We start from the raw sequence: 139,133 nt of genomic DNA, 5'->3' as shown, positions 1-139,133 counted from the left end.
ATTTAGTATGAGAGACCTGTTTTAATGGTGTGTTGTTTAGAATTATATCTGAAGGTAATGAATCTAAAGAGTTGCTAAATAGCATGTAATTTGTCTTTTGTAAATTAAGTGAAAGTTTGTTCGCATGTATCCATTGCGAGATACTTAATAACTCAGTATTAACTGTATCAACTAAAATATTTGGATCTTTATGTGAAAAGAAAATATTGGTATCATCAGCAAATAATATAAATGATAAGGAGTTTGATGATCTATAGAAGTCATTTATGTACAAAACAAAAAGAAGAGGGCCAAGTAAACTTCCTTGCGGTACACCGCAACTGGTGTTTCGTAGTTCAGATTCATATTCATTTAGAGATACATATTGTTTCCTATTTAGTAAATAACTCCTGAACCACTCCATCATTGTGGAGGTGCTGTGGCCGAGTGGTCTAAGGCGCCTGGCTATACATGGAAAGTCCGGGGTTCGATCCCCGGCCGCGGCACCTATGCACATGAGCAAGGCATTTAATCTACAATGCTCTTTTATCCTGCTTTCAAATAAATGGAAATGCTATATGCATTATAGGTGTGCACTTGTTTGTTTAAAAAAAAATTTAAAAAAAAATCATTCACTATATATTTTGTTTCATTGTTTGAATTATACCAGGGAGTTCCTGATTATACAATATTTAGACCATGCATCAACCATGTCATTTGTACAGATTCGACAATATTGAAAGTGTTAAAAGAAATGTTGAAACAATGGATTTTCCAGATGTCTAGGGAGGAATAAAACGTTGTTCACATGATAGTCAGAAGAAAATGAATATATATTTCACACTTAAAAAAAAAAATTGTATGTAATTTCAAAAATAGAACCTTCAAAGTCCTCGCTTCCAACATCGTAAGTCTTAACGCTACAGGCACGTCAACAGAAATGATACCAGACCGATCAAAGCTATAGTGCTATTTTGAATGACATCGATCTTTTTGGAGTCTGTTTGACTGGTGTGACTGCGACGAAAGATAAATCAATCAGAAAGTTAATCAGAGCATAAAGCAATGATCAGCTCTTTAACACATCATCGATCATGGCGATAGTAAATCGTATTACAGGTGTGAGGAGACTTGTCCTTAATACAGTGCATGCAATACTGTCCTGATTGTATGAAGGGGCACCAGAAATTTTCACTTAGGCATGTTAGGGGTGGGAGGTTCATGGTTAGATGCATGGATGAACTATAAAGAGTGTTACCACATTACTTAAAATTACAACAAAAGTTTGTAGGACATTTACCCCTTGGACGCTTAACATTATCGGGTAAACATCCGAAGGATCACCACCATGGCAATATGATGATAGCCCTTCGATGATAGCACTAAAGATTATTACCCAGATAAATAATCTGTTAGGATAACCTCCAAGGCAAAACCCCCGGTCAACTACCCCTCCACAACTGCCCATACGAAAAGTAACGCCAGTCCCGAGTAAGCGAAGCGAGCGAGGAAAAAATTTGACCTTTTAAAATGAAAATGTAATTTTGTTATAAATTTTGACAAAATAATCAGAAAATAACATGACATCTTACCCTATTCCTATCACACTCTTTCCTTTTCTCCTTCTTTTTCCTCTTTTTTTCTGAACAAGTGGCGTACCTAGGATTTTCCACAGGGGGGGGGGGGCAAAACCGTTCGCCAAAAAATTTGACAAGCAAAAAAAAAAGGTCTTCAATCACAAATGAAGGATTTCGTACCAGAAACAAATTTGACAAGCAAAAAAAAAAAAAAAAAGGTCTTCAATCTCAAATGAAGAATTTCGTACCAGAAAAAAAATTGACAAGCAAAAAAAAAAAAACAAGAGCTTCAAGGTCGTCAGGGGGGCAATAAAGGTCTTCAAGCTCGTCAGGGGGGGGCAAAAAAGATCTTTCAAGCTCGTCAGGGGGGCAGGGATACGTCCTTTGCATGGGTTGTGGCTCGTCAGGGGGGGTAGACTATCCCCTCTGCCCCCCCCCCCCCCCGTAGGTACGCTAGTGCCATGAACCAAGCCCCAAATCTGTTCTCCAATGACTAGCATCATCCGAGCAATTACACCCTCGGAAAATTATTCTTCATGTCAAGTATGCCTCGGACGATTAACCCCGGATAATATTTTACCCCCGGAGATGTACACAAAAATTTAAGGGGTATGTTAGGTTTGATTATAACTTCTTGACCTTAATGACACCCTAACTCAACTTTAGGACAGATATCGTATTTCGCAATTTGTTTTACTTCTGACACTTCTTTATAAGCTTCACGAAATATGAAAATTAATCAGATGAAATACACTCCCAATATTATTTTAAAGTTTTTATTTTTTCCATATATAGGGCCTACAAACTTCAGTTTATAGAAGTTAAATGACCTTTGACTTCACTTGGTCACATATATTTGTTACAGTGGTCGAGTCTATCTTAAATAAATTTCATTTAATTTTGGTCAATTACGTCACCTGAACTGAAATTTGAAAACAGGAACAACAATATTACGTAACCACCCCCCCCCCCCCTAAAAAAAAGAGACTTGTGCAATAACAAAGGTATTCTTGTTTTTGATATTTGGTAAAATTATGCCAATTATTAAAGATTGAATCTCGATTATGTAATGACCTGCGACAATGAATCATCGAATGCAAACATGGCAAATCAATGTAAACCATCCCTTTTACGTGCATACTGCAGATTTCACCCGTTTTCAGATGTCAAGATCGTATAAGGGTTTCACACATGAATATATTGATGATACAATCTTTCATTTTACCTAAGAAGGAATTAATATTTTGACTAATTAATCATTTTAGATTAATAAAACCTAATAAAGGTTGAAAACCTCGCGTCGCAGACATGATAAGGCATTGGTTCTCGCAGAAGGCATTTAGGAGGCTGGAAGATATAAATGCGCTTTTAATTTTCTCACCTTAGGTAGTGGAAATCCACCTGCCAAGCGCGTTAGATCATATAAAACTGTGAAATGCTTCTGTTGCAGACCTGAGAATCGTTTATATATCATCCGTTTATCCTGCATGAAGGAATATTGCTATTATTATGTGATTGAACTGCGAGGAGTATATAGCACAGTCAAGACAGTCGTCGAATCGTATACACCTTTAGTAAACGAAAGAGCCAACTTTCGAGGTTAAATTGGATCGAAGTTCATATCGTTATTTTGTATACGATATTTAAAAGCGGTGAGACTGTTGAACAGAATTTACACCTGCAAAACCGTGGTCAGCTTTTATGACCTTTCCTTTGAAAGTAAATTTGAATTCGCCCATTCGAAGTTGAGCATTTAAGTCACTTCAAGGATTATTGATTTTCATCCAGCATGTCCAGAGCATCTTTCATGAAATGATTCTTTTTGAGCTGCAATAAGGTACTGCTCTCTGAATTAATTAAGATGTAATTAAGTGTAACTCAGGGATCTAATCTAGGCCCATTATTATTTTTATTGTATATAAATTACTTGCCAAGTGTTAGCAGTATTTTATCATTTATTCTCTTTGCTGACGACACAACAATATTTTTTTCTGGTAATGATCCTTTTAATATGAATTTTATATTAAATACTGAAATAGCCAAAATTCAACGATGGTTTCTTGCCAATAAACTTTTTATTAATTTCGAAAAAAACAAATTATGTTATTTCTAAAACACACAATAAACATATTGATAACAGTGCAATACGAAGAACAATTGCCAATAAAGCAATAAAGCACGTTAATCAAGTAAAATTCTTAGGAGTAATTCTTGATGAAAATATGACATGGAAATATCATATAGATTACATTTGTAAAAAGATTTCTAGAGTAATTGGAGTATTGAACAGAGTCAAAAAAAGTTTTACCATTACGCATCCTTGTAAATATATTTAATACATTGATCTTGCCACATTTGAACTATTGTCTGATTATCTGGGGTGGCTGTGCATCATATTTATTCCAAAGGATATATGTGATTCAAAAACGTGCAATAAGGGTAATAACAAATTCCTTTTTTAGAGCTCATACACAGATTTTATTTTTTAAGCTAAAACTTTTAAAGCTAAATGAACTTTATGAATCGCAAATTATTTTATTTATGTACAAATATTTCAATTTAAATTCTACTTTTCCATCTTGTTTTAATACTTATTTTATATTTAATAGCAGTATAAATAATTATGTAACGAGAAATTCAAACAAATTATATATACCGTTCTTTCGTTATACGCTTTCTAAATCTACAATTCGTTCTAAAGGACCAAACTTGTGGAATAATTTACCCGATACTTTAAAATTATCTGTTACATTCTCATAATTGAAACGTAGATTGAAACAAAACCAACTGTCTACTTATAGTTAATAATTACAACTGCCTATCTAAGGGGGGTTGATTTCGATGTGTTCGTGTCTGTTTTGTTTGTTTGTTTTTTGGCCACTATTCTATTTGTGTTTTTAATCGTACCATAATGTAGTAATCAAGGGAGTCGGTTTTGACAGGTCAATGGCCTTTCTGACTTCCTACATCCGCTACATTTTATTTTCATTTCTTTTATATTTTGAAAAATTTTTATCGCTTATACTGTGATTTAAATTCTTTTACTCCTTTGTTGTTTTATACTTGTACATATGTTTTTAAAGGATGTCAAATAAATGAATTGAATTGAAATTGAATTTTATTTTTCGGATACTAGGAAAACCGGTACACCGAATTTCAGGATGACGGACTGTTTGCGATACACATGATGTATGGGTTAAGCCTATACCCAATGACTTCGACCTCACTAATCTCAAATGAACTTCGAGATCGTCATGAGGGAGACGCAAGCCATGCTGATGGGGCAGCCTACATCATTGAGATGCTACCTTTAATCAGTATCAATTTTCAAGTCATCGGTCTCAATCTCAAAGTAGATTGGGTTCTTTATTGTCTATAGCGTCGCGTGTCCATCTTCATAAGACAGGGGTAATCTACAGGCGGAGACCTGCCTTCTCAACGATGAATTCGAACCCTGGAAATAATGCACCATTCTTGATATCACTAATGAGGGAAGCACTTTATTCCTACTCTGTCACAGAAAAACGAGCAATTTAGATTAGGAAATAGGAAGAAGTAGTTCAGATCAGAACCCTACAGGCCTATTATTGCATGCACACAAAAATTATTATCGTGATATTAGAGTTTACGCCGCGTGAAATAATGCCCATCCAAATATCTGGTATCATATAATACATTGAAAAATAAAAACGATATGAAACTGTATGACCTCTCTCACTCTATATAGGTAAATCAAAATTTGGGGAATTCTTAACATCATTAGGGATTCCGATCGCTCATATTCTTCGGATCTAGCCCCCCCCCCCCCCTCCGAAGTTTCATGCAAAGCTAATTTTATTTTACAAATCAATTAAGCCTAGTGTCAATGTCCTATCATTAATCATGTTCACTTCAAAATAATACACGAGCCTTGTACTGGGGACATTGATCATCTTCTATACCATCGATTTTTGTTTTCTTGATCTATGTGATATCGTTGCATCAACGTCCTTACTAATAATGTACACCTGTCACCCAGCATTGCCCAGGGGTGGATCCAGGATGGCCTTTGGAGGCCGTAAGGTTAAAAGTTTTCTGCCAAGCAAGTGAAGTGAAAAAAAAAATGAAAATGAGAATACTAACCATGAACTTCAGACAGCACCGTCGTTGATTGATTCAAACACGATGCGTCCCTGATTCTGCTTACATTATTGAAACCTTGCAACGAATAAAAACATTTTTCAAGGATTTCTCGCCCTACTTGTACAAGTAGTTCTAATGAGAAAAAATAACATACCGCCTGGATCTAATGAACGTAAATACACATGTTTCCAATAAGATTTACCTCTTTTCTCATCAATAATGCACAATGTACATCTCTTAACAAAACCCGACGGTGATTCTGACACGAAGGTGAATTTCTGACACGAAAGTTTAAAGATTAATGTAATTCCTTGACCTTTGACCTTCCCTCGGCTCCAAGATCAAGTTTACAATGGTCACATTGATACCTGCAAACTATAGTATCAGTATATCCAATACCTTCTCTCACTTCAGTCGATTCTATCTACCGTGTAGGTCTGTAACGTATATCACTAATAAACATGGTGAATAAAACCCCCCAAAACAGTAGAATATAGTGCAAAAGGGAGACAGATAATTTGGAGTAACTCAGTAAAACGAGACGGACAAGACGGTTAGGTTTACACTAACTCATATTAGATCCTTATTTTTGAAGTAAGAAAAAATATCGAAAATAGACCACTTGTGTTAATTCTCGGCATCAGCAAAGTTATAAAATTATGCAAGCCATTCTTCTTTCCTGCGTAACTATAACGAGGATTTTTGTATTGACATTTGTTTTCCGAACCTTAAAGAGATGGTCCAGGCTGAAAGTATTTATAGTTTAATAAATAGAGTAGAATTCACTGAGCAAAATGCCGAAAATTTCATCGAAATCGGATAACAAATGATAAAGTTATTTAAGTTTAAAGTTTAGCAATATTTTGTGAAAACAGTCGTCATGAATATTCATGAGGTGGGCTGATGATGTCATATCTCCACTTTCCGTTTTCTTATGTTATTACATAAAATCTTATTTTTTTCATTATTTCATACTTGTGTGAATAATATGTCTCCCTTATAATTAAATAAGTTCCAGCAATAAATATCTAATGCACTTAATCAGTTGTCAATCCAATTTTTCTAGTTCTTAGAGGAACAAATTTGAATAAACCTAATTTCATGTAATAAGATGCAAAAGAACAAATGGGGATGTGACATCATCAGTCCGCCTAATAAATATTCATGACGACTGTTTTCACAAAATATTGCTAAAATTTAAAATTCTTTAAAATAACTTTGTTATTTGTTATCCGATTTTGATGAAATTTTCGGCATTTTGCTCAGTGAATTCTACTCTATTAAGCTATAAATACTTTCAGCCCGGACCATCCCTTTAATGATAACTTCCTAATTTTCCCATTTATTTCGAGTTCGTAATCATCACTTGGTCTTAGAGTTAAGATAATTATGTCACATTTTTAAGTGGAGCGTTGTGGCCCAGTGGATTAGTCTCCGGACTTTGAAACAGAAAGTCATGGGTTCGTATCCCAGCCATGGCGTAATTTCCTTCGGCAAGAAATGTATCCATATTGTGCCGCACTCGACCCAGGTGAGGTGAATGGGTACCCGGTAGGATTTATTCCTTGAATGCTTTAGCGCCTATTAATATGGCGGCTCAGCTACAGCCGGGGTAATAATATGATACCAAGTATCAAAGCGCAGTTGAGTATATACACATAGTAACTGCGCTATATAAATGGACATATTATTATTATTTATTTTATTATTTTATGTCCCTTTTCGATCGATTTATCCAGTTCACACCTTACACCTCGTGACCACTGTCGTGCGATCCTTTACGAAAGTCACGATTGGCCTTTCGTAACTGATCTCGAAAAAATTTGAACCATTCATATTTTGTCTAAGATGAATACGATTGCCGCGACTGATCTGATAAGACCTGATACGATCTGATAAGATCACTACGATTTCTCCACGATTAAGTACGTCGTTTAAATCGTGGCTCAAGTCGTGACAGTGGGAATTAGGTATCAGAACATCCCAGTATTCAGACTAGTGTGCAGACACAGATCCTGATTGAAATTCAATCAACAAGTGTCTTGAGATAAGTCTGGTCCAATGAAATGCAAGACTCATTATTATTCAAGTCAGCATTATTCATGTAGCCCTAAACTTCATGGTGACACGACATATGCTCCTGCGACATTTGCTCCTGTGTTAATATATCAGAGAGTATAGGGTTAGAGTTAGGATTGAAATAGAGTTTTAGGTTCTGAATAGTGTACAGAGGGTTCATTTTGTTTTGGAGGTTAGATTTTATTCTTGGCTTATCGTGCATATTTTCCTTCGGAGCAATTGTCGTCGGAGAAAATGTCATGAAACCAAATTCAGTCTATCCAATGTGATTTGAAAAACCGACAGCTTGCACATGCAAATTATGTTCAGACTGATAATTGTACTTATAACATTCTGCCTTGTAATAATAATGGTTTGTCACAGGTTTATCTTATGGGTTATTTTCATTATCACGATTTAAACGTGATTGAAATTGAATAATAATCACAAAATGACTGTAATTACCTTTATTTGCATGGAATCATATTTTATCTTGAAATTTGTCCCCCTCCATTGTGTGGTTTTTTTTTTTATTTGTGTGTTATTTGTATTATTTGTATTGAAGCCTCTCTAATACATCGTCACACCAGATAAACGACGCCAGGGGTACGTAACACAAAGCTTAGCGATGAATAGCAAATATGAAAGAACACTTCTGATTGGTTCCTGGTCAGTATTTTGAACTAGATGCGCGTGTACCATTGATCTTGATTGGTCCATTTACCGATCGATCGTTAATCTTTGAGTTACGGAGCCCTGATCAACCAAAGCAATTACGTCATTATCAATGACAATTTCTCGGTTGGTTTGCAGTCCGTTTCATTGTTGTAACTGCAAAATTAGTTACAAACCAGCTCTTCTGGCTGGTGATCAAAGTATCAATATAATAACAGTCATTGAAATGAAATCATGGTTAATTGGGTGGTCAATTAACAGATTACCGAGTTGCGACAACCACTTTGGGAAAGTGATTTTCTTTTGTAACTGATCTTCATTTATTTGTCTGGATTCTATATTTTCTGAAATAATTGATATAACCTTCGTTTACAATAATAATTTACTCATAATAGAACCAGTTCAAATGAACCTATTTTATATCATTCATATTTTGCGAAAGAGCGGCGCAATAATTGTCCATAATGTGATTACTGTATAGCAAGCCTTATAATCACTTACAAGTGGTTGCTATAGAGTAAATGGTGGTAATTAGATTTCAAGGCAATCTTTCATTATTGAAGTTCATGTCCTCCAAATATGTTGATGATGAAAATGTTTTATATGCGATCGATACAAAGGACAGCTAAGAAAAACTAACTTATTGAATTTAAGCTTGTGTGTAAAAGTGAAACTATAAAGTTTGAACTACCGTTTGCATTTCCTGCTTGTAAGACCTACACTTCAATAAGAGAAATGACGTACGGATGTGAAATGAAATGCAACATTTTTTTCATATTTTAATAATAATAATAATACATATGATTTATATAGCGTCTTTTCCATTTTGATTAAATGCTCAAGGCGCTTAGAAGAGGGCAAAACATAAAAGTAAAGAGAACTAAGAGAAGTACAAGAAAGGGTAAATTAAAAATGAGGAAAAATTACTGTCTTCAAACCTAGTACCTGCTGGTGAACAAATGCAATTTTAGGTTGCCCTTAAAATTTTAGGTTGCCCTTCTTTGTCAAGACATGATGACTATCTATTAGGAACATTCAAACCCATGCAATCTGGAATACTTAATGTACTCAGAGCGTGCAAAATATATCACCAATTGCATAATAATCATGATAATGGTATGCATTTATGAGGATTTGGTTAAATGTCACTGAATTAACGTCAAAGAAACTACCGCTACATACTACAAAAAATATTAAGATTTGTATTTATTATCCTTTTTATACTTTTTTATTAGAGACAAATATGCATAGGCGGCGGGGAAACGGTCGCCCACGACCCCCCCCCCCCCCTTCCCGGGTGTGGCAAACGCCCAAGAAATCGCCGCGTATCGTGATTCATTGTGAATCATTTTTAATTCCCTGATTACCAAAAGTTACAAGCAAAATCCGACGTCAGGCAGGATCGTAGGCCTAATCTAATGTCATGCAGGAGATTTAAAGATAAATACCAGTTGTGGTAACGATCTCAAAATGAGTTCGAACAGAATCCAATAAAATTACCACCAAACTGTATGTATAAATAACAAATATGTGCCAAATAAGCTCTGGAAGAAAATGCGTAATTGCTGAGAAATGGCGAAAATAAGCACGTAATTCCATAAAAATGTCAGGTATTTTTCGAAGCAATATTAATACACTGTCCTACATATGCTTTTCTGTGTTAGTGATCATCAGAATTATTCATTTTGAGCTAAGATTTCACCATTTTATAAAAATAAGTTTACATTAATCATGTTAATGTACCAGATCTAGATGTATGACAGTATCATGACAATTAACCTTGATTTTAAAGACTTTCTCATGAAATAATTGTTTGCTGCAAGTTCTGTCTTTTACCTTTAACGTTAGGCTCGTTAGCAGAAAATGTAACTGATAATCAAATTTATCCAAGATGACAGCTTACTTCCTCGTCGTAGTTGAAATGACGGAGACATGTGACAATTATTCAGTCAGAGCACTCCTCCCCAGAACAGACATGACAGAAATTAAAGTTATGAATGGGAATCCCCCTATATCCAAAGGCGGTGATTCAGGCTGGGAACATGTCCTCCTATTATTTATTATGGTTGTGTTCGCCCCCTATGATTTAAAAGCTTGACCTTTTTGGGGGGGGTTGGGGTGGTTATTTTCGGCTTTCAAATCAAGCCAATCACTAAGTAATGAAGTAGATATCCAATACTAAAAACTCCCTTTTTAATTTGAAAAAAATAATTTTTTTTGGTCATTAGTGTTTCGCGATTCCTTTCGATTTGATCGCTTCACTCACCTGAATAAAATATTTTCTCCAATTTAAACTCTCTACATGCATTTTTTAGGGGGGGGGTAAACTTTACAAGATGCGCTCCGCGCCCCCCCCCCTCCCCCCCCCCCCCCCCCTCATAGGCAAGCTCATATCAAAATGGAATGTCCCTGACGATAAGTTTAAGAATAAAAGGGAGAAAAGTGAAACAAACATATTGATAAAAAAACAATTGGAAAATTTTTGGAAAATGTCAGGAATTCAGGGTCATGAATTATTTAAATTCTGTCATGTTTGCATATAATAATGTTATGGAGTTATGTATGAATTGACTTTTTTCAAATTATTCATGAATAATGTCATTTAATATAGAAGAGTGGACGTTTGATAATTTCTGATGACATTTCGAATGCAGAGATGAAATTATTTCCTTTTAAACAAATTCTCACCTTATGGTATTCAGAGAAGATGACGTCTGGGGTGAGCTTAATTGTGACGTCACAAAATCACGTTCTCACGTTCTCGGGTGGTTTTTCGGCAAAAGTTTTTTTCTCTTTTTTTCTGCTTCTCCAAGCCAACTTGATGCGCCGGGTTGCCTTTTCCCTTGGCTATTACCCGATGTGTTTGGTGCTGACTGATCAAGGGTTTAGAAGATCAGCCATTATAGGGGTAATAATAACAGCCCCCAGTTTTCAACTTTCAAGATTCGAGACTTTTTATTCTACGTCCATATAAACAAAATATACAAATGGATGGACCTCAAAGGTGCATCAAGCATTACCCCCTAGCATGGCATATTGTCAGTCGCTGGTCTTGAACTTTGTATATACCGTAAATCTCCAGATACAAGACTTGGAAACAATTTGCCCAATACAATAACTATTACAACAGTACAATTATAATATATATCAATCTACACAGGTAAATGATGTTGAATAAAAAGCAAAATAGACTGAACAACCGATGTCTGGGTCATATTAAGTGTCTACAAATTAATTCCCTTTTTTTTCAACAGATTATTGTGTAATTTTGTCAGATATTTCAAACAAATATGGTAAGATTTTCATCATAGGGTAGGCCTTTGTATCATAGACTGCGAGTTTGAAGCTTCAAAATTGTTTGAACAGTAAAAAGGATGTTAACAATGTGATATTGATGTTGATGAACAGCTTTTTATTACTTTTTTGTTTTGGTTTATCTAACGTTACATCCAACCAGTCTGAAGATTCTATAAAATAGATGGTTTCACATGTAATGCGCAGTAAATGCGGCCAAGAAGCCCAGATAAGTGGAGGGGTTGGCTATTCTTCATGTTTGTTTATTTTTTTATCTTTTAGTAATGAGGTTTATCTATTAGCCTATTCATCATGTTGACATGTGTGAACGTGACCTGTAAGCTAGATGAAAAGTAGTTCGGAGACTGGACCATTTTCTCGAAGGAAGGGCAGAAAAAGATGATGACATATACCATGCAGTCGATAAATACTCGAGACTCGAGGGTATACCATCTTAAAAACTTTTTTCACAAGAAAGAGACGTATTAATAACGGAGGACGTCGCAAATCTTGATAATTACATCCATGCACCAATGCCCTTGGTTAGTATAGGCTATACCAAACAACTTTCGTGTAGGTCTATCAAACAAAAATAGCGACCGAAGAAAGCTTCGTATATGCCTATGTACATGCATAGTATAGAAAATGAATTTTTATCGCACTGGCGTATTTAGTTAGATCGTCAGGGATCGTTTCACTACTTAGGCCCATGCAAAAAAAAGGAGTACAATCCACCGGCGATTAATCATGTTAATGATTTTATTACGGATTCATTGCTGACTCTTCTAGGTCCTTTTTCAAAAAGACTTGTTATAACAACAAATGCAGGATTTCTATACCAAGTTTACTGTCAACCAATCAAATTGAATGATTTCAATAGCTCTAAACAGTTACTTCACACCTGTTATTATTATATCTGTAATGAACCTCATCCTTCCCCTCATTCTTCTTCCCCCTCCCACCTCCTCTCCTCCTCCTTCTAACTCCCCCCTTCCACTTTATCATATTTTCTATTCGTCATCTATAATTATGTACCACGTACCGATACGCTCTAATATTCTGAACTGTATCCACATGTTTACAAAACATAAACAATCTACTTTCGGCCATATCATCGGAAATCAATTTCCTCGTTGAAATAACAGAAACTCACCCAATGCCGATACACACTATAATTATAATAAAAGTATTAATCTTTGGTAAAGGGACTGTATTATCTGACATTCTAACATTATATTTATTGTGGTAATTGAATGATGTTTCAGCCATTAAAATTTCAGCTGTTAGAATTCAAATTTGACATCTCACCCCTCTCTCGGTAATTTTCTTTGATAGCTCTTTGACATTTTTTTTTCAAATTTTAGTAATAGTAGATTAGAACACTACAAAGATTATAGCTTTACTTCCGATCAATATTCTATGCTTGAGAAGGAGTTTTATATAAATAAGACAAATAATACGTAGACATTTTTCATAGTTCGATGTATAATCGGTAAACTTATCCAATAAAACACATTTTTAGTTTATATTCTTCACACCATATCTGTCTTAGGGCGCACACATTCATTGTAATAGTGATATCCATTTGGGGGGATTTTGCAAAATCTCAAAACTTTGTTATATGTTACATTACTACTTTTATGTAGCGTGGTAGAGCAGTTGGTTCTACGGGCGCAAGAAAAAGTCTATAACATCATATTGTCACAAGTCACTCATACCGCCTGTGTATTGTTTTCCATTATAAAAGTGTACACAAAGGTATCCATTATCTGATGAAGTGCCGATTTTGGTTTATTCAATAGAGATTAAAATGTTAATAATATCGGCTACTGCATAGTCCTCTTTCGTCGAGTAATTCACGTAATCTTTCACCTCGAATGTTCAATTGCATCACAGTTATGTAATGGTATATCTTTGTTGTAATATATTATCTTTACAACTTGTATAATTGTCCTTTCATCTATTTGCTTCATCTCCTTATTCATGTTATTCAAGTCATATTGTGTCGTTAAAATCACATACAATCATCCCCAATCATGTGCGATCTTCTGAGGATTCGGAGGATTTACGCGTTTAATAGAGCGATCGAAAGCTTCACATTTTTTTACAAGCATTCTACCTCCATGTTAAAATGTTGAAAGGGAGACTGCATGACCCTCATGTATAACATCGATCAACGATGCTGCTCTGAAATGATATATTAACAATTTGAGCACGACCGAGCACCTTGGTCATGGACGGAAGTGTTGTGGGTTCGATTCCTTGCCGAATCATCATATCTATTTATCCTTATCTTTTTTTTCTTTTTAGTCGTCAGTGTGCCAGTTTGTTCAGATTCAGTGTCTGATAAAAGTTGCAGGGAGTTGTTTGGAGCTGGAGGATGCATGATACATTCGTTCGTTCAGATTATTTGATCCCGTATGCCTTACTGTTTTATTTTTTAACTGTTTGTGTTATGTCAATTCTTTTAATTGCCCCCGCTGTTATTTTGTGCATTATCTTCTGTGATGTTTGTATTATCTTCTGTGATTTTTTTGCTATGTTTCTGTTCAGATACTATGTTATTTTGAGTAATGCTATTTGATTTTGTATATATACAGCTGTAATTAATCTTTTGCATTATTTCCTATGGTATTTTCCAGACTGTGTATGAATTTGAAGTGAATAAATAATAAAGATTACTACAAAGCCAAAACTACCAAAGATTTCCTCTGCTGCCTACTGCTCAGCTGCGCTCTGCATTTTACATCGGCATTTTACAAAAGGTAGAATGGAGAATTGTGTTATGCAGGGCCCGCTGAGTATATGTCTACATCTCTTAAGAAAAAGGATAAGATGGCGAGATCTCGGATCTCGTCATGTCTTCATCCCGTGGAAGAGATGATCAGATGAAAAGATCTTAGATCTCGTCATGTCTTCATCCCGCGGAAGAGATGATCAGATGACAAGATCTTAGATCTCGTCATGTCTACATCCCATGTGAGAGATGACCAGATGACAAGATCTTGGATTTCGTCATGTCTACATCTTTTGGAAGAAATTATCAGATGGCAAGATCTTGATCGGAGATCATGCCATCTGATCATCTCTCGCACAAGACGTAGACATGACGAGATCCAAGATCTTGCCATCTAATCATCTCTTCTAAAATATATAGACATGACGAGATCCGAGATCTCGTCATCTTATCCTTTTCCCTAAGAGATGTAGACATGATGAGATGATTTTATGAACATCTGGGAGGCACTTGAGAGACTACGAGCGGTAGTAGTGGCTACCTGGGTATGTTAGCAAGATGATCAAGCGTTCGACGTGATAATGGTTGAACGGCTGAATAAACCCATAATAATACGTGAAAGGGGCTTCTACAATAGCTCCATGGTTCTACTTTCTGGCACAGGAACAGTTTTAATGTTATATTTTGACTGCGTGACTTATCAACATAGACACACAGTGATTTACCAGAAACAGTGTAAAGGAATTGTGGAATTCATAAGTTTCCAGTGATATCATATCTACTTCATTAGAATAATGTAATGTCTTTTATACAAAAATATATATATACATCATAATTATACTTGTGAAATTTGGAATCCAGTTCAGATCCATTTATTTTTTTGCTATTACAGGTCCATGGTCTGAACACGAACCTATTAGCGTTTCACAAACGTTCAGCTTACAACATCCCTTGGGTAAAAAAGAATGAATGTAAAAATATCAAAATGTTTATTATAGGAGAATCCATACATCATCGCGGTTTGTGGTTATGGATTATAGGATATGTTTTACCTCATTTTGTGGAATCGAGCATTATGCTCCTGAAACGTCACCAACATACCAAACTGGAGGTAAAAAGCATCAATTACGCATTAATGCTACGATCTGTACAATAAGGATGTGGTTTCACTTAACTCAATCCATAATAAGCTTTTCGGTAATATTTTAGGCGATGTGATTCTGTAATATAGGGTTGAACCTAAATGAACGCATTTGCTCCAAAATTAAAAAAAAGATCTCTTTTTTTGGATCCAAAAAGTTTTTACTTTGTGTAAAGCAGAGTCTTAAAAAACCTAAGCATATACGAATTCCTTTAGAGTTACTTGTTCCAGACTCGATGCCCAGTGAATATCTGACAATATTTCAACTCGATGCCTAGTGAATATCTGACAATATTTCAATTCATAACGAATGGCATATAGGCCTATAACGAATAAAACTTCAAGAAAAATGGAGCCTCTAATAACATGGAATAAGTTGACAATAATTATGTGGACGGGGTAGACAATCCTCGAATTGAATGGAATTTTAAGAAAAACAGAAAAACATGTCAGCAACGGTTCCCCAACAAAATCATAAAAGGATGACACAGTTTTATTTTGTTTGTTTGCTTTCTTCCTCATGGGTAGATAGCCTTTCAGATGTTTAGCATGGTTAGCATATTATCGTATTATTGAGGGGTAGTCAAGACGAGAATTGAATGGGATTCCTTTATACCACAAATTCTACGAAATGTCTTCCCAAGGTGTCTTCCACTCGGAAAAGAACACTTTAGCGGATATATTCGTAAACTCGGAAGTCTTGATGTATCCTACTTATGCTTAAAATGTATTTACAAACAAGTAATTCAAACGCACTTCATGCAAAAAAAAATATGATATTGATTGACCATGAATCTTGTGGATATTACAATTCATGAAATTTACACTACATCACATAATGACGCAAGACTGTTCGCATCTGACGTTGCAATTTTTTTTAGATTTCAATATCATGTCTGTGTTCGCTGCAAGTGGATTTTTGCCAGGATTTCATTGAAATGTTTGTTTAACTTTCTGGACAAGGAGTTAAATTTAGGTATGGTTATTCTGACCCCTGTTGCATAAAAATTACTATTATGGTAACTTTGCAATTCAATGGTAACTACTATGGTAATGCTGATCAACAACCAATCAAAATCAAGGATTCCATAAAATTTACCACTGGAAGGCAAAGTTACCATAATGGTAACTTTTGTGCAACGGGGCCCAGGTCATGCATGTTATTTAACATCCATGCTTATGAAATAAACACGGGCGGCACTGGGATATATATTTTTTTATCAGGGCAAGACGACCTAAATATTATGACGTCATGTTTTTTTTTTCTCGATTGAATTACATTATATGGGTATTACAGAGCTACACGACTCAGATATCTCATTTGGATTCTCTTCTGTTCCCCTCTCTATATTCCTATCTACCTATTTTCTTCTTTTTTTCACTAATTGAATTTTTTTAGGGGCGATGACCTCCCAGCCCCCTTGTGGTGCTGCCACTGGTAATAAGTCAGATCAATACTAAAGCCAACATGTTGCACCGAATGTTGCTTCGTGCTTTCGTCGTCAGTGTGGGCATTTTTTTTTCATACTTCATGCTGGAGGAAACGAAGAGAGGGTTTATCCACCCAATCATGAGATTGGGTCGCTGAAATGTCAAAAAGTATTGACGTACCCAAACCTAATCTTTCGGAAAATAATCGTTTCGACGGCGAAAATAATCAGTTCGGATGATATCGTCAAGAGGACTTAGATGATAATCAGTATCTTTCCAAAAAAAATATGACGGATGGGGGTTTCCATGGTAGCAATCGAATCTTAATCAAGTTATATTGGTATATATGAATTTTATGGAAATTCGAGGAAAATGCTTTGCAGTGCCCTTTCATTCATATTTTCTGGCCCTCCCTTTCTTTTTCTCTGTCTGCATATATGTCCCTTCTGTCTCTGCCTACCTTTCTCTCGTTCTTTCAATCTCCCACTCCCTGCCCCCCCCCCCCCCTTATAATATTTCTCCCTCTTGTCCTCTCTTCCTATCTCCCTCTTTATTTTCCCTTCTTACACACACAAATATCGCAATTGAAACACCAGTTTGGAATCAAACCGATGCTGTTTTAATACTAATTGGTGTTGTATAAACATCTTTCTGGTGTTAGACCAAAACGAAACTGGTGTTGTTTAACACTTCTCTGGTGTGGACATATATAGATTCCGGGCTGGTGTTAAATCAACACCGGAGTTTTTGCAGTGTACAATTGAGGTCTTACTAAGCTCCGCTTATCCATGGAGGTACAACACACAGAATCTCAATGTTTTGTTTAATTTTACCCAATAATATGGGGATACCACCAACCTTGGATTATCGAATATAAATTAATGACAAATAAAACAAATAGATAGAGCCGTGTGATCTTCTTTTCGTATTTAGACCCTATGACCACAAACTATTGATGACTTGGAACCGACAGACTGATATAAATGTAATCCTTGTTAAGTCATACAAAGGCTATATATTTGTAGCTAGTCTGCTGGGCAAACCCTTCACTCGAGTTGAGGGTCTGAATAAGCAGCCTACTCATGCCTTGTGTACTGAAGGCCATCTCGCTCATTTGTATGTGCTAGTCTTTGCGTGGAGACACACTTGTTGATCAAAGTTTCAATCAGGGTCTGTGCCTGCAGACTAATATATAGCCTTGATGTGAAATAGGGCGAGACGAGGTAAAAGCAATGTATACTCTCTCTTTCTAAAGATAATTGGGGATTAAGTTCTTACTTTTTCCCTCGTATCATACATTTCCAATTTTTTCCCCCATTTCATTTTATAACTTGTGAAAAATAGGGGCGGTCACGACCTGTCCCACCACCCTCTAGCCCCGCCCCTGACAGCCTGATGGGTTAAATTCAATTTTGTATGCTGCATGTTTTCAAAATTTGAGTTATACAGTATGATCATGACTTTGTTGCAAAATATGTTATAAATAATGTCCAAACCCCATGTTTATACCCCTAAGATAGTTGATCTTATCCATCGCAGCGCCCCTCAAGTAGTCCCCCATCCCCCCACCCCCGTTAGAGGCAAAATGGCATCTCTATGAGAAAATCCTTTCCCACATATCAAGAATAAGTATCACTAAAGGTTTAGGATGAAAACTTTCATAAATATATTTCCCTACGATAACTCACCATTGCATCATATCCTATCATGTTCATGAAGTGAGATGCTTCAGCACCCTGGTAAATAAAGAACCACATGGTACCCTGATACTGGTCACCACCATCCAAGAGAAGAACATTGGTTACCCGATTCCTGATCTCCTTGACCTTGGTTGCCCGCCTAGCAACCCCTCCGAAGCACGCTCCGTCCTCAGCATCCTCCTGGCTACATTCGGAACCATACTTGTTGAACTGTTCGATCCGTGCATGGACATCGTTGGTGTGGAGGACCGTCAGTTGGTAGTCCGCCCCGCCGTGGGAAACCAAACAAATGATCAGAAGTAAGACGCTGGTTGACCAGGAAATGGTGAGGATATCCATGTTTATAAATCCAAGAGTGAGACTGGAAGCGGAGTTGGTGAGTACATCTACCCGTGAAGTCAGTAGCCGATTTGAGACAGATACGATCGCAAGCTTGATCAGATTAATAAGATGCGATGCACCTCGTGTAGTATTGACTTGTTGATGAGTAGCATAATATGACAGTGCAGTACTTATTTACTTCAGAGGTCCGTCAGTTCTTATATCACATGTAGAAACACACGGACTTTGATCAAGTAAGACAACAATCCATATCAGGATATAAAAGATAACAAAATGGGTAAACTATATACCTGTCGACTATGTCCCGGGCTTCTGAAATATTGGAAAATATCGTCTGCTAAATGCAAGACCCACGGCCACGTGAAGCCACGAAAGACGGCGCTCTCCATATCCGAACCATATCACGATTAGGCATCTGAGCGGTATCGCCTATTCATACATCCCATAAACTACTTTCTTCGTCTCTTTAACGGTCTTTATCTTATTTACTATTTATTTGTTCCGTTTCATAAAAGAGGCTTTAGATTAGAAATCAATGGGTTCATTCCAGTATGACTTGGGTCAATAAAATCGATGTGCGGGGAACGAAGAGAAAGGGTTTGTTGTCTGTTAGGCGTGGGTGCTTCCAAAAAGGGGTTCATTCAGACCATAAGCCTTTATATGAGCATTGATACCGGGTATTTGATAAGCCTGACCGATCGGTGAAAATCAGACATTTCGATCGAAACGCTTTCCAACGAGTTTAGAGAATAGCCGACCATAAACATAGCGGAGGCTTATCAATGAGTTGTAGAAAGGAGATTCAATATATTGATGTTGACCTTTTTTAATCCAGGGGAAGAAAAGCGAAGTGCAGCAAACCCGAAATACTAACTCCTCTACTGACTTACATAGTGCCTAATGCCTCTTTATCCTAAGTCTTTAGCGCTCTACAATAAATGCAACGTAATTACCCTGGCTTTAGCAGAGCTACTGTTACGCACTCAAGTAGTTCAAGGGATGAATTAACTTGGGGTTCTTCGTTGCTTTATGTGTATACTGATTTGAAAAAGAAGATTTTTAAGGTCAATTTTGTAGGAATCTATGAACGTGATGCGTACCTCACTAATGTGGCGCGAAATGCGAGCTAAAATGTTGGATTTTTTAATACATGCACACGTGGGTATCAATAGTGCATATTTCTATTTACTTGATGCAAGACAAATAAGCAATGTATATAAACATGCATTGGTCGAGGGTCCGTTCCAGGAATCGAACCCCTGACTTTCATGGCGTAGTCGGGTCCCTAGACCACTCGGCTACGGCGCCTGAAATTGTGAATATGAAACATTTCTGAAACATGTCTTTGTAAAAGAAAAAATGCGAGTTAAAGCGCACCTAAAATCCGTTTTCAGGCATCAATATTATCACAGCGACCGAGCAAGAATTTTCCCACCTAAATAATACGTGGAACTTTGCATTTTCAACCGACCATCTATTATAGCCGTGGATGGTTTCTGCGCCATACATATAGGATCCATGATATAAGTATGTGTCGGTCGGTATTCATGATGGGGATGACTGACACAAAATCATTCTTTGTAAGAGAGATAAGAGGGTGCTCGTAAGATCTAAAGAGCTGGTTTTTTTTTTTTTTTTTTTTAGTTTAGTCCTCAAGACTGAACTTTTAAAAGGGAATGAACTGATCACTATCTGATTGCATGTGTTTTGTAATAACTAGTCATAGAAATGTAAACTGAGTTCCACCAGAAGAAACTCATCAAACTTTTACAAGGGCACTGCAAAATTCCACTCAGTCAAAATGAACAATATTTTTTACACAGGCTAACTATTGTGGGTTGAAATGAATATCATGCTTGAAGGATTCGTAAGGGGAAAATTGTAGACTGGTAGAGGAATGTATAAAACTGGTTGTTTGGCGACATAACCATCGGGATAAAAGCTGGGAATACAGGAATTCCATCGAAATCTGCAAAGAGCTCAAATGTTGTAGGCCCTGTTTTCAAAAAGACATCGATCGAGACAACAATTCTCGGGAAGTAATTAGGCTTATGTTTTCTTTTTTTGTACGTAATAGCAAGGAATACTGAAAAGAATTGCATGAGAATGCCTGCCGGTTTCTACTCCATTGATGAGCATGGCTGCGTGACATTCACATTAAGATTTGCCAGCAGTTGCAGTAATAAAACTTACCATGCTGTGTCGAATATTACATAAGGCAAAGGAAACTGACAAAAGATCAAGGCAGATAGATAATTTATTTCGTTTTATTCATTTTATGCTGTAGGGTGGGCCTGTTTAGTTTATAATGTACTTTACAAAGGCGCCCTATACAGCTAAACGAGCCTCATACATGAACACTTAAAATATAAGGTAACATGAATAAACAACATTAAACTTGTATAACATATATTAGGGACCCCTATTTTTAAGTCCGGTTTGAGTAATGTCGTTCTGGTTTTTTTTAATAATAATGATAATAATGATAGCTGGATTTATAAAGCGCTTTTTGCCAGAGGATACAAAGCGCTGCTATTATTACCCCGGCTTTAGCTCGAGCTACCATCACCGGCGCTCAGTGCATGCAAAGAATTACTCCTGCCGGGTACCCATTCACCTCACCTGGGTTGAGTGCAGCACAGTGTGGATAAATTTCTTGCTGAAGGAAAACACGCCATGGCTACGATTCGAACCCACGACCCTCTGTTTTCGTGGGTTCAAAGCCTGAAATGTTCAAAATTTAATTTTCGTTATATGTTTGCAATCTTTGCTCGGATTTTCCTTCATATTAATATAATGATGAATAGAACTATTGAAGAAATTATTCCAAGTCAGTTTTGAATGAATTTTAGTGTCAAATGAATTGACAAAATTAACTTGTACCGTGAGAGAAACCTGTCACAATTGGCTATCCACAGTTAAACCACAATTTTAGACCAGAGTTTAATTAAAACCCAAGTTCAGAATACGGACCAGGGAGTGGAGCAATTGTAATCTAAACATTGCTCTAAATGGATATCAGTGAAACAATTATTCTGAATCAAGGTTTTAATGCTTTGCATCTTTTTTTTTGGGGGGGGCATGTTGGGGAGGGGTCTAAACAAGAATGCACAGGTCTGAACATTGTAACATTTACATTGTAAATGTTACAACTTCAGACCTGTGCATTTTATTTTACGTTGAGTGTCTTATACAAACTGAAATATACAAATTAATTTATTTTGTATGCTGTCATCCTGACATATTGATTCTGGGATCCTGTGGAGAGCAAAGGAGAAGACTCGACAGTTCGGGCAAGTTGATTGTCCGTGTTCCTGAGAACAAACACTCGAAGGGATGGTCCGGGCTGAAAATATACACAACAAAAAAGTAAGTCCCCCCTTAAACAAACATCAATAATTTCCGAACCAATGCAAGTTTTTAACATATTTTTACATGAGCGTGTAGGTAATTTTATAAGCTACCCTCTGAGTGAATGTTATGGATCTATTTTACGTCATGCTTCAATGATCACCGCCAGAAGGCAAAAATTTCATTTTTTTCAAAAGTCACAAGCCAAATATTATGACTTTGATTCCACTTCATTGGAACGAATTCCACATTCTCATCATGAAAAATAGTCAGAAGACTTGTAGAAGGTACTTTCTAAAAGACGATACAACTTATTTGGCTAAATTTCACGGTTGAATAAAAACAAGTCCAAATTTGCTATAGAAGGATTTTTTTACACATTTCTATCGATAAAAATGATAAAATATGATGACAATTATTTTTGGGAAGAGTATCTCCAACAATATTCATCATTTCACGGTTCAATGAACATTTATTGAAAACAAAAATACGATTTTCAAATACCATAGGCAAGTATTGATTAATTTTGGTAACTGAAAATGATCTTTTCTCAACTTTTTCGTGATGTTCATGACCAGTTAACATGCTTCAATGATTCAAACGCGTTTAATTAAATATTCACGCTTGAATGAACATGTGGAATGTGATTAGCTCTTTTTTACGTTATTGGAAAAATGCAATTGCTAACTATGGATATCTGTCACAAACCTCCATGCATAGTTCATTTGATTTGATTTTTAAGAAATTCCCGATGTCTAATGCATCAGTGAGCACACAATATTCGAAAATTATGCAAATGAGAAGAGAGTTCAAAGCCTTGGCCCCACTCTGTGCCGTATCAAATGGTTATTTTGGTGTGCGCGCCTTTTAGATAGTGTTACTCTGAAGCCATGTGCGAAGTTTCATGAAATAACTGTTGGCAGAAGTAACAAAAACCATCCATGAAACAAACCCTCATTTCACATTTGTTAAAATTTGAACTTCCTCTCTCATAGACATTGTGTACATTATGGGTGCATATGTTTAAGAATAAGAGACCCCTTATTCAATATGGTGGAACTTTTTTTCAAGGCTGTCTTTAGCAATGTCATTTGGCAGTAATGTTTATCAACCTGTGGGCAGAATTATGTGCAAATATGAATTCGATTTGTTTATTTATGGATCAGTGAGCACGCATCAAAGTGGGAAAAGGGGTATTTTCAATGTCACAGACTCATTCTAAAGGGTACTAAAGTAAATATTTGGGGCAAATTCGGTTTCAAATGTGACTTAATCGCTGTTGTTTTTATCATCCATCATTTCTATCACCACACACTTTTCGAAATTTTTGACATTTTCATGGTTGAGCGAGCACATTCGAAAACTTGGGAATGAATACTCTTTATACTGCATAAATGCAATGTTTTCCGAACAATTTCACAGGATCAGTTGAATTTATGGACAAATCGGTGGTGGATCCAGAATTTTAGAATGGGGGAGGGGCCTATAATCGGGGGAGCCACCAACATTTTCAAATTTTAACATGTTCTTACAAGTTGTAGAGGATACTACCATAAACCCCTATCGTCACAATACATTGTGCTCACTCAACCATAAACATACGATATCAAAATTGTGTGTGGAGTGGCTAAATGATGGATAGTAAAACAGTATTAACACCATAAAATTCACCTAAAAACAATTTTTGCCCAACTTTGTATTTACACAATCTGAAAAACGACTCTTGTGACTTTCAAAAATTGTCATTTTTAATTCAATCTTTAATAACTCATGCATGACACAACCGATCAATTTCATTTTTCCTCAGGAGTTGCTTAATGAGTGTAGAAAACCATCTACGAAATATCTTATCTCAAAATAATTCCATTCAAAAGTTACCGCAATTTGATTAAGGGGGACTTACTTTTTTGTTGTGTATATTTAGATCGAAATAAATAGAGTAATATTCACAAAGCAAAATATTGAAAATATCATCAAAATTGGATAACAAATACCGAAATTATTGGATTTTAAAGTTTTTTTTGAAAACAGTTACATGCACATCGTAATGAATATTCATTAGATGGGCTGGTGATGTCACATCCCCACCTTCCCTTTTCTTATGTCATTACATGAAATAATAAATGTTTCAACTTTTTCATGCATGTGTTAATGATGTGTCTCCATTATTATGAAATAAGTTGCGGCAATAAATAACTAATGCATTTAATCAGTTGTCAATCCAATTGTTTTAGTTCTTGATAGAATTTTTTTTAATAAACCTCATTTCATATATTAAAATACAAAAGAATAAGTGGGGATATGACATCATCAGCCCACCTAATGAATATTCATGCCTAGAACTGTTTCACCGGAATAATGCAAATCTTTAAAATTCAATAACTTTTTTATTTGTTGTCCGATTTGATCAAATTTTCAGCATTCTGCTCTGTGAATTTTACTCTTTTAATTGAGATATAAACAATCAGCCTTGACCTTCCTTTTAACTTGCCCGAACCGTCGTATCCGAGTCGCCCCTGCTCTACAACTTCACGCGCCAACTCATACAAGTCTACTCCAATCTCTTTTAACTACTCAAGTCTCTCACCTTTTTCTGGTTTAAGTTCAAGTTCGTCTTTATTTATCCATAATGGAAATTTGTTTTGTTCACACTTTCAAGTCAATAAACATCAAAATACCATATTAAACATATAAAACCATTATTACATTAATGAGAATTATATACAGTAAAAGTGAATACCCGTTTACATTAAGGGAAACAGAATATACATTAGAAAGCCTCCATTCGAAAAAAGATAAAAATACTTGAAATTCATTAGAAAAAAACGAGTACTAGTCTAGAAATGACTAGTAATCAATTATTCATTACAATCTGAAATTGTATTCCGATAAAAAAATTCATGTAATATTACTCCGACACCTTAATTCAGAGAGTTACTGCTAGTAATCAATATGTTTCAGTACCAAAAATTAAAAATTCCAGTCCAATAATAAATTGATTGATTGATTCTTTATTTCCATGCAAAAAATTAATCATACAACATAAAATATATTGACAATATTACACGGTAAATAACAATAAACGATCATTGCATGGGAGGGGACAGTCATAAGCACAAAGGCTTGAGAAGGACGCCCCTCATGAAAGACTACGGCCCTGAATAAAATCAATATAAGTCATATTTACAAATATTACAATAACAGCAGGGCCAAAAGGAAAACACATCAAGCATGTCAAGAATACTCTAATGATAATAACACACCAGCCGCGTATCGATTCATATTACTATGTTTAACATAGATAAGTCGTATAAATACAATAAAAAAATACAGTAAGCAGTATGATGAAATAATGATAGAACAATATCTCAACTCAAATAAGTGCTAATAATGGAATGCTTAAACTCAAACTTAAATTTGTTCAATGTAGGAGCGCCACGTATTGTTAAAGGTATATCATTCCAGGTATCTGGACCAGTATGTCTTATTGACCTATGGGCTAAGGCAGTTAGCAGGTTTGATAAATGTAAATTTGTTGAGGTTCTCGTAGGATAATTATGAATAAATGAATTCAAAAAGGAACATAAGGATCAAATTTTATTGGTAATTGGCGACAGTGAAACCTTAACATAAACAAAGCAATTTGAAATGTATGTATGTCATCAATTTTTAAAGTCTTGAAACGGTTTAAGAGGGGACCAGTATTTTCATAATAACCAGCGTCGGCACACAAACGAATAGCTTTCTTTTGAAGTAAAAGGATACGGTGATTTTTTTATTTGAATGAGCCCCATACAATATTGCAATAAGTTACATGTGGCAGTAAAATAGAATTATAAACTGAGAGTAATGCTTGGGGAGGTAAATAGTATTTAACTTTAAACATTATACCTATACATCTTGATACAGACGTCAATATTTTAGATACATGGTCATCCCATGTTAAAAACTGATCTAAAATGGCACCTAAAAATCTCACATTATTTTTTGTCTAATAGAAATCCCACTTACCTTTATTTCTTCTGTATAATGATCAGCTATTGTTTTGGAGTTCTTAAAGTTAACATAATATGTTTTTTTGCAAGTTTAAAGACAATTTATTACTTTGGAACCACGTGGATACTTTAGGCAATTCATTATTCAACATTTCAAAAAGCATTCTTTTATTCGATTATTACATTTATCATAAATGTGTGAAGTATTAATATATTAATTCAAAAAAAGTTACTGTACTTGCTCCAAAGAGGTTTAAAATACATGTGAATATTCAAATATTTCATTACAAACAATTTTACATTTCATTCCAATAATAAGTGCGTGTGGATAATTCAAAAAATTTACTGTATAGAGTACCGAAGTGTGACTTAACTGTCATGGCAACGAACCGGCTGGTTCTAAACAGAGTCGCAGTGGACGATCGTCTATGCACATTTTGCATTTGCAAAAATTACCATCATTCTGACAGTCTGAGGTTGCATGCGATAAAATTCCGTTAGCGGCCATTTTCTCCTATGAAAAACACACTCCGAGTCCATTTGTTTAGAACCAGGACGCCATTTCAACTGACGTCATCGCTTCGGTACTCTACAGAAATGACTAGTAATCAATATTTCAGTACGAAAAAATCAAAAATTTCATTCCAACAATAAATGCATGAAGACAATATTAATATATTAATTCCTATAAAAGTTGCTGCCTCCAAAAACGTTTAAATTTTTACATGTGTGTCATCAATATTTCATTACAATTTCATTCCAATAATAAATGCAAGAAGTATTAAGGACCATACCCTTTCTCAGAAAATAACACTTTTAATTCCGACGATTTACTTTCTTGCCTCTTCATTTTAGTTTATATGTCAGTCTAACATGTCTAATATGATTCCATTTGTCCTCTTCTTATATTAATAACATAGAACTTTGTCGAGGATAAAAATGTGTAAAATGACATCAGAAATTCTGCGTTGGTCCAGGAAAGTACAATTTGTAAAGTGTTTTCGGTCACGTTTATCACACAAATATACAGTGGTTTCACTTAATATCACCAATTGGTTTTGAATGTCTTAATCTTTTAGAACATCAGTATCTGCTCCTTTGAGTTCATTCGCTGCTTCCGTGATTATCTTCCAAGCAAACTCTACATGCTTGCTTTCAGTGAACGGACTGGATACAGCGAAACGTAGAATATATTTTTCCTTGAACACAGATCCTGTCAAGACAACTTTTCGTGTCATGTTAATCTGGTTCAGAAGATTTCGATTTGTTTCATTGTCAGATTTCTGTCGGGGAAAATATTTATTGCTATTTTACTCGGTCATAAAATCTTATAACAGTGACCAAACTTCAATGAGGAAAAATATTACCTCTAACATGTCAAAAGTGCTGATAACTGTTAATTTAATCCGACTCCAATTATCCATGGAAAATAAAACGACTGCTAAATTCAGTTGATCAAATACTTAAAACATTTCTTTGATACCTCTTGTATGTTATTATGAATATTGATGACATTCATGTTACGTCCACATTTCTGCAATAAGTACGTAAGCAGAATATAAAGCTTAACATAACATTTAACGGTGCCACGACATTTGCTCCTGCGACAATTGTTCTGGGCTTAATTTCGTCTAAGAGGTAGGCAGTAGCGTACCGTGACTCGGAGGAGACAAAGCATTGGGGGGGCAAAGCATTGTTCACAGACAATGCACTGCCCCCCCCCCCAATGCTTTGTCTCCTGCGGTTCACGGTACGCTACTGGAGGTAGGGTTAGGGTTTGGGTTGCAATAGGGTTTTAGGTTACGTTTAGGGTAGGTTTAGAGGGTTACACTTCGTAATTCCGAAGGTTCTTTATTCCGAAACACGCAAATTGCCTATACCTCGTTGTTCGTTAATCCGAAAACGTAAAAGGGTTCGTTAATCCGAACATTTGTGGCGTTATTCCGAAGGTTCGTTATTCCGAAGGTTCGATAATCCGAAAACGAAATAAGGTTCGATGTTCCGAAGGTTCGTTAATCCGAAAACGAAATAAGGTTCGTTGCTCCGAAGGTTCGTTAATCCGAAAACGAAATAAGGTTCGTTGTTCCGAAGGTTCGTTAGTCCGAAAACGAAATATGGTTAGTTTATCATTTTGTTTTCGGACTAACGAACCTTCGGAATTACGAACCTCACTTCGTTTTCGGACTAACGAACCTTCGGAATTACGAAACTCATTTCGTTTTCGGACTAACGAACCTTCGGAATTACGAACCTTCGGAAATGCGAACCTTCGGAATAACGAACCTTCGGAATATCCGAACCTTCGGAATAACGAAGCTTCGGAATTACGAATGTATGCGGGTTTGGAGTAGGGTATAGTTTTAAATCCAGGGGTGAAGTTGGCCATTCGATTAGTATTGGAATTTAAAGGGGAGCGTTTCATGAAAGGACTTGTCGGACGTTTTATCCTACAAGTCCCATTTTATCCGACAGTTACCATAGGAACAGTGCCTCTCAGCCAATCAAAATCATGGAAAGATGTCAGATCTGACAACTTGTCGGATGAAAATATTGATGAAACGCTCCCCAGAGCGAATGTCATGAAACTCACAACCATTACCAGGGGTGGTGCCATCGTGTTTTGACATGAACATTTTAAATCCAATCATACACTAATTTCGCGCATTCGGAAACCTCACCGCATTCAGCCCCTCTCGTTTTCATATCATTACAATTTGCTGGTGATGATAATGCTCTATACTTGGATTTTCCTTCATATTTCTATTGTCACTGATATATACCGTCAGCTGCAGTCAAACAAGCAAGTCCGCACCAAACCGACTGATAGTTGTGTCATTGGAAATAACGTAATAGATTTGGTCGGTCTGGAATCAGTAACACCGGTGTAACAGAGGCATAAACTCCCTGTAATAACTTCTCATAAGATGTAATTACTAACCTTTAATCTGAAGCACGCATGGCTGTATATCGCCTCTGCGCACAGCTCAAATCGGGCATCGGTGCTCACCAGGTGGGCAAACTCTTTAACGAGCCGAGATTGCTGTGGAGTGAAGTGAGATACATGATATTGACATCCGAAACGAGAAGAAACAATGGTTAAGTGATCAATAGACATGATAGATTAATGCCAACTTAACATAGAGAATTAAATTCAATTTATTTCTAACATCCTTTTAAAATACATATACAGAAGGATTTAAAAAATGTCAAAATACTATAAACAATAAGAAAAAAAGGTAGAAATGTAAAACAAATGTAAAAAAAAATGTCAAAATACTATAAACAATATGAAAAAAAAGGTAGAAATGTAAAAAAAATGTAGCGGATGTAGGGAGTCGGAAAGGCCGTTGACCTGTCAAAGCCGACTCACATTATTACTACATTATTGTACAATTAACAAGAATTGAATAATGAAACAAACGTTAGACACGAATAGCATATGAAATCGCCCCCCCCCCCCTATCCGTGGTCTAACCAAAATCCTCGATCGTTTGAAAACTATTTTCTGTTATGCATGCAAAAAATCAGGAGCCCTCATTAGCGACATTCATATCAGTGTGACAGTCATACCAATAAAACCGATGGTATGAAGTCAGGGCCCCTTCTCACAAAGAGTTACGATTGATCCGATCAACTTCAACTATATAGAAATCCATATATGTCATTATTTTTCTCCAGAAAATGTGGTCAATGTCCTTTGTAAGCAAAAAAAAAGCACCCTGAATTAAAAAAAAAGATAAACGTACTTTGACTTTACATCATATCTAGAAAATATTTTGAACAATTATGCATTGCAGATCTGGATTTCCATAGTTGAGGTTGATCTAATCAATCATAACTCTTTGTAAGACGGGGCCCTGGATACAGATTATGTAGTGTGCCTGCTGTGGCATCAGTCATGGTGTTGCAACCCCCCCCCCCCCCCCCCGCCTTCATATATGTAAAATGAAAAATATTTTGTTGAAAACTTGGTTTAGAAAAATCAGAACTCTCGTAACCTATCGCACCAATGGCTTTTTGAAACTTTGAAATTAATTACAAGTCTCGGATAGGTGCCAACTTACTCTTAATTCAGCAAAAGAAAATTGTGATAACATTTTCATGTCGAGATTGGGAGTCGACCCCAGACGTGAATCAGAGTTGGCGAACACTTCGTTAAGCACAGAGCTGCCGTAGAGGGTGTGAATACAATATTGTGAGAAATGGGATTGAATCACCAATTTCTACAATTTTCGGTGGATTGATGTCATTGAGAGTTATTAGAAACTTTTTTGTTTTTCATTAATAAATCATCTAAGAATAAGAAACTTTCAACCACCTTTTTAGAATAGGCCTATTTATTTTCTGTATAAAGGATTGGGTTTTTTTTTTAATTTCTGAATACCTTCCTGATGTGATCTTGTAGCCCTTGAACGCCAAACAGTCGAATAACAAACCAAAGTTTGAGTGAGCGAAACGGTCGAGTTAGATTGAAACTCCAGTGCTATAGGGAAAAAATAGTCGTCTGTGAATTAATGAAGTACTTAAATTATGAATTATGTTTAGTATGACAATTGTCAAAAACGGTATTTGTTATATTTACAAGGTTTTGAAAATTTCAATTCCCTCATCAACGTTGTTTAAATAATTTCTTTACTATTCATCGTTGTCCAGATCATTTTACTCATCATTACCATCATCATCATCATCATCATCATCATAGTTATCATCATCATAATCATAATAATAATCATCATCATCATCAATGTTTGTGGTTTTGTCATCAGCGTCGTCTTTTTCGTTGAAGCCTTCATCAATATCATCATCGTCGTCGTCGTCGTCGTCATCATTCGCGTCATTACCAGTATCATCAACCATCATCAATCATTTGGTCACCATTGTTGTCTTTGTCGTTCATATCGCCCTCATCTTTGTCATTGTCACAGTCGTCGTTGTCGCCTTCATCACCATCACCATCACCATCATCATCATCATCATCATTACGACCAATATCACTCTTACCCTGTAATCCACGTGAGGTTTTTCTAGATGATTATCAAGGTACGGAGGATCAATGGCCAGTGAGCTCTCAACAGTTGTTCTGTCTTTGACCCAAAGAACTGAACAGCTCATCGTTACTAACATTGTCTTATGCGGTCCACAGTTGAAAGAGTCTGCAAGCTGTTCCAAGTACAAAGAGAAAAGATAATCATTAAAAAAAGATTACTGGGAGCAATCTTTTACGAAGTGTTAAACAAAACTTTATCAAGATATATATAATTTTATCTCCTTAGCAAAATATCTTCATCACAATAATCAGACAATGTACCAGAGGATTCAGACTGTAGCCCTGAACTATTCTCACCGTCCTTAGCACTTCTTGTAATGACGAAAACTGCATAATAAGCATTATGTTATCATGTTGGGCTTTCATGTAATTTAGATGTAGGCCTATGCTCATATTTTATTGAATGGAATTCTGCAATTGGTATTCTGGCGGCAATAGATTTTTGTTTAATAACCATTTCCATTCTATTCATTGAGAAGAGTCAAACACTAAGTGAACATTAACATTTGTCTGCAAATATTGAGGTTTCAATAAGATTGAAAAGACCTAAAATGCCTAATTCACTCTTTTTTAATATAGTAAATCAAATCGAGTGGACATAATAACACATTCATTTTTAAAAAGAAATATATACTCTGATGATACTCCTACGCAGTAACCATTCGGCCCTTCCTAAATGAATGTTCCAATCATACGAATGTGCACGAAACGGATATTTTTATTTACATATTTTTTTTGTTTTATCACAGAGGCCAAATACTATGGTGGATTGAGCAGATATTACGATAAGCGTGATGTTATTAGGACTTTCACTATTATACGGATTTCCCGATTTCAGTTGTGCGATCATGTCAAAATCGGCCATGTTTTCGTGATTTATTTATTTTATTTATTTATTTATTCATGTTTTCTTCATAAAAAGCAGGGTAGTCCCAATCAAGCCAAAGGCCTGCTTTACAAGGGAGCCCTGCTATCTAAAATCTTTTCCAGAATAAGAGAAAGTTTAATACCTCAATCCCAGCCATCAGATGTCTGAATTCAGGACAAAGAAAGGCAGAGCCAGCAATGGCAGCATCTACATGGACCCATATTCCCTCGTCATTACCTGAAGAACAAATAAACACGGCATGATAACTAATCATTTAAAATACGAAAAAAGGGCTTGCCTGCCTGGCATAGCAGCATGATGATGATGGTGAATGGGGACACTGAGAACGTTTTATCAACATTTACCGTCCCACAACTTGACAGATCTGATCTGTCAGATCTTTCCTTGGTTTTGATTGGCCGAGATGCATAGATTTCTGACTATTGCTATGGTAACGGCCGGTTAAACTCCCAGGCAAAACCCTAGTTTATGAAGAATAAATGATGATAAGGCTGTCCTAAATGAATAACGAAATAATGATCTTGTGAAAGCACTCACATATAGGAGCCAATTCTGCTAGAGCATCGAAAGCCAAAGTTGTTGTCGACCCTAGGGTAACACCGAGCTAGTTTTGTCGGAATAAAAATTAGAGAAATATGGATCATGAAAAGTACGACAGTTGATGTGTTTATGAAATAACTGAGGCGCAGTGTTTTTAACGCCGAGTGTTATATTAGGGAGCGGGGCATCTGAACATAATGTTTGGCCGTTATATTGCATTAATCTCTGACAAAAACACTCAATTCGCCAGAATTTATAGAAAGACAGTCACAATTTCACTCAAATTGTCAAATTGTATACTATTTCCATCAGGATTCATATTCACCATTAATACTGGGATATTTTTAACCATAATTTAGTTTTAGTCTTTGCATTTTTTTCTTGTAATGTATTTGATTATGTATTGTGTATAAATATTTTTTTATAACATGTATTTACGTTGCAAAGGACCACATGGAGAAACAGCGGTATTATGTTAATACCGCTGCAATGGGCAATCCTCCATATTTTATATGACGATTTTTCTTTTTTAATCATGTATATATTTTGTTTTAAATGGAAATAAATACAAACAAACCATTACCACCACGACCCTATATAGCTATCCCTGTAGACAATCAAGTTTAAAAATAAGATGATTGTAAATATAAATTGGGATATCATTAATGAAATATCAACTTACAAAAATGGGTTTCCTTCCTAGTGATTTGACTTCAGCTATGCCATCAAGAAGAGCCTGAGCTCTGAGTGATCCTGTCTCGTCGGTTGGTAGGATGTGGGTTCGAATCCCAGCTACAAACCCAGAACGTTCGATACAAGAATGAGCCTAAAAAGGAGATTAAATAAACAAAAGATTATAGCTTTTAATCTAAACCTGTGGTTTTCTATCAATTTTGTTAACATGTTGCAGTTTTGAATGTGAATCTCCATGATATTTGGCGAGGTTTGATATCAAGCACGAGCGGTTTTTATTTCGAGTGTAGATCCCTGCACAAGATATGACTTATTACAACAAATCATGGTGGCTAATAAAAGAGAGGGAAAGACCATGAAAGAAGATAAAGGACAAAGAAAGAGAGTTGGAAAGACTGGGCTGGATATTTGAGTAGTAATACCCCTAATTTTCATTGTTTTTATTAAAAAATGAGCACTGCCCGTTGGATCATAATCTTTGATCGTTGTGGCGTATCGGTAGGACATGGCATATTTTAGGAAAATTATTAAAAGTGGCGAGGTAGCGAAATATTTGACCTTTGACATGTTTGATAATGAAAACCTAATTATAAAACAAATTTCGACATAATTTTCAACAAGTGATATAAACATTTCACCCTTTTCATTCAATTTTTGTTTTCTTTTTCTCTTTTTTTTTCTTTGTCGCAAAAACTTCGCCGCCCGATTTGGATAAATAATACACGAATGAGTTACGTGGTCACTCAATAAAGCAGCCAACTGCGATTTTGTACTACTTATACTTTACTTAACCCAAATTCTCTTTCTGTGTAGATGTATACTGTATGGATTAATAGATAAAGAATACATAAATGTGTTACCTGATCACTCATTAAAGCAACGAACTTAGACGAGACATCATATGGATCTAAATCTTTATCTGTCTGACGCAGTTTGTCAAGGACACGTCTCTTTGCAGCGACAAGCATCAAAATACAACTGCCACTCGCACTCTCCTTCATAAGAAAACAAAAAGGACGAATGGGACATTTTCAAAGGATTGTTTGAAAGAGTTCATTCAACATGAAATGTGCCCTTGAGGTGAAAATAGTTTTATCAATATAAGAATCATCATCGCCGTATGTTTATAAATTTAATATAAAATCTAGATCATCGTTGTTAGGTTACGTAATTACACACATGTGCCATCTAAGATCAAGTCTATTTCGACATCTTTTACATTCTGTATAATCATGACAATTGAAAACAAAAATCCTTCGTAGTATCCCTCAAAAAAGTAACCGTCATTTTCCAGGAATCTAGAGATCAATTTCATTTGCATGATATTTTGATTTTTACTAGCATTGTTTTTTCATAATCCTTGTCCACGCTGACTAGAATTGGGGTCATTCTTTCTACAATCTTGTCAATTTTGACTAGAATTATACTCCTGCTCGAGGGGAACATTCCGTCTGTTCAAATCTGACTAACATGTGTTTAGAGTGGGATACCATCTGACCATAGCAGAATATATATTCTTGTTCACATTCGTCAATGTAGTTTGTTGATATACTAGATAGAGTTCATCTATTTGAGGAGCGTTTCATCAACATTTTCATCTGAAAGGTTGTCAGATCTGACAACTTTCCTGGATTTGATTGGCTGAGAAGCACTGTTCCTATGGTAACTGTCGGATAAAACAGGACTTGTCGGATAACACGTCTGACAAGTCCTTCCATGAAACGCTCCTCTGGAGTCAGCTGAACACTATCCTCTTTTACCTGTATAACACCTCCGCCATTGCCTATGCCTGAACTGAATAGAAATTGATCAGGAAGTCCCAGGATTCTACCTAACCAATCTGTCATTCGCATCTCAAGCTCTGTTCCAGTTCCATTCACGTGCTGCATTGAATGAAGTCAAAGGATAACATTTTGTTTGACAAGTATTGAAGAAAACATTCTTTCTTGAATCACAGCAGGATACAACAACATTACAATGACAATTCAACATGTTCAGGGAGGAGTCAAACCATGCTTACATTATGACGATGCGGGATGGGAAGCATACAGTCATACTTTATCGTAAACGTTATGGGGATTTTTATTCATCAACATTTTGGTTTCACGTATTCATTCCACATTCACCTATCTGTATTTTTTACAAACCATAAGAAATTAGTATTTTTTAATTAGGATTTTTCAGCTCCCTCCAAAATTTCAGGAATAATGTACGATATTTAGAAACCCATGTATATTCATATTTAAAAGTTTAAATAATTTATCTTCTATAATAACTTTAAATTAGTATCCGAAAAACATAACCTAAATAAAAGACCTGCCTCCAACCTACAACTCGATGCCCCAAAATGCAATAATGAATGCTAAAACTGATCATTCATTATCTCCTCAATATCAATATTCAATTCCTTGCCCCTTCATTTTAAAACTCTATCCACCCTCTCTAGTTTTAAAAAAGAACTCAAATCATATATTATGTTCAGCAAATGTTAAAATGTCAATGGTTCCTGTGTTACAAATATTTAAATGACTCCAACTTACCATCCCTTTCTATGTTCTAATATGTATGATTTATATAATGTTTTTACGTATGTTACGTTGTATATTTTTATCATTTGTATATACGTGTTTTGTCATTATGTTTTTAGGGCCCCTTTTGATACCAGCTTCTGCTGAAAGGGTACCCTATTGAAATATTGTTTAAATAAAAATGAAATAAAAAAAAATGCCAGCTTTTATTTAACCTCCATTACAATACAGTTTTTCACGTAATCTATTGAATATAATTTAATCGGAAATGGGTTATGTCTATTTGATTTTCAGCTAGTTTTTAACCTGTAAGATTTTCACGAGACCTTGAACCCCTCCTTGACAAATACGACGTGTTTACGAGCTATCATCTATAAATGATAGCTGACAACAATATTACATATAAAAACGTTAGAAGTTAAGATCATTGACCTGTCCGTGATAGCTTGATCTATTTGTATTAAAAAGATAAATGAAGGTGAAGATTTTACCCAAGTACATGTTGGCGAGGTCAAAGCAGCGATAAGTTGGGCTGCCGCCACACATGGAGCAGATGTTCCAATCTCCACATATCCATGATAATTAGGACTCGATAGGTGAGGCATCTATGATTTTAAAAAAAATCAAATTACAATCCAATGGATTTAATATAATTCCTGATCGACCGTAGTTAGGGGAAATCGAAAACCTTTGGTGATTTAAATAAATCTTTAGGATTACAATAACAGTGTTTCCAAAATTTGATCATTTCTTTGCTATAGCCTGGTTTTATTCAAAATCCATAACATTTGGAGTGTGAAAGTCATTGAAATTAGTATTTGTAAAAGAAGTGAAGAATCTCAACAGGTTAAAATCCACATAACCTTGTCTGTTCACATTAATTATCTGACTCATCGAAGGTTAGACATCTAAATAAACATAAACTGGTGTTTTGCAAGATAAAGCATTAGATATCACAAAAATATGCAAAATATGTATACTTAAGAATTATACACGATAATGAATATTATTATTGTTAAAATTAGTAAAATTTCATCCGTTTCACAATATAGGGCCAACATTTCTGGGGGTATACATTGTGGGTGAACTTTTTGATTTATAGATGTGGTATGTGTTTGGTTGCGTGAGGGTGTTTGCGTGCGTGTGTGTATGGGTGTGTGTGTCGGGTAGGTGTAGGTGTGGAGGCTCCGTGGCCGAGTCTGGGGGTTCGACCTCCGGCCACGATACCTATGCCCGTGGGAAAGGTATTTAATCGATAGTGCTGTTTTATCCTGCATTAAAATAAATGGAAATGCTACATGCATTCTCGGAAATTCGGTATGGACTTGTTTGAAAAAAATGTGAGGGCGCGCGGGTGTGTGGGGGCGGGTGCAAGACAGTATAGCTTTTGGGAGATTTACTGTAAAACAAACAACGAAAACTGTCAACGTTGGAGGAAGAATAGATGGACATGTTCCTCCTCGAAATTTTGACAAGCCACAAAATTCACGTAAGTTTTTCAAGTCAAATGATCGACAGTCTGCGATTTTATTATGTAGTCTTTCAGGGGAAGACCTTGCACCAACTGCGTGGTCCTGATGTGTGGGGTGTATAAAAGAGAGATAGAGCTCAGAAGGAAAAAAATCGATGAGAAACGTAAGATTCAGAAAGAGTAAATATTTTTAAAAAGAGAGAACGGGGTTGGTAGCATAAGCCAACTTACGTTTGGAATGATCATCTTCCTGACATCATCCAATAGATCTTGCCATTTATCAGGATGTTGAGGAGCTTCCAGGGGAAGTTGATCAAGAAGATGGCCTGGTTCGGTGGATCCTGCTGGTGACAGATCCTCTAAACTATGCCAAAACTCACCAATCAATTCAGTCACACCGCTCGTAAGTTCCTTCATCTCCTCAACATGGTCCTTGGCAGCCATGGTTGCAGCAGATGGATCGAGATATAAGGTAAGGTCCGTCAAAGATTAACGATGTAGGATTAAAAGGAGAGGCTTAAATTTTGCCAACCCTTCATCATCCTGAACCCAATGTACATTTAAATTGGCGTCCAGGCAGCTCACCGGTTTGCACGTTTGTTTTCCATGATTATGTTTACGTTGTCATATCGTATCAAGGTCAATGACAAACATCAGAACAAGCTTTTGGCATGGAGTTCCCGACCTTGTCCTTGATATTTTCAATATGGTTCCATAGTAGTTCAACTTGTTATTCAGTTTGTTTGCGTGGGTTGATTAATGAAATTACATAGAATTCAAAGATTCATATAGGACCTTATCATGGCCTCTTTATCTACACAGCTACAGAATCATAAAAGAACCAGAACAAACATTCAACAATACCATATTCAGCGTTAAACCTTAACGTAGGACAAATATATCTATTCATAAATGGATGGTGGTATTTTGGCTGAAAAATTATTTTATAAAAACGTAAACAGGTCTACATTGGTAACGACTTCTCATGACCAAAGTCAAGAGGCACCACTTTCCCTTTACCCTTTCTCTCCATCACTCAAAATATTTATTTTTTTTGTATAATGTACTGTCGGTCTCTTATTGAAGCTTACAGATGTTACCCAGAAGTTTAGACAAGCTTCTATGTATACATTCCTTAGGGAAATGACCAGATGCAAACATCCTTTAAAAGGGTTGATGAGATACCTATATCTTTAGATCTCATCATGTCTTCATCTTTTAAAAGAGATGATCATATCTACATCATGTGAAAGAGATGATCAGATGGCCAGATCTTCGATCTCGTCATGTCTACATCTTTTCAGCTGACAAGATGTAAACAGGACGAGATCCTAGATCATGTAATCTGACCATAATTCGACATGACGAGATTGGAGATCTTGTCATCAAATAATCTTTTCTATGGGATGTAGACCAGAAGCGTTATGTGCCACAAATTTTGAATGGCCAGCCATGGTGTAGCAAAAAAAATCTCAAAAGTTCTGAGGGAGCGAAGTGAGCGAGCAAAATATGATGATTTTAAGTACAAAAATCCGACCTGTGGATAGATTTTGAAAAACTATTCAGAATATTATATATTTACCTTCTTCTTTTCTATTTTTTTTTTTTGGGGGGGGGCCTTTAGCTACCCCCCCCCCCCCAGAATCTGTACGATAGTGATGTAGACATGACGAGATGAATATCTGGGTGGCACTTTTAATCTTCCTTTGTCTCTCACTCGCACAAAAGTATGATCGTTGAGAGTGGTAAATTCCGATTCTTGCTTTCGTTGCAAGATTGCCCTCTATTGTTGATTTCTTTTTATCCGCTCGTTGTGGAGGGTGTGATTTTTAAAACTTATTTGGCACTTAATGATTTAGATGTAGCAGTCACCAGCTAACCTGGGTTAGGGGACGTTATGAGGGTTTTCCTGAACATGACATATAGGGTGACGGTTTCCATTACCTTTTAGGGCGCCTATTCCAAAAAAAAAGATATAGATAAAATATCCCAACTCATGAAACGCATTCGAAATTAGAAGATATAAGTAAGTGAGGAATTCCAATTATTTGATAATCGATCCAAACTTCCCTTTTCTATAATTGGTATTTCGGAAACTTGGTTATCCAGTGAGTCTAACCTTCCATTTGCACTGGACGGCTACGAATTTATCGTTAATAACAGACAAAACAGGTCTGGTGGAGGGGTTGACTTTTACGTGTCTCAAAATGACGATTATACACTGTAAACAAATGAAGTGCTAATTTAGCTCTTCCAGTGCTTGTATAGTGACTGCACCACTAGTGCCGATTTTCTAGTTCAAATTTAAACTAGAAAATCAGCACTCGAAGTGCAGTCACTATACAAGCGCTGTAAGTGCTAAAGTAGCACTTCATTTTTTACAGTGTATTATTCAAAATGAATTTATCACATCAAAAGAAAATGTAGAGTCTCTTTGTTTCTAGAATTTAATGAATGTCCATACCATTAAATTTACCATTTTATGCATGCTTAATTCATTTTCTCTTTTTTCAGCAATGAAGCCCTGCTCTTATCTTTATTTATTTATCTTTTTTTCGTATCCCTCGTATGTGTTTCCATTTTCTCTGTTCTGTCACCTATGTGTTTGTCTTCGTAGGCAATTCTACAATAATTATTTAGAGGGGTCTACACTCTACAAGCATTTACTTCTTAGATCTCTATGTTTATGATACTTTGCTTAAATATAATACGTTGTTTTACGTACAGAAAAAATATCGTGTATTGTACCTACCTCAATCTATATTGTTTGTACAAGTTTTATTTGCAATTATCATTCTAATTATATACAACCACTTTACTTTGTTCTGTTGAAAATGAAAAAAAAATGAATTTAAAAGATTTCATTGAATTATAATGCTTAACCCATATTTAACACCAATGATTTAATGTAAAATTGTATCTGATGTATATTACTCTGTATTATGTTTTGAATGGAAAAGGTTTAGTTTTTTGTTCATTAAAGTTGACACGAAAAAAACAAACACTTATTTTAACTGACATCCACTGGCGTAAATAAAAGGGAGTGGGTAACTATCCCTTCACTTTTCATCGGGTGACCTGAACGAACGCCCCCCCCCCCAACTCACACACACACACACACAACCCCTCCCCCTCTCACACACACAAATGTAAGCATGTCAACAGCCTTACCAATCCCATCCCACACACAAACACGCTCACGCACACACACACCCACCCCGATTCACCCTCACAAACATATATTTATACACTCAGTCAAGTTTTGCGCATCTTAAAAAAAAACATGTAAACAAAACAGCATTCACAATGCACACACATACACAACCTCCCACACACCCTTGCCTTGTTTTTATCTCTCTCTTATCAAACACACGCACACACACCCACGTGCACACAAATACACAACAACATGTATTTTCATTCCAATCCAGAAAATATTTGATATAGCGCTTTTTCTTATATTGTATTTTAAAAAATGTTGCAGACACATAATTTTGGCAATTAAAAACAATATACATGAAAGATAAACTCAAGCCTTCATTCTCTTTTCATTTAACTAATTTCAGATTAATTTTCGGATCTTATTTGTACAAGCGTTATTGCGTCCATTCATATTCCTGTATAATTTCATGAATATTCATGCTTATATAAATTTATATTTGCTCATGGAACGCAAGATATGGACATTTCTGGGAAAAGGTTAAATCGATCGGTTACACTTCGTAATTCCGAAGGTTCGTAATTCCGAAGGTTCTTTATTCCGAAGGTTCGTAATTCTGAAACACGTTAATTGCCTATACCTCGATGTTCGTTAATCCGAAAACGTAAAAGGGTTCGTTAATCCGAACATTTGTGGCATTATTCCGAAGGTTCGTTATTCCGAAGGTTCGATAATGCGAAAACGAAATAAGGTTCGATGTTCCGAAGGCTCGTTAATCCGAAAACGAAATAAGGTACGTTGTTCCGAAGGTTCGTTAATCCGAAAACGAAATAAGGTTCGTTGTTCCGAAGTTTCGTTAGTCCGAAAACGAAATAAGGTTCGTTAATCATTTCGTTTTCGGACTTACGAACCCTCGGAATTACGAACCTCATTTCGTTTTCGGATTAACGAACCTTCGGAATTACGAACCTCACTTCTTTTTCGGACTAACGAACCTTCGGAATTACGAACCTCATTTCGTTTTCGGACTAACGAACCTTCGGAATTACGAACCTTCGGAAATACGAACCTTCGGAAATACGAACCTTCGGAATATCCGAACCTTCGGAATAACGAAGCTTCGGAATTACGAATGTATGCGAAATCGATCATCGTTTTTATACACATAAGGCCCATATTTCCTATAATATTATCATTTCGCTACCTGATTGCACGAGCATTGAATTGATCTAAAAATGATTACAAAGATAATTGTAATTACAGGTTTATTCACTATAAGTGATCCTTTATTTTTCCATGATCAATGATACAAAATCAGATACATGTATCGTATTCTACTTGCTCTTTTGATTTCTGAATTGGTATGTTCTAACATGTTTAATGCCAAAGAAAGTAAATCAGATGAAGAACAGATTGTTAGTAATGTGTCTCATATGGGAATGCTAATGATGCTACAACAAGTACAAGTCGGTTGATGATGATTTATCCCCTTAATCTCATTCAAAGACTTTACTACTATTTTGGCATGTTTGGGGGAGGTGGCCAAATACTTTGTCCATCTGAAAATTGTTAAATCTTCATTAATGGCAATAATTAATCTAATTTACTAATTATCTTAAAACTCATAACTTAAAATTTTTCAGGATTCGAGGGAAACAAAGTAAATGTAACCCATGAATAGTCAATAAGTTGTATAAAACCTCTTAAGACATTGGTTCCAACAATTAAAAACAAAGAAAGTTCACGGAGTTCCTTTGTATGAATGTGATAATTTACCTGTAATCATGTTACCTTGCATTTTCATAAAGGCTTAAATCGTACTTCATACATTTCATTGTAATACTCTATTCCATCGGCTACGGCCCTCTGTATATCTTTAGTTGCAGAGGAGAGTGGAGGCTTCTCCTTCTTACTGAAATGAAAGCAAGAGCTGTTGATGGCTGTTCGATGGAAATACCTAAGACCAGTTGACAGCATCTTCGGCACTCCCCCAGGATTCTTCCAGGTTTTGATGATATCGGTGGAAGCATCCCATCTTAAAAGTTCATCTTGGAACTTAAAACCTCCAACCTCGCAGATCTTCTGTAGGTATGGCTTTGGGTTGGCCATCAAGTCTTCACAATCTACGATCAACGGGTCTGGGTCAAGGTTTTCTCGTACATACTTCCAGGCCGCATGGATGTTGAAGTAATTGCCACCGGAAGAGGAGTAGTAGGGATCATCGACGAGGAGATCAAAGTTTTCTTCTGTTTTGCCAACGTTGTGACCTGGTAAGGTGAGAGATGTTTGCAGGGTGGCTCTTCTATAGGAAGAGATCGCAAGTTGAGGATCTCGGATGATGAAGACATACCTGAAGCCGCTGTCGCGGGAAGGAAGGTATCGTTTCCGATGACCACAGAATGATCCGCCCATGTCTTTGACGACGACCTTGGAGCTTTCAAGATTGTCAAGGCACTTTTTCAGGTCCGAAAATCTGCCATTATGATGGGGGAAATTGTAAGAAAACATTTTCATGAGCAAACTGGCAAAGTGAAAACTTAAAAAGATACCCCTAACATGTTCAAACATACCGCTGGACAATTTTTTAGGAAGCTGCATTTTATTTGGATGATATCCCCATCATTTTTTGTTGTTTTTCTTTTCAAAATACCAACGTAGCTGACAATGGTTGTCGGTCTGACTTCTGAAAAAGGATTCTCATGAATGTTACTGCACGATAATTAACATTGAAGAGCTTAAAACGTATGAGATTCTAAACGGCCATTGATTATCCTTTTATATCGTTCATATTCTATGATATAAAGTATATTCATATAAAATAATCCCTAGGCCTATACAGTGCGTATCAAAAAAAGATTACACTTTGAAAAAGCCCTGGAAATTAAAAAAAAAACATGTGGGTAATTTTTACACATATAATCTTAGGTTTGGGTCTCATCTATCCAACGCAAGTAAAGGTTTTGACAGAATGTTACACTTGAGTGAGCACTGTCCATTTTTGTAAAGCTCGCAGAAATCTGTTTGCGCAGAAATGCTCGTTTTCACGCTGTGTGAAGGAGAAAATCAAATTTACCCTGCGAAACATTTATCATACATTTCCCTTGCACTTTTAGTCAACTGAAATAAAACAGATACATTCAAGCATTTTGTAACAAATTTGCCACCCAAATTGAAATTTCAACACTTAGTAAGCACAACCTTTACCCTTTTTGTGCCAGCTGGATCTGAGGACATAACTAAATCTGTACAAAAGTTTATATCAGACATCTTTTCACTAAGTTTTTATCATTTAAAGTGGGTTTACATTTCATTTTTATTTAATACTTGTTTCTCCACACCTTTTCCAAGCTTGACAATGATTAACAAAATGAAAATCATTAAGCCTAAGCCATTTCATGTAAATCACAGCTCAGTGTAAAGCAAATATCGTCACGATTGCCTCGATGTGTGGGGGAATGGGGTGGGGCGCAATGCACTCCTCAAAGGATTTTTGGCAAGGAAAAGTTTAAAAAGGTAAAAGATATCTTCAAATCAATTTTACTAGCTAAATTCAACACGTTCTTCATGATTAAGGTCTACTTTTATTCGCATAACTATTTCAAAGTTCTGCGCAAATCATTTTTCACTAACTTTTCAAAAGTAAGTGGTGCTCACTCAAGTGGAAATATTTTTCGACAGTTATATCGTCATTTGCTTAAATGGATCTGTACCGTGGAGGTGCCGTGGCCGAGTGGTCTAAGGCGCCTGGCTATACATGGAAAGTCCGGGGTTCGATCCCCGGCCGCGGCACCTACGCCCGTGAGCAAGGCATTTAATCTACAATGCTCTTTTATCCTGCTTTCAAATAAATGGAAATGCTATATGCATTATTGGTAAATAGGTGTGCACTTGTGGGTTTAAAAAAAAAAAAAAAAGTACCAATGTTAAAATGTGGAAAAATCTTCAGGATATTACAAATGTATAATTTTACAGGATTTTTTCTAAGTGTAAACTTTTTTTTGATACGCACTGTATACTTACGAATATTTCTGTCCTTCTACTAAGGGTAGATTATTAATTTCATGTATTATCTGAGCAGCGTGGTCAAACTCGGCTCGGTACTCTTCTTTCCAGTCCGTCGGTAGCTCTTTCCCCTTATCTGCCTTGTACAGTTGAAGAGCGATTCTCGCGATGACATACGGCTCGAACCACGCCTCGAGCCCGTCAATGAAGCTCAAACATTTTAGGAGTGATGTCGACCCGGACCTTGGAATGCAAATAAGGAAGAGGCGGGATCGCTTGGCATCTGCTGTCGATGTCGTCGTAGGATCCGGTTTCGACATGGCAGCCGACTTGATGATTTTGAGCGTGGTTTGCTACTGCCACTGGCAATATCCAAATACTATGAACAACACCTAAAAATCAGAACAGTGTAAACTTGTCCAACGACATAGTGATATATTCATGAATGTATAACTGCGTCGATTCTCCAGAGAGTGATGGTGATATCGAAAATATATCGAAAGAAGTATTCCAGGTGAATAAACCGTATGATATAGGCCCTACATGTAATTTCGAAAAAAATATATTGAGATTGTTGTTTGCTTAACGTGCTACAGACGTATCTGTGTGTAGCAGTCAATAATGCGTACGGTGCATGTCAGGTGCCGTGACCATTGTTATAACCCACTCTTAAAAACTATTGCGACACTTTGTGTTTGCATATATGAAATATCATCCCAGTTCAACGGATTTGAACTTTGTCTTCTCTTTTAAAGGGAAGTTAAAAGTTCACCCTCTTTTGATAGAAGTGACGAATAAGAAAATCTGAATGATTTTCTTTTTTGTCAAAATCGGACAAAAACTAAGAATATGACTTTGAAGTTTGCCATGATTGTTTTTAAACAATGATATAGGCATGCACATTACCCATTTTATGCAAGCATGTAAGCTGATGTTAGAGCCCCAATTTCTTCTTTTGTAGTTTATAAAATGATATCCCATTCGGGGTTTGACTTTGGTGTCTCTTTAATTGGTTGTTGGTGAGATTAAACTGGGATTCACCATTGTCTTTCTCTATACAAATGTCAGGAAGCAGAAAAATGAGTGATGGGGAATAAAAATATTTTAATTTCCCTCACTCATTTTTTTTCTGATCCCTGGCATTGGCACCCCTAAAGACTAGCCCCTCCTTGGATACTGTTCTGCGAATTATGATTGCTTTTTGAGAAATTTGGATTAAAATTACAATTTCAGTAATACTCAGTGACAACTTTTAACAAAATAACAAATATTTAAAGTTTATTCAATAATTCATTTTTGTCTTCATAAATTTATTTTCTTTTCAATACAAAACAAAGTCATTAAAGGGGAATCCAACCCAAATAAAAACTTGTTTTTATAAGGAAAAGAAAAATCAGACAAGGTGATAGGTGAAAGTTTGAACAATATTGGACAAACAACAAGAAAGTTATGAATTTTTAAAAGTTGTAAATATTTGTAATCACTATACCCATGGAGACTTCAAATTGGCCGCATGTGTGATGTCATAGTGATGTAAGGCAAGGACTCCTCTTCCATGTACTCCAATACATATTATGGCTAAAATGTCATTTTTCCCAAAAGTTTTATTTCAAATTATATTTTTCTTTCATGAGGACATAAAACAATATACTACCTGGGTTATATTTAGATTACTGCCCCAGGGGAATGGGTACTTATGAGAAAACCACAAATCCCTGATAATGTACATGTACATGGCCTATGGGAAAGTTGTCCTTGCCCCTTGTCATAATTTACTTACCCAGTTGCCAATTTGAAATTTACATAGTATTAGTGATCTCAATTTTAAAGCAGCTATAACTTTCTTATTGCTTGTCCGATTTCTTTTTTTTATTAAGTTGACAGACGTGTAGATGTTTCGGGAAGCTTCTGAGTACCATCGACTTGTCAAGATGGCGAAATACGTTGTCTCACCGATTCGATATGAAAAATTGTATGTCCACTAGGCCTAGTTGTCATAAGTCGGCTTGGCGAGATATTGTATCTCGCCATGTTGACAAAACAATTTTCATATGTCGACTTTGCGAGAGTTTACGTATCTCGCCAAGTGAAGTCGGCATACAACACTTTATAATATGACGACTTGGTGATATAACGTATCTCGCAATCTCGATGGCAATTTATAGGTTCCTCAGTTTCTATATGAGTATAAGCAAAATAAGATACGATTCAGATATCAATACAATGCACACGATATCCATAATGAATTGAATTTCGAAAGTACGTATCCTGCATGCAGGGTTTCAATGATTAGAAAGAAATTAACCATTCTTTATATACAAAATGGAAAGTAATAAATCATCGCTCATACAGCTCTGTGTATATGGGGGGGGGTTCCTGGCTCTGATAGATATTCGAGCAATACAGGTATACCCCTTGTGTGACTCTAATCCATCACACTTTTAATCATCGCATACCCTTCTTTTAACAAGGTAATACCCCTTTTAAAAATTGATGGTTTCTACATTTTCCATAAAAAAATATGTGGGTGATTTTTAAAAGGGGTCCATGGCATTTGCCCCGGCGACAATTTCTCTGATGGAAAGTCTACACGTCAGGCCAAACATAAAAGCTTACCTCCAAAAATATACCCTAACCATTATACACGTATTTACATCGTTCTGAACCAAAAACTTTATTACAATAACTCTGACCCCAACCCCCTTTGAGATATTAAGAGCAGAGCAAACGTCGCTGGAGAAAATGTCGTGTCACCTTTTAAAAGATCCCAAATGAAAATCACTGTGAAAACCCCTTCAAATCTACCCTGCTTTAAAAAACATGAAAAATGGCGCACATTCGAATCCCGTTGGAAAATTGCGTAGGAACCATCCAACTCTCCAAAGATGTACAATGATTAAATGGAAAATTAGAAAATATTGCATTCATATTAGATATATTATGTGTGAGAATTCATGTGTCATTACACAGACTGTGAAGAATATGACACCAATGAAAAATGTCTAAATTCGAACACTACAAAGAGAGGCTTGCTCCATAAAGGAATTACTTAAGAAAATTTTGACACGATATGTAACTGAGGGTCGAAACGTAATTATTCAAATAATTACCCCCATTTAATCAAGGCTTAAAACGAAGTTCGTACATCTCATTGTAATACTCTGTCCCATCGGCAACCGCCATCTGAATATCTTTCGTTGCAGAGGAGAGTGGTGGTTTCTCTTTCTTACTAAATTGAAAGCAAGAGCTGTTGATAGCTGTTCGATGGAAATACCCAAGACCAGTTGCCAGCATCTTCGGCACTCCCCCAGGATTCTTCCAGGTTTTGATGATATCGGTGGAAGCATCCCAGTTTAAGAGCCCATCGTGGAACTCCAACCCTCCAACCTCACAGATTTTCTGTAGGTATGGCTTTGGGTTGGCCATCAAATCCTCGCAATCTACTATCAACGGGTCTGGGTCGAGGTTCTCTCGTACATACTTCCAGGCCGCATGGATGTTGAAGTAGTTGCCACCGGCAGCGTAGTAGTACGGATCATCCACTCGAAGATCAAAGTCCTCTTCTGTTTTGCCAGAAGTGTACCCTGGCATGGTGAGAGATGTCTGTATGGTGGCTCTTCTGTAGGACGACAGAGCAAGTTGTGGATCTCGGATTATGAAGACGTACTTGTAGCCGCTATTACGAGAAGGGAGGTACTGCTTTCGAGAACCACAGAATGATCCGCCCATGTCTTTGACGACGACCTGGGCGCTCTTTAGATTCTCTAGACGTCGTTTCACCTCCGAAAACCTGCCAACAGAAATGATATAACGTGTTAGATTGACAAATAATTTGCTATTGGAATTTTATTTGACAGTAAAAGATAAAGATCTATAGTCAGGCTGTTATATATTAATCTCAGATTTATGGGGAAAAATTTCCATGCCAAGTGCGATTTGCTATTGATTGAGGTCACTACACAGTAATGACCATTACTTTAAACTGAGCATTTCATAAACAAACAGCTGATTTAACGTAAAGTAGCAAAATCACCCAAGTAAATAAAGGAGAACAGTTGAAAATGAAAATACACATGGTTATCATGAGCAAACAGAAAAAGGAATGACTGTTGAGTATTTGCCAAATCCCTGGCTGAGTCACTCACGCACCTCGGTCCAGACCAGAAAACGCGCCAAAATTTCATCCAGCACATGGCTTTGTCGACGTCTTATGGGAAAGGTGTTTCTTTTCGGCACAAATCATTCTGATTAATGGTTATAAATTCTGAAGTGGTTGAGGGTTGGTTGGTATGGCACATGTAAGAGAGCCACCCAATCTCATGTAGACCCTCTTGCATTAAACTATCGCGGTTTGTTGAATTATGATTTCCTCCATTTCCATTCATATATCTAAAGACTATAACGTTTCGAGTAGACCTAAGGACAACGACAGATACTGGAGGTCCTGAAATTCCAAAACGATCATTGATTCTATATCTTGAATTTGAAGTGGAAGAAATGTTGGCGGATAAGGCCATTTGCAAATATAGACTAAAATATACTCGGTCATTACATTTTTTTTCAAATATGTATACATGTAGAAAGCTTTTGACTCTTTGACTTTATGGACTTTATAAACCTAATTATTCCACAACCTATCCTTCCATCACCGGCTATCAGTTCCAGTGGCGTAGACAGGTTCGTACACCTGGGGGGGATGATTGGGCTGCCAACGCTAGTGAGGGCGCGAAGCGCCCGAGCGAGGGAGCGAAGCGACCGAGCGGGGGGAGGGTGTGGGAGGGGGGTGTCCCCCCTCCCACGGTAGGGAGCTTTTGCAATTTTGAACTTGAAATCGTGCAATCTGATGCATACTTAATGAGGTAAAATAACACACACAAGCGCGCACGCACACACACACACACGGGTGCGCGCACCACACACATACTACGCCTTGAATGGACAGACATACATCGACAAGATCTACACACCGTGGCATACGAATACAGAATGGACTGACACATAGTATTGCATATTGAACCACACTACGTATTTATTTATCTCTGTGAATTTTTCTGTTACACCTCTTCAGAAAAAAAAACCAATGTCAACTGTGTACACGCAGGTATAGTCTTTGTTGTCTTGATATGGGTATGTGGTTATGAATGAAAACAGCCTCTGTGGCCATTTGTGAATAGAACACATAAACAACAAACAAATAACAATATGTCTGTTCATTATAAAGCATAATGAATACGTACATACTATGCATTTTTTTACCTCAAAGAAACAGGCATAGTATCCATAGATGGATATTGGCTGGCGGCTCATTAACATACAGATACAAAAAACATAAACAGTATCACTATGATCCATGGAGTAACAATACTGCGAGATTGCGCGCACTGCAAAATATGCGCGATTAATCTTGTGGTTTCCAAACCACAAGATAACCACAAAATACTTGTAAGATTTTCTTTTTTTTACCGTCTGAATTGGCTTTCACCGTGTGAATGCGGCTAATAACAATAAACACAATTACAATAATGATGAGGATTATTATTATCATCATCATAATTATTATTATTATTATTATTATAATTGTTATCATTATTATTATTACTATAATTATCATCATTATGACTTATTAAGTAACCAAATATCATTCCCCAAAACCTGGGGGGGATGATTGTACATGCCATCCCCCCCACCTTGTGAGTTGGGGGGGATGCATCCCCCTCATCCCCCCCGTTGTCTACGCCCCTGATCAGTTCGATTAAGTTTTTAAAGGAAAGAATACTGAATGCTACTTACGCAAAATCCTTTCCTTCTACTAAAGGTAGTTTATTCATAGTATGTATTAACTGAGCAGCGTGGTCGAACTCGGCACGGTTCTCTTCTTTCCAATCAGTCGGTAGGTCCTTCCCAGCATGTGCCTTGTACTCTCGGATAGCGATCTTGGCGATGACATACGGCTCGAACCATGCCTCGAGCCCGTCAATGAAGCTCAAACATTTCAGGATTGATGTCGACCCAGACCTTTGAATGCAAATGAAGATGAGACGAGATCGTTTGGCATCCGCCATTACTTGACGACGTTCACCTTCAAGTTGTTCGGCAGTAAAAGCTAGGGCTCTTGGATCAGCGTCTTAATTTAGACAGGGAACTGAATACAGGAGATATTATCGTTCTGGCTGCTTTGCTATTGTACGTATGCTCTGCATGTGTTATCCAAACTTTACTGTTTGCTCAACGGAAACTATTGCCACTCTTAAAAATGTTGGGCAACATACGGTCCACACAACAATTGGTTAAAACTTTATCCAATTCTGGGTAGTTTTACACCAATACTGTGTAGTTTTCACCCAAAGCACACATTATTGGTGTAAAACTACCCAGAATTGGATAAAGTTTTAACCAATTGTTGTGTGGACCGTATGTTGCCCAACATTTTTAAGAGTGATGCGACAATGAATAATCGTAGTATACATGATAAATCATTGCCCATTTACATTGATCAGGGTCCCGTTTCATAAAGACTTGTTGAAGTAACAAATTTACCATCAGCCAATCAGATAGAAGGATTTCTGTAACTGCATTATTGCAAATTAACACGTTTTATGAAACGGGCCCTGATCAATCTAAACAATGGAAATTCTTCCATCTCATAAATCTTCATAATAGGAAGGACATTCTTCTGGAAACAAAGATGAGCATACTGATCTTTCAAGACCATTATTTATGCATTTACGACAATACATCATATTACAATACATTTTATGGACTGGCTATCCGAAGTTGTGACCGGTACTTTGGAGCTATTTCGACTCTTTGTAAAAGCATGGACCTTCAATAGGTCCATGGTTTTAAGGGAGACAGACAGGGAAGAAATACCTATCTAGGTGCTCAGAGTGAGATTGAGGCATAGCAAGAAATCATGAGGCCACTTCCCTTGCCCTTGTTCAGTTGTTTAATACGAATACATTAATACATCCAGAAATATAGGCCTGATCAATGTGTCAGAGAGCAAAAGTGAAGATCATCGGCATGTGTAGACATAATAGCTGCCCCAGTCCCAAATACAAATTCATTCATCTGACCATTTATACTGCGCTTGGCATACATGTTGAAAGGTCAAAGTCTACCTTCCATTAGAATATTCGATAAGTATTAGATTGGTGTATACCACTATCAAAAATGGCTGAAAATGGTTCGATTCCCCTACAACATAGAATATTTCTAGCTTGTGTTCCGCGCTCGATGTCGACATCGCTGCTGAAATGTCTGAGCGTGGTCGATGATGACCATGTTGTGTGGTTTGAACCTTACATATCGTCTAATTTTCCACTCATCGAGTATGAACGTTTGACGGGGAAGAAACTACCAGTCGACTACGAGGGGAACGAGAAAGAATACGAAAAAGCTGCAGTTTTTATCGAGAACCAGAATGTTGATATTGATGTTAATGATCTGTCTAATCTTCCAGGCCCGTCGTGTGATCCTAGAATGCTCTCGTAAGTCACAAGCTTTTCATTCACAAAATGTAAAAAGGAATATATTTCATAAAATGTGCTTCACACGGGCGAAAATTCCGGAGGGGTGGGGGGATACATCCCCCACTTTTCGGAGAGGGGGATGGCATGTACAATCGCCCCCCCCCCCCTTTCAAGATAGAAAAACTGTTTTAATCATCAAGTGGTTGATTCTACTGTTGCAGTCAAAGTGCGTAATTTTGCATTCTAAAAATACAAAATTTATCGTGCGGTCCCCCGCTCCCGCGCTCAACCTATTCTTACAAGAATTTGGCCGTGACAAATCCCTACACGTTTATATTCTTGCAAAGGTTATATCCACTGCACCAGCATGAGAGTTTAGTTATGATAGTCAATTTATGAATATGTGATTCCAATTACTTTCAATATTTAATTTTATCATAAACGAATTAAATCATCCTTTAATACACTTTCGTGAGTATGGGAGAGGGTCACCTGGTATCTTTGTGAGAGTGGGGAATTTGTACGAAAAATGTTTGGCCTACCGTATTCTTTTAAAGTATATACGATAAGTTAATGAAGACATTGATAAAATCAATGCCGTTAATGAAACATTCACCTTTACCATTTTATCCATTTATAGGGGACTTTAAATCACAGTAATTAACACAACAATGTAATTAATATTTCATAAATGAATTTTGCTCAAAATTTGGAATGTTGCATCATCTCCCAATATAATCTTAAAGATTATTCGAAAACTTTCATTTTTGTAATCATCATTGTGATTTTTCCACGTTTTGGGAAGTTTATATTGTGGCCTGTGATGGCCTATTACCATTTTATCCATTTATAGGGGACTTGACAGTAATTAACACAACAATGTAATAAATATTTCAAAAGTGAATTTTGCTCAAAATTTGGAATGTTGCATCATCTCCCAATATAATCTTAAAGATTATTCGAAATCTTTCATTTTCGTAATCATCATTGTGATTTTTCCACGTTTTGGGAAGTTTATATTGTGGCCTGTGATGGCCTATGATCATTTCATATGGCACCCTTATTCCTGATAATCATGATCCTATTTTTTTCCATTCTCATTTAACCTTTGACTCGTGAGCAAATGAGTTTTTATTGAAGAAAACGCGACTTTTTAATTCACTATTTGCCCTTTAAATACATTTCTTGTTCATATCCTAAAGTTTACGTTATTGATATCATCCTCTGTATTTAATGCATATTATTTTAAACGACTGAAGCAAATTTTTAAGGCTCGCTAACTAAGCTCACCGCCGCAATCCCATAATTACACTCCCTTGAAAGACGATTTGATTATCATTCTGTTTCTGTTTCTTCCAATATCGCTTCGCTCGCTCGTTTTGGATACTAACTGTAATCCAGTAGTTTACGTCACAACAAATCCATTACAATATAACCATCAGTGTGATAGTCCTTCTAACATGTCAAGCCAAAGATGGTAGTATCAATATGCACGCAGCAGTGGAAAACAATAAAAACAGGTTATCAACCAAAAAATAAGGACATTTCGTCTACGAAAAAATTTGACAAGCCAAAAAAAACTTCGGTTTAATGGCATTTTTACATTACAAATTTTAAAAGGGGGGTTACGGGGCTGCTTTGCCCCCCCCCCCCTCCTGGATCCGCCGGTGGCACTCAATTATTGGCAGTTATATACCCCTGTACATTATAGTCCGTGGTGTGATACACCACTTGCATAACTTGAAAGAGGTTTTGGGGCAACATTCTTTCTTCCACCGACTGAAAATTTTCTCGCTCGCTATGTTCATTCGCCACATTATCCAATAAACACACCTCATGAAAGACGATTTTGGTCATCATGTCTTCCAACTACTGAAAATTTGCTCGCAAGCTTCGCTCGCTCGCATTTTGATATTAGCTGTAGTTCAGTAGTTTATAACACAACATATTCATTATTATACAGTGCGTCCCAGAAAAGACGAAACCGAGATTTAGCGATGATTTATCATAACTTAATCACAAATAAAATAGACAAATGACCTATCAATGCAAAGCTTAGAATCTCCTCTTTCATCTGAAATTACTTAGATTATTTCTCCTTCACACATGAGTGAGCAAAAACAATTTGAAGAGGGGATACCGAAAAGTCATTTGGCGGGTTGTATCTGGCTTTCAAAAGGAAAACCACATTTTTAAAAAGTTCAATATCTGCTCTTTATTTTGATACCTCAATTACTGAAAATGGTCAAGAAATAACAAAGTTCTGGTTATTTTAAATAAGGCTTGAATTTCAATAATTTCATAAAATGAAGAGGTTTTACAGGCTTGCGTTCAAACTCACTCGACACTCCGTTTTGTTTACGATCAGCCATGCATTAAGTCTTTTGTTAACCATGCGATAGCTTCTGTGGGAAACCGGTGAAAACAGTTTATTTAAAGAAATTATGGAAATTCAAGCCTTATTTCAAATAACCAGAACTTTGTTATTTCTTGACCATTTTCTGTGATTGAGGTATCAAATTAAAGAGCAGATATTGAACTTTTAAGACATGCGATTTTCTTTTTGAAATTCAGATACCCCCCGCCAAATGAGTTTTTGGTATCCTTTCTTCAAATTGTTTTTGCTCACTCATGCGTGAATGAGGAATAATCTAAGTAATATCACATGAAAGAAGAGATTCTAAGCTTTACATTGGTAGGTCATTTGTCTATTGTATTTATGATTAAGTTATGATAAATCATCGCTAAATCTCGGTTTCGTTTTTTTCTGGGACGCACTGTATAGTCATTGGAAAAATCCTTCGAGGCCTTTAACTAAAAGATGAAAGGATCATGTACACGGTTATATACCCCCGTATACATAGGCTTAGCTGTAGGGGTGTCCCCCAAATGTTCAATTTTTCAGCTCAATATATTGCTTTCATACCCCCCCCCCCCCCCCCCCCACTGTTTGGTGCTTCAGCAAGGGTAAACGACCTTTTATTAAAATGTAAACTATGCTATACCCTTTAATTAGCCCATCAAACATTTCCCATTTCAAACCGTTTATGTAGAACGCTTGCTTTCACAATTTATCTGATGGCAGATTGACAGGCATTTATACTCAAAGGCTTCAGAGTTCTCGATCTTTCATTGTCCTATTTCTTGTTCAAAGGGATACGTTTTATAAAGAGACATGTTTTAAACGGTCTTAACAAAATCTTATAAACAAGATGAAAGTAGCGAATAATTAAAAGTTTTGTGGCGTACATGGGAGGATCTCCATAGCATTAGTGATTGCAATATTCAAATGCTCATAACTTTCTCATTATTTGTCTGACTTTTCTCAAGCTTTCTTTGTTCTTATTCTTTGATTTTTCTGTTTCGACACAAGCCTACTTGTTCCAAAGATTTCATTCCCCTTTAAGGTCATCTCATTTAAGGTCGGGAAACTTACATTTGCTACATAACGCCCAAAGGGTAAATGACATCTTTTTCAAAATTTTACTCATTTTTTTTCTCTCATTTATCATTCTATGAAAACGTAGGCCTATAGCAACATACTGTGGATTTTATATTTTCATTTCGGCCAGGGGAGGTAGGCCTACTGAAAGCCAGATATAAAGTACACGATAACTTGTACTCGTTTTGGTTTATTTTTTCAAACAATATTCCACACACTATATTCCTTTTTTTTCTTCAAACAATCGTGTATTTGCATTTCATTGTAGTATATCGAAAGGCAAACTGCACACTTATTCTTCGCCTTGACCTATAAACAAGATAAAAAGGAAGGATTTGTTTACGAAGCACTGGACTTTGGCCACGGAAAACAATGGAGGATGTTTAGAATTATATGTCATGTAGACAATAATTGTGACTCGTCTCTTACAGCACCATGATTTATTCCTTCTCCGCACATTGCTCTAAAAGAAACACTTTTTTTAATGTAAGTGTATTTCAAGTGTTACTTCCGAAATTTTACCCCCATCTGGAAACTTTTTTTGATGTCACCGTTTGTAATTCACTGCAATTTAAAGTTAATTTGCTTCTTTGATATATCTACACTAATATTTCAAATATATAGTATGAAAATACACTCATCTGCTGATGGAGGTTTTATGTGGTTTTAAACCGTAAAATTTGGCATAGTAAGATCAAGAATAAAACGCAAGAGGTGACATAGAATGATTAGTAAGCATGGTAAAAGATCGTGTTAAAGATCATGTTTTTTATTTTTGGATCATATTTGATATGCTTTCAACAGAGGAATTCAGTACGATACCCTATCATTATAGCCAGCCACAGTTCAAGCAAGCGTAATGGAGAGGCAGGTATACTATTAAAGAGAGAGGGGAATAGAGATACGTTAGAAAATTTTAGTAGAGGTGATAGGTCGATCATAAACTAGGAATGACAAAGAACTTGAGAGGAACTTGAGACTGCGCTTCAGTCATCGAAGGTCGGTCTGTTAGGTTCCAACATGGCTGAAAAAGGTTATGTTATTACACAGTCTCATGTGTTTCTGGCTGGCGTTCCACGTTCAGTTTCAACGACGCTCACGAAATGTCTGAGCGGGGTCGATGACGACCACGAAGTTTGGTTGGAATCGTATGTATCGTGCAGACATGCACAGGTCGAATATGAAACACGAACGGGAATGAAGCTACCAATTGAATATGAGGGCAACGAGAAAGAATTCGAGAAGGCCCTCGTTTTGATGGAAAACCAAGGAACTGATTTCAATGTCAATAATCTGTCGAAGTTTCGACAGCCTTCGAGCGACCCACGACAAATGTCGTAAGTCATAGCTTACTGTTGTGTTATACCCATCATTTTAACAGAATTTGATATGATTTGGTTTAAATCTACATTTCTGATGGAAATTTATCTTTTGTATCTTTGCAGATATCCAGAGGTCAAGAAATGTCTCGACAACGCATCCAGCCGTCTCGTCATCGTCAAAGACTTTGGCCTAGCCGTCGATGGTTTCTACCAATATCTCCCCTCAGTCGAGTCCGGATACAAATACGTCTTCCTGATACGTGATCCGCTTCTGGCTGCGATGTCCTACCGTCGAGCGGTGGTTGCCTTCAATAAGAAGCATGAGGGCCTGGTGGACGATACCACTTTCGACCTATCGGAGGACAAGTTCTATCCTGGAGGAGGAGAGGCGTTTCGCAGACAACACGCGTTTTGGCGCCATGTACAAGCGAATATTGATCCAAACCCACTCGTCATTGACTCAGACGATCTTGTCTCGCACCCTGCGGCGTGCGTGAAGAAAATCTGCGAGGTTACGGGATTGGAATACCGCGACGCGCTTCTCAAATGGGAACCTGCATCGTCGGGCAAGGATTGGATGAACTATGCTAATACGTCGATGGGTCAACTTATGAAGAGTGGACTTCTTTGCGACTTCCACACAAGAGCGATGCAAAGCACGGGATTTATAGCGACATCGAGAAAAAAGCCTGATTATTCAGAAGAGATGTATAACGGACAGAGAATCACGCCAGATGTACGCAGAGTTGTAGAGAAAGCATTGAAATACTATCAAGAAATGTATGAATGTAAATTTACACCAAATATCTGAACTATGAAGAGTGCATGATTGTTAAAAAGATGGTTTCACATCATCGCTTCAACAGCATCAGTAGGATGGGAGGGCCTCGAAAAAAATACGAGGGAAAAACTGCCACGATGTTTTGAGAATTCATGATACAAAAATTAATCTCTTTCAGTCACTAAAACAGCTCTCTCTCTCTCTCTCTCTCTCTCTCTTCCCTTCTTTTGACTTCTTACTCCTTCACCCTCTCTCCCCATTAATGCATTTACTGCTGGTGAATACATGATATTCAGGGGCGGATCCAGCCTTGGCCAATAGGGGGGGGCCGGAATTTTTTCAGCCACATTTTCCCCGATCGGCCGCTCGAACTTAATTTTTGTTAATTTTTTAATTTTATAAATAAATATATATATATTAATATATCATAAGCCTTATTTTAAAAGTGCGAGCAGAAATTTAACGGCAGCTTGTTAGCCATGAAGACGTTACATATTTCAACTATCAAATAATGCGAGCGCGAAGTGCGAGCTGAAATTTCTTACATTTTTACCTGAAGAATGGAAAAGGAAAAGATTAACTAAATAATTGAGCGCGGAACGCGAGCTGAAAAAATCGAGATTTAAACTCTAGATATTTTGTAAATCATGAAAAGGATGAGTAATTGGAAATCTTCCTACATTAATAATGCGAGCGCAAAGCGCGAGCAGAAAGAAAATTATTTATTTTTAATGTACGTTTTGATCTGCTAAAAAAAATATGTTAAGGCTGCTTTATAGCCATGAAGACGTTACATATTTTATCTATCAAATAATGCGAGCTGAAAATGTTGACATTTCTACCTGAAGAATGGAAATTCTAAGCACTGTTTGTAATCGTGAAAAGGATAAGTATATAACTAAACAATTGATGCGAGCGCGAAGAGCGAGCGAAAAAAATCTGGACACTCTATTCATGTTTTGTAAATCATGAAAAGGATGAGTAATTGGAAATTTCCCTACATTAATAATGCGAGCGCAAAGCGCGAGCAGACAATTTTTTATATTGTGGTCTGAAACTGGATAATGATTTAAATAGAGAACAATCTGCGGATCTGAATAAATGCGTGTTTCAGATTTCGACCTAGTATGTATTCTAAATACCTTTCTTATCATGAAAATCAATAAAGCGAGTGCAAAGTGCGAGCTAAAAATATATGATATTCCCATCTAAAAAGGGACAATTTAAGCTCTGTACTTCAAGCACTTTGTGGGAAAATTGTGAGGTGGATAAGGAACAGTTAAAAAAGAGCTATGTTTCATTAATATTACTTTGAGTTTTTATATAGGACCGGGACATTCTATAGGGACATTAGGTCATATGAAAATGATGACCATCGTCCTATTTCTCTTCCTAAGCATGAAAGCGCGAAATCTGTTGATATTATGGCCTGAAAACTGGACGTTTAAAGCACTTGTAATTATGATTAAAAGATGCATGATGAAATATCTTTCAACAATCAATGCGAGCGGAAATCACGAGCCGAAATTTTATATCCCAACATGAAAGATTTGTTTAAATTATTTTCCAAGTCCTCCCCTCATCTTATTTTATTCACTCGTCTTCCTCCTCTTATGTTTCCCTTTTTCTCCTATCTTTTCCCTTCTTTTTCTTTTTTTTTTCTTTCTTTCCCCTTTTTCTTTTTTTTTGCTCCGCCAAAAAGGGGGGGGGCCCGGGCCCCTCGGGCCCCCCCTGGATCCGCCTATGATATTTCTCCTCCCTTTTTATTTCTTTAATGCTCCACACAGTCCTTTCTTTTTTTAACATTCTCCTACTGTTCCACTATGGCTAAGCAGTCTCATGGTTATCTTATCTTTACACTTCTTCACCATTACTTCTACATGAAAAACACTGTTTATTCTTTGTTTCTTATGTTCCGAATATGTAAATGGGTTTTTCAAATTCCTGATGTATAGGGACTTTTTTAACTAGATATCAAGATCAAGCTTTCATCTAATTTAAGAGGGCCAGTAGGTTGCCAAGAGAATGAAAGATTTCACAATGGACTGTCTTCAAATTACCATAACAAATTAATGCTAGTGTCAAATTAATGAATATTAAATAGCTCTGAACAAAAACTGCACATTAGAAATGGCTTAAAATAGAGCACATTTATTTCCTCCAATAAACATTATTTTGGTATAATGCTCAACATTTTCTTAGAAGTTTACCATATATCCACGTATATTGCAACAATCATTCCTTATATCTTCTAGTCATTTATCAAAAACACATCTTTCATAAATAAGAATTGTTTCCTTTTTTTCTTTACTACTGTATATAATAAATAAGTTAGTGCATAAAATTGAACATGTTTGTCAATCACAATCGGGATGAAAAGGCAAAAGAATTTAATGAAAATTGAAAATGAAAACTTAGAAAATTATGTTCCTGAACTTTGCAACAAGTGTATAATTTGTTAAGCTTCTAGGTCAATGTGTCGCATACTATCAAGATGTAAAGTTCATACGAAATAAAACGTACCTTATATTTAAAAACTGTGATTATATTTCTATACTGTGTGCATAACCTGTTAAATTGAAATTAAGTTGTCATAGATCTATGCAAAATATCAGAATTTGATGTATGTCATAATGTCACCAAACATTAATTCAATGCACTGTCAAAAACTAAACAGAATGTTTGATTCCAAGAAATGGCCATTTTAAATGTCCTCTTAATCAATATATTCCTGAAAATGTTTTTTTTTTTTTCAGGCTACTATCCTTAGTGTGTGACCAAATAAGTGAGAGCTGGATTACACCATGCTATGTCTGAAATTAATATCAATACACATGTTTATTCCGTGTAAAGAGTTAATCGGTAAAACAAAACATTACCTAAATTCACAGTATGGTGTGGTGCCCCTGGTCTGTCCTTCGACTTTTTCTAAATCATTCCATTAAAGCAAATATTGTGACAAAAAAGCTTTTAATTGATCTATTATTGCTAAGAAAATAATTCAAAAACCCCATGTTTTAATTGTAAGAATGCAAAACATAAGGAGAACTTCATAAATATATATGTGTGTAAGCATACACCCAAACAACATGGATACAGGTGGTCAAAATATTGATTTGATACCCAATTACATGTGTAAGAGCATGCAGTTTCAAAGCACTCTATACTTTTCTGAAAGCATGGTATACTTTTTTTACACACCTTCCAAGAATAATAGCTTGAAATCAGCGGCAAGTTTCATTATCATTTGTGGACTGACATTTCGCCAGATCTGACAACTATGCTTCTTTCATATTGGCTTAGAAGCACAGATTGATTATCAGAACTTAGTACATTGCACAGCCTTTTGGTTTCCAACCATGAGGTCTTCTTGACTACATATTAAGTGCATTGGAGGAGATGTGACATTGTTGTGGAAAGCCACAATATATTGGGACACCTCAGGATTGGGGAAGTAGTCCAGTGGAGGAGTTGTATAAAACAAAGAATACATGTGTTTGCTTGTGCAATAAGGAGCTAAAATACCAAGGCAAAAATAATGAACTCGCTATTTGAATCACCACCTGGGTATACTGCTCTCTATCCTGTAGACTTCCATGCAGTATATCCATGTGCTCTTGCACATTGCTCATTATTTTGGCCTTGAATGCATGTACTAAAATGCAACTGTATGTTCAATTTTTTTTTTGATTCAATTAAGATTCCTTACTTAGTAAAGACCATGTCACATCGTTCCGTGCAAGCCTTGCGGGTGAGTTACGGGCAATCACCCGCAACAAAGTTTTGAGTATGTTCAAAACTTTTCTGCATGCAAATCAGACTTGCGTGTGCTTCTACAGGCAACTGCATCAGAGATGCGTGCGAGATATCATCGATTCGGGTGACCTGCGAGGGACCTACAGGTTGCAAAAGAAGTCACCCGCAAGTCTTGCACTGAACGATGTGACAGGGCCTTAACATACATGTGTATGTTACCATACACAAAAGGCAATCTCTTTGGTTAACTAAGAATTCACAAACAGAAACAAATGCCCCCCCCCCCATCAAAAAACTCTCTAAATGCTTGTGAAATCCTTAGAAATATGTGATCTATAATTTACCTGTCACCAACTTGTCATTGTGTACAAAGTCTATGAAAATAACAGGTTATCTTGCGTTTCTACAGGATCAGTTTCAAGCACCAGTCCCTTAATGCGATGAAATCTTCCTTTTAATGAGAATGACCCCTTTTGATTCACTCATTATTTCTATAGCAGCAGTTCTCATTATTCCAGTTCAAACTTCTTCCATGCCATTGCCTCTGCTTTGTGTAGTTTAATCTCCACCTTGCTTCCGAGCATGTTAACAACGCTACGGTTTGGATCAATCACCTGCAACATACCAGCAGAGGAGAAAATAATAAGACATTCCATCATTCCACTCCATCACAATTCTCATACATTTAATTGCTTCAGACACTTAAAGGCCACCGCACACCTTACGACTGTTCGCAATCCGATTTTGGAACAAATCGCATTTTGCTCATTTTCTGAAAATGTGAACGGAACATATCATTTTATTTGAGGTTAAAATTTATTAAAAGAAAACTAATATAACCATTTTGAAAGATTTGCAAGCTTTTATTTTGGAGTAAAGGCCAAATTAGTTTCAAATCGTAGCCAATTGTACGACTGCTGTGACGTCATTACGACTAGATATTAAATTCGCTTTTATTCTAAGAAGGATGATAGCATAGTCACAGATTTGAACATAGGTATTCGTACGATGATTTAGAACATTACACAGTAAGATGTTCCAAGTCTCAATATTAGCATCAAATTCTATTACATTTTATTCTGAAATCGGGTTGCAGACCAATCGTAAGGTGTGCGGTCGCCTTAAGACAGTCAGTCATCCAGGTTTTAAAACCAGTTTGGTCCCCGACTACGGGATTCACCCTGCACTCACAGACATCACCCTCACCCCTCCCTCCACTCTAAAGACAAACTAACTCAATATTGAGGCTGATCATATATTTCAAACTTGAAATCAAATGGGATTAAATCATGTAAATTCCATTACAACAGCCGAAATAGGTGATCGACTAAAATATACCACTTCATTGCCTCAGACAATGAAGAGAAATATTAAACAAACTCAAAATTGAAGCTAAGAATAGATTTCAAACATGAAATCAAATGAGATCAAATGTGAATTCCATTGCAACAAGTGAAATAGGATTTTGTTCAATTGAGATATTTTGTTGTTTAATTGTATCAAGTTCGCTTCAAAATGCATACACAATTTCATCATCTAAAACCTACAGATTTCATCAGATAAAAACAACATTCTTTATTAACGAAAACTTTCCTATATCTTTCATCCCTTCAGTAATTCCAAATCTTTGATTTACGTAACTGATTCCAGTTTGTTATCATCCAAAATGCTTAATCTAACAAAAATTACATATATACAGAAACACTTGTGAATGAATCATGTATCTCAACAGCACTATCTTGCTCTTCACAACTATACCTACAACTTGCTTCGAATTTGTCCAATCAGATCAAACTGATGCAGTGTTTACAATAATTTTCACAGGTTATATGGAAAGCTATCTTGACATGCAATTCAAATCACTATCAACTTTCAGAAAGAGTGCTTGCCAAGGAAAAAAATTCCACAGGGGCTCACTCCTCATTGCAATGAAAAAGCCTATCCACTGTTGCACATTTAGGCCGTAAGATGTGAAAGGTAGCCGCCCAAAATTTAAAGAAATTGATTTATTTCGGCCTGGTGCTTGTACTCACATACAGCAAATAAGTCAATGAAATGGCTACTTCCATTAATTTATACACTCGAAACCTGTCTTATAGTGACCATCCAAGGGAAACACAAAATAAGACCTTTATAGACAGGTGACTGCTATAGACATGTGCTAATACACAAACTCTACAATAGTGAAATCAGTTTCAGTGGTAATAGGCAAGTTGCTGCCAAAGAGAGGTGGTCGCTAGCACTGGTTTGACTGGGCGTTGTGGCATGCGCCTGTAATCCAAGCTATGCGGGGAAGTTACAAATTGATGCAGAGGTTCGAGCCCTGGTCACGTCTTTCGGATGGTGACGTTTAAGGTCGGTCCCAGACGTAAATAATCATATCTGATTGATACACGTCTGACAAAACTCAAATACACACACACTTGTAAGGATTGAATTTGAGGTTTACTATAGTGGAGAAATTTAAACTTAAAACAATACCAGAAGTTTTACTCTCAGGTAGATTTCTTTTCATCACCAGGTAAATGTTCTGCTGACATCTGTTTCATTTAAACCCGGTGATGGTTAAAACATTTAACAAAATATGATTGCATAAGACAGCCTCCTAGCATGACCGACTTGGGCCAAGAGAGTTCATACTCACCCCTTCTAGTTTGATGGTTTTCCTAAATGCACTCTTGCCTTGGTCAAATGATATATGTATATCTAAGGAGACTTGGTTAGCTTGTACAACCGTAGCACTTGGATCAGACTTCTTAGAATACACAGATAGGACAGCCATTTTACCCGTTTGATGCCAGTCATGCCTACAAAAGAATAAACATTATAAATCAGTTAACCACTAGATGGAATTAAAAAACATACATATTAAGTCATTAACAAAGTTTCAAGCTACCGCAAGAACAATAAATTATTTGGTTAAAAGTAAAATGGAATTCTTTGACCTTTCCCCAATTTTACATGTTTTACTCAGTTTTTAATAAATGACCAAAGTTTGAAATAGACTTTGAATAAACAATTACGTTCTGTATATACAATAATCTCAGTATGCCTAAACCTTTCATCCTTATGTTACGATATTATGACCCAAATTCTAATCAGATCAATTTTATTCCACTTTGTAGAAACACAAAATGTCCAAAAGTGATTTGACAAATGTTTCACAGATTGATAAAGAAAACACAATCACTGTGCATACATTTATCCTTGTAACCTCTGACCTTTTGCCAACTGATCCTAAAATCTTATCAGATCATTTCCATTCTAATATATAGACTTGTCAAAATTAATTATTTACACACTTCATATAACAATGCAAAATGAGAAGATGCACTGAGCTGAAACCTAAGATTTCTAACATAGCTATCATAAAACTATCATTTGTGGAGCGTTGTGGCCAAGTGGATTAATCTTCAGACTTGGAAACAGAGGGTCATGTGTTTGAATCCCAGCCATGGCATAATTTCCTTCGGCAAGAAATTTATCCACATTGTGCTGCACTGGACCCAGGTGAGGTAAATGGATACCTGGCAGGAATTTATTCCTTGAAATGCCACTGCGCTGTAAAAGTCTGCGGGGCTAAAGTCAGGGTAATAATAAAAGCGCAAAGGGACGCATTTGGCAGTGATATGCACTATATAAGCATGTTGGTCTTATTATTTATCATTAAAACATACTGAATTACATGTATATATCATATGAAAGAGAAAAATGTAGCTTTGCAAATTGTGATCAATAACGCATGAATGATTATGAATCATTCTAAATCATATGTGATAATGCATACATTCAGAACTTGCTGTGTTCACTGAAGTGTAGCATGCAATGCTTCAATGATCACAACTTATTTCATATTTTTCTGAGAGATGACATGATATGCATTTTGCAAAAGGACTTCAGTCGAATGGATATCTGATTGCTATTGCCTCATTGGCCCTTTTGTACATGGGTCCAAGTTTATCAATTTTTCATTTCCTGTTGATATGAATAAAACACATGAAAAATAAAGTATGGCTTTTTCCCAGAATAAGGATAGGCTGAGCAAGGCAATAAAAAATGCCAGTAAAGTGATAGGTTTGCCAATACCCCAGTTGGAAGACATAGCTTACAAAGCAGTCTTGGATAAGCTACATAGTATCATCAGAGACGATACCCATCCCCTCCATGACTTTGTAGTTTTTAATAGGTCTGGGCGGATCCGGTTACCAAGAATAAGGACTAGTAGGTTTAGATGTTCTTTCCTCACAAATGCAATGGTTCTGTACAATGCAGAGTTTAAACGATGAGCCCCCCCCCTTAAATTTATATCATGTGCAATATTGTTTTGTTAGTGGGCAATACCCTTCAAACTGAAACCGAAATACCGCCAAGTACTTACTCCAACATGTATTTTAATCCAATTGATTTCTTGTATTGTACTTAATTGTCATGCTATATTACTTTTATACGTTGCGGGGGCGGCTGTGCTGAGGCAATGCTGCTTGGTCCTGAGGGGGGACCGCCGGGCGTGGTGGTGGTTTCCAGCACTGGATGGGTGCCGTTTCGACATCATTGTTATCGATGACTTGTAGTGTGTAGTGTGGGTTGGTATGGTGTGTTGTGTTGTGGTGTGAGATGTTTCTGTGGTGTGGTGTGTTTTTGGTGTGGAGTTTTGGGGGTGTGTTTATCGGCATGGTGTGGTGTGGATGGGTTTTTTGTGTTTTTGTAGTGTGATGTGTTGTGATTGTTTCAATGTCGAACCGGGGCCCATGGATGTGTTGGACTGGCACCGTGCTCAAGGCATTTCCCCCCTCGGCACCAGGTAAAGTTTTCAGTGCAGCTGCCCTTGCAGGGTATCATATTGTTCTGGGTTAGTATTAGGTCTTTGTGTAATTTTTGCTTTGTATATTATTTAATGCCATTATTTTTGTAATTATTTATTATATGTTATATATTGTTCTTTGTATACCAACAGCCGGAATATGATTTTTGTGCCAATGTAATTTTTATTTTGAGCATGACAATAAATTTTGAATATCTGAATATCTGAATATCTGCATGTATTATACAATTAAAAATTGAAATGATTCTTAACCGACTGAAAACAGTATACAAATAGCGAATAGGCATGAGTGCGATGGTGCGAGATTTCGCATGAGGTGAAAGAAAGATGCTCTTTTCAACGAGGCATTAGCCGAATTGAATAGAGTATCTCTCTCTTTCATCAAATGCGAAATCTCGCACCATTGCACGAATAAATATATTCACTATTTGTGTTGTACAACGCCTCAGAGTTTAGCGAAAATGTGAAAAGACAAAGAGTTTTTCCCTGCAGTAATCTATGAAAACGGAGCAAAAATATTAAAAGCAAAAAGCAAAATCTCACAAGCACACATGACCTCGGGCAGCATTGAGCATATTGAGCGTATAGCCAGCAGGCTATACGCATATCACCATCATTTTTTACTGAGCACGGTACATGTACATTTTGGATGGTACGTCGTGTGTGCAACGGTGCAAATGTTTGACATTCAGTCACCCATTTGCTCGCATACAACAAGCTAAGTAGGCATTGCACAAAAACTTATAAGCCACAGTATAAATCATCTGAAGGTGATTCACAAAGAGTAAAGTGTGATTTATAGTCGAACTACTATATCTAGTTGCATAGTGTATAAAAGGCATCACTGACTTTGTCAAACAATGCTAAGAGGACATGTGATACTGTGTGTTGATTAATCAGATTGCGGGTTTAATAATATAATGTGCGTATCATCATTAAAGCATGACTCTAAGTCAAACATAACTCTTTTGTGAACCCCCCCCCCCCCCGATCTTCTTACCTGCATGCAACCAGCTTCTTCTCCTCACTCTCTGAACTCTTAAAAACATGGCAGCCTATAGTACATCCTTCCTGATTTAAAAAGTTGTTGAAGTCTGAAGTCTTCCTATTACAACACGACCAGTACTTCATTCTGTGTATGAAAGGAAGAGAGAATATGGACAGATGGGGAGGAAAATAGGAAGGGCACAAGAGGAATGAAAAGTAAGGCATGAAAAAATATGGAAATGAAGAGGAATAAAGTATGACTTTAATCTGCAATACATTCATACTGGTGTAATTGAATTAGGATTGACATTCTTTATTCACTTTATAACCTACATTATTTCCAGATATATCTCCAATTATAATTTTTTTAATCAATATTTTTAAAGATTATTTTACAGAAATAAGTTGTCTCTGATTCAGCCCGCTCTTCAAAAAGAGTACCTTCAACTTTTCTATTCTTTTCAAGGTCATGGTACAATAAAACAAGAATGTTTCTTTGTGGGTACAATCTCTCTGGGATAACAGAATAACCATTTTTCCATATATTTAAACAGATTTCATGATTTCCCAAATAGAAAATGCAATTTTCCAAAAGGAAAAGGCAATTATTCAGAGTTAATTCCTTGAAATAGAAACTTTGTTTCTTACCCTTCATGGAATATAGCTGCTCCAGGGTGATACCTGCATCGATCTGATAGACTGATCTCACCTTCATAAGGCTAGGATTAAAATAGGAATGTGGCAGAATTAATAATTGATGTAATTATAACTTTGCAATCTACCTTTTGTGGTGGTATATTACCCCAAGGAATTAATTCCAGTGTGATTTTAACTAAGCTCAGTAATTGCCAATTTGGAAGAAATACTGATGATCTGACCCCAATATAAGTGACCTCCCTGAAATTATTCATCTCCATTTTGAGCACCATATGAAAAAGTTTAATGTTCTCAAATCATTGTGTCTCAAATACATGTAGTTCATGATGTGAAGTGAAAACAGAGAAAAATGGAAGTCAGACAGAAAACAAATGTTAAAATTACATGAAACTGTAATGAAAATTCTTGTTTAAATGATTTTAAGTACAAGTGAACATTCAGCAATTCTGTGGAACGTATAATTTTGACATCTTTCATTTTTCATTCAAATTACATTCATCTTGTTATTCATTCATTTAACCACTAAATGATTCATTCATTAACTACTAGTAACTCATTTCATTCTTGCATTCATCTAATCAGTCCTTCCCATTTCTATGTTCTATACTGCTTCATCGATCTATTTTTATAAATCATATATTCTCTAATTTTGTTTATTCTACATGTAATTATCACCTTTTCTCAATTTACTTTAGGAGGGGCATTGATGTGATCACTTACCATCTGACAGCCCTTGTTCTTGCATACTGTTCCCTTCTTGATTTCTCCATCATCCTGAGTGGTGTCTGAAAGGAAAACATGGAGCAACATTGTTACAAATTTATATTCAAGTAAAAACTCATAAGGGAACCAGTTGAATTCACAATAAAAAGGCAGCATTTCATATTGCACATTAAATATCAAAGATAAAAGAGGAAGTGGCCTGTGTGTTCAAATCTAAAGAAGAGAAGCATTTCAAAAATTGGGTAATTGGAACAACTGAATCTCCTTACTGATTTCCTTCAGCAAGAGATAACTCTATATTGCTTCACTTGACACAGGTGAGGTCATTTGCTACCTTGAGGGAATAATTCTTTAATTATTAATGCACTACTCACAAGAATTAAGTGGCAGCTCAAGCTAAACCCATTATAATAAAAGTTGCGCTTTATATCCTCTGGAAAAAGCTCTATATAAATCCAGCTGTTATCAAATACATTGATCAAAATAAAACCAGGACAAGTTTTCTCCTACTTGATTATAATAAACAGCTGGAAAAAGGGAGCCAACATAAATCTCATACTCCTTACTAATTATGTTAAACTTCTTCACCACTCTCATCAGCTCAATTCAGTCATCAATTACATTTTCTCATCTCCAACACCTCTAGTTCTCTAAACTAACAGTCATTTGAACCGCTTGTGTGATAATGACAAATAGCAGTTTGAGCACTCTGCTTTATAAGATGCATTATTTTCATTTCTACCATCATTTACTTTCCAGGTTTTATTGAAAGCTGATCTGTACATTTTTATTTATCATCTCCAACACCTCAAGTTCTCTAAACTAATAGTCATTTGAAACGCTTGTGTGCCAGGATGGTAGTTGGGCTGCAGCCAGTGTGATGACAAATAGCAGTTTGAGCACTCTACTTTATAAGATGCATCATTTCCATTTCTACCACCATTTACTTTCCAGGTTTAAATTGAAAGTTGTATACTCTACATTTTTATCTATTACCACACGGATAAAATATAATTTATCAGGGAATCACATTGCCAACCAAATTTGATGAGATTTTTTGGTTAAAAGAGAAAAGCTCTCAGCTACGTTCTTAATAGTGCTATGCAAAATATATGCTACACGAAATACTTTTTGTGGAGCAAAGTGGAATACAATACCAGGGAAATTCTTCCCTGAATTATCATCAGACTTCATACATAGTTCAGATATTAATATGATGCAGAATACTCACCTTGCTGTGTTTGGGAATTTAATGACATTCTTTCAAGAGCTGCTTTTAATGATGGATCAACTGATAGAGGTAGTTTAATCATTGGCTCATCTATGCTGTAAGATAAGAGGTAAAATGGACAAAACTACATTAGTTTCTCCTAATAACATCAAATTCACCTCTAAATGTTTTTCTTGACTCTCTGTTGTGGTAACTTCTCTTTTGACAGGTGAGTGGAAATTTTCAATATAAATATGAACGCAAAATGAGGCTTTCTGTTAAATTACATTCAAAATCCTGAAAATTGTAAAATTCACAAAAGATGATAATGTATAGAAGACTTTCCACACATTTTGAAACGAAAAGTAGAGATGATATTGCCTAAAATACATGTAGGCAAAAAAAGCGTTTCCCATGATTATGTAGTAAGAATATCAACAATAGGATAGCCATATCAAAACCAAATATTGAATTTGTTGAAATTCAGATTCCTTTTTCCACACTCGAAAAAGATGGGGTTTATCCATACATGTATGCATATGAGTGGATACAGAGTATTTTGAAGTTCAATGGTGATATATGGCATAGAAGGGCATGTTTCATATAAAAGCTGTACATGCATATGATACACACAACTTTACATACACTGGAATAGGTTCTTGTGTGCTACATGTACATCAAAATAAAGTTTGATTGTGATCTCCCATTTATATGGGTGTTATTACAGACTATTTTGTCTTGCAACTTATTACTGAGTTTGAGCTTGGTAATTTGAGAATGGAGTTCTCATATATTGCCAAGAAAAAATGATTCCTAGTAACATACCTGGGTCTTTCTTCAGGATCAGCATTCTGAATTGGCCGACGTGGTGGGGGTTCTACTGCAACCTATAGAAACAAAAATACATGCATTCATTAAAATCCATCATGACAGGAAATATGTTTTTAAGATGAATTCATATCCACAAATACAGTAATACTAAATGAACAGAAAGTGAGTGTGACCTTGACTATAAATTACAAAAACTTACTTTTTCATCTTCTTCTAACTTTTCTCCTCCTACTCCTCCTTCTCCTTCCATTTCTCCTTCTTCTCCTCCTCGTTATCCACCTCCTCCTCCTCATTCTTTATCTACAAATTCACACAAAGTATCTTAATAATCAAATTGATTTGTGCTGCATAGTATAAACATGATTATAACATCACCTTCTCTTTCTCCTTCCTGTACAGCAATGGTCAATTGCTAAATAGCAGTAAAGATAACAGGAAGGATTACTCTACTCACTAACCTCCCCATCCCTACATTCCTTCTGGGCCCCATCTTATAAAGAGTTACGATTGATCCAATCAATCGTAACTCTATGGAAATCCATCAGTGTCATAATTTTTTCTAAAGGAAATTTGCAAAATGTCCTTCCTAAACAAAGGAGAACACACCAAATTGTCAAGAAATCAATTAATTTATGGATATACATTCATAACTAGAAAATCTTTTGAACAAACATGCATTTTATATGTTGACTTTGCAGGCTTTCCATAGTTGCGATTGATTGGATCAATCGCAACTCTTTGTAAGACGGACCCCAGATATTAATCTCAATTACTACTCACCTCAGGCACAACATCATCATCGTTGGTTGATTCTGGTTTGGGCTCTTCAACCGGTTTCATTGGATTGTGTTTTGACTTTGCACATCCCTGTACAAGAAAACAAAATCAATAATAAATCAACACATGGATGCCATCAACCAATTATAATGTCTGTTAAAGAAGCAACATTTCTGCACACAAAAAAACCCACACTACAAATACACGTGTTTTGATCAAAGTTAACTCTGCATACAAGTATTCCATAAACTATGGATGTCCGTGTAATTTTGTTATTCATTATTTGAACAATCAATGCTGTTTACATGTACATGTATATATGTCGTGTTACATGTACTTCATTCTTGGGAAATATTTCATAATTTGAAAGAAACATATAAGGACTTGGTGACTACTAATTAAAATATAAAGCACGATTTTCTTCAAAAAATGGCTTATGGATGAGGACAAGAATGTTTTCAATCAAATATTTGTCATTAAAAAAACGTAAAAAAAATTATAAACAATATTATTTTCATTAAAAAAAGCTCAAAATTGCAAGGAAGAAAAATCTCTTCACTCTCTTGTTCTCTAAAACAACCTTGATTTATCCCGTGCACAGATAATTTGCAATTCATGATCTAGAATGGAATGAGCTTTCAACATACCGGTATGTTGAGGAATTCAGTGAAATCAGTGGTTCTCTTCTTACAGCATGACCATCCTTTCAAGGCATCATGGAATACAGGAGCCCCAGGATGGTGAATACAACAACCTGGAAAAATTCAGACACAATTCCAAAAAAAAGTAAGTGTTAATTACAAATACAATAAAAAAAAGTGTTTATTACAAATACAATAACAATAAAGAAAATCAAGACACAACTCCAAGAAAAATAAGTGTTAATTACAAATAAAACTTGAAGGGTACTTGATCCAAACCTGTTTCTTCTTCTTCTCTTTCTCTTTTATGACAACCAGTCAAAGTCCATTATTTTCAGCACAGCTATTTTTTGTATATTTTCCAAAACAGTACGCAAGAAATGTCATGGTTCACATTTCTTTTCTTTCTCCTCACTTTTCATCACCCTCCTCCTTTTCTTTTCTTTGCATGTTCTTTTCTCCCTTTCCTTTTTATTTAATTTGCTTGCTTTTTCTTTCTTCTTCTTCTTCTTCTGGAAAAAGTACAGTCCACCGTCTGGTGTATTGTCGTACTGTGAATAAGAATGAGGTTAGTCCCTCTTGGAGTTAGTGTGAAGTTAAAATTCTACACAATACATATAAGACACAATTAAGACAACATTGAAAATAAAATCATGCATGTTTTGACTTGTGATCCAGCCACTGCTGATGTGACATTGAACAACTCCTTCCTTATTTTGTAAGATGGCAGCATAAATAAAGAATAAAGCTGAATTTCACCCCCTAGAAGCTGGCAAATGAAAAAATTCAGATTTCAAAAATCATCAAGTCAAAATATTTTTAATGCCATGTTCTTCAAGGTAAAGTCTCCAGTACCATCAGCTGACCTGCTGACAGGAAATTGTTTTTCCCAGTTTTGTTTCATCATGGTGACTGGTGATCCCTTATTCCCTTGACCTGGAAGGCAAAACAAACCTTGCGCAGGTATTGTGTCGTTCTTTTAACACTAACAGTTCTTGGAAATTAAGAGACATACAGATCAAAGTCTAATGTCAATAATCTGAAATTGGGATCAGAATTGATCTGAATCATTTTGTTTGTGCTGTACCACTCGCACGTATTGCGAGGTTAGTATTATTAGTATACTAACCTCGCACCATGAATGAACCGCGTTTGACAGTGGATTTCTAATTAGTGGGTTGCGCGTGCTGGGATCCCACTTCTGGTGTCCACAACACACGACTTCTGTGGCTTGATTTTTCTGTGCGCGACGGCATGTAACTAATGAATCCTTGGGTGGTGCTGTACATACATACAGACGACTACACAGCAGATCGATGCACTGCACCAAACAAATTGTCACCAAGGCTTACCAAAACTCGGGCAAAAGCCAAAACAGCACTTTTCATGCTTTCTGTCAGTAGACGCGCACGGCCAATATGGGAGACTCTCTCCAATAGGGGAGACAATCTCCCATATTGGAGACTCGCCAACAAAAGCATGATTTTTTCCACCCAAAATTTTGTCTCACTGAGAGTCTGAGGTCAGAAGCCCATATGTTTTGTGTGTGATTGACAACAAAAATCCTTATCAAAACAAAAGTAGATGGTGAATTTTTAAAGTAGACGGTGAAAAGGGGTAATTTTTCATGAGGAATCTGCTTATCACAGTTTTGTTTCCGCCAAGGTAGGCCTAATCCGGCTTTTGCAGCAAATGTAAACAAGGGAAATTGGACTTTGGTCTCCAAAACTATCTCCAAAACCCAAAAGCCTATTTTAGTCAGCTCAGCCTAAATTTCTCCAAACCATCCCGCCAATGCAATGCCCAAGCCAGAATCCCATACACGCCAAAAAACAACTCCAAGAAGTATCAGATAACAGACACTGCACAATCAATGATGTCCACGACCACTACACGGCACAGCACCACACTACACCGCCAACACCGGCTTCACTCAGTACCACCGGGCTAGGGGCCGCATAACAACGCTACCAAATACCGCTGACAAAGATTAACTCGCTTCTCATAATTGTTTTCTTCTCACCTTCACCGTCTTCCTCCAGCAAATAAACACGCCCACATCCCTTGTTGTAACACTGAAGCTTTTGTGTATTTACAGCAGACATTATGGTTATTTGTTTGCGATTGCTTTCACGAGAAATATTTGAAAATATATTGACAAAATCAAAATAAAACGAGAGTTTTGTTTGGAAACTTCTGGTAGCGACTGGTCTTTCATTCATTCAGCTTGAGCTTGTACCGGAAGTTGCAGGGGGATTGTCTCAATTACTAGTCCATTTGTAAATTCCTAGAATTGATTATTTATTATACTGAGTTGTTTTATGAGAAATATAACTAAAGGTCGATCATTCATAGATATATTGAGATATTATATATTTATTTTCCATAAAAAATACGATGATATAATATATTTTATTTGAAAATGTCACAGTGGAAATACATTAGTCTGATCTTTAAGACTAATCAATTCATTTACTGCCCTCTTGAGTTATAATTATTTTATTTCGCGGGAACTTTTGAGAAAATTCTGACACATTACCTGAAACTGTCCAAGATAAAAACAATGTAAGTATTCTTCTTTAAATGGCTGATTTCTAGTTTTTGTGCTGTGAATAATGATTGTCAGTTCATAGTTAATGTTTTCGATTGCAATTTGTTATTTATGAATTACTCTACCTGTCGTTTGTGTGGCTTTGATTGAGTGATGTTTTCGCTGTTTCACGAGACGAGATCGACCGATAGCGGCGCCCGGCTGCTAGCGCTGCCCTGCCACTGCTCTAGTCGACAGCTGGCAGGCGTCTGTTTCAAGGAGTTTTTTTAACATTTTTAATTCTGTTTTATTTCTCCTCGTTCACAGACGGCTCGCGATCGTGCAGCCGCCATTAGGGGGTAAACAATACAAAATCCCCCCGACCATGCCGACGACAGGGCTCATCGATTTTTGTCTTTATTTAAAGACGTAGACTTTATTTCATAAAAATATATAAAAGTTAGGCTTTAACTGTTAGTGTTAGGCCTAAATTTGGCTAAAAAGTAAAGAAATGGGCCAAAATAAATAAAGATTATTATTCCCTTTTGGCCTGAAATGCACAAAAACGGGGACAAAATAAGCTTAAAAGGGGAAAAACGGTGACTTCGTCTTCGGCTGTCGCTCGCGCAACTCCCACTTCCCTGGTTTATCCGAACTAAAATAGACTAAACTGTAACCATAGTCATATTGTCATTGAGCTTGAGTCCCTGACCCTGTACAGATCGAGTTAGAACTTCGGTCTCTGTAAAAAAAGTGTAATTGGTGAGTGGAGCCAACGGAGTTCAGCGGAACAACCAATAAAACAGAGACTGAAGCTTTGTTTTGGTCTAGTGAAGGCAAGAGCAGTGATATGATATGAGCCGCTTGCATGACATGCATAGCCATGATAGCGCGCGCAACAGATGTCAATTTTTTCCAATGAGGCAATCCAAATTTCTGTCTGTCTGCTGCAACTGATAGGTGGCGCACCAGATTGTGAATCCATCGCCGAAGAGGGGAAGTTCACCCCGACAAAAAGTTTAATTTTAGAAATAGAAAAAATATTTGGAGATGGTTTAAACATCTGTCTTGACTTGAACCTGGCCTAACTTAACTGTTACTGTTAGTCAGTGTTAGATCTAGCATTAAAGAAAATCCATTCAAAGAATTAAAAAAGTTATTAGATTTCGCTTTGGCCATGATATAATACGTTAGATCTAGATCTAAAGTTTATTTCTGACGACTGACTTTTGTACCATAAAATGACACAGTTTGTCACTTGGTTTTGAGAGATAATTTTTGTCCCCGATGGTTCGGATAGGTGGAGCGGAGGGTAGCGGTAGTGAAGTGTAGTGGAGCCTATACGAACCATCGCCTGAGGTAATGTGCATGTGAACAGCTTTCCTATAGAGGTCTAGATCTAGATGGATTATGGAAAAAAAATCAGTGAGTTGTCATTTTTTCAGAAAATTTAAAAGGGTTTTAGTCTAGGTCTAGCCTCTAACGTTGGGGTTTCTAGTCCTTGGGTCTAAGAACGTTAGACAAATGATTTGACAGACCCACCCACTTTTAAAAAGAAAATTAAAAAATTTGTCATCACGAACAATTAAAAAATGAAATTTATGCATTTTAATTATGGGGCAGCTGCTCGTTTATGAGATCCTAAATCAAAAAGTTCAAATTCTAAAAAAACTTCCTTAATCTTCATTGATTTTCATCAAACCTTCACCATTATTTCTTATCATTTTTTTCCTGCTATTTCCACAACAAAATTTTCATCAGGGTGAACTTCCCCTTTAAGTGCACAATATAGGTGACCATATTTACAAAACGAAACGATGTGTAGACTGTAGAAAAATACCCTAATAAATCCCATAATATGTCATGTAATATTGAGTTCAAGTGTGAAGTAGACCTAGTCCCAAGTTGCTTGTTTTAACTATATCTACTTCAACTACATGTAGATCCACACCTATGTCACAACACCAGGACCAGGTTATTTTTTTTAATCACTATAAAAATTCCTGAAACAGCACTAAATTGCTAGAATCTCTATTTTCACAAAAAAAACTAACCTATAAAATACAATTTTCTTGAAAAAGTAAGAGTGATTTTATTTCTGCAGTGAACATGAACAAGTAAATCAGATGCATCATTGCAAAGGTTTCACGATGTTCATTCATAAAATTTTCATTTAATATACAGATGAAGGTAGAAACTCCAGAGATTTCTTGGCATGGACGTGATCCTGTCTACAGTGCTGACTTTCAACCTGGGAAAAGGTCGTTACGCAGGATAGCGACGGCTAGCACAGACACAAATATTCTGGTAAATATACGACAAGCACAGATTGAAGCAGGCATGCCAGGTCTATTGCATAATTCAAGGGAGTATTTCATGAAAAGTTTTCCAGTGATGATCACTGACTAATTTGCTCTAAACCAATCACTTGCAAGGATTTGTAGCAGCATTTAACATCTGTTTGGGGAAATCACTGACAGAATTGCAAATGAAATGCTCCCTAGAGCTCTACACAGGAGGCTTTTGCTGTTTTTTAGGTAGATTTAGCAAAGCTAAATGTTATCATCTACTCTTTTCTTTTCTGTCACATGTTCCTGATATCATTTCAAAGTACAAATGTCACAGAAATTTTAATCCATCCTCTTGCAGATTGGAAGGAAAATGTCCAATATATATGCCATCTCCCCCCCCCCCCCCCCCCGTCTTAAGAAAGTATATCTGGGGAGCGTTTCATGAAAGGACTTGTCGGACGTTTTATCCGACAGTTACCATAGTAACAGTACCTCTCAGCCAATCAACATCAGAGAAAGATGTCAGATCTGACAACTTGTCTGATGAAAATGTTGATGAAACACTCCCCAGAATGCAAATTCTTTTCAATCCATTTTGATGTATAATTTGTGACTAGCTACATGTAACACAAATTCCATGGTAAATTGCTATTGCAACTTCAAACAATTACCGGTACATTTTGAAAATTTCAGATTCAATGTACAGGTAATAATAACTTAATAATAATAACTTAAACTTATATAGCGCTTTTCATGAAATCATATCAAAGCGCTTTACAATGTAGAACATACAAAATATATTAACAAAAGTGAAATTAGAAATCATATAACTAAGAGAGGAAAAAGGACACTGTAAATGGAGCTATGTTGAAAATGCTTTCTTCATGAGGTATGTCTTTAAATTAGAATGAAATGAAGTGATATTTGGGATACAACGGAGGGAAGCTGGAAGAGTGTTCCAAAGACGTGGGGCAGAGCTTGAAAAGGACCTATCACCAAAAAGTTTAGTTTTTGCTTTTTTGACTGTTAAGAAATTTTGATTTGCAGAGCGAAGGGATCTACTGGGAGTATATGCCTGGATTAATTCGGAGATATATTTTGGAGCATGTCCATGAAGAGATTTTAATGTTAGGAGTAGAATTTTGAATTGTATACGGAATTTAATGGGGAGCCAGTGCAATTGTTTAAGAGTAGGGGTTACATGGTCATGTTTTTTTGTGAGGGAAACTAGACGGGCTGCAGAGTTTTGAATTCTCTGCAGCTTAGAAATATCCTTTTCTGGAATTCCAAGGAGCAGGCTATTGCAACTGTCAAGAAGTGAGCTAATAAATGCATGAATGAGGACTTCAGTGGATGACTTTGAGAGATATTTTCGAATTTTACCAATTTTTCTTAGGGCGAAGGATGCTTTACGACAGATGCTGTTGACATGGGGACGCATTGAAAAGTTTTTATCAAACAAAACACCTAAGTTAGTAACCGTTTTAGAGGGATGTATATGAACATTTGCAATTTGAATTGGAGGTAGCTCAGGGGTATGTCTACGATGGGAAGAGATATGCAGAACTTCCATCTTGTTGTCATTAAGGAGTAGATAGTTCACAGTCATCCAGGAACGAATGGCACCAAGACAATCTTCCAGTTTCTGCAACATTCGGAGAGCTTGTCCAGACTTGAATGAGATATATAATTGTGTGTCATCAGCATATATCATAGACGAGAATCCATAGGAATGAATAAGATCTTCCAACGGTGTCGTGTAGCATGTAAAGAGTACAGGCCCGATAACCGAACCTTGCGGCACCCCCCATTTAAGTAGAGTTGGTTCAGATCGTGAGCCATCAATGATCACCTGTTGATATCGTCCAGTGATGTAAGAGTCAAACCACTTTGCTACAGTCCCAGAGACACCAAATCGTGTTTTCAGCCTGGAAAGAAGAACATCGTGATCAACTGTGTCGAAGGCTGATGTTAGGTCCAAAAGTATGAGAATAGCATCATCTCCGGTATCCAAAGCTTGTAGAATATCATCTTGAACACGAAGTAGCGCCGTTTCCACACTATGATCTTTTCGATATGCAGACTGTCGGGATGCGAGAAGGGAGTTTGCAGTAAGGTATTCAGTAAATTGATTTGAGACAACTCGTTCTATTACCTTACCCAAAAAAGGTAAATTTGAAATTGGTCTGTAGTTCCTTAAACTTTCTGCATCCAGTGACGGTCTCTTTAGGGTGGGAATGACCAAAGCAGATTTGAGCGCCGAAGGGAAGACTCCGCATTCTAGTGAATCGTTGGTAATGTCCGTGATGGCCGGTACCAGGAGCTCGAGACACTGGCTAAGAATTAGCGCTGGAAGAGGATCTAGGTCACATGATTTTATTTTATGTGACCTGATAATCTTTAGTACATCTGCTTGGGAAACTGGCGCAAACTTCTCAAGACGACGATCACAGGTTTCCCCCTCCACAACAACAGAAGAGGAAGAAAATGAAGATCTCAGTTGTTCAATTTTACTGTCAAAAAACTTTGAGAACTTCTGGGCAATCTCAGCACTTGACTGATGTGATGGCAATGATTTATCAGGCTTTTCAGCAATCATCTTGTCAATCACATGAAACAGTTGTTTGCTGTTGCTAGTGGATATAAGTTCTTGAAGATGCTGACGCTTAAAGTTATTGACAAGTTGGTAATATTCTCTCGTTGCTTCCTTCATGTCATCAGATACAACTGTTCTAGATGAACGCTTGGTCTTTCTCCATCTCCTTTCCCTTGCACGAAGGTCTTGTTTGGCCTTGTGGATTGCGTCGTTGTACCATGGAGCATAGGGACGCACTCTCACTTTCCTTTTCTTGATTGGTGCATGACGATCTAGATTAGAAGCAAGAGAGTCATTGAAAACATGTACCTTCTGGTCAATTTCCATTTCCTCTAGGTTTGTAACTGCTTCGAAGGACTCGATGATATCTAACTTGAATTGATCAATGTCAAGTTCACGTAACATACGGGCATGAATGACATTAGATGTTGGCGATGGTCTCACGAAGGGGAGTGAAAAGATGATTGCAGAATGATCTGATGGCAAAGTCTGGGTTACCACAATGTCCCTAATTGAGTGATCATTATCCCTCATAATTACCAAATCAAGAGTGTGTCCTTTAATATGAGTAGGTTGGGATATACGCTGACTCAAACCCGCTGATTCCAGTAGATCTTTAAAGTTCTTTGCGTCTGCATTTGTGTCACTGTCAACATGTATATTGAAATCACCCAAGATAACCACTTGATTCAGAAGCAAGTTGGCCGATTCAAGAAGTTTTGAGAACTCAATCAGAAAATGTCCAAATGATTGACCACGCAAGCACGATGGTGGTCTATAGATTACAAACAAAGAGAGACTTCTCTGGCTACTCATCTTTCTAGAGCTTGCAGTTACCTCAAGGCATTCAAATGTGTCAAACACATGTGGCTTCTTTTTAGTAGAAAAGGAATTTCGCAAAATTACACAGAGACCACCACCCCTCTTTCCTTTTCTGGGTAGTTTTAGTAGCTTGAAATCCTGAAGTGTATTCTGTATGCCTGCTATTGTAGGGGAGTCTCTCGTATCTGATATTTAGAAAATTTGTGTATCATACAAGTGCATACAGATTCAAGATCTGCCGATCCCTTTTACAACAAAATCAAAATTTATTGAGGCCTACTTTTTGATGGCATTAAAGTGGTCATTCACATTAATTCATACTTGACTCATAATAAATCTGTGCCTAGTTATAGGCTGTTGGATTGGTTGAGAAATGGTCTTTGACCAATGATTAAGACAAAAGATTTTAAACCATAACTGCCCTCTCTTTGGCTTTTGTAGAACTTTAGAATTTGATCAAATAAAATTGTATCATCTACAGAGATCATGAAAATTTTCTGCTCCAAGCTTATTCTAAAGAAAATGTGTTTATTCATGAGATATTTTTTTTATATTCATCTACAGGTATGGTACGTCAATGTTGATAATGATGGCAAGGCTCAACCCACATTCGCTGCTAGTCTCTCTCGTCATACCAAAGCTGTTAATGTGGTCAGGTTCTCACCTGATGGAGACATCTTAGCCTCAGGGGCAGATGGTAAGATGTTCAAGAAAGTCTGTGATCTCCACACAAGTGTGTAGTCTTGAATGTTAGATGCCTGTTTCCTCCTTATTTTCCCTTTGAGAGGTTTCCGTCCCAATTAAGAAAATTGTCATGTTCTATTTCCTACTCAAGCTCCTTTCTCTGCTCTATGAGCCACGTACATATCCCACTAACCCCCCCCCCCCTTTTTAAGACTACAATTCTCTCTCATTATATTTCTTTCTCTATTTTTTCTTCCTTTCATCTTTTTTCTCATCCACCCCCCCCCCCCCCCTCAAAAATTGTTTTGGGTGATGATTACTGAAATATACAAATTATGAAACTTTGTCAATTCATCTACTTTATCAGGAACTTGTTCAACTTTTTGTTTCATGGATATTATCTCAAATGTTTTCCTCTTCATTACGGCCTAGCATGGTGTCAAGGAAAGGACTGCACCAAAGAAAATTCCATGTTCAGAAATATCTATTTAACCTACGATAACATTTAATGATTGTATTCTCAATTTGTTTGTATCAGATGGGCTGGTAATCCTGTGGAAGCTTCAGGAGGTTGGTAACGTAGCACCGGTCTTTGGCAAGGAAGATGAAGACTGCAAGGAAACATGGGCTACAACCAAGACACTCAGGTGAGTCTACCCTCTCCTACCATGTCACACTACAGTAGACGGCAAGGGTTAAATTGATTGTTATGAATTATTTCAATGATTCAAAGTGACCATTAGCTTATAAATGAAGTTGGTACCTGAGATCTTGGTAGACACCGTTGATATTAATTCTTAGATTCTCCCTAACCCTAACTAACCATAGCTGACCCAAAGGCATATTGTCCCAACATAATTGTCATGAACCCTACATTTTAGGGGTCATGCATACAGACAAAGCCATTCCCAATTGACAAATTCTGAGTGTGAAACAATTACCTCAGTCAGATCCAATTAGAAAAAAGCCTTAAGATTTTGAAAATGTATAACAATCTATTATAATTCTCCATAGTTATAACCAAATGAAGGGATACATTTTTTTAAGACTAAAATATGAATTGAAACTTTTTCAACATATTTTCAGCCACAGAAAACACCGTTTTCCATGTAGGAAAATGATAATTCTGGATTCTAAGACTTTTTAATCAATTCTTAGTTGTATCCTGCTAATGAAACAGGGTTTGCTGCAGTAGTGTCTTTGCTTAGTTATTAATCTTAGATGCCTTACCAAAAGTTTATGCTGTTTCTTTAAGGTATTGTTTTATATGATACTGAGCATCTTTTGCTGTGTTTTGTCCATGTCGAAATGTGAAGTGCCTTGATTTGCCGCATTCAACTTGGGTGTAAACTTATTGATCAGTATGATTGAAAGTTCATATAAATGTTATGAATCAAGGTATGCAATTTGCATTAACTGTATACTAATAATGAAACCTGATTACAAAAAAAAACTTACATCCTCATCAAAATAACACTCATATCTGGTGTTCAATCAATTATCACATGATATACTTTTCCAGGGGTCATCTTGAGGATGTTTATGATATCTCCTGGTCATCCAATGGATCAAGAATGATCTCAGGGTCTGTGGATAACAGTGCTATCATCTGGGATATACAGAAAGGTAAGGACTTACTAGATGCAATCCATGATACACTTTGATATGATACAATACTTGGCACATTAAAATCTGTTGGATGGAATCTGTACACTAGCCTTAAATTTCACCAATTTATGGCAATGCCAATTCTGTTTATAAGGCACACTCATGTGTTTTCCCCCTAAAAGGGATATTTTAATGATTGTTTGTAAAAAATTAATGAAGAGGATTTGTATCTCCCTTACAGTGGTTGATAAAATACTTTAACAATTAAACCAGAAATCAGAATTAAATTAAATTATTAAAATCAGAATTGTTTGTAAGAATTAATAGAGAGTAAGGAATCATAACACAAACCCGCAGCTAGAGATGAAAAGTTATGATATTTGCATTTGAAAAAGGGAATATTTTAAGGACTGTTTGTTGGAATTCTTGAAGAGAATAAGTATATCACTAATCAAAAGTTGGCACGATTATTCATCCCTGGGTAAAGACATGCAAGATTAATTTTCTAAATGTGTAGAAAACTGCATATAGCATAGGAGGGGGTATTAATCACCTTCTTTGGTATGTTTTCTGTGCCTTTACTCCTTTGCCTTGTCTCTTCATTTTTATTATTTTCCTTTTCTTTATTCGCGCCCCGTTCCCCTGTTTTGCACCCCCTGAAAGTGGCATCCGAGGCACTTGCCTCCCTTTCATCCCCAGATACACCACTGCATGTAGTATTATATTAGTCACATTGGCATGCAAGATATAGCAGGTTCTAATCCTGCTGATTCTGAATTTTTTGTGACTAATTTTTTCAGACCAAACAGGCAACATTAGGTACTTGGTGTAAGGTAGAAATGTCTTTACATCAATTAAGTTGTTTCCTACTTATAAATTGTAGGGTTTCATTTATTAAATAGATGGAATGAATGTTTTTTAAACCATAAATTTATTCAAGGTATTCAAAAGTAAATCCCCGTGTCGACTGGAAGAGGATTGATCATATTTTCTCTCTCTAAATATATATTTTTTTTTTTTCAATATGAAATACAGTGATCATTTAGAATCTAAGTGATATATCTATCTTTCAGGTGAGAAGTTGTTTCTTCTAAAGGATCATAGAAGTTTTGTTCAAGGAGTAGCCTGGGATCCTAAGGATAGATTCTGTGCTACAATCAGCTGTGATAGGTATGTTTCATTCTTTGTAAAATGAAAAAAATATTTGACCTTTCTATCTGTGGTTAGCATGCAATTGCGTGACAAGATCCAGGGGAACAGATTTATAGCAATGCTTTGTTGCAAATACTTTAGTTGGTTTCATGTGGGGGTTATCAAATTAAAACATTAATGAGATTTATTGCCAAGTCTCTGGAAGAAATGAGCTGATCAGGAATTGATTTTGATCAGTTATTTTGGTTGGTAAAATTACAATAATAGCAAATTTAGTGCAACTGTTCAATATGTATAATAATGTGGCATAACTGGCATTACTCTCTCGATAAATCCACTCTAAGGACAAGCCCTTTGTTTATTTACTCATGAATCCAATCGTGATTAATTGAATTGACTAAATTCTCTTTAAATCACAGATCAATGAGAGTGTACAATCTACTCAACAATAGATGCATTCATCATGTCAACAAACTCACCATGGCTGCAGCGGGTAATAATGGAGAGGTTAGTTACCAAAGAAAACTTTTTCCAAATTTCTTTCAAATTTTAATTATTTCATTTCAAGGTAGTTTGATGACATTTACACTTACTTGGTGTGCATTATTTATTTATTTGTTTTTCTTTTTATAAACAAATTTTCTTTCTGTGAGACAGAAATAATTGAACAAATATCCGTACAGCTTGATTAAATACAAAGAACACTACTATACATTAAAAAAAATTGCAGTATTTCTTTAAAAAGGCATGGTAAATTGAGATTCCATGAACTATGTTCCTTTCTGTGGAGGTCCTTAGAGCTAAGACTAGATTGTCAGTGAATTATTGACAGAAAGAATCTGTATAATTCAGATGATACATATGATATTTTCATTATTATTTTCTTATCCCATAACTAATTGATAGGATATGACAAAACAGCATCGTACATGTATGTTCCATGATGACACAATGAAATCATTCTTTAGACCCCTAAACTTTAGTCCTTATATCTCATTGGTAGGGTATGACGAAGCAGTACCATATGTTTCTTGATAACACCATGAAATCATTCCTTTTACCCCTAACCTTTAGTCCTTATATCTCATTGACAGGGTATGACGAAGCAGTACCGTATGTTTCTTGATAACACCATGAAATCATTCCTTATACCCCTAACCTTTAGTCCTTATATATCTCATTGATAGGGTATGACAAAGCAGTACCGTATGTTTCTTGATAACACCATGAAATCATTCTTCAGACGCCTAACCTTTAGTCCTTATATACCTCATTGATAGGGTATGACGAAGCAGTACCGTATGTTTCTTGATAACACCATGAAATCATTCCTTATACCCCTAACCTTTAGTCCTTATATCTCATTGATAGGGTATGACAAAGCAGTACCGTATGTTTCTTGATAACACCATGAAATCATTCCTTATACCCCTAACCTTTAGTCCTTATATCTCATTGATAGGGTATGACAAAGCAGTACCGTATGTTTCTTGATAACACCATGAAATCATTCCTTATACCCCTAACCTTTAGTCCTTATATCTCATTGATAGGGTATGACAAAGCAGTACCGTATGTTTCTTGATAACACCATGAAATCATTCTTCAGACCCCTAACCTTTAGTCCTTATATGTCTCATTGATTGGGTATGACAAAGCAGTACCGTATGTTTCTTGATAACACCATGAAATCATTCTTTAGACCCCTAATCTTTAGTCCTTATATATCTCATTGATAGGGTATGACGAAGCAGTACCGTATGTTCCACGATGACACCATGAAATCATTCTTCAGACGGTTAAGCTTTAGTCCTGATGGTGAGCTTCTTATTGCTCCTGCTGGTATCCTGGAACTAGGGGACAGTGTCCTCAATACAACCTATGTATTCTCATCAGCATCCTTCTCAAAGTAAGTCCAAATGCAATTGCCATTGCAGAAAATCTCAATGTCAATTTGAATGATAATTAAAGCGGTTGTAGTTTGTCAGAATTTCTAAAGGTAATATTTTCTGTGTTATGAATTGATTATTCTGGAAGTTTTTGACTATACATGTAGCTTTTAGATACTAGTAGTTAAAAGAGCTTAGGCAGTTCGTTGTCAATGTGATTATGCAATATACATCTCAATATGCAGAAAAATACTACAAATCTAGCTCCCAGAAAGGTGGAAGTTCTAGATTTATAAGATGTGTTATTCAGGTATTGATATTGCTTTGTTAAATATTTCAAATTTTTTCCAGACCTGTTCTACACTTGCCATGCCCTACCAAGGCCACCATCGCTGTACGATGTTGCCCAGTATTGTTTGAACTCAGACAGGAATCAAGCGAGGCTGATTCTACCACAGCAACACTGGAAAAGAAAGCAGAGCAAAAAGATGGTAAAATATGCTATCAAAATTTCAAAATGATATCAACAGCTCCAACCTTTTTTAAATGGTTTAAAAAGGGTCCAGCACCATTCCATTTGATCTAGTGAGGCATTGCAAACATATACAGGATAATGTGATTCTTTCAAACAACTTCTTAATGATATTTAACATTTAAAGTCCACCTTCTGTCTAGTAACCTAATACACCCCAAGTTGCACTTATTCCCTTGGTTTATTATGATCACAGTATTCAAATGATTTTTTTCCTCTTGCAACATTGAGATGAACCTTAAATTTTGGTAATTTGAAAGAATGAGAAGGAAATAACTTGACATAGTTTTATATTAAAAGATATATATATTTGCAACAAATTTGTATTTCTTTTTCTCTTCCCTCCCTAGAACCAATGGAGACCGATGCTAACACTTCTCAGGAATCAAATGGAGACGGTCAAGAGAAATCGGATCCTAGTAAAGATGTTCAAGATAAATCATCTACCAAACCATCAGAGCCTGAGACAAAGGATCAATCTTCACAGTTATTTGAGTAAGAACCTCAGTACTTCATACTTGATTCTGTAGTTGTTAAAGCTTTTAAAAGGAGCAAATACACACAATTTTTATGTCTGACCGTCCATATGTGGGACCACCCTGAAATTATTTGTTTCTGTTTTCAAGTTTGCATGAAAATTTGTTAATCTCTTAATATCATAGCTTTAGCAGTTTGTGTTGTGGAGTAAAAAAGGTTGATTGTTGTATGGAAATACCCAGCAGCTTTCTTCAGCACTTGCATTGAATTGCAATATCTTAAAGGGCCCAGCCACTGACAAATCATGGGGAAATTGAATCAATACAAAATTTGCAAAAGGCCAGTTGACTTGCATAATATAATCCATCCGTCATGAGCGCCCGTCGGACTAATGCGATAAAAGTTCGGACAGCGCGAATCTGACCGAACTCGTGATGGTTATTTTCTTCGGATCATCGCAGTTCCAGTTTCCAACAATCCCAATTCCTAGACTCATAGCAGGTCTCTTGATTGCTAAACCAAAATACATAACCTCTGAGAAGTTACATGTTTCAAAGTGAAAACATGCAGTTTACTTCTGGTTGGTTAGTCTACTAACTATTGCTCTCCTACAGACCTCCCAGACATGCCAGCGTCTATTACATAACACCCCCAGGCATGCAGCCGAGTGAAAGACTTGAATCCCTTCTCTTTTCTGAGATAAGCCTTAATTTCCCCATGATTTGTCAATAAAAGGTCGCTTTAAATGCTTTTTAGAGAAAGCTCTTGAAGTAATATATTTGTGAAATGTGCATTTGCTGGTATTTGTTAATGATGTGTGTGTGGGTTTCAGCATTTATTGTTTTTGTGTGTGTTACATCATTTTAAATGTTTTTTTATGTAAATATTATGTCTTTATTACCCTGATACATGCAACCTAACATATTTCATTTATGATATTAATGTTTGATTTGTGATATTCTCATCAGCTTGCCTTATCGGATGGTGTTTGCCGTAGCAACGGAGGACTCTCTGCTCCTATATGATACCCAGCAAAGCATTCCATTTGGTCTCATCTCAAACATCCACTATCATCAGCTCAGTGATGTCACATGGTTAGTAATACATGGGACTGTAGTTTGTGTGTGCATTACATTTTCTTTTATTTTAATCCACAAAGAAAGTATTAAGTTTCAAGAAAAGTAATGAACACGGTTTTCTCGCCTTGAGCACATAATCAATGTGGATTTGGCGCTTTAGAAATACTCTGTATTATTATTATTATATATTTATGTAATAAAATCCAATCTTTGTTCTTTTTTTAAATTTGATTTGCTTTTTTCTCCTACCCTCATTTTTGCTGGGGCATTGGCTTTGTATGTAATTATGATCATGTAATGTTCCAATTGAATTGAATCTTTCATACGCTTTATATATCCTTTACAGGTCATCCGATGGCAGGATATTAGCTGTCTCATCAACAGACGGCTACTGCTCCTTTGTGACCTTTGAACCTGATGAACTTGGTGTTCCATACGTCTCTCAACCGGTCCCTACCCCTTCACCCGCTGCATCTGTTACTACAAAGGTTTCACCTTCACCTACTCCTGCACCTGCTGCTGCAGTATCTCAGGTCCAATCCAATCAGAATGCCGGGATTTCAAAATCACCCAATCAGAATGCAGGGATTTCAAAATCACCCAGCCAGAATGCAGGGATTTCAAAATTACCCAATCAGAATGCAGGGATTTCAAAATCACCCAATCAGAATACAGGGATTTCAAAATCACCCAACGTGGTCACAGAGATTTCAAAGTCACCAAACCAGACTGCAGGGATTTCAAAATCACCCAATCAGGCTGCAGGGATTTCTAAACCAGCAAATCAGCAACCGGTTTCTAATGGCACGTTGCCTAATCACCCAGCCTCTACGAGTGTCAAACCTGTAGGAATGAATGGAGCAAAGGAACCCAAGAGGATCACACCAGTAATGATATCAGGACCACCTGGGTAAGTCAAGAAAAAAGGAATTAGGGTTTTGGTTACCCACTCCTTTGAAAGAACAGTTTTTATCATAAATGTTTTGTGATGGAATATGAGGCTTTCACAAAAAAAACTCTCCCTCTCTCTGCACCCAAATGAAATGAAATCAATTTTTTCTAGTTTGGAAATCAGTATTTTAGTTTGATCTGTGTATAAGTGTATTACCAACTTCTACTATGATACCCTATTTACTAATTATGGATTGTTTTTTTCTTCTGCCATCTGATTTTATTGGAGTACTTTTTTTTCACATCCTAAAAATAATTTTTTATCCTTATAAGTAGAGTCTGTATTTCATAGAAATACTCAGCTTTCAATTTTTTCTGTTGGTATTTGTATTATTGCAGTAAGTATTTTCATACAATTTTAAAAAAATTTGTACTTTTTTTTTTTCTAGGTCAAAGCCACCACCAAGGAGAATCCAGTTGACTACATTGTCCTCCCCACCTTCCAACCAAACTGCAAATTCTTCATCCTCATCCTCCTCCTCTACAAATCAACCCTCAAAAGAAGATCATCCATCATCATCACCGTCGTCATCCAGCGTCAAGACAACACCCACACCTAGCAACCAGCAGAATGATGTTCCTTCTGTATCTGGTATAAACACTGTACCCGATGAAGACAGTGAAGCAGATGAAGACATCATTATACCCGACGACGATGAAGATGACGAAGATGATTACGATGATGATGAGGACAATGAAGACGTGGTTGATTTGACTGCAGAGAGTGATAGCGATGAAGCAGAAGAGATGGAAGTCAAGGAAGACATTCCTGTGAAGCAGGTCCAGATGCCTCCGAAGCCGATCGTCATGCCTCCAAAACCTGTGGCTCCTGCTCCAAGGAGGATAAACACCATCAAGCTCGTCTGACTGAAACAAAGCTAAGAATGTGTGGAGTGAACTCTTATTTCAGTGACTCCTGTGACGAAGCAGCTTGACTTGCAAGACTAGTCAAAGAGATAAAGGAGAGAACTGCAAGCCAAGAACTGCTTGTGTCGCTTTGGTTCTTTTGTCTCAAGCCTCTAAAGGATCATTGTGTTTCAGTGTGGATAATTTTGGCTTTGATCTGTTATCTTCTCAAAGATTTGAAAGATTTATAACACTTGCTTCGTGATCCATGCAACCATTTGATAAATCACTCTCATACACCTATGACGTAATTTGCTACAAGTATATGAAATCATGATTGGAAATGTGAATCTCTTCATATTGAAGTAGGTTTAAGAGTGCTTCTGTGCTTAAGAGTGCTTTTGTATACCATAGATAGAGGGACATCATCTATCTATCTTTGGATTTATTAACATAGCCTCAGTTTGATTGTACACGTAATGAAATGCAAAGGTCATTCTCCTTTGGAATAATTGATCATTTGTTTGAACTTGCACATCGTTTCAACATCAGGATGGTGTTTCCTGAAAGTCATCAGCACTGATAAAACTATCAGCTCTTACAATTTAAGTGAAATTGTTGGTTTTGATTAGTGGAAAAACACCGACCTCAAATTGTTCCTTTACTGTCAGGAGATTACAACTTGTCGGTGTTGAAAACTTCATGAAACGGTGTCCTTATGCATAAGAATATGGCAAGAAAAAAGGCATGACAACCTCATACCATGTAATCATGAATGTGTGGTCCAATATTAGCTAGCATTTTGCCAAAACAGCCTTAAAATGGCAATTATGCACAACAAAGGACTTGAATATTTATGACTCAAGGAAGGATTGAAATATTGGAAGCACATTTCATTTCTAAAATACTAAGAAATTCAAAATCATATCAGATCATATCAATAGCAGGGCCCGCTGGGAGAACAGTTTTCGGAACTGAAGTGGCTACCTTGGGTAAATATACCTTTATTATTATTATATTGTAGCTCATGATATGCCATTTTACTTCACATACAGTGTATGTAGAACTCTCATTGAAATGATTTAAAATATATTGAGTAGATGGTCTTTCTTTCTCGCTAGACTCTGTAGGATTGTTTCACATCCTCGTCCAATCTATCTGTGTGGACACTATGAAACTGGTTCCTGATTCATAAAGACTACATGTAGATGCACTCTGTTTGTCAGGTCTTCTAATTGGTTATTTTACAACCTCATGTTCTTATCTAATCTGACACAACCCACATTGTTTTGTACAGAGAGGGAGAAGAGGAGACATCCATATACAAGAAAACACAATGTAAATATGGTTTTTTTATATTTCAAACATATTTATTTCTAAAAAGGACAGTGTTGTCCTGTAGAGAATATTTACAAGTAAAAAAGGTTACATTCATTTGTTAATGTAGCAATGCTTACGGTACCTATGTACATTTACATGGTATTATAAAATTAGATGACATGAAATCATGAAAGATGTATAAAAAAAAGAGAGTTGATTGATGATTCAGATGTAGTAAATATTTAAATATTCTAATCTACATGTACAAACATTTGACATTTCAGTATAAAAATATGTAACGGAAAATACAGAATGATGTGTCTTACAAAACTAAATCTCGCAGAAATTTATATCATGTAGAGGTCGTCACAGATTTCCTACTGTACTAATAACTAAATGCATGTAAATTCAAAAGGCATTTATATTTCATACTCTAAATGGAATGGATTTTATTCAATACAAGAAATAATACCTAAATGTATTGAAGATCTGTAAAAGGTTCGGCCTTAACACAGCTTATGTAAATATCAGTGTTTAATAGATGAAATTAGAAAAGTAATAAATATGCCAAGTCTTTTCTAGAATTCAAGAATGTTCTCTGTGATTGTTTATCAGCATGGAATGATAACATTTGTAATTCTTAGGTACATTTTTTTTTCTTTGTGGATATCTCATCGATAAATGTTAACAATGGCTGCTATCATTAAAGGACAATCCATCCCAACAAAGAGTTGATTTGAATAAAAAGAAAACAATCCAAAAAGCAAAACACTGAAAATTTAATCAAAATCAGATTTATAATAAGAAAGTTATGACAGTTTCAAGTTTCGCTTAATTTCCCAAAACAGTTATATGCACATCCCGGTTGGTATGCAAATGAGGGAACTGATGACATCACTCACTATTTCTTTTGTATTTTATTATATGACATATGAAAAATTCAGATTTTCTCCTCATTGTCATGTGAAACAAAGTTTTATTTCTCCCTAAACATGTGGAATTACCATTGTTCAACATTAATGGTTTAGTAAAGTTGGTCCTTTTTGTGAAATCTGTAAAAATTGAAATATTGTATAATTTAAACAAATAACAATAAAAACAAAATAGTGAGTGAGGGACATCATCGATTCTCTCATTTGCATATGACTAAATTGTGAATATATAACTAATTTCTGAAAAATAAGCGAAACTTTAAAATGCCATAACTTTCCTATTTTACATACGATTTCGATGAAATTTTCAGCATTATTCTTGTCTCATTTTTCTCTATTGATTTAAATCAACGTTTTTCTGAGGTGGACTTGACCTTTAAAGGGAAATCCTACCTTGGAATGAGGTACTAGTATAATGTGACAGCATAAAAAAGTTGAAAAAAGGATTGTCGAAGTTTGAAAGGAATAAGAAAGTTATGGCTTTTTGCAGACTGAGATCATTAAAAAATTCATAAAAGATAAAATATCCTGAGGAAGTTTTGAAAATATGGCATTCCAGTATTTTTTTGTACTGGAGCAAATGGAGGAGTGTTATTATCTACTTTTGTTCAAACTTTCACCTCAACATTTCCGCTTCTCTTAATCTTAATTTGGGTCGGAATTCCCTTTAATTACTCAAGATTACATAACATATTCTGAAGTTGTAGTCAACATATATGGTAATTCTATGCTACGATACTGGGAAGCCAAATGTTAAAACTATTGTTTACTTTGTGAAGAATATTAAGGTAATTATTACCAGGAACACTTTCATAAATGCAAAGCAGAGACTCAAATTTGACACTTTAATAAATGATACCATGTCTTGGGTGGAGGCTAGACTTCTAACCCTACAATGTGTGTGCATGGTTGCATCTAGTCTCACTACTTCAGACTCTGCAATGTGAAATTTCATTTTTTTTTTAAATGACCTCAGCATACCACCCCTGGAGTTCCTAATAAAGGTTATGACTTTTGATTGTCAATCAGTGAACATTTAAAGAATTTCAATAAACAGGCAAAAGTGAGACTTCAAATTGGAACAAATATCCCTGAGAAATTTGCCCCATAATAAAAGGAATTAATATTAATAGGGCCAAACAGTATGTGAACTCAATAGCATAATAACAGACTTGTTTATAACAATTTAATGAATATAAAACATTGATTGCTTAACTAAATGATAATAAAGGCATTTTGCAGGGAACAGGAACTAGTATCATTTTGGTAACATAATTGGGCTTTCATCTAATTTGGCCAAAGCTGCAAAATAATTTATTTTTGAAAAATGTGCACAGAAGAGTAGATTTACGGAACAAAAAACTACAAAAATACTCTGATTCTTCTTATCAGAAAAATGTCACATATGCACTGACTTAACAAACTTTGAAACAAATACATGTACCTCGCACATGTTAATCACACACAACGACTAAGTTTTAAACTTTGTTACATATCCCACATAACGTTAACAAAACAAAAGAATGAAGCACTCTGCATTGAAGCGGCCATCTTGGATTGTCACACAATAGTGATTTCTTTTAATTCAGAAGGACGTTGCTAGGAGTTGAGGTGCTGGTTTCCAGTCATTGAGGCTGATAACAGAATCTACTTCAGTTTCATATTTCCTTCTCCTTTCCTTCATATTGAAAGGCTCACTGAAAAACAAAAAGAGGGTAAAATAATAATGATAAAATACAAAGGGAACACATATTTTAAGGACAAGTCCACCTCAACACAAAGTTGATTTGAATAAATAGAGAAAAATCCAATAAGCATAACGCTGAAAATTTCATCAAAATCGGATGTAAAATAAGAAAGTTATGACATTTCAAAGTTTTGCTTAATTTCACAAAACAGTTATATGCACATCCTGATCAGTATGCAAATGAGGAGACTGATGACATCGTCCACTCACTATTTCTTTTGTATTTTATTGTATGAAATATTCCTATTTTCTCCTCATTGTCAAGTGACACAATGATTAATTCCCCCTGAACATGTGGAATTAGCATTTTTTATACTATATGGTTTGGTCAAGTTGGTCCTTATGGTCAAATCTGTAAAAAAAATGAAATATTGTATAATTCAAACAATAATAAAACAAAAGAAATGGTGAGTGAGGGACATCATCGACTGTCTCATTTGCATGTCACTGAGTTGTGCATATCACTGTTTTGTGAAAAATAAGCGAAACTTAAAAATGTCATAACTTTCTTATTTTACTTCCAATTTTGATGAAATTTTCAGTGTTATGCTAGTTTGATTTATCTCTATTTGTTCAAATTAATATTTTTCTTGGGTGGACTTGACCTTTAAACATATCCGATGACAATTCTGATACACTGTCCTTTTCTCTTAAATTCTTACTTTACTTTTTTTTATAGGCAAGAGTCTAGATGTCTTTATCCATGTTTTTTTTCTATTTAATATGTCATAGAAAATTGTTTCATCCCCTTCCAGTTGTTGTTTTCATTTACATTTCACATAGTACAGTACAGGGTAAACTCAGTGTCTGTAAAGACTTCAATAGAGAGATTTGACAAGTGATATTCATACGCAGGTGATTGAAATGGTTGAAGCTACTTCCTGATTATTTATTTGATTCTATGACATTGTGAATTGAGGAAACAAAACTCACCAGTATTCTGTCGGTAGGTCCTGAAGCGGAACGAATGTGTCAGGTTTTAATTTGATAGTACCACTGGAAACAAAAGAAAGGTTGGTAAATAAGTTAACTCTTTTCACACCACAGTTAGTTAGCTCTGAGAGACTAATGTGTATCAATCGAAGCCAACAGGTACCCAACTAAAGTAAAATATATGTTTTTTGTTTTTTAAACTTTCTCAAGCATTGCATTGACTGAAGATGTTAGGACATTATCTTTGCACGTAACTTTTTTTATATCCAATCAGTAAATTTGTAAGATAAGTTCCTGAATGGCCCTTTTTAAGAAAAATACAAAGATTACTGAGGGCACTAAAAAAATCTAACCTATGATTTTCCAAAAGAGAATCAAGGAATTGAAAAAAGAATTTGTAAGATTGGAATGTCAGCATAATTCATATTATAAACCCTTTACAAATCTTCATCCTCAATCTACATCTATTGTTTCACAAGAACAATTTATTTCATTTAAATCAAACTAGCAACTGGGGCCGCGGAAACGGGGGAAGGGGCTGGGTAGGCTTCAGCCCCCCCCCCCCCCCTTTTTTTCAAAACCGTGTACAAAATGTAAAAACATGACCATCAGGGTCCCGTAACAAAGGTTCGCGATTAATCGTACGCTTGATTTCTACGATTGATTGTACATTGTAGCCAATGGAATCAATCGTAGAAAAATGTTCTACGATCATTGCTAAGCTTTGTTTTACAGGCCCCTGATCATGTTTGTTTTTTCTTGGTCAGCGCCTTCCCCCCCTTTCAAAACCATTCCGCGCCCTTTAGCAATATGTACATTCCGGCATTTAAAACAGTGAGGTTACATAGAATGATGTCAATCCTAATAGAGACTTACCCGAACGTTACGACTGGTCTGGTAGAACCATAATGATGGAAGTTTGGAGAATATTCTGGGGCCTGGTAGCTTTTATCACCACCAGAAGCAGCAGGAAACTCACCTCTTCTCTCCCATACTGAATTCACTGGAAGAAACAAACAAATAGAAACAAAGTGTGAATAAGATTGGAGAAGTCTCCCTAAAGACTCTTTGTTTTCAATGCACATTTTAAATCTTCTTATTTAAACTGAAAATGAATGGTGAATAGACAATATGTTTTACATATTTGAACAGTCGTAGATTGATAAAGCGCTATATAAATGCCAATTATTATTATTATTATTACATAAATGTATGTACGCAATGCAAACTTGTACACTAACCCAACATTAAATATATGTTATACATCTATATTCGCTATGAAGTATCAATTCTTTGAAAGGAAATGAAGAGTGATCTTTTTTTTTTAGCTGTGTTGATTGCAAGATCTTCAAATGAATACACTCTGATTATACTTTTTTTACATTTGAAATTACAAATGAATGACAAGGGAAATTCCCACTGCCTATGATCTTGCAAGAAGTGAAAAAAAGCATGAATGGGAGAAGAAAGAAGGCAACATAAATAAATAAAAAAAGTGATATGGGTTGAGTAACTCTATATGATAGATTATTCAATTAAGACAATTGATGTAACCTTTAATTTAACCCCCCCCCCCCCCCCTTCACCCTTCTCCCATCAAAATACCCTGGCACTGCCCCTCCTTGCAAAATGTGCTCATTTTTTTTAAAGATATATTAGAAATCTCTTATTTTTTTACTTCTCCCATTGAAGAAAAAAAATGACCATAGATTAAGCAAGGGATTGTTCTTGCCAACAATGCTTTAGATCATTTAGATCACTCCAACTGAATAGCTGTACTTAATTGAAGTCTTACATTTTCTATTCTTGCCTAGCATCATAGAATGAGTTATTTCTGCTGCTGATGTTGTACTGGCTAGGTGCTTTGCTTTATCGCTCTTCACAAACTTGCATCTCCTTCCTATATGATAGCCTTCAGGGTATGTCGTCCACTCTGTCGTTGTTGTCACAGAAGAATTTTTACCTGGAGGGAAGAGGAATAAGTAATACAGTAAACTTACACTTTCAAAATGTCTCAATGACAAAATGAGACTTGATAGAGAGGAACCTGAAAGAGTTGATACCAGTGAAAAAACTGAAACTAAATTGGACAATTGGAAGATTTTGTTCCCAAGTTGAATTACAGGGCACGTGATGGCTGGTTTGCTAAATTAAACAGCCAGAGAAATTAAGCTACATTTCTGTATAGTGCTTAAAAATTTCTATAAAATAATGAAGAGGTTAGGTGCTATTTGAAATGAGCAAACTGGCATCCATATACCATCAAATAATTAAAATTATAAAATATAAACACATTATTATGACTTAACCTCACCTAAAAGTGAAAAGGTAAATTAGAATCAGAAGTATAAATTGGATTTGCTAAATTAAACAGCCAGAGAAATTAAGCTACATTTCTGTATAGTGCTTAAAAATTTCTATAAAATAATGAAGAGGTTAGGTGCTATTTGAAATGAGCAAACTGGCATCCATATACCATCAAATAATTAAAATTATAAAATATAAACACATTATTATGACTTAACCTCACCTAAAAGTGAAAAGGTAAATTAGAATCAGAAGTATAAATTGGAACATCATACATCAAATTGCACAAAATTATGATATGGAATCATTTATACTCAAAAATCTACTTGACTATAAAAGTGTATGATTATTAATGACAAGTTTTTCGGGGTTTTTTTACCTGGAAAGCAGCGCAACTTTGGCAATGTAACTTCCTCTGGATACTCTCCTGTATAAGTCTTAGGAGGAGGAATAAATCTTGCTCTAGATGACCAATCAAGACCATGGCTGTTGGGTTTAAAAAGGGCAATAGTGATAAAACAATTGATTTACATATAGGTGAATGAAAATGTCTATAAAAAGCAAAAATATCTTAATAAATCTGATTTATGTGCACAAATAGATGATGAATTCCATAAATGCATATATATAAATGAATACATAAATGAATAGATAAATGAATGAGCCCATTTAAATTAGCTAAGTTATCAATCAATTGATGAAATAGTGTAAGCAATAGATGAAATATTGGTGTATTCATTTCACCAATTTTGGTTAGAAAAAAAAATGAAATGGTATTATCAAAGATAATTTGCTATTCAGATTTGAAAGGAAATGACACCTTATTTATTAAAAAAAAGGACAATGGGACTGATTATATATTGTGAAATTTCATTCTGTTTGATTGTTTGCTTTCCATTCTGGCTATTATTGGTAAAAAAAATTAAGGACTACTCCATGAGATGAATTAATTTCAGAATATCCCAGTCATGGGAGCTCATTCAGCTCAGACAATGCAGTTTACCTAAAAATAATGAGAATATTTTTTACTTACTCTGTATATTTGACCTCTTGTTTTGTTACATGTGGATGCCAATCAGGTTGATCTCCATAGCCTGGGTTTATATATCTTCTTCCTCTTCCTTCTTCCTCTTCATAACCTCTACGCTCATTGAAATGTCTTCTTTCTCTCTCTGCATGATGAAAGATTTAAAAAAAGTTGTATAACTGGAAGTATGAACTAAGTAATATGATCAGAAAATATATCAACTTGATACTGAAAAGTTGATAAAGGTATTTCATTGCAAATAATTATTGCTTTAGCCTTTTTCATATCTGTTTTTTTATGTTGACTGTCTCATTCTCAATTTTAAAGTCTTGACAAATAGAGTTTTTTTCTTTATCAAAATAATCATAAAACAAAAACCAAATTTCTACTCATCGAGGACGATAGAGAGGGGCTGAGAGAGCAACTTCACTAAAGAACAAAAAATGCTCAGTGGGCCTCGAGTCTCATTGACATTACATGTGCAACTGCTACAACTTATTTATATTTAGACTTGAATTCAAAACGGATCATTAAAGTACCATAAATATTCATAATAGGCGTATTTAGTGCAATCAAAATAAAATAAAATGACAAAATGTTCATCTTTTGCCAGGCAGCTGAAAATTCATGGGCCCCGGGAGCCATGGGGGCATGGCCATGGCCTGGGGCTCTGTGTCTGTGAGATAGAAAACAAAAGATCAAAGCTCTATCAATCATTATTCATAATGACTAGATTATACTGATAGATCTATGCTATTTAATCAGTTTAATTACAAAATTACATACCACGACGTCCGACTTTTCCAACTGCAGTTGTGACATGAACTGCCATGTCCAAGGCTGCTTCTTCAAGTTTCAGTAAAGCCAAGCACCCTCAAAATCTCATTAGCACAGTGGGCGTTAGGCTGACCTTGGCGTCCCACGAAAACCTAGGCCGGCAGGCCAGGCTCAAAGTCTGATCGTGAACCGCTGAAAGAAAAATCTCTTCCGGGCTTCAACCGAGTAAACTAATGACAATTTCACAAGTTTTCTCACAAAAATAGCAGGTTCCAATTTAGCATCCAATATTTTCCAATAGATAAAAGAATATTTGGATGATCCCTTTGATGATTCATGTGATATTTTGCCTAATGTAATGAAGGTAAAAATATTGTTTACTTCAGTCGCGAGAGCACGGGGTTGCGGTCAGTACCGGTACACGTAAAACCAATGAGCGTTTACTGTTGCTACGCGATCGCCAAACAACAGGGGTAAAAGACCTGTTGCTTGGGGAGCTCGCTCGCGAGTGAGAATGATTGATTGATTGGTATTAGAGGTCCATGGGGTGTTGATCCCCGATCCCCTCAAGGTTTTCTCTTATCGATTAGTAAGGTTAAGAGGTGGAACGGGCGTTTGGAAAGATTGAAGAAATTTGTGATTCTAGAAATTAAGCCCTGCCCCCCCCCCCCTGCCAAGTACCCGGCCCTGAGCTGACTTATATTTTTATGACATTTTGATGTGTTTTTAAACGATGATGATGATGATGATGTTTGTTTGACCAGTGATGAAAGAAACTTTAATAGGAACTAGTGTCCTTTTGGCCATCTTCTGGCCATCGGTAAATGGGTCTTTAATTAATCTTCTATTTGTATATTCTTGTAGGCCTATTCCTTTTGCCAGAACTTTATTAATATTATTTGGGATACAATATGTCCCAATTGAGTTTAAGACCATTCTAGGAACATACTGTCAACATAATGTTTAACAATTTCCCATAATTTTTATATAATTGGCTATATAGACCAATATTGAAAATTTTTACTTTAATACATAGCTACCGAATCACGTCAGTCTTCCACAGGGGCGGCGGAATGTATTTTCGTTTGGGGAGCAAAGCCAAAAAAAAAAGTTAAGGACTGCATATTGTGACTCATGAATATGATACATATCTCACCAATCGAATAATGTGAGCGCGAAGTGCGAGCTGAAAATTTGTGATATCCGACCTGAACACTGGGCATTCTAAGCATTTTCTTTCTTTTTTTAATCGGGAACAGAATGCTCGAGTACGTACCTGTCCTTACTGATCCCCCCCCCCCCCTCGCGCGCGTTGCGGCTGCATGCCCCTGGTCTTCCATGATACTTTTACTTCTATATTGACCCAACAAGGCCAACATTACACTAAATATATCTGAAAATGATTATCTAATGCATTGAATCAATTGTCAATCCATTTTTGTTTATTCCGTTCTTGGCCGGACAAAGAACAAGTGGGAATATGACAACATCAGTTTGCTCATTGAATGATCACGAAGACATGCATAGAACTGTTTCACCGAACTAATACAAATCATTAAAATTTCATAAGTGGCTTCAGTTGTTAGGCATATTCCTATACGGTCTGATTTTGATGGAATCTTGCAGTGTTCTGTCTGTCTGATTTTTCTTTATCTGTTCAATATCATTTTCAGCCTGGAGTACCCCTTGATATTTTTGTTTGCGTTCTCAAAGTATTTCTTATGATTTTGAGAGACCAGCCTTATACAGGCATCGCATTTTAGTTGGCCCCTTTCTTCATTTCTAATTCTATTATTTTTTAATGCCTATTTCGCCCGAACAACAACAAATGCATATACTTTTGAAAATGTTAAATTCTTTGTTTTAGAACTGAAGTTTTTTTGGGGGTAATTATTACTCATTTGTTATTGGGCTCGTTATTTTAGTTTATATTTGTCTGCAGGCGTAGCTATTTTGATTTGTATATATATTTTTGTATTAATGTTGAAAATGGATATAGAAATGAAAATAAACGATTAAGCCAATTAAATTAAACCAAACAGTATATAAGTACGAATAAAATTAGGAAGAATTCTATATATCTCTTATTTTAATCCCGCTCCCGTATTCAATTAATTAATTTGATATGTCTCTCCTTCCAATTCCACCTCCCTGATTCGATGAAACCGATTTCATTATTTACGACTGAAAACCATTGAGTCCAAAAACCACTTATACACACATAACATAGGGGATATGTTTTACCATGGAGCTAATATAGCTCTATGGTTTCACAGTACCGGTACAGTCGCAACTAGATTGGTACCGGTGAACTGAGACACAGAGCAGCGCGATCCAAACATTAACTATGGCCACTGACAGGAAGGCATCTTCTCTCAACCGTGTTTGGGTCATCATACACCGCAATGATTTGTCATGTGAGTATTTTTTTCAACTCTCAATGTTATGTAGTGATTTTGAATTCTGTTGATGAAGTTTTGGAAGTGATTTTTGGTGAGATAAATGATGTAAGACGAGCCCAATTACTGACAGACGTCTGCAGTGTTGAGTAACATAATGTGGCCAGCCCCACGCGTTCAGTTTGATGTTGGCTGATGTCATCACATATTGAGTCATGTTGCTGAATTATGACAGTGAAATGCAATGCATTCTAGATATGTTGTGACTGTAATTTGAATTTGGCAGGGGTGGGGAAAATATTGGAGAGCAGATAATGAAATAGATCTAAATGAGATTGAAAAGGGGAAGGGCTAAAAAAAAAGGCAAAACCCACACACTAAAAATCGCTGATTCGCAGACAAAATCCCTCTCTGATGATTTAATTATGGAAGGCATGTTATTGACTCTATTGGTAGAACTGAAGACGTTAAAGGTCAAGTAATGAAGGAGAATTAGACTTTGCTTTTGCCTCTTTTCTTTTACACACATGCATGAGTCGTGACCAAAATGTTCAGTTCTTATTATCAATTATGGTACTTTAGGTTCAAACTGTGTTTCAGTTTCCTCATTTTACTGACATGCAATTCTGCTGAAATGTTGATTTTCAGCTTAAGCCAAGTCAAGTTACTACATGTAGTAACTTCAATATTTCTTTTTCACGACTTTTATACCTTTTTTTTTAAATAGCTGAGATAGAAGACAAATCAAAATCTGTTCCACGGTGTGTGATTTTACCTCAAGAGAGCCCCACCCCAGAGATTCAAGATATCTTCAGGGTTAGTCTGGCATTACAAGATGAAAACTTGGTTATGAAGGTAAGAAAGGTCCATCAGGCTTCAGATTATTAATCTCTTGCAAATTAAGTTGCAAATTTGTCATTCCACATCTCTTCAAAATAGGGAAATCATGATGAAAATTTTTCTTTGAAGGTAATAATAGAAAGTTCAAAAGGTTTCAGATTATTAAAGTGAAAATATCTTTTCAAAATTCAACTTTAATTCATGCATTTGTTACGTGCCTCTATAATGTATAGTGCATCCTGGGGCTGCATTAAGATGTGATGGTTAGACAATCTCTCAAAATACATTTATTTTAGAGGTATAATTGAGACTGAGAACAATGGATGCAGATTTCATAAGTGATTACATTTTTATGTGTAATAGTGTGAAGCAAGTTATTGGGATTTACTTGGAAGCCTTTGCTTTGAGAGAAATTAATATTTTTAAGTGGTGCAGATTTCTCTCAGTCTATTAATTTCTATTAATGTTTGAGAGCCATTCCAGTCTTTAATTGTAATTTTATTCAACAATTTTGTTCATCCTAGTGCTATCAATCATCTACATTATTTATAATAATTTGATTGATGTTTTTTTCTTTACATATTTGTAACAATTTTGGTTCATTAACGTTAATCTCAATCAATAGATTTCAATTAATTATGAACATGAGAGCATATGAGCGGACTCTTGGTGTGCCTTTAATAGTTTTTATAACAAGGCAAATTCTTATATTTACAGCTTCGTAACAACCGTGGTTCTCTCATCCCAATTAATGGATTCATCACACCAAATTCAAAGTTTCAGTGAGTATCTTACTTTTCATGTTTGTAAATTCATGTGCACCAAAAGAATACTTTGGGTTTACATCAATACAGATTATTGGAATTGCAGTACACATAACATGTGAAAATCAAAATTATTTACATGTAATCAAATATGATCTCTAGCTGGACAGTAATGCACTGTGTTATACAATTTCATTTGATTTTTTTATGTTAACAGTTTTTAAATATTTTTCATTTATCTGGAATGTGTGTTGGCACTATATTTCTTTCTAACATTTTCTATTTTTAACACTTTCTCCAACAGACCATATGTCCTTGAAGTCACAAGACGTTACCAGAATGGTATGTATGAATCTGATCTGATTTTATCTCTTTTTTATCATAAGTTAAATCTATAATTCATATCATTAGTAAATCTATTATTCATTTGAAGTGGTAGTGTGGTACGGTATATATCTGTGTACAGATCGTTATTTTAGCCTATTAATACCTCGGTCACATTCGCTCTACGGCGACCGTAGGCGAGTTGAAAACAGCAGTTTTAATTTTGTTTGTACCAGCTACATATAGGTGGAATGATATAAAATTAATAAAACGTCTGTTTTCGACTCACCGTTCGGCAGCCGTAGAGCAAATGTGACCAAGGTATAAGCCTATTTTCATTTCAAACTGGATTGTCTACATGTATGTCATCATAGCAGAATTTTCAATTATTCTATATTAATATGGAATAATTTGCAGTATTAATGTTATTGTATCATGTCCATGACGAGTAATACAAACTTCTTCCATCACATTACTTTTGCTGACAGTAAATTGGAAATTTTATGTGAAAGAAATTCAAAAATTAAATTGGAAATAATTATTGAGAAAAAGTGAATATAAGTTTCAAAAGCCTACTTATCCTCTAATAAATTATTAATATGCATGGAATTTTATTCAGAACTCTGTGGGTAAGTAATGTATGTAACAGTGAAAACATGAATGTGTGTCAGCCTTCAATGAGTGAATGCCTAATAAATAGTAAATTTTGAACAATTTACTATTTCAACACATCAGTATAATTTCTGTATTGTTTTCCAAACAGTTAAGCCCATGAAGCGATCAGTGAAGATAAATGGTTACAATGATATTATCAAGCAAAGGTTGCAGCAGATTGTTAAGAGAGTGAGTATCAAGTCCAAGGGCATTCCATAACTTTTAGTTTCATTGCTTTTCTTTTAATAGAGTTTTAACCCTTTTTTGTATAGTACTTTTCATTAATTAATTAATATGGGATTTTCAAGAGTACCATCTATTCAGCAAGTATGCAGTGAAGCAATTATTTTTATTAAAGGTCAAGTCCACCCCAGCAAAATGTTGATTTGAATAAATAGAGAAAAATCAAACTAGCTTAACACTGAAAATTTCATCAAAATCGGATGTGAAATTAGAAAGTTATGGCATTTTAAAGTTTCCCTTAATTTTCACAAAACAGTGATATGCACAACTCAGTGACATGCAAATGACTCAGTCGATGATGTCCATCACTCACTATTTCTTTTGTTTTTTTATTGTTTGAATCATACAATATTTCATTTTTTACAGATTTGACCATAGGGACCGACTTGACTGAATCATATAGTATTAAACAATGCTAATTCCACATGTTCAGGGAGGAATTAATCACTTGATAATGAGGAGAAAATTCGAATATTTCATATAATAAAATACAAAAGAAATAGTGAGTGGATGATGTCATCAGTCTCCTCATTCGCATACCAACCAGGATGTGCATATAACTGTTTTGTGAAACTAAGCGAAACTTTAAATGTCATAACTTTCTTATTTTACATCCGATTTGATGAAATTTTCAATGTTATGCTCGTTGGATTTTTCTCTTTTTATTCAAATCAATTTTGTGTTGGGGTGGACTTGTCCTTTAATGATTCTTGGTTTAATCTGCATTGTCTAGATGTTCAACTGCACCCCTTACCTAGCCATGCTTTTCTAGTTGAACTACCATCAACTAAATGTATCAATATATTTCTTTTTACAGATTGACAAGTTAGAGCAGGCTGTCCCTGAAATGAAAACTAAAAGGGAAGCCACCATTGCAAAGGTAATCCAGACTTTTATATTATCCTTATTAATATCTTTGTCATAGACTCAACAGAGTCTTTTCTCACAGTCTATAATAAATCTCAATGAAAAACAAAATGTAGTCAGTTTAATTTGATAAAGATTTTTAAGCTAATTTTATTTCCAAGTGCAAACTTTGAATATCTAGACTAGGTGTCAAGAATCCCTTGACTTCCAATCCCATCTAATCTGGTAACAGCTATCATTCATTGTCTTGTGTAATATATGACCAAGGAAGATTCAATCCAATGTGCTTTTAGTTAGTGACCACCTGTTGTTTAGAAGACGAATGGTGTTTTTCCCATGAATAGTTCCCCCCCCCCCCCCATTGAAACATTCATTAGGGAACCTTTCATACGTTTACAAGCAACTTGCTCTTTTTTATGTGGTCCAAGCCATATTTTTAATGTTGTAATAATGTGTGCTATGATTGTTGTGTATATATTTGTTGTGGTGATTAAATTAAAATAAATTGAAATTAATGGACAGTATTTAATGTACAGGTGTACCCTATCTGGTTCAACATTAATGAATGACTTTTATTTTATTTTCATTTCTATTTATGTAGGGTATGACTGATTTGAATGTAAAGATGACATTCCTCAACACACGGATGCATGAAGCAGAGTCCACGAAATGGCAAGGCATGTTTAAAAAACATCCCCTTTGGTAGGATACAATTCAGTTCATTCTCATTTCTTCTTACGTTCTGCTATTTAGTCAAATTCTTCTAATCGAAAAATACGAATTTCTCAATTAGAGGGGGATAATTTATCCTGGTTGGTGTTTCATAAAGCTGTTCGTAAGTTAAGAACGACTGGTGATCCTTTCTTGTAGTAAAAATGATATACACCATAATGTTCATTGGCAATGGTTTAGCACGTAAGAAGGTTCACCAGTCGTTCTTAAAGTCGCTCTCAACTTACAAACAGCTTTATGAAACGGCTCCTGGCACATGCGAGGATGAGTGATTCAAGATCTCTTCCAACTTTGTGGATAAAAGCAATGTACTAATGTGACTAAAATAGTTCAGATGACCACAGTAGGAAATCTAGGGGGTCAAAGAGGCATGTGCCCTGGCCCAACTTTCAGCAAGGCACAAAAAGGGATATTGAGGGAAATAAAACTGCAGTGTTGCAATGAGCAAACAAAGAAGTTACATTCCCTGAAATTGGAAGGGGGTATGATTTCAAGACTTTACCCCGGAGTTAAATATTAAAAGGGGTTTGTTTTCAGTGCTTGCCTAGGGCAAAGTTTTATGAGATATGCCGCTGGGACTTGTAACACTTTCTCCTTTTATCATTAAATTTTCTATATTTCCTTGTTCTTAATAAGAACACATTTGAAATATTTCACATAATAACATCTCACTATTCATAAGCATTCCTTTGATAGGATAATCAATAACACAAATTGGAAGGGGGTATGCTTTCAAGACTTTACCCCGGAGTTAAATACTGAAAGAGGTTTGTTTTCAGTGCTTACCCAGGCTAGAAAGTTTTATGAGATATGCTGCTGGGACTGGTTACAAATTCTCCTTTATCATTAAATTCTCTATATTTCCTTGTTCTTAATAAGAACATATTTGAAAAATTTCACACAATAATATTTCAATATTCAAAAGCATTCCTTTGATAGGATAATCAATAACACAGATGAAAACAATCTTCATAAGATAATTGTATTATACTAGTATGATCACATTTTTTATTTGACATGTACAATCGTAGTTATGTAGTATATTCTACAATTATTTCCTTTTCATGCAGTGAATAATGATATATGCTACTTAAACTCAACATTCTGCATTTTTTATTACCTTGACATAAAATTTTATTTAAAGAAGTACTACAACTGTACTTGGATGCTAAATATAAATGTTGAGATTGCTAGTGAATGCATACAAAATATGCAAATGTAATTAGGGGCAGCCATACAATGTGTTTATATTCAATAGAAGTAAAGATAGTTAAGAAGCCATACAAGGTGCATACCTCGCCCTGTACCAAAAGTTTGATTGCTAATTGCAATGGCCAACTAAGATCATATTTGCAATTGCATACACATTTTTTTCAAAACACTGACCTGGATTCATTAATAGTACTTTCATATAAGAGTAGCCATGCTAAAGCCGGGGGTAATAGTACGCAGTCATGTATTTACTTTGTATCAATTGTCAAATGAAATATTTCTCTGAGGAAGAAGAATATTATGAACCCAATCCTAATCTCATCCAGTATATATTGATGAAGCACATGTGAAGAAACATGAGAGTATTGATACTGTCCCTCTTAAGGCAGACATTTTTCCTTTTTTGGTTTTCACAGATAAATTATTTCTACTGTAACAAATTTGTGCATGACTTATGTATATGGCTGTCCATGTGAATAATTATAACATGAATTATGAATTGTAGGAACATTTTGTTTAGTAGTATTTTATGGTGCGTTTTTTACAATCCACAGTGGAATGTTGGCATTGATATAATATGGAGAAAATCATTAAACTCATCATAAAATCATATTCAATTGTTGCAGTTGGGTTTTTAAAGATTATGCTGTGACATGTAATCAGAAATAGAAATGTTAAACTTATACTTGGAGAAAGTACTAGACCATTTTGCTGCTGGATCAGTATTAATAGATTACTAGATTGCAATTTTGTAGGTAACTTTATTACATCAATGTACAACTCATTATTTATGATCCTATTAACAGATATTATGTATTTAACTGTGTAATCAGTCTTTGTTTCGTAGATCACAGTCTGTTCAGAAAAAATAATATAAAATTTATATGATATTGTTATGAATGTTTATAGTTCTACTTTAGTTATCAATGGACCAACTGTTCAGATTCTTTTAATCAATTGTTGACATTGAAAATTTCTGATTTTTAAAATTCTAATTTATTCAAATTTATTATTGCTAGACACATTTATTTAAAATGAAACAGAATAGTATGATTATTAATTTTAAAAATTACTTGTATTTTAGATTATTGTGGTGATTGTATTCTGTGTGTTTTACAAGAAACGGTTTTTGTACCACATCTTTATATATGTAGCATGTTTAAAGTGTCATTGAGTATTACATACATGTAGTCACTATCTTGCCAGGTTAGAATTAATCAGGGTAATAGACTATCTGACTATCATCATTGATATGTGCCAAGCAGAATGGTGTATCATGGATGAGTATACTTCAGTTTTGTGTCTACCTTGGATGGAATTCAATTCAGTATCTCTTTAAAAGTACTTGGATGAATTAAATAATCCTTTGTCAAACAATAAACATGTCATTATGACCACAATTCTGAAGACCTATTTCTTATTTTTTCTGTTTCCATTTAGAAATCTTTGTAAAGCCAAATGACAATATGTTTTTTATTCCTTGATTCATGACAGACCTATAAAGAAAACATATAACATGTGTAGGCTACCACCCATCTGGCACATTACATAATCTGTATTATCCATGGTCATGTGACATGAAACACCATACCAGTTCCTTGTCACAGTTTTTCTCACATATGATCATAAATTATCTTAGATCTCAATTATCACTGTTTCAAGTCACTTTAAGAATGATGCACAAAATAGGCTAATACACAGCTTTGTAGGACACATGAGTTGTATTATGTTGGCAGATTTGTTCCAATTTTAGTGTAGTTTTGCTTGTACATGCAATATTGTGGGTTGTGTATTTTTATATACAGCTTGTCCATGCATTGTAAGTCCAAAGAGTGTTAATTATTTGAATAGAGTGTTTGTCTATCAGTTTATTGTTGTTTTCCTGAATTATTTTATTTGTTCCCTTTATTCAACTTTTTTTTTTTTCATGCCTTGACTATATGCCCCATTTTAGGATATATCATACCATGATTACACAGAAATAGATGCTTATATTGCTGTAGTCGTCATTTCATGAACTACATCAGTATGTCATCATTGGAATAATTAATTTGTTGGGGGATGTTTGGATCCCACAGGTCTGCCTGTGATTTTTTTATTCACAGGCAGATTTCATATCTGTTGCTGTGGTATATTTGGAGAAAAATGAATATCTTATATATTACATCATTCTGTATGTCATGATAAAAATTTGCATTCAGTGATATTGATAGTGAAATTCTGGGTTTGACTGTCACTACAGTATACAGTCAGTGATGACACAGTAATGACAAGCTCCTTGAAATGATGTTTATCATGAAAACAACTGTTTTAAGCTACTTTCAATTGTTGATCTGATTGGCTGAGATATGTTGTGGATTAGTGGGCTTTAAACCAAAGGTCCTGTGTTCAAATCCAAGCACAGCAATAATGGCCTTTGGCTAGTCATTTGTCTATGTTTGCCACTCTCCACCCAGGTGTAAATGAATATGTACCAGAAAAATGGCATGGATAACAATGTCTAAGCGTAATGTCAAACAGCATCCAAACACAGCAGATACAGGCACTGTACAAGTGTCCATTCTTGTTATTAAATTATTATTGTCATCTAAAGGCCTGGTCCCACTGGCCGACAGACACAAAACGTATTCATAACGGATACAGCGGACAAGCAAAATTTCAGGGTGGCTCCATCCGTCTTTATCCGCTCCAGACAATGGACAAAATGGGCGAACAATGAAATCACAGTGGACGGATGCTCGATGGATATAGAGCGTATGAAACACGTACGCAAAGAGTTCACAACGGATACATAACGTTTTCCAATGGATTGCAAAATTCTTTTCCGTTTTACATCCTCTCTGCATCCGTAAGTGCTGTGGGACCAAGCCTTAAACTAAAGTCATAAACAAGTAAAGTGTCATGAATCACTCACCAGAATACTTCTTTCTTGCAAAGAAGTAAAGAGTTATCATGGTTATACATGTACTTGCCCTCTTTAAGAAGAGTAGATATAAATACAATTACATGATATGTTTGTTATACATTTATATATTTATTGTAGAAAATACTTGTTGTTCACGATGTGAATAAACATAGTTATATGTTAGAACATGTGTCGTTTTGTAATAGTTTGTCGTCTCTCAGTTTTGTGTTTACTTGGACATTAAGTAAAATTGTGATGGAATTTTAAGGGAGTGTTTATAGAGTGGCTGAATGAGATTGTATTTGTATGATACATGTATATGATAATGCTGATATTGGTGGTGGTGGTGGTGGTGGCGTTGATGATGGTGGCGATAACTAAAATGATAGTAATGATAGAGATAATGATCAGGAAGAAGACAATAATGATAATGATGCCTCCTCAGTGATACACTTGTTCAGATATATCTGTAGATAATCATCAATATCATACATTCTAGAACACTATACATGTAATTGAATTGAATTGAATTTATTACCAAATATCACTGTCAGGTACAATTACATGGAATAGTACATCACATATAAACAAAACATTTGGTATTGGAGCTAGCAGAATAGCAAGATGCTAATCCAGGTTAGCCCCAAATTATGATACAATTTATAATAATTGCATGCAAATCTTATGACATTTTTTTATCTCTCATCTATTAAGAATTTGTATATCTTTTACGGTCAACTCAGCTTCGGTGTACTTCAAACATTGGAATTTTAATTTCCTGTCAGGTTGAGTACATCACAGCAATGTTTGGCATATTCTGGGTATGGCAGCGGCTTTCGACGAGGACTGGCCAGGTATTCCTTAATGCCAGACTGCTGGGAGAAATGGTCAATAAAGGCCTACAGAATACAGATAAAAATGAAAATCAGAGCGTTTTGATAAGAATGTCTAAAGCAGGGGATAATGCAGAAGTTTCAATATAAAAGAAAACATACCGTAATTAAAAAGTTTCTTTTGAAGCATCTATTGCAAGACATTCAAAATTAATTAAACATATTCAGTATAGCCTACATTTTATTTGAAGTGCACTGTAATTTGGAATTATAATTTGAAGTTATGTATTGTTATTTTTAAAATAATGATCTTTTAGGAAACAAAAGGCCCTACTCGGGGGTTTTATTTCCCCCCTAGCGGGGGAAAAACTTTTTTTTTTCTTGATTCAGTGATTTTTTATTTTGTTTTTTTTGGGGGGCGTGTTGGCAAGACAACTACAGCATTATCGAGGAAAAAAAAGCTTGCAAGCGAAAGGAGGGGGTTAATAGGGATCCAGGAGCGGAGGCCAACGAGCGTTACATCTTAAAGTAAAATTGTTTTATCCTCTAGGGGTGCCCCCGCCAGCCTCCGACCCATGCACCGCTACCTCGATCAGTATATGATTATCTGGGACCTGTTGCATAAACCTTTTAACATTAAAAACAATCTGGCAAAGAAGCAAAAACTCTGGCAAACAAAACTATGCCATTGACACTTAACACATTGAAAAACTATCTGGCAAACAAATTACCAGAGTTTTTCTTTCATGCAACAGGCCCCAGACTTGAAGAGTGTACTCACCGAGCATCGAGGAAAGTTCTCAAGATCTGGTTTAAGCTTTGGATCTTCGTGAAGATAGCAAAGAGCATCAAACAACGTGATATCAGCCATGGTCATTGAATCCCCAACCAGAAAGCCAGATGTACTTTCATCTAAAAGCTAATGATTGGAGTAAGTGACGAGATCGATAGAATTTATACATCTATGAGGGGAAAAAATCACCACTTCCGTTAAAACTCGTCTCGTCTCTTGTCTTTTCATTTGTGTTTAAGATAGACAGTCGATATCAAACTAAAAGTTGTCATTTGAAGAGATGAAACAATTAAATCACAGTTTCAAGGAGCGTCAAATTTAATAACTTTTTTAAAAAAAGATTAAATCTTTCATGAATAGGAAAAGATTATTGTCTTTAGTATTTTTAGTAACATTGGCTCTAAATATCCGTCTCAAATATGCTTGGGCCTTTTTCTCTCTCCTACGTGTATTTCTCTATCCCTCTATCCAGCTATGAAAGTCATGATACTTCCAAAATGAAACCCCTCCAATCCCCCTCTCTTCCTTTCCCAACCCCTCTCAGAGCCCCCTATCCCTCTCATTCTCTCACTCTCTTTTAAAGGACAAGTCCACCCCAACAAAAAGTTGGATTTGAATAAAAAGAGAAAAATAAAAAAAGCACAACACTGAAAATTTCATCAAAATCGGATGTAAAATAAGAAAGTTATGATATTTTTAAATTTTGCTTAATTTCACAAAATAGTTATATGTACATCCCGGTCGGTATGCAAATGAGGAAACTGATGACATCACTCACTCACTATTTCCTTTGTATTTTATTATATGAAATATGAAATATTCTAATTTTCTACCCATTGTCCTGTGAAACAAAGTTTTATTTCTCCCTGAACTACCATTGTTTAACATTTTATGGATCAGTCAAATTGGTCCTTATTGTCAAATCTGTAAAAATTGAAATATTGTATAATTCAAAAAATAAAAAACAAAAAAAATAGTGAGTTAGGGACATCATCGATTCTCTCATTTGCATGTGACTAAATTGTGCATATAACTATTTTGTGAAAAATAAGCGAAACTTTAAAATGTCATAACTTTCTTATTTTACATCCGATTTTGATGAAATTTTCAGCATTGTGCTTGCCTGATTTTTCTCTATTGATTCAAACCAACATTTTTCTGAGGTGGACTTGACCTTTAAGTACCTTTTCAAAGACTGGTAGATACCGTTCTCTGCACCCCTTGACGCCCTTCTCACGTGCTTCATCAGCGGCTTCCTTTGATGTTATTACCTCGATAAACGCTGGTGACATCAGGTTTGGGAATTCCATGTCTTTTGCCCCCATCGACAGCATGTCTACTCTGTAGCACAAATTTCGCCAAAAAAAACCAGAGCATTGATTATAGGGAATCATGTCTAAAATTTATAGACACATTCGATCTTCTCAACGAAAATTTATCAGTCATATAATATACATTTCTTCCACAAAATAGGATCATGGAATTGGATATGCGACGAAAGTTGCACAACAAAAATAATTTTGTATGTGTTCACAAAAAAAACTATAACGTAACGTCCGGGTGTCAAAATGTATATTACTCTAAATCAGACTTTTATAGAAATTTCAGTCTTTCGCTTATTTAATTTTGATAGTTTTTCATCCTAGCTTCAGGTTGGGGTACCCTTCAAATATCATTTGGCGATCCTTGTGCATATAGATGAGTAAAAAATAATAATAATCTGTGCATTTAGCAGACCTTAAGTCCTAAGACATTAAATATTTCTCACTTACTCTCTGAATGATGAAAATACATACTAACCGTGTTTTTTCTTCGTTTGTTTTTCCCTCTAAGTTTCCCTCCCTACATGCGTATCTGAGAATGGCTTCACCACCGATCAAGCACTGACCGTTTACCTCAAGCAGTGGAACCTGTTTGAACATCAACTTTCCATCTAAAAAAAAATGAAACAATACCATAGTGGCATAGTTCTCTTGAATTTACTTCGATCTGTGGTAACTTGCCATTTTTTTAACTACCATACTCTCATAGTAAATGCTTTTGTGATAGTTACTATAAATATGGATAAAATAAACCTCAATTTACTTCATTGCTTCTGTGCAGTTCAAAAGACTAGGTTCCTATGTAATACAAGGGATGATAATATCTTCTAATCAATTCAAAGTTTTCAATGATAAATTAAGTATATAATTGCAAAGTTTCCAAAATGTTTCAGTGCATGGTTTCTCTAGTAATTACTAACGAAACGAAAGTCACCATTTTAAATAATGAAACTGCATGTATCCAGAAATACAGACCCTTGCGACTTGCTTCTTGGTGGGTATATTCGATGTATATGTCATGTTCAACGAAAATAAAGAAGAGTTATGGGCCACTGAACTAGGGAGGGCGGGGTCTTCACCCTCACCCACCCCCACACACTTTTTTCAATAAACGCCGCGTGTACACGAAAAAAAAATACAATCTGGTTATTCTATTTCATGATTAGCCCCCCCCCCCCCCCCTCCATTTTTCTTCGTTTTGGTCTGTTTTGTATTATCAGCACTTTCTTGTCTACCTTGTATCAACTGCAATAACTGATCTCTCGATTCGAGGTAAACGTCTTCATACTGAAAATAAAATACATGCAGATCAAAAAGTGAAAACAATGATATGACATTTAAAGTGAGAGTATTAACAAATTGCATACAAACATCAAAATGGCGATGACTGCACCTTTAGTGTACTACTGGCAATTTTAAGTATTTTGATTTACTATAATTATAATATGTGGGGGAAATGGGACCTGATGCAACTATCCCTTTTCATTTTTTTTTAATTCAAAACGCTTCCAGTGCGCACTCCACCACAAGTGTCAGATGACAGATTTATTTATTGGCCTCTAGCCCTTTCGTCTGCCTTGATGATGAACGCACTCCCATAACAGTAAGGTACCACTCACTTCACTTTTTTTGCACTAACTTGCAAAAAGTGAAACCCATACCGTTGTCTTCTAGATAAATTTAGTCATGCATGACAACGGGGGTACGAAAGGTATCAGAGAGAAGCTTGGGGGTTTCTATTTTGGATTATGGTAGCCTCATTGAATTAGAAAAATAAGAACTTTACCCCCCTCCCCCCCCCCCCCCCCCCCCATCCTTGAATATTGCAGTTTTGAGATTGAAGGGAAAAGACTGACCAGTTTCGTATCCATTCAGAAATAAAACACCGACTTGGGGTGTCAAACAATGAATGTATAAAAACTCTGTAAATATCGCTTTGGTGATTGGTGTTTATCTTGAGTCCTAGTCCTGTCCCCATACTTACTTGGATTCCCGATGCTGAAAAAGCCAGTCGAATGGGTTCAGCTAACCCCCGACCTGCGAAATATGTTAGACGAGGTTTGCCTTCTGCCATCTTGAATTCTGAAAATGCCGGCCCTCTGGCCTCTGATCACTATATATCAATATTACAATCAGTCAGGGGACATGATGAAATTGTTAGACTTTGGAATTGTAAAGCATTACAGACGCATACTATTTGGCTTCGTTCTAGTGAATAAAATAGTCAATATTTATTTTAAAAGGTCAAGTCCACCCCAGAAAAATGATGATTTGAATGAATAGAGAAAAATCAAACTAGCAAAACGCTAAAAAAATCATCAAAATCGGATGTAAAATAAGAAAGTTATGACATTTAAAAGTTTCGCTTATTTTTCACAAAACAGTTATATACACATCTCAGTGATGATGTCCATCACTCACTATTTCTTTTGTTTTTTATTGTTTGAATTATAAAATATTTCATTTTTTTACAGATTTGACAATAAGAAACAACTTGACTGAACCATTAAGTATTAGAACAATGCTAATTCCACGTGTTCAGAGAGGAATTTATCTTTGTTTCACTTGACAATGAGGAGAAAATTTGAATATTTCATATAATGAAATACAACAGAAATAGTGAGTGGATGACGTCATCAGTCTTTCATTTGCATACCGACCAGGATGTGCATATAACTGTTTTGTGAAATTAAGCAAAACTTTCAAATGCCATAACTTTCTTATTTTACATCCGATTTTGATGAAATTTTCAGTGTTATGCTTGTTGGCTTGTTGGAATTTTCTCTTTTTATTCAAATCAACTAATGGTTGGGGTGGACTTGTCCTTTAACTGTCTTTTAATCCCTCTCCTCTCTTTCTCTCCCCACCCCTCTCTCATTTTTTCTCTTCCCTCTCTCTACTCCTCTTCCCCTTCCTTTCTCCTTCCCTTGCCACTCTCATATTTCCTTAATTTCTACATTTCGATGAGCCCCCCCCCCCCCCGTAATCATCATCTTTAAAGGGGAAGTTCGTCCTGAGGAAAAAAAATGTAAAATTAGCAGAAAAAAATAATAAAAAATATTGGTGAAGGTTTAAGGAAAATATGTTAAAGATTAAGAAAGTTATTAGAATTTTTCAGTTGTGGATTTGTGACGTCATAAACGAGCAGCTGCCCCATATATCATGTAATATAAAATACATTAATTTATTTTTTTTAATGGTTCGTGATGACCTATTTTTGTTTTCTATTCATGATCGGATGTGAAATAATTCGTCTTTTGATATACAAAAGGTACAGTAACATTTTTACTTTTTTGAGAAAATGACTTTTCATGGACTCTTTACCATTCGCTATGTAGGAATGCTGCTCGCATATGACATCACAAATCAAATAATTAAAATTCTAATAACTTTTTAATTCTTTTATGGATTTTTCTCAAAGCATTGGCAATATTTTTTATGATTTTTTCTGCTATTTTTACGATGAACTTTTTGTCAGAGTGAAATGTGTGTCAATTTGACTTTAAAATGTGTTCAGATTGTTTATATACACATCTAAACGATGACAAGCTTTCAATATGTTCAAACTGATTAACCCCCAGTCTAAGTATGTCTCATGAAAAATTGTTATCTTGATAAAAAATTGATTTTTCACTGTCTCTTTGTCTTTGGGCGTGTTGCATGAAATTGTATAGAAATATATATTTCTCTTTCCTTTGTGCATTCAGCAATGCAGAGCAGATATGGCACATTAAAATCACATTTACTTTCGTTAGTTACTTTTATCATTTTCACAAAAGGAAGACAGTGTCATTAGTATCATTGGGCATTAATTGAGCCAGATCTAACCCCCCCCCCAAAAAAAAAAAAAAAAAAAAAAAAATCTGATAAGACTTAGTAAAATTGTAAAGATTTGCATTATTTCACTTAAAAAGTGAAAGTAATGCAATTGTCCCTTTCTGTAACATTATTGATTCAACTTTGTGAGAAATCCACCTTTAAACCTATAATTTAACTATTTTACTGGGCAATAGATTATTCTGATTGTGTACAGGCTGCATAACTGATAAGGGGCCCCGTTTCATAAAGGACTTGCAACCGTTGTAACTTTGTCATTATGGCAACTACCATGGTAACAGGGCTCAGCAGCCAATCAGAATCAAGGTTGCCATGGTAGTTGCCATAATGGCAAAGTTACGACAGTTGTAAATCTTTATGAAACGGGCCCCTGATGATGTTTAATTTGATGCCAATGCTCCCACCTTCAAATACATTCCTTTGCGAAAGAAGGGAAATTGCCAATTCGTCTATTGCTAACTCGTCCACTCATCACATGGTCTACCTTCTTTTAGTCTAATGCCATTCCGTCCATCAACATTTCGTCTAACAACCATTTGGGCCAATAATCACTTATTCTAATCCCCAGTTCGTCCATGACCATTTCGTCTCATAACCAGTTGGTCTAATATCCATTTAATTTTCATTCATGTTGCACAATTAACACTTAGTCCAATTAGACCAAATAGTATATGGACTAAATTGGCCATTGAACCAACTGGTTATTAGACGAAATGGTGAGTGGAAAAAATGGCAATTAGACCATGTGGATAGTGGACGAACTGATGGTAGACCAAATGATAGTAAACGAGTTGGTAATTGGACGAATTGGCATTAGACCAAATGAAAATAAACCAAGAAAACCAGGGTCATTCAAAAAAGTAATTAACTCAACTCCCCCTATCAGTTGACCCCCAGCCTCTGACAAACCCATGCAAGAATGAATACAAATAGACAAGGCACACACTGCACCTGTTCTCCGTGCTCAGCAAATCCCAATCCCAAAATATAAAAGCACAGCACAAATAAGTGTTGTATGGATTTAACAAACTTGTTTGCATGTAAAACATCAGGAGCCACCAAGCATGAATGCAGTTATTGTCCTGACAAAAATGTCATAGAGACTGTGCAAGACTTTGATTGAGGCTATGGGTCAAAAGATGGTCATAACAAAGGATTGTAACATTTTTCTGAGAATTATCCTACACTGAAAATCCTTTAAAGGCCAACAAAATCAGACATTGATATTGACACGTTAAATTTTCATTGTATTTATTACATTCTCTATTCAAAGATACACAAATATATGGTCAAATTCCAGCAAAGTTCTTTGAAAATTCCACATTACATCAGAGTGGCAAAGTGTTTTCAATGGCATAAATACATCTCAAATAACACCCATAGTGATCAGCGAGGGATAATTAAAAAGAAGTTTGTATGTGAATACATACTCATGAGTTATACATGTATAGTATACATGGATCTTCTGGGTTTGAACAAGTATCTTTCCTGTAAGATATACATGGATCTCTTGGTTTAAACAAATATTTTTCTTATTGATAATAATCCATGTGACTTGGAACTGGGTGATTTAAAGAATAGGTTTCAAGTAAATTTATCATACCAAGGATGTACATATGACCACATCCAACAGGTCCCAATTTGCTCTGAGTTTCCCATTTATCCATGGAGTACAACTTCTGCCCCAAGCAAAGTCACCCCCACATTGTGTAACTGGAATACACACTTCATCACTATAAATTCTCTAATATTCATTTACAAGGGTTCAAAGGTCAAAGGTTATGCTGCTTCCTTGATGAGGTTTGTGAGGTTCCTGACCTTTGATGCGGTAGACATGTCAACGTACTTATCGCCGACCTCCACGATCATACCTCCGATCAGTGCTGGGTCAACCTGGGAACGAAAGAAAATAAAGATGAACAGACATGAAACATTGAAGTTCAGCAAGAGTGTTCAGCAGCATTAGTGTGAGGCATAATATGACTAGCTGCCCCAGTTCCAGAATCCATATAGTCCACAGTAGAATTGGATCAATGCTAGAATTCAATTTGAGAGTGTACTTGGTTTTTTTCACATATGTGTTATCTCACACATAAAGGTGTAATGTTGAGCTAAATTAAGGAACAATCTGAAAATGGGAAAAGACAATTTAGAAAAGATGACAGGATAAATACATTGAGACTGGGGTAATGTAAAAAAGTTCTACAAAGTGGAGTACAAATGAAAATTATGAATTAATCAAGCTACTCATTGTGGTACTACGACTAGAATGTAAACTCTATTCCTAAAGGTACATATGGTTGAATCTGCCTCAGCCAAACCTCTCGGGACTAAAAAATCTTGATTGAGGCAAAATTCAACTAAGGGACATGTAACACATTCTGAGCATAATCTGGTCAGAAAAACTGCTTTGACTTAGGCAATTGTAAGACTTATGGAAGGTCAACTTAATATAGAACTTACATTGAGGTTGAGCTGCAATGATTCACCCTTCTTGACAAAAGCCTTGAGAGCTTCTTGAACCTGCTTCTGTTGACTAGAATCCAAAGCCTGCAATGTATAGGGAAGATATATTTACAAATCATTTAACTCATTGAGCCTATGAAATATGATAGTGTTATGACTGAGTTGACTTGAATTTAAAGCGTTTAAGCCTGCAATGAATAGGGATGGTATATTCACAAATCGATTAACTTATTGAGCCTATGAAATACAGTGGGTGTTAGGGCTGTGTTGACTTGAATCAAAAGCGTTTAAGCCTGCATTGAATATAAGATATATTCACCAATCAATTAACTCATTGGGTCTATAAAATATCATAGTGGGTGACTTAAAAGACTAGAATGAAATGAGAATTAGGAGTGATACAGCAAACCAGTAGCCTTGTACAGCAACACCTCAGTCCTCAACTACTCAAACCTGGTCAGGTTCTTAAACCACAATGCAACATTCTGAGCAGAGTAGTCTTGTCATATAGACCCACTTGAATGATAACACACTAATTCACCACTCAATATATTCAAACACATACTTTTACCTTCAAAACAATGAAGTTCCCCCTTTAAAAAATCTCTGTATTATTAATGATCATCTTAATGTGTATATTCCAAGACTAGTTATCTGCTACTCAGAACATACTGCGCATGCTCAAGAACTTACCCCAAAATCACCAGGTTCGTATAGGTATGAATGCGTAACAGAATTACTGGTTATTTTGAGGCCTAAATAAGTTCTCGTAAATTTACGGGTATTTTGGTGATGGAATCAGAATAAGACCATCCGACACTTTGATTACTAACCTTTGCCGTAGTGACATTGCACACAATCTCTCCTCTGTGTGCAGCCATGATCTTTCTCCAAGCAACAAAGATAACCTTCACCTTGTTAAGACGTCCATTCTCTGCTAACATGCTGAAGAAGTTTACTGTGGAATCAGACATCTTCTCTCCCTTCAGTACATCAGATATTACACCTACAAAAGACAAACAAAAAACTATCTTTAGTTTCCCCGAAAAAAATCTTTAAGCACTAACTTCAACAAAGCAGATTCTGGATGAATCAACCTTCTCAATGTCGCAATTTTTCAGATCAGCTTGAGCAAAGAATGTGTTAGTTAAGTCTCCAAAGTTGAATTTGGCCTAAGTCACCATATTTCTGTAGTCACAAGAAATTTGACTACTTATGGCATTCTCACATTATCTTTACTCACATGTATCTTTACTTGAAATGCAAGTATTTTTCAGGGCTCTTTTTTAACATTTCTGGAAATTGCTCTGAACCTGTCTATTAATTGACCTTCTTTTCAAAGAGTTTCTCAATAAATCATGGTTGACTGAAACTATGTTAGTTTAGTTTTAAGTCACTTCAAGCTTAATATAACACAGACTTACTGATTTTAGCCTTCTTGTTGATTGTGGGGTTGGTCATGAAGTCTGACATAGCGGCACTCTTCTTCATTAGTGACTAAGAGTATCAAACAAACACAAAGGAATAGGTGTTAATGCTTACATTAATAAAGAGATTACATTTTAAATACATTTACATGTAGGTCATGTTAAACAAACCATACCCAGTATCCTACATAAGCTGGCTTTCAAATGGTTGAATAATTATCCAAGTCAAAGCATTCCCATCAGACCAATTAAAAAACAGTTAAAAGCTGTTGAAATTCTTCAATCGCATTGGCTGATAATAAACTGTGCATTTGTTATCAAATCTTTATGAAATGGGATCCAGAATATGCCCAATACATGTACATGTATGTAGTATTTAGAGTTGCACAAGTTAAACAAATTTCTGTGATCCAATCAAGTGTGATTCAACTTGGGCAGATTCACCTGTATTTTCATCCAATTCTTTTATTCATATACCAACAAACCACCCACTCATGTATATCAAAACATGTATCCCTTCCCCTCCCTTTCAAAAATAATTTAAAAATAAATAAACTCTAAATAAAGTAAATAATGAGATAAATCTGATTACATATTAGATAGATATGAAGTCACCTTCGCACATGTATGTGAAATTTTGATAGAATTGGGTTTTCATACATTACGAATAAAAAAAGAAATCTGTAAAGAAATAAGTTTGGAATGACATACCTCAACATTGCCTAAATCTTTATCTACTTGGTCGAGGGCTTTCTGTTTGCTCGCTGCCGAATAGAGAGCTGTAGCATAGCGACCACCAAAGCCATACACCTGGATGGGTGGCTGTAGGAGTAATGAAAGAAAATATCCATGTTGATGCAATCACACAGATTAATAATATATATCTAGGGGAATAATTTGACTTCTCAAATTTGATTGGCAATTCAGGCCGACTGGGAAGTAAATGTGTTTCAACAAAGTTCTGTATGTACAGTCCTATGTAACAACCTATCTGAATCTATCTGAAGTGTATCACAAACTATGTCATCATGAATTCTGATAATTTTTTTTTTAATAGAAGGAGAGATACCATAAGTCTCAATGAACTTACCTTCACCATTTGAGCACCCACTGATGAAGTGCTGAAATGACGAACCTGCAAAACATAAGAAGAGATACCACTATTATTGTATTTTGACAAAAATCAGTATTTTTACCGTGTAAGATAAATATGCAGACCTGCCAACCTCTGGGAATGAAAAACTGTATTCTGTGATTTAAAAAAAAATGTATTTTTCCCAAAAAAAGTGTATTTCATAATAAAATGCTTGGCGCACTCGCTCATCGCGGCGCTCAAGCTGCATGCAAGCTAAAATGCGCACTGCTCTTGCAGATGAAAAAAACAAACATTAAACATGTGTATATTTTCACCCTGGTTTTAACAAAATGATTGAAAAAAAAGTTACCTGAAATTTCATTGATCTAATAACCATATTTGTGTTCGTTTTATGAAATAGAGACATAGAGACATTATTTTTCTCAATAAATTACGATCTAGTAAAAAAAAAAATGTATTTTTCAAAGAAAAAACGTACTGCCGTATTTTGGTTGCAAAAACGTACTAAATACAGCTAAAACGTACTGGTTGGCAGGTCTGAGGAATCCATGCACCAAAACTGGACTTTGGATCAAACAATAATTTCTTAAACATTTCATAATTAATTAATTTGAAATTTCTTATATTCTAATAAATACATACAAATAGTATGCTGAAAACCTCATCATATATTTCAAAACACCAAATAATAGGATGTAGGTCTATGGATTTTTTAGATCCATGATCAATGTTATTTTGAGATTTAGAAAGAAATGGTGCATATGTCATGGATGACTGAGCTGTGCACTATTCAATATGATACAGTTAACTTTATTTTGAGCCCTGCGCATCAAATGGCAGAAAACTGAAGGGGAAATCATTTTCAAGTGTGTTCTATAATCCACAATCCTAAACTAGATCACCAGCGTCTGCAGGAATTTTGTTGGACACAACTATGACAACCAGTGGCAGTGCAAAAGCCTACCAGCACCCATCGATAATGTGAGTGCAAATTTGTTTGTACCAATGGCATAATCAAGGTGTGGAAAACCACTTCCCATCAGCAGATGGTAAAATTAAACTTGCAAAAATACAATAATCTGTCTGCATGTTTTGGCAATATGATTATTGATATCTAAATTTTTCTTTGTGAAATGATAAACCAAAAGTTAGTGAGCACTGAGCAGCAAGAAAAATTTGACGATGGTTGCACCATACTCCATAGTCATGTCATGCAATATCAATGGGCCAAATCACTCAGGCAGACAATCAAAACACAGCATGGTTCAATTGTCTGGCTGGTGATCGCCCAAAGGATTGCGCAATTGTTTTTTACACTTTTTCTTTCCTAATGTTTAAATGACAAAGTTGTTATCAAGAATTGATGATTGGTCATATTTTCAAGATATAATGGATCTTGGAGTGAAATGTAAACATACACTTTTTCTTTTTGTTTCATTCAAAAATTAAAGTTATGAAGAGGAAAATTAGACACAGCAAGCTCCATCGCATTTAGCAGTGGGCTCATCCAGTTATAAAAGCTAAGGGGCCATTCCACTACGCCGATCTTGCTAGGATTTGGCAACCTTAACCTGCGCATCGGATACATCGTACGATCACAGGGAAAATGGCTTCCAGGGAGGCAGGGAAAAATACTTTGCAAGAACAGAAGCAGGAGCTGAATTACGTCCATGTGCCACTAATGTGTCTGCAAAGACTAGGTCACACTCATCCCATTCGCACAACTGCCCAGCGTGCCATTTACGCACGCGCACTTCCCGCTTTCCCCACCATTCAAATTTGCGTTTTCTCATCGGGAAGATTGGCATGAAATTCAAAATTTCATGTATCATGCCGATGACGTTGAGATCGAGGTAGATCGTTCCAATCGCGATATTTGGAAAAGCGATAGGCATATTTTATTGACTTGAAATGTGACCGAGAGACTAGACTTACAATGTGTAGATTTTCGTTTACTAGATAAATATTTGCGAACAATTCGCTTGAAGTCGGCCAGTTTGAAACTGCATTAGGTTTAACGTGAATCGGCAAATATCAACAGAGGAAGCTGCAACGCAAAGCATGATTATATGATAGGATCAAAAAGGGGGCAGAGACCGCAGTGCGCATTTGCATGCGCTGAGCTAGCGAGCTTGCCCCTTTTTCGATCCCGTGATGCATTGCGGTTTTAATAATAGCGATTCTGTGTTAGCGCCGATCAATAAACTTTCATTCACATCTGGATTCTACCCCGTCGTTGGGCGCCGATATACTGATCAGATTTTTCTGCTCTGCGAGCCTGCCGTGTGCATGCAGCTTGCAAACAGTGCTGCACTCATCTGGCCATGCCACTGCACAGGCGCAGGCACAGCAACACTGCACTGGCACTGGAGACGGAGTCGGAGTTCCACTCGCCGCACACAGACAACCCATCACGCCTTACTGTTCATATGATACACACTCATTTGCATTGGGAAATACATCAATATCTACAAAAATTAATGCTTAATCGTTTACTTCCAAAATTAGCTCAAAAATTACATCAATAAATGTCGAAAATAATCGTATCTTACCAAAGGTAGACATCTCCTGGCGGCCATGATGAATATTTTACTGGACAGCGCATACGCGAAAGAGGGCAGTGCATTACATAAAAAAAAATGAGCTGATGATCGATTGAGCAGAGATTGCCATTTTTTTTTTTTTTGAATAGGCATACCGTATAATATCTATAACCCTGTGCAAAAAGGAATTTCGCAACCACTTGCGGATCCACAGCCGGCCCGTGCCGGCCCGTGCCTCCCCCCCCCCCCATTTGAGAGCCATAATCAAAATTTGATACCGCTTTACCCAAGTGTGCCCCCCCCCCCCCTCATTCGAAAGTGAGGCCCATTTTTTTTTGCTTTTTTTTTGCTTTTCAACTTTTCCGCGGACGAAATTACCTCCGATTTTAGGTGAAAACATTTTTTTTTTTTGCTCGTCAAATTTTCAGCGGAAAAATGTGCCCCCTCCCATTTTTTTTAGAAAATCCTGGATCCACCCAGCGGCGTAACAGGGGTCGGTGGCCAGGGGGGGCAAGAGCCAAAAATTTCCCGGTCATATCATGGTATGAACAGGCGTAATGGTGTTATGGGGCGACTAATTTGAGGCGGCCAGATATTGCGTATCGGGCAGAATTTATCTTTTAAAAAAAAGTTGCGAGCGAGCGAAGCGAGCGAGCAAAAATTTTGACCTTTTTAATTAAAAATCAAATTCTGTGATAAATTTTGACATGATATCCAGAAAATGATATATTTCACTCTTCTCTCTTTAGATTCTTTTTCTGTGGTCTGTACGCCACTGTGAACAGGATTCTTTGTGGCAGTTTCGTGAAGAGTAAAAAAAGAAGAAAAAAAAAACAGGGGCGCAGTATAGCGCATGTGCTAAAAAGCTGCTTTATATAAGTCCCGAGCGAGCGAAGCGAGCGAGAAAAAAATCACCTTTTCATGAGAATCTAACTTTGAGCTATTTTTTTGACATTATATTCAGTAAATAAAATCATATCCTATACACTTTTGCTTTTCTTTCCTCCTTTTTTGTTCTTGTTTGTAGAACTTTTTTGGGCCATGACCAAACCCTTCCATACGCGGCAGTGCTGTGCGGTTGGGGTCCGGGGAAGAGCCCCCGGAACTTCTTGATATCAAAGCCATTTAAACCTCGCAGATTGCCGCTATTTTAATCAAATCGCAGGCATATACAGAATATAGCTTTTACACAACACATTTATTCAACCCAGTTGCGTAATGAACCAAATATTTTGAGGGGGCAAAAACATAGCAATGTGGGAAAAATTTGTAAAAAAGTCGCCAGCGTGCAAAGCGAGCTGGAAAAAAAAATTGCCTGTTGAAATTAAATTCTAATTATGTGATAGATTTTTCCATTATATTAAGCAAATAACACATTTCATTGTTTCCATTCATTTCATTATACGTTGTCTCCTATAATTTCTTTTATTTTCTCTTGGGTGTGGAACCATGCAAGACCCCCCCCCCCCCGCCTGTATGCCAGTGATTGAACGTGATTGATTGGGGGGCGTTATAGAGTCATTTGAAGGTTATAAATGAAGAGCCCCTACTGCGTGGGGTCTGGGGCAAAGCCCCGGTAGCTTATTTGCATAAAATTTAGCAAGCTTATAGCACAATGTTGTATGCAGTCCATCTTTCTTCCCGCTCTTTAATTTCAATCATCGGCAGCCCGGTCGTGTTATTTTTTTTTCTTGTCCCTTTTCTTTGTTTTCCAATTTAGCTTTTGACTAATTACTCTCTACCTTCGTTTACCGCTATTGTTTGCCATTTTGTCATCTTTTAATTTATTTCCCACCGTGCTATTGCATTACATGGGCCTATTTCGGAATGATTTGTTCTTTCTCAAATTTTCTTCTTTCGTACAATTTCCCGCTTTCCGTCCTTTTCCATTTAAAAAAAGTTTTTTCTTCGTTTTCTTTTCACTTTCCCTTTCCCTTTCCTTTTCCTCCTTTCCTTTTCCCCTTTCCTTCCCCTTTCCCTTTCTTTCTCCCTCCTTTTTTTCTTTTTCCCATTTTTCTTTTATTTTCCCGGTGAAATCCGCCAGGGGGGGGCAACTTGCCCCCTGCCCCCCCCCCCGCCTGTTACGCCACTGGATCCACCCCTGTTCGCAATTAAACTCAGGGGACAGGGGCAGATTCAGGATTTTCCAAAGGGGGGGGGACATTTTCCCAAGGAAACTTAGACAAGCCAAAAGAAAATGTTTTCATTAAAAATGAAGGTCACGTGTGATATATTTGACAAGCAAAGAAAGGACCCTCCCTATAACATGTCTATAAAATACTTTGAATGAATGAATGAATAAATAAATAAATAAGTAAATAAATAAATAAATAAATAAATAAGTAAATAAATAAATGAATAAATAAATAAATAGATATATAAATAAATAAATAAATAATAAAATAGATAAACAAATGAAATATCTACAGTAATCAGACGGGTTGCAGGTGCAAATTGCGTGTCTGGAAATTTGCAATGGGCCGTCGCCCAACCGTCCTCCAAAAAATAAAAAAATAGATAAATAAATATATAGATAGATAGATAGATAGACAGGCAGACAGACAGACAGACAGACATATAGATAGATAGATAGATGGATGGATGAACGAACAAACAAACATGTAAATAAATAAATAAATGGAAAGTGAATATGACAGAAGAAAGAAAAGACTTATGGTTTCCTTGTTTCCCTTTCTTCTTTCTCACCTTATAATAATATAGGGTATTTATATTGCGCACATATCCACCTTGTTAGGTGCTCAAGGCGCTCCTATATTACCCGGCTAAGCTAGGCGTTCATAGCGCACACAGCTTTTTAAGGAATTACTTCCTACCGGTACCCATTTACCTCACCTGGGTTGAGTGATAGATCTGTGATAGATCGAAAGACAACATTAGGCATTCAGTTTTGTTTCTCAAAATTATCAGATTTGAACAGATACAGTAAAGTCAGATTCACAGACAGTTTTATCAAATTCGGCTGGCAAATAAGAAAGGTTAACAAATAACAAATTTTCAAAGGTTTGTCTTATGAAACAGTTTTGGGCCTAAATATGCAGTGCGGTAGCTGACGATCTCATCTCCCCGCTTATTCTTTTGTATTTTGTTATCTGGATATATTATTCAGCTTTTTCCTCCAAGAATGTTTGCCAATTTACCTTTGCATAATATGTTTCACAAAATATTGCTAAAATAAAAATTCAATAATTTTATTATTTTACAAAATATTTCAATAAATCTGCGGCGTAAGTTCTGTTGTCCATTAAAGCTTACACGCGTCTTTGTCCTTATTACAATGCCGGTTATCATGCATAGTCTACTGATGACAATACGCAGACCTTTGTCTGCCAAACTATATAGGCTAATATACAAAGTCATGTAAAGTTCTCCAGAAAGTTTCAGAAAAAACAGCTATAATTAACATCAAGCATGTAACGTCGGCCTATATAAAGAATATACTTTAAAATAACTACATAGTGATAGTAGCAAGAAATGTTTTCTCAATATGCCTATATTCCCGGGCATATTTGTTTTCGCGATCGGTTAATGGAGAAAGATTTTTTTTTTAATAGCAACATGGGCAGAGAGATGCTAAAAATGTGGGCACTACATACCACAGACAGTACAAAAGAAAGTGACAAAAGAAACTATCGATTTTTTTTTCGCACTAAAAAGGGTTCATCTGATTGACGCGATGAGGTCTGATGCATATAGCATAGCAAGTGAAAGCCATACCAAAATAGGTTTTCATGATTGTGAAAAAAGAACGACAGTTTTCTCATGTTGATTTTGTCGCTCGCTTCGTTCTTTCCCAGAATCAGCTATGGCTTAATAAACACAAGTAAACATACAATTGCAATACATTACTCCACTCAGCGCCCTCACATATTTATTTTAGTTGACCTTTTCTTAAATCAAAGTATCATGGGGCCCATGTGAGGGAGAAACGGCTCTGAAATCAAAGGAAAAGGGTGAACTATTTTCAAATTTTCTGATTATCAGGTCAAAATCTAGGTTTAAAAATGTTTTTGCTCGATCGCATTTTTTAAAGAATTTTTTCTCCATCTGCCACATCTGGCCCCTCAAAATGTTTGGCATATTACATCACTGATTGACTCCGAAATAGCGACCACTTTGTTTCATTGTTTTATTGAAAATGCAATTTTGATGTCAATATCATTACTTCTTTAATACTCGTACAAAATCAAATCGTCCATTTATGTTGGAATTGATTTGGCCGTATACCATTTCTCTTTTCCCCGATCTCCATATACCACGCACAAAATGGATGCATTTTATACCTCATCCAATAGATGAACACGTACCGGCACATCGCATGACCCCTCCCACTATTACTGTGTAGCATGTCGTAGAGGAAAGTGTAGGTTGCCCAGCAATACCACCATAAATATAAGCTGATTATTTACGACATTTTACTAATGGTGTCATATATCTTTCTGAAGTCGTGTGTGTCTTCTTTAAAATCAGACATCTTTGCTGCTGAATCAATCCGACTTGTCGTCTGCTCCAGAATACACACGAGTCTATTAACATTCAACAACATGGCTTCCGACCAAGGCAAAGACAACGGGGATGTGAAGGGAAAATTCAAACAGACAGAGACTACATTTAGGAATTGGGTGACTGGTAAGTGACAATACAATTGCTCATGTGCAACAAAATTTGCTATTTTGTAGCCAAATTAGGTTGCACAGACTGGTATAATATTGCACTGCTGCATGCTGTGTAAATACACGTTTACCGTGATGTTGAGTATAGTACGTCACTATATCATGCATGGGATTCGTTTTGCGGGATTCGTTGTAGCATGAATGTCATGAATTAAGAAATTATCACCACTGATCGCCTTTCTGTCTTTGTTAGATTAGCCAATGCTTACAGGTAGTATTTCCAACTATATTCACAACCATGATTACTGTACAGATCATAAAGACCATGGACCTACTACTGACAGTCATAGTAGGTCCATAAAAGACGAACTCTATAGATTGGGTCGGGACCGTCGGGTCAGTGCTGCGTTGGGTTCAAAATCGAGGAGGAGCTAGGATCCATGAAACATTGTGACAGTGTTAGCTAGATCCAGTTACGTATAGGGGCTCACAAGCCCCCCCCCCCCCTCCCCCCTCGGGCCATGTCCAATTTTTTCATCTAATCCCCAACTCATTCATCTTCTTTTTTTTCTTCTAAACTTGATTTTTGGGGTGGGGGCTATATATTTTCCGATTTTTTTTTCAACTATTATATTTATTTATATATCTAATTATTTTTTATGTTCTTATCTTATTTTTGGGGGGTATCATAAAACAAATCTAGAAATTTATCTTTGGTAGGCAAAGGGACGCCATACAGGTCCCTGAACCGAGCTATCATGATTAACATGAATTGTATTAATAGAAAAATTGAAAACGGCTACCATTATTGATTCAGTAGATAATGCTTGGTTTTATGAAATGAACAGCAAGAATACTGTTTGAGGGGTACTTATTGAATGGTGCATGATACCCCTCACTATCTATGCATCCCCTACCCTCTTTTGACTCTCCAATCACCCCCCCCCCCTGATCTCGATCTCTCTCTCCCTCCCTCTCCCCTTCTTTCTTCCCCTTCTCCTCCCCTCTCACCCCTTTTCCTCCCCCTCTCTCCCTCTTTGTGTCTGACTCCACCTGTGTGTGCGTATGTGTGTCTCTCTCCCCCTCCCTCTCTCTCTCTCTCTCTCCCTCTCTGCCCAATCCCCCCCCCACCTCGCCTTCTTCCTCTCCTTTTCTCGCTATAATCTAACATTTCCTCAAACCCTTTCTCCTATATGTCACTGCCTCATTCTCTTTGCTTCTTTGTCTCTATCTATGTTATATCTATTTATATATTCATATATCAAGAAATATCTATCCCTCTTTATATGAGTATAATTGTATACTTCACCATGAAATTACCGAGTTCCCTGCTTTTACCTAGTTGAACCAGGGAATTTGAATTTCCAGGTTCGTCACTCACATATACGCCACATCATGTTCTATTCCAGAACACCAGCTGAACCTGACCCCCACCCAACCAAACTCTGGCAGTTATGTCTAGAATATAAGTATAACTCTGAGACATTCAATCACACTCCAGAAATAAATACGTGTTAACACAAATACTATTTAGAAACACTAATCATTATTTTGTACTGATTAAGTTTAACAGTTTTTGTGGCATATAATAGCAATTGCCGGAAGCATAACAATGTATCACAATATAAATAAAACATGAATATCGGAGTAATTGCGGACAATTTTGATCCATTGATCAAAATACACACTAGAATAAAGTATTCTCATAAAGAAATCTAAGTCTAGAAACTTATCAACATCGTTCAGTATTATGTTTGAATCGGGTACTTTGTATTTTTAAAACAATTTTAGGATTACACAAGTGTAAGAAACACGGATTTAAGATTCAAGAACTCCCTGTATGTATGAGGGAATATATATGTAGATGACAAGCCAGAACTTTTGTTTTTGTGTTATCTGTTTCCTTCTTTAGAAAATATTCGTTCCCTTTCATGCTATTACCTTAGTTATCATAAGTTTCCGATGATTATTTCTTTTCTTCCAATCAAAGAACATGCAGCTCGTATCTAATAACTAGATGTAATAAATATAATATTATAAAATGTCAATATAAATGGTTATCATAGTTTAAATCTGAATTCTATTTCATATTAAATTTCTAATTTCAATTATCAATTGGTACACAGATTTAACAGATATTTTATGTCCATCGAGTCTACGTGAACCTGATCATATAATTCACACGATTTACACAACGAAATATAAATTTATTATCATTTTTTTAATTCTTGAAAGATACTAACAATGAAGATGTCAACAGTATACAAGAAATGGTTTATAAGAATTGATTATAGAGAGATTCCAGCAAAGCAGACATCATTACAAAAATTTCATATAATCATTGGACTTCACTATTTCGATTACACAAACTTCACTCTTCAAAATTTCGTCGAGGCGTTTCTGAAATACCCTCTCTCGACACCGGAAGTGCTTTGTTCACACGTCTGAACGGCAGCAGACAACGACTTATACGGGTTTCGACTACTTTGTCGCCTGGGTTGAGCAAAAGGTAGAGCCAGGGAATTATCACCCGGAGTGTAGATCACCCTTGTAGATGCAGCCTGAAGGGATCTGTTTACTTTGATGCGAGATAAACAAATTGCCATGGCAACCAAAGTGAACACAAGAAAAATACCACCTGTGACGCCCCCTACGATTATGTACTTATTGCGCACCAAAAGGTTAGCATGAGTAGGGTCCATGCCATGGGATATCGCCTGAGTTTTGGGGACAGACAGGTTAGAACTGATTGATGGGTAATATAGTGTGGTGGTAGGCCTATCCGTCTGTTCAGTCGGGTTTGATTCCAACGTTGCCTGTGGAAGAAATGGTATGAATAAACGCTCCTCAAATGGTGAATAAGGAAGGGAACCGGGTTCAACAACCTCTGGCTCAAATACGGTGATGTTTGAATAGGGCGATGTTGAATTAGTCTCTGGGAGCTGTGTCGTTGAAAGATTTGTTTCTGGAGTGGTGAATTGGTTGGTGGAGTTCACCGGGTATTGTGTGGTTGAGATTGTTTCATTTTCATTTGGATATGAAAACGTTGTTCCTTCAGGGTCTTGTGGATTGGTGAGAGACTTGCCCGAATGTTCCGGTGGAAGATAGACGAATGCATGAGCCATGGCACTTCCAATTCTGTTCGTGACAAGACACGATATGTCAACGTACATGGACTCGTTACTGAGACTGCTGAGGACCATCTCTCTTCCTCTCTTTTGGATGACTACACGATTGTCAGGCTGTACTGTCCATCGTATGATGACCGGTGATGGGCTCGCATCAATGTTGCACCTAAATCTCACCCCTTCATCCGGCTGTGAGTTTTGGGATGATGTCACCATGGAGATATAAACTAGAGGCTTGTATACGGGTATGAGATGCACAACAATGGAGGTTGATGCCATCCCAATTTCATTCGAAGCTTGGCAGGTGATATTGATAAAGTTCTGTGGTGACAAAGCCTGGTGAACCTCTATCTGGTGCCCATGAAACGCGATATTCTGAGGAGGAGTGACTACCCACTCCATTTCATTCGCTAAAGGATTGGCATCAACAGAACAATAGAAGCTTATGTCATCACCAGCATAGATGTGTGAAGTATTTGCGAGGGGCACAATATTCGCATTCGGCTTGTACAAGATGGTGAGTGGGGGCAAAGCACAAGTTCTGTTCAAAGTCGGAAATGCTGAACTGCGCATCTCACACTCGAAGACATTCCCATCATCTAAAGGAGTTACTGTTCTGTTGTAAACCAAAGTTTTGACTCCTGAACCAACCTTACCTTGAGTGTCTTCCATCATATTTTCGTGGAGGTTGGTTGAAGTCGCGCTTCTAACCCTCCAGTTCAGATGAAAGTAATTGACCTCAGTGACGCTACAGATGAAAGACGTTAGTGTACCCGATGGGATTGTGGGTTTACCACCATTTTGTAAGTCAGGTTCAAGAGAACATACTGGTTGTTCATCCGGAAGAACTTTCATTACAGCTGAACGAGTCGCTCCTACAAACACAGGCACAATGTGCACTCCGCCTCCTGGAATCCGTACCATCACGGACATGTAGATACCACAGGTGTAGTTCCCTGAATTCATCTTTGAGGTTGATGGGAAGGTGATGTCGTACTCACCAAAGGCGGGATTTCCAGTGATGAAGAAATCCTCAGATTCTGCCGATGAAGATTCTGACAACGCTGGTGAGTGGGGGATAGATGATGAGTTTATCAACAGCACATTGTCTTGTTTCCAAGCAACGATTATTTGATGGGTATTATTGGCGAAAGCAACCAGGTTAATTTGACATTTCAGTGTCACAGCATCTCCTGCAAAAGAAGCACTGTCCGCTGGCTCCTGCAGAAACATCTTAGATGATACAGTTTCCATGGCGACGCATAGCACATATAAAACCGTCACAAATCTTGAAGCTCTGTTAGAAGATTCCATTCTTGCTACCTCCTTTCTTTTCACCATTGATACGTATGTTTAACTGAGCTCTGTTGCGATGTGGATGATCTTTGTGGATAGAGCTTTAGGTATAAAGACGGATAAAGTTCCTGAGTTTGGAAATACCTCGGTTTATGTATCAGACAGACAAAAACATCTCCTGCAATTACATACTAGTATTCTAAATTTTAAATATGCCAAATTATTTCAGATTACAGTGCTCGTGACTTTTCAATAAAATGCAAGTGTTTTTCTCAAGGATCCAAAATTGATTATCCAAGCATCGCAGTTCATAGAAGATGGTCAGTCTCCTCAAAGGGTTCATAAGATAGTATCCAGTAAATATTAGAAATCTCTCATTATTCTGCTATCCACTGCATAATTAATGATGGAAGCTCTTGCATTCCAGTATGTTAGGTAGTTTCGATGAAGAAAAAAAAAGGATCACATTTGTTCCATGATGAATATCCAGGATCAAATTTACTCAGAATAGTTGTAGATTTGAAGATCATGCAGAATTTAACTACAAATTATTCAGATAGATCTGGTGAAATTCCGGTGAGTGCATGTTGGTTCACGACGGAGAACTGTGTTACTTTCGAACGCCACCAAAAATGTAATGAAACCCATCGAAAATAATGAACTCTTGGTTGGTGCACGAAAGATTGCTTTTTGTTCATCAGAGGAAATTTTTAATTGTTAAAATTCTAAGTAGTAGGAAGAAGTGATTATTGTGCTGATTACAAGATGGGCTTGGAGAAAAACAAGAGTCATAGAGGAAATTGATGTTATAAACACAGCAGGAAACAAAGAGGAAGACTTGGGTGTGTTTGTTGCTTCGATGGGTCATGACTATAACGTGTTAATAACTTATGCCGATTTTCATTTTTATTTGTAAATGCAGAAAAGCAAATTACCTTCCACCCCCCCCCCTCCCCCCAACAACAACGGTGTGCATGGTATAGGACCTACGGTATACATCGTTATAAGTGTAATTGTACGAGATTTGAACAAACCTATAGTACAGACAGTAAATCAATGCTTTATTTCTTGCCTTCACTGATTGGAAAAGATAGAAAATGATATACTCATCATATACTGATGCATGGGAGAGGAACATTGATACGTAAGGAGGGGCATAAAGTGAATACTGTATATTGTGCTCATAGCATCGATATCTAGTGACACTCAATGTGTTGTGATTATGCTTAGGGGAAAAGCCCTCTATTGTTAGGCAGAAGAGATAACCATTATTATTGAGATAAAACTAAACACAGAACGATAATGATACCCCCAGAAACTGATATTTTCTAACCCTTCTCTCCCTCCCACCCTAGCTCTCTTGCTCTCTCTCTCCCCATACAACATCGTATCCCCTCTTTCCCTCTCCCTCTCTTTCTAATGTTTATGGTTTGTTGAACTCCTTCCTAATTTTGCCTCTTCAACATGACACGATTTTTTTATACTCCCTCCCCCTTTCCTGTTTGTATTATTTTGTTTTTACATTTTGATACAGGTGAATTAATTTTGAATAGAGTCTAATTATATCATTTATATAGTACCAACCGACCACATCCTATTTTTTATACAAATATAGTAATTAGAGATTGCCTTTGGCGCTCAAGGCACAATATTGGTTTCATGGTTATATTATTATTTCCAGTTCATCACTCATTTTCTTTCTGTAGTAAAGTAAGTGTATCGCACGGTGGTTTATTATTCTCATTATTTGAGTTTTTTCATGAAATTGATAAACCGGAAGCACTAATGAGGATGAAGTCAATATCTCTTTTGTCTGTATACATGATTGAGTATCTCCCATTTAATGAAAGGTTAGTATGTTGTTTGGTAAACAATGTATTCCTGGCTTGAAGTAATTGAGGATTTGTTTAAAGGAGGACGTGAGGACGCGAGTGGTTTTCTATTACATTTGCCTACGCATGGAGTGTCGTCGGAGTGTCGTGTGTACTGAAAGGATGTTTCAATGTATTGTCACGAACAAGAATCAATTAGAAAAAAAGGTTTTGATTTCCCCTTATCCATATTCTATTTTCCACCACATACTCTTCCACACACATGTTCTACCACAATCTAATTTTTTTTCTATTTGACCTTCTTATCTTTCTCTCTCTCTCTCTCTCTTTTTTCTTTTGACGATTTTCCGCATTTCACATGTCTCGATATTTATTCTTTTATCACTTTGTAAATAAGAGTATTGACGCAAAGTTCATAATTTTTTATAGTCTAATATGTGAAAGAAGAATCGTTGAAAGAATTATTTTTGGGGGAAAAAGGCTCTGAGACAACAATGTTATCATACCTGCAATGAGTTTTGGCCGTGAAGCAGACTCTATATATAGAGCGAGTAAAAAATAAGAAATCAACCAATGAACAGAAAATTATAGCATGACAAAAATGCATGCGTTTTGTTTCAGTTATTATTTCATATAATATCTGAATATCAAATAGTCAAAATAATTTTACATTCCTCCTCGAAATGTTAGCCTGATGTGACTACGAACTGCGTCGCAGCCACATATTCGTAGTCTGCCACATCAGACATATCGCTTGCATTCAGCTTAAAGGGATGGTCCGGGCTGAAATTATGTATAGCTTAATAAATAGAGTAGAATTCACTGAGTAAAATGCCAAAAATTTCATCAAAATCGGATAACAAATAACAAAGTTATTGAATTTTAAAGTTTAGCAATATTTGTGAAATCAGTCGTCATGAATATTCATTAGGTGGGCTGATGATGTCACATCTCCACTTGTTCTTTTGTATTTTATTATATGAAAATAGGTTTATTCAAATTTTTTTCTCCATGAACTAGAAAAATTGGATTGTCAACTGATGTAGTGCATTAGATATTTATTGCTGCAACTTATTTCATTATAAGGAGACATATTATTTACACAAGTATGAAATAATGAAAAAATATGATTTTATGTAATAACATGAGGAAACGGAAAGTGGAGATGTGACATCATCAGCCCACCTAATGAATATTCATGACGACTGTTTTCACAAAATATTGCTAAACTTTAAACTCCAATAACTTCATTATTTGTTATCCGATTTTGATAAAATTTTCAGCATTTTGCTCAGTGAATTTTACTCTTTGTATTAAGATATAAATATTTTCAGCCCGGACCACCCCTTTAACAGCAAATACAATAACTGCAGCCTCCGCCTAGATTACAGGCTACATACCAAGCATGCAAGAGATGACCAATATTGGCCTAATAATGTCAATAGAGAGCTTACTTGATATGAACAGGAGTCCCCCCCCCCCCTCCCCCTTCCCTCCTACTGCCTCTGTAGTTCCCCCATCGCTGTTCCTCATCTTATCCCCCTTCCCTTCCCTTCCTTCCTGATCCTCTACCTCCCCTCCCCTCCTTCTCCCCCCTCACCCCCCTCCGTCTCCTTCCATACAAGCTTGTTGAAGCTTTCTTCAACTCCTTGTTGTTGTTACTCTCATCCAATCATACCGAGGTGGGAGTAGGATGTGCTTAGATGAGGATTATACCCCGGGATTATACCACATCCCCGGTGGTATCAGCATCCCTAGGGGTCGTAGGTTCCGCATCTTCAGTTCCCCATCTACAGCTCAGCGGTGATGATGCGTGGTAATTATCGCTTGTTTCTTGACGTGAGCATCACACCTCCAAAGATATCCTCATAAATAGATGGGCCTCCTCGATCTCTCCTCCAGCCAAATTATTAGCAATTCTTCGGGGGATATCATTGGGCAATGCTAGAAGATGGAGACAACTGGCAACATCGCCGCTGCCATGCTGTCGGACGCGGGGTCTGACTGGGGTAGCATCATCAGACCCCCTAGCATTGTCCCTCCCTTGGGATTGTGGTCCTATCATAATTATACAGGATGAAATTAGGCTCCTGATCGAGTGTGAGTATTCTACTCCCATAGGTGCCCAATTTCACTCTTGTTTACATTTTACGGAACGATGAAAGTAATTACTATGTCTCTGTCATAGCTTGACTTCTATAACGTGTCAGATATCATGCACACTCCAAGCCAGTATAGATGTGACTGGCAAACGACTGTCAATGATGAGGGACCGGCTGTAGAAAGGGTTGCGTTTAAACGCAATAAAGAAAAATTAAGCGCAAAAGTGCCTAATGCTCGGATCTGATTAGTTGAAAATCAAGTTATGACCGATGTGATTTCTTGATTTTAATTTCAGTGCAACTGCTTCTCAATCGGCCCCTGAGCACGTCGCATTTATGTCCAAACTTATTCAAAGTTCGATTTGATATGTTATCACCCTCGCCCGGGCTCTTTTCAAACGATCATGATCTCATGTTTGTCATCCAGGAAAAAAAATAAATGAACTTCATTTGAACTATAGTCACTTTTGTAACTTAAAGGAAACATCCCCCCCCCCCATAAAAAGAAAAATAAATAAATAAATAAAAGAAAATGGTAATACATATAATGATATTCCGAATTGCTGTTCCTCAACTTATTGTTTTGGGTGTTCTATGAACATCTATTATACTTTAATCATGTTAATGGGTGAATGATTTGACGACGAAGTTGAAAATAAAGAGCCAATGAAAAGTCCATGATTATAACAGTCCAGCATGTCATAACCCTCGATTCCATTTCACTTTTTATGGCAATTTTGTCGATGAAAGAAAGTTCGATGATATCTGCTAAGACTGACAGAAAATTTATTATAGTTTCATTTTCATTTGTCTCGTTATTGATCATCCTAGAACACGATTGATTGAACATGATGTCTTTCCACAAGTGTTTCGTTATCTCTTGTATTGGGGAAAATCTAGTTTGTGTTTTTTCGCCTGTTCTTTTGTTTAAGCATATTATATGCTTAAACAAAGAACGAACTGCATGGTAAATCTAATTTTAATAGTTGGTATGTCGATCAATTGAAATGTGTGTATCATCTGTATTCTTTTTCCAAATAACTGACTGAAATCATTCATGATTTCAAAATATGCGATTTCCAAAGCAGGACACATTATATTATGGGAAGTATAATGGGAAAGATGACGTTATAGTCAAGATTTACAAAATACACCAAAAGTGATCTCACTAATCAACTATTATCATGACCCCTGATTGATTATTCCTGGTTCGCAATGTAGGTCTAAGCTTTACATTGATGATGTCACTATTTCCACATCTGACCCATATAACCAATGATAATTATTATTTTATTCAGTTTCAAATGTAAATATACACATTTTATATAAATTGAACACCTTTTCCGGAGGGGAGGAAAAGATGGGCATGATTATATTAAGGAGATTCCTCTTAATGCCTAGACGGAATTAATAGCCCATTTAATGGGCGGTAGGTCGTTTTAATGGTCACGAGATGAAAATAATGAAGTGCAACAAAAAATGTATGAGATCTTAACCACATAATGTCAAAGAGTTTATAGTATAGTTCTTCGATTATTAAAAATATATGTTTGAAGGAATATAAACCAAACGGCAATTTAGTCCTTACATAAACATGCATGATCCCGTTGCATAAAAAGTTACAAGTAAATTTGTCATCCGATGGTAACTTGCATGGAATCCTCGATGTTGATTGGCTGTTTAACATCGTTGCCATGTTAGTTACCATCGGAAGGCGAATAGTAACTTATATGCAACGGGCCCATTATAGTCGCGATGGCAATGCGAAGAGCATGAAGAGAGACACAAGAGGAAATGGAAAGAGACGCAACTTTCGCCGGGAGCAAAATTCATCAAGCTAATACACGATCAAGGTCAAGCAGAAAAATTGATGATTCCCCTGTCACGCAAGGAACCTTCCAACAAACCATAATAATAAAAAAATATCAACGAAAATTAATGAAAACTCCTCACACCCCGCGGTGTAATTGTTTTCACCGTTTCTCCCTCAGCAATTATTAATCAAATATTTCGCGGGGGTGGAATTCAAAGTTTTTTTTTATTATACACGGCCAATTTTTCTCCTCCATTGACCTAATTTTAGACTTTCGCCACTATTTCATCGAAGTGTTTATATGTTAATGAATAGAATGAAATAAATATAACATTACTAATATAGTTATATAAACCATTTGTATATTTAGACAATAAAGTAATTTCTCCTGCCCTTATATGACTTGTAGTTCTATAATCAC

At 36.1% G+C, this 139,133-nt stretch overlaps 11 protein-coding genes across 14 annotated transcripts; 3 read left to right on the top strand and 8 right to left on the bottom strand.

The window, feature by feature from the left end:
• Nucleotides 1-17,785: 17,785 nt before the first annotated feature.
• Nucleotides 17,786-19,053, bottom strand: LOC135153956 (5'-nucleotidase-like). The gene is made up of 2 exons (XM_064098921.1): nt 18,703-19,053; nt 17,786-17,872 (listed from the first exon to the last, which is right to left on the bottom strand). Exons 1-2 carry the CDS (start codon nt 19,051-19,053, stop codon nt 17,786-17,788), a joined length of 438 nt encoding a protein of 145 aa, XP_063954991.1.
• A 6,349-nt stretch (nt 19,054-25,402) lies between these two features.
• Nucleotides 25,403-38,132, bottom strand: LOC129258521 (aromatic-L-amino-acid decarboxylase-like). The gene is made up of 11 exons (XM_054896780.2): nt 37,802-38,132; nt 36,591-36,704; nt 35,332-35,454; nt 34,432-34,566; nt 33,561-33,704; nt 32,876-32,942; nt 32,460-32,554; nt 31,404-31,562; nt 30,787-30,885; nt 29,341-29,442; nt 25,403-27,685 (listed from the first exon to the last, which is right to left on the bottom strand). The coding sequence occupies exons 1-11, from the start codon at nt 38,012-38,014 to the stop codon at nt 27,470-27,472; spliced, it is 1,467 nt and encodes a 488-aa protein (XP_054752755.2). The 5' UTR covers nt 38,015-38,132; the 3' UTR covers nt 25,403-27,469.
• A 3,849-nt stretch (nt 38,133-41,981) lies between these two features.
• Nucleotides 41,982-45,337, bottom strand: LOC129258522 (uncharacterized). The gene is made up of 2 exons (XM_054896781.2): nt 44,751-45,337; nt 41,982-43,203 (listed from the first exon to the last, which is right to left on the bottom strand). The coding sequence occupies exons 1-2, from the start codon at nt 45,050-45,052 to the stop codon at nt 42,531-42,533; spliced, it is 975 nt and encodes a 324-aa protein (XP_054752756.2). The 5' UTR covers nt 45,053-45,337; the 3' UTR covers nt 41,982-42,530.
• Nucleotides 45,338-45,728: 391 nt separating this feature from the next.
• On the bottom strand, nt 45,729-50,974 carry LOC129258523 (uncharacterized). The gene is made up of 2 exons (XM_054896782.2): nt 50,523-50,974; nt 45,729-48,522 (listed from the first exon to the last, which is right to left on the bottom strand). Exons 1-2 carry the CDS (start codon nt 50,792-50,794, stop codon nt 47,853-47,855), a joined length of 942 nt encoding a protein of 313 aa, XP_054752757.2. The 5' UTR covers nt 50,795-50,974; the 3' UTR covers nt 45,729-47,852.
• Nucleotides 50,975-51,893: 919 nt separating this feature from the next.
• Nucleotides 51,894-57,855, top strand: LOC129258524 (uncharacterized). The gene is made up of 2 exons (XM_054896784.2): nt 51,894-52,222; nt 57,092-57,855. The coding sequence occupies exons 1-2, from the start codon at nt 51,906-51,908 to the stop codon at nt 57,777-57,779; spliced, it is 1,005 nt and encodes a 334-aa protein (XP_054752759.2). The 5' UTR covers nt 51,894-51,905; the 3' UTR covers nt 57,780-57,855.
• Nucleotides 57,856-59,884: 2,029 nt separating this feature from the next.
• On the bottom strand, nt 59,885-74,404 carry LOC129259129 (cysteine and histidine-rich domain-containing protein 1-like). The gene is made up of 10 exons (XM_054897414.2): nt 74,177-74,404; nt 72,160-72,266; nt 71,516-71,602; nt 70,730-70,791; nt 69,926-70,020; nt 68,692-68,756; nt 67,963-68,033; nt 67,328-67,459; nt 64,150-64,312; nt 59,885-62,119 (listed from the first exon to the last, which is right to left on the bottom strand). The coding sequence occupies exons 1-10, from the start codon at nt 74,373-74,375 to the stop codon at nt 62,015-62,017; spliced, it is 1,086 nt and encodes a 361-aa protein (XP_054753389.2). The 5' UTR covers nt 74,376-74,404; the 3' UTR covers nt 59,885-62,014.
• Nucleotides 74,004-91,514, top strand: LOC129259657 (chromatin assembly factor 1 subunit B-like). Its single transcript, XM_064098199.1, has 13 exons — nt 74,004-74,718; nt 76,868-76,990; nt 80,957-81,089; nt 81,615-81,723; nt 82,599-82,702; nt 83,758-83,854; nt 84,256-84,343; nt 85,576-85,745; nt 86,077-86,216; nt 86,608-86,752; nt 87,703-87,828; nt 88,160-88,723; nt 89,154-91,514. The coding sequence occupies exons 2-13, from the start codon at nt 76,868-76,870 to the stop codon at nt 89,629-89,631; spliced, it is 2,277 nt and encodes a 758-aa protein (XP_063954269.1). The 5' UTR covers nt 74,004-74,718; the 3' UTR covers nt 89,632-91,514.
• LOC129258525 (spermatogenesis-associated serine-rich protein 1-like) lies at nt 90,959-99,181 on the bottom strand. Of its 2 annotated transcripts, XR_010293316.1 has the most exons (8): nt 98,663-99,181; nt 97,883-98,021; nt 97,229-97,335; nt 96,338-96,505; nt 95,419-95,545; nt 94,543-94,605; nt 92,237-93,559; nt 90,959-91,627 (listed from the first exon to the last, which is right to left on the bottom strand). XR_010293316.1 is itself a non-coding variant. In XM_054896785.2 (7 exons), exons 1-7 carry the CDS (start codon nt 98,706-98,708, stop codon nt 93,448-93,450), a joined length of 762 nt encoding a protein of 253 aa, XP_054752760.2. In that variant the 5' UTR covers nt 98,709-99,169; the 3' UTR covers nt 90,959-93,447. The 2 variants fall into 2 exon arrangements, 1 of the variants encoding a protein (XP_054752760.2); XM_054896785.2 differs by having other exon boundaries at nt 90,959-93,559; nt 98,663-99,169.
• Nucleotides 99,182-100,956: 1,775 nt separating this feature from the next.
• Nucleotides 100,957-109,779, top strand: LOC129258526 (uncharacterized). 3 transcript variants are annotated; one of them, XR_010293314.1, is made up of 8 exons: nt 100,981-101,070; nt 101,780-101,907; nt 102,610-102,674; nt 102,961-102,998; nt 103,744-103,823; nt 104,695-104,757; nt 105,346-105,560; nt 105,677-109,779. XR_010293314.1 is itself a non-coding variant. In XM_054896786.2 (7 exons), the coding sequence occupies exons 1-7, from the start codon at nt 101,001-101,003 to the stop codon at nt 105,448-105,450; spliced, it is 549 nt and encodes a 182-aa protein (XP_054752761.1). In that variant the 5' UTR covers nt 100,957-101,000; the 3' UTR covers nt 105,451-109,779. The 3 variants fall into 3 exon arrangements, 1 of the variants encoding a protein (XP_054752761.1); XR_010293315.1 differs by having other exon boundaries at nt 105,346-105,575; XM_054896786.2 differs by having other exon boundaries at nt 100,957-101,070; nt 105,346-109,779.
• A 326-nt stretch (nt 109,780-110,105) lies between these two features.
• On the bottom strand, nt 110,106-114,643 carry LOC129258527 (glutathione S-transferase alpha-4-like). Its single transcript, XM_054896787.2, has 6 exons — nt 114,526-114,643; nt 113,777-113,828; nt 113,020-113,152; nt 112,404-112,560; nt 111,208-111,345; nt 110,106-110,492 (listed from the first exon to the last, which is right to left on the bottom strand). Exons 1-6 carry the CDS (start codon nt 114,613-114,615, stop codon nt 110,364-110,366), a joined length of 699 nt encoding a protein of 232 aa, XP_054752762.2. The 5' UTR covers nt 114,616-114,643; the 3' UTR covers nt 110,106-110,363.
• A 2,969-nt stretch (nt 114,644-117,612) lies between these two features.
• LOC129259130 (ATP synthase subunit O, mitochondrial-like) lies at nt 117,613-123,983 on the bottom strand. Its single transcript, XM_054897415.2, has 7 exons — nt 123,920-123,983; nt 121,362-121,406; nt 120,983-121,093; nt 120,269-120,341; nt 119,678-119,850; nt 118,842-118,928; nt 117,613-118,271 (listed from the first exon to the last, which is right to left on the bottom strand). The coding sequence occupies exons 1-7, from the start codon at nt 123,944-123,946 to the stop codon at nt 118,158-118,160; spliced, it is 630 nt and encodes a 209-aa protein (XP_054753390.1). The 5' UTR covers nt 123,947-123,983; the 3' UTR covers nt 117,613-118,157.
• Nucleotides 123,984-139,133: the final 15,150 nt, after the last annotated feature.

This window comes from Lytechinus pictus, chromosome 4 (genome assembly GCF_037042905.1).
Source record: "Lytechinus pictus isolate F3 Inbred chromosome 4, Lp3.0, whole genome shotgun sequence".
Taxonomy (NCBI): Eukaryota; Metazoa; Echinodermata; class Echinoidea; order Temnopleuroida; family Toxopneustidae; genus Lytechinus; species Lytechinus pictus.
The sequence above is the reverse complement of the archived record's forward strand: the minus strand, read 5'-3'. Positions and strand labels throughout refer to the sequence as shown.

Excerpts from the sequence above, each read along its gene's own strand:
- LOC135153956 (XM_064098921.1), bottom strand. The coding sequence starts at position 19,053 with ATGGATATCCTCACCATTTCCTGGTCAACCAGCGTCTTACTTCTGATC. Across the intron at positions 17,873-18,702 it reads TGATAGGATATGATGCAATG|GTTGGTGGTATCCCCATATT; the intron begins GTGAGTTATCGT and ends CGATAATCCAAG.
- LOC129258521 (XM_054896780.2), bottom strand. The coding sequence starts at position 38,014 with ATGGCTGCCAAGGACCATGTTGAGGAGATGAAGGAACTTACGAGCGGT. Across the intron at positions 32,555-32,875 it reads AGCAGAATTGGCTCCTATAT|GTAATGACGAGGGAATATGG; the intron begins GTGAGTGCTTTC and ends TTTGTTCTTCAG. Across the intron at positions 30,886-31,403 it reads AACCTCACGTGGATTACAGG|CACTGGAGTTTCAATCTAAC; the intron begins GTAAGAGTGATA and ends TTTTCCCTATAG.
- LOC129258522 (XM_054896781.2), bottom strand. The coding sequence starts at position 45,052 with ATGTCGAAACCGGATCCTACGACGACATCGACAGCAGATGCCAAGCGA. Across the intron at positions 43,204-44,750 it reads GTAGAAGGACAGAAATATTC|ATTTTCGGACCTGAAAAAGT; the intron begins GTAAGTATACAG and ends TCATAATGGCAG.
- LOC129258523 (XM_054896782.2), bottom strand. The coding sequence starts at position 50,794 with ATGGCGGATGCCAAACGATCTCGTCTCATCTTCATTTGCATTCAAAGG. Across the intron at positions 48,523-50,522 it reads GTAGAAGGAAAGGATTTTGC|GTTTTCGGAGGTGAAACGAC; the intron begins GTAAGTAGCATT and ends TTCTGTTGGCAG.
- LOC129258524 (XM_054896784.2), top strand. The coding sequence starts at position 51,906 with ATGGCTGAAAATGGTTCGATTCCCCTACAACATAGAATATTTCTAGCT. Across the intron at positions 52,223-57,091 it reads TGTGATCCTAGAATGCTCTC|ATATCCAGAGGTCAAGAAAT; the intron begins GTAAGTCACAAG and ends GTATCTTTGCAG.
- LOC129259129 (XM_054897414.2), bottom strand. The coding sequence starts at position 74,375 with ATGAATGAAAGACCAGTCGCTACCAGAAGTTTCCAAACAAAACTCTCG. Across the intron at positions 70,792-71,515 it reads ATGATGATGTTGTGCCTGAG|GTTGCAGTAGAACCCCCACC; the intron begins GTGAGTAGTAAT and ends TTGTTTCTATAG. Across the intron at positions 68,034-68,691 it reads AGAACAAGGGCTGTCAGATG|CCTTATGAAGGTGAGATCAG; the intron begins GTAAGTGATCAC and ends TTTTAATCCTAG.
- LOC129259657 (XM_064098199.1), top strand. The coding sequence starts at position 76,868 with ATGAAGGTAGAAACTCCAGAGATTTCTTGGCATGGACGTGATCCTGTC. Across the intron at positions 81,724-82,598 it reads GCTACAACCAAGACACTCAG|GGGTCATCTTGAGGATGTTT; the intron begins GTGAGTCTACCC and ends ATACTTTTCCAG. Across the intron at positions 88,724-89,153 it reads ATGATATCAGGACCACCTGG|GTCAAAGCCACCACCAAGGA; the intron begins GTAAGTCAAGAA and ends TTTTTTTTCTAG.
- LOC129258525 (XM_054896785.2), bottom strand. The coding sequence starts at position 98,708 with ATGGCAGTTCATGTCACAACTGCAGTTGGAAAAGTCGGACGTCGTG. Across the intron at positions 95,546-96,337 it reads GCTAGGCAAGAATAGAAAAT|TGAATTCAGTATGGGAGAGA; the intron begins GTAAGACTTCAA and ends TGTTTCTTCCAG. Across the intron at positions 93,560-94,542 it reads GACCTACCGACAGAATACTG|TGAGCCTTTCAATATGAAGG; the intron begins GTGAGTTTTGTT and ends TTTGTTTTTCAG.
- LOC129258526 (XM_054896786.2), top strand. The coding sequence starts at position 101,001 with ATGGCCACTGACAGGAAGGCATCTTCTCTCAACCGTGTTTGGGTCATC. Across the intron at positions 101,071-101,779 it reads ACACCGCAATGATTTGTCAT|CTGAGATAGAAGACAAATCA; the intron begins GTGAGTATTTTT and ends TTTTTTAAATAG. Across the intron at positions 102,999-103,743 it reads CACAAGACGTTACCAGAATG|TTAAGCCCATGAAGCGATCA; the intron begins GTATGTATGAAT and ends TTTTCCAAACAG.
- LOC129258527 (XM_054896787.2), bottom strand. The coding sequence starts at position 114,615 with ATGGCAGAAGGCAAACCTCGTCTAACATATTTCGCAGGTCGGGGGTTA. Across the intron at positions 113,829-114,525 it reads TTTCAGCATCGGGAATCCAA|TATGAAGACGTTTACCTCGA; the intron begins GTAAGTATGGGG and ends TTTTATTTTCAG. Across the intron at positions 110,493-111,207 it reads AGAACTTTCCTCGATGCTCG|GCCTTTATTGACCATTTCTC; the intron begins GTGAGTACACTC and ends TGTATTCTGTAG.
- LOC129259130 (XM_054897415.2), bottom strand. The coding sequence starts at position 123,946 with ATGGCCGCCAGGAGATGTCTACCTTTG. Across the intron at positions 119,851-120,268 it reads CAACAAGAAGGCTAAAATCA|GTGTAATATCTGATGTACTG; the intron begins GTAAGTCTGTGT and ends TGTCTTTTGTAG. Across the intron at positions 118,272-118,841 it reads CATTGCAGCTCAACCTCAAT|GTTGACCCAGCACTGATCGG; the intron begins GTAAGTTCTATA and ends TTTCGTTCCCAG.